The sequence below is a fragment of the Equus asinus genome, chromosome 20, assembly GCF_041296235.1.
Source record: "Equus asinus isolate D_3611 breed Donkey chromosome 20, EquAss-T2T_v2, whole genome shotgun sequence".
NCBI lineage: Eukaryota > Metazoa > Chordata > Mammalia > Perissodactyla > Equidae > Equus > Equus asinus.
In genome coordinates, this window is record NC_091809.1 from 82,583,474 (window position 1) to 82,716,402 (window position 132,929).

A 132,929-nucleotide genomic window follows, 5' to 3' on the forward strand; every position below is an offset into this window, starting at 1 on the left:
TTTATTCATCCTCACAAGTCGACTTTGCCCCCACACTTGTTTTTGAGTTTGGCTGCTTCAAGAACATTTTCCTTCAGAACTTTGCAGGCCCTTATTTCATAGTTTCTATCTTCAGAGAAGCCCTATGCTAATTTGATCTTTATTCCCTTATTGATAATCTGTTTATTTGCTTTCAGTTTCCAGAAGCTTTAGGCTTTCTGAAACCTCACGAGGCCGGAGGAAGGCACGTTCTTTTCTTTGATTCTGCCCAGCATTCAATGGGCACTTTTAATCCAAAGACTCATCTCTTTTTTTTTTTGGGTTGCTGTTCAGAAATATTTTTCTATTACTTCTCCGATTATTTTCTTGCCTCTCTTTTCCCTCTTCTCTCCAGAATTCTCATCACACAGATAACAGGCCTCTTGAATTGATCCTTTATGACTCAACTTTTGTCCCATTCATTTAAATAAATTCTTTTTTGTCTCTGTATTCTTGGAGAATTCCATGACTTTTGCTTCTAGACATTTTTTAAGTAAATTTTTTATTTTGGAATAATTTTAGATTTATAGAGAAGTTGCAAAGATAATGCAGACAGTTCCCATATGCCCTTCACCCAGTTTCCTCTCACATTAGCATCCTACATAACCATAGTACCTCCAAATGAAGAAATGAACATTCATATATTACCGTTACCGAAACTTCAGATTTCATCAGAATTTCAACAGTTTTTCCACTAACATCTTTTTTCTGTTCCAGGACCCAATCCAGTGTACCACATTGTACTTAGTCATAATATCTCCTGTGTCTACAATGTGACAGTTTCTCATTCTTTCCTTGTTTTTTGTCTTTTTTTTTTTTTTTAAATCATTGTCAGTTTTGAACAGTACTACTCAAGTATTTTGTAGAACATCCCTCAGTTTGGATTTTTTCTCATGATTAGACTGGGATGACTGGGATGAGGTGTTTTGGGGGAGAACACCATAAAAGTGAAGTGCCCCTCTCATCGCATGACATCAGCTGGTGACAGTGCCCTTGATCACTGATCACAGCCTTTGTCTGATTGTTCCACTGTAAAGTTGCTATTTTTTCCCTTTCCATTCTCTATTCTTTTGACGTGAGTCACCGAGTCCAGCACACGTTCACGGGGGGAGAGCCAAGTAAGCTCCATCTGGAGGGCAGAGTAGCTACATATGTTATCTCGAATTCTCTGTAAGGAAGATTTGTTCCTTCTCGCAGTGTATTTATTTACTCAGTCGTTTATTTAGATTGGCATGGACTCATGTATATTTATCTTATACTTTGGGTTTATACTTCAGTACTCCACTATTTATTTTGTTGCTCAAATTGTCCGAGCTTTGGCTCCTGAGGGCTCTTTCAGGCTGGTTCTTGTGTCCCTTTGACATACCCCATCCTAATTTATCTAAGCGCTTCCTTACTTTCTAGCATTAGCTTCCAGACTTTCACATGATATTTTTTTATTTTGGCAATCGTATTTTTCATTTCCCAGAACTCTTTCATGTTTTCTGATTAATTTTATTTTATTAGGAGCCCTTTCTTGTTTTGTGGACCCAATAGAATCTCAAGTTAGAATTTATTTCTAATCATAGTGTTGTAAATTTATTGGATTTACATGCTCAGAATTACTTTCTAGATTCAGCACCAAAGACTTAATTACAGGTACAGAACATTTGTAAATGTGATAACTCTTGGCACCGTAAAAGTAGTAGTGTAAGTGTCAGAGTGGGCAGGCTGGGGTGGGGGAGGGGTGAACTGGGGCACAGGCGCTGAGCTCTTCATCTTACGTAGTAGAAACCATGAGAAGAGCTAAAGCGGACCCACTGGAAACAAGGGCTTTAAATGGTTATTGAGCTTGAAGGAGCAACCAATAGAAGAATAAACTAACACAAAGTGGAAGAAATTGGAAGATGAGCAGCAGTGTAAGTGAGCAGATTTCTTCATTTTTTCATGAGGGGAGTCAAGAAATATTAATCCAGTTGCTAAACCAGGAAATGAAAGTATATGCATGTTAGTCAGATTTGGGGTGAAAGCCACCACTTCTCAAAGCAGAAAAGGTGACTGGTTTCCTTTAGAGAGGGCATGTAGGGCCGGGTGGGCTGGGCTGGGCTGGAGCAAGTCTGAGTTTTCCCTTAGTAATGTTCTGTATCGAGCGTTTCAAAAAACCAAAGTATTACTTTTATAAAAGTTGCATTTTAGGGGCTGGCCCGGTGGCGCAGCGGTTAAGTTCGCACGTTCCGCTTCTCGGCGGCCCGGGGTTCGCTGGTTCGGATCCCGGGTGCGGCCATGGCACTGCTTGGCAGCCATGCTGTGGTAGGCGTCCCACGTATAAACTAGAGGAAGATGGGCACGGATGTTAGCTCAGAGCCAGGCTTCCTCAGCAAAAAGAGGAGGACTGGCAGTAGTTAGCTCAGGGCTAATCTTCCTCAAAAAAAAAAAAAAAAGTTGCATTTTATAGAAATAATTTAAATGTATGTAAATGTCGAATACAGAAACATGATGGTTGGTGGTTGATAGAAGGTGCGGGGTGGGAGGGAACATGACGGGCCTGGATGAGGTGCGTGTGTGCAGGGTTGTGGCTGCAGAAAACAGCCCACCTCGGGCGTAGGGGTGTTCCCAGAGGCCCGGCCGCTTTGCTCCTTCAGCACGTTCATTCATCCAGCAATTTGCCTTGCACTTGCTGAGCTCCAGACCCTGTTTTGGGGCTGAGGATGTGGATATCTATTTGCCTATCCTTACACCAGTCCCATTCTGTCTTCATGATTGTAGATTGATATTAACTTTTGAAATCACGTAGTATGGGTCTTCCAACTTGTCTTTTTTTTTCCCTCCCAAGATTGATTTAGCTATTTCCATATAAATTTTTCATATAAATGTCTGCTAAGAAGAAAAGCTTATTGGGATTTTGATTGGGATTGTATTGAATTTATAGATTGATTTTGGGAAAATAACAGCCCAGTATTGAGTCTTTCACACCCTGAACTTGGTATATTTCTTCATTTATTTGGATCTCCTTTGATTTCTCTCAACAATGTTTTATAATTTTCAGTGTAAAGGTCTCGCGTGTCTTGTTAAATTTATTCTTAAGTATTTTATGTTTTTTGATGCTCTTGTAAATAGAATTCTTAATTTCATTTTCAGTTCTTTCCTGCTAGTATATAGAAACACAACTGATTTTTTATATGTTGACTTCACTTATTAATGCTAGTAGTTGTTTGTACATTCCTTAGTATTTTCCATGTTAACACTCATGTCATCTGCAAATATAGACAGTTCTACTTATTTCTTTCCAATCTTTGTGCATTTTATTTCTTTTTATTCCTTATTGCAATGACTAGGATCTCTGGGATCATGTTAAATAGAAGTGGTGAGAACTGAGGTCCTTTCCTTATTCCTGATCTTAAGGGGAAAGCGTTCAATATTTCAGCTTTAAGTATCACGTTAGTTGTAGGCTTTTCGTAGTTTCCCCTTGTTAAGCTCAGGAAGCGTCCTTTTATTGCTAACTTGCTGAGTGAGAGTTTTTCTTATCATGAATGAGTATTGAATTTTGACAAATGCTTTTTTCTGCATCTATTGGCAAAGTCATCTGGCTCTTCTCCTTTAATCTATTAAGGCAGTACATTACACTGATTTTAGAATGGGAAGACAACCTTATATCCCGAGATAAATCCCACTTGGTCATAACATATTGTGTCTTTCATCTATGGCTGGATTCAATTTGCTGATACTTCGTTTCGGATTTTTTTTACATCTAGGTTCAAGTGGAATACTATTTATTTATAGTTTTTGTTTTTTTCTTGTAATGTCTTTTGGAGGTGTTGGCATCAGGATTATTCTGGCCATAGAAAACAAGTTGGGAAGTGTCCCTTCCTTTATTTTCTGAGCACGTTTGTGTAAGATTGGTATTACTTCTTCCTTAAATCTTTTTTATAATTCAGCTTTGAAATCCTTTAGACGTGGAGTTTCTTTGTGACGAGGTTTTTGATAATGAAATCAGATTTGATTATGAATTCAGATTTTCTATTCTTTTTGTATCCATTTTGGTAATTTGTGTCTTTCAAGGAATTTACTATTTCATCTAAGTTGTTGTATTTATTGGCATAAAGTTGTTCATAATTTCCCTTATCATCCATATTATGTCTGTAGAATCTGCATGATAATCTCATTTTCATTCTTGATGTTAGTAACTTGTACTTACTTAAAAAAATCAGATTTATAGGGATTTAATAATCTTATTATTTTGTTTTTTACAGTACTGCTTTTTGGCTTTGTTGATGTTCTCTATCTTTTTATTTCATTGACTTATAGTTTATCTTATTTCCTTTCTTCCACTTTCTTTGGATTTAATCTGCTCTTTGTTGTCTTGATTCTGAAGGTAGAAATTTAGATGATTGATCTAAACCTTCTGTCCTTTCTACTATAAACATAGAAAATGCACATTTCCCACAAAGCACTGCTTCACTACATCTCACAAATGTTTATATGTTGCATTTTCGTTTTTTTTAAAGAAACAAAGCAACTTATTTTATTTATTTGTTTATCTTTGTGAAGAAGGCTCCCCCCGAGCTAACATCTGTGCCTGTCCTGCTCTGTGTTGTATGTGGGATGCCTCCACAGCGTGGCCAATGAGTGTAGCAGGTCCACGCCTGGGATCCGAACCAGCAAACCCGGGCCGCCAGAGCCAAGCGAGCAGAGCTTTAACCATTGGGCCACAGGGCCGGGTGGCCCCCTATTGTTGCATTTTCTTTACCATTCATTTCAAAATAATTTCTAATTTTCCTTATGATTCCTTCTCTGACCAATAGGCAATTTATAAGTCTGCTTTTAAATTTCTAAATATGTAAAGTCCTAGATCTCTTAATTTTAATGATTTCTAACTGAATTATGCTGTATTCAGAGAATGTACTCTGTAAGAATTCTCTCTTTTGACATTTATTTCGTTTTTTTTAACGGCTCAGCATTCAATTCATCTTGGTGCATATTCTATGTGTACTTTAAAAGCATGTGTATTCTGCAATTGTTGGTTGTATAATTCTATGATTGTCAGTTGGGTGAAGATGGTTGACAGTATTGTTCAAATCTTTCGGAATTTTATTTATGCTTATCTAAATGTTCTTTTTTTTTTTTTTATGATTTTATTTTTCCTTTTTCTCCCAAAGCCCCCTGGTACATAGTTGTACATCTTTAGTTTGGGTCCTTCTAGTTCTGCTATGTGGGACGCCGCCTCAGTGTGGCCTGACGAGCAGGGCCATGTCCGCGCGCAGGATCCAAACTGGCGAAACCCTGGGCCACCGAACCCAAGGGCACGAACTTAACCACTCGGCCCTGGGGCAGCTCCTAAATGTTCTGATTTACTGAAAGAGGGATGAATCTCCAACATAACTGTGAGTTTGTCTATTTCTCTGTTTAGTTCTGTCAGTTTTTCCTTCACGTATTTTGAAGCTCTTTTATTAAGTGCATACCCATTTAGGGTTGTTATATCTTCCAGATCAATTGATCCTTTTATCATTATGGAATGACCTTCTTTATTCAGATAATAATCTTATCTTGAAGTGTACTTTCTCTGACGTTAATATAACTAAATTAGCTTTCTTATGCTCACAGTTTTCATCGTATATCTTTTCTGAGCCCTCTATTTTCTATACATCTGTGTTTTTATATTTAAAGTGTATCTCTTGAAGGCAGCGTATAGTTGGATCTTACTTTTTTATTCTTTTAATTGGAATGTTTATTCCATTTATATTTTATTTATTTATTCATTTATTTTTAGGAAGATCAGCCCTGAGCTAATATCCACCACTAATCCTCCTCTTTTTTGCTGAGGAAGACTGGCCCTGAGCTAACATCCATGCCCATCTTCCTCTACTTTATATGTGGGACGCCTGCCATAGCATGGCTTGACAAGCGCCGTGTATGTCCAGACCCGGGATCTGAACCTGCGAACCCCGAGCCACCAAAGCAGAACATACAAACTTAACCGCTGAGTCACCTAGCTGACCCCCTTTATATTTAATATAATTTTTTTATATGTCAGGATTTAGGTCTACCATTTTGCTATTTGTTTTCTTCTTTTGTCCCATCTCTTTTTTGTTCTTCTGTTTCTCCTTTCCTGTCTTCTTTTGGGTTAATCAAATATTTTTAATACTTCATTTTAATTTATTAATTTTAATTTATTTACTTTTTTTTCTCAGTGAGTGTTTATTGACTGAATAAACATAACCACAGCCAGATCTAGATGTAGGATGTGTCCCCAACCCCAGAAGGATTTCTTGGGCCCCTTGCAGTCAATATCGCCCCCCAAGGAATTACTTTGCTTCTGCCCTATCCCCGTGGTTTCTGCCTGCTTTTGAACTGTGTGTACAAGAGCCATACTGTGTGCACTCCATGGGGGGAGTCTGTTGGTCCTCCAAGAAGCAGATGCTGATACTGAGTTAGAACTGTAAAAGGTATCTTGGGGGTGACGACAGAAGGATCAAAGTGGAGGGACGGGATGGGCAGGGAAAGCATCCAGAACATAATGAACTACCACAGCCTGTTTATCACGGCACAAGGGGCCCCCTTCAAAACGAGTGTCCAATCGGGGGAGGCGGAAGTAGTGGCTGAAGTCTCAGAGGCCCCAGGGCTAATTGATTTCCTTTCAATTTGTAAGTGGTTGCCCTAGGGATTCCAATATGCATCCTTATTACAGTCTACTTAGAATACAGTATACGCACCCTGAGACAACAGAATTTCATTACCCCCGTCCTCTGTGTCCTACTGTTGTTCTATCGTTGTCACAGATTTCACTTCTACGTGCATTAAAACCCTGTAAGAAAATGCTGTTATGTTTGTGTTTAACAGCCAGTTAAAAGGAAAGAATGCATTCTGTTTGTCCATATATTTACCATTTCCCGTGGTCTTCATTCTTTTCTCAAGATCTAACTTTCCACTGGTGTCATTTTCTGTCAGCATGAAGAACTTTAGCATTTCTTGTACTGCAGCTCTGCTGGTGATGAATACTCTCTGCTTTTATTTATTTATTTATTTATTTTTTGAGGAAGATTAACCCTGAACTAACATCTGCTGCCAATCCTCCTCTTTTTGCTGAGGAAGACTGGCCCTGAGCTAACATCCATGCCCATCTTCCTCTACTTTATATGTGGGATGCCTACCACAGCATGGCTTGATGAGCGGTGCCATGTCCGTACCCGGGATCCAAACCAGTGAACCCCGGGTCCCTGAAGTGGAATGTGCGCACTTAACCGCTACGCCACCAGGCCAGCCTCATCTGCTTGCATTTACCTGAAAACATCTTTATTTCGTTTTCATTTTTTGAACGATATTTTTGCCAGATATAGAATTCTGGGTTGACTGTCTGTTTGTTTTTCCCTTTCAGCACTTTAAAGATGTTATTCCATTGTCTTCTGGCCTCTGTTATTTTAGATAAATCAACTCTCATTTGTTCTGCTTCTCTGCATATAGTCCTGTTTGTAACGTGTCTTTTGTTCTCTGGCCTCTTTCAAGATTTCTCTTCGTCTTTAGTTTTCTGCAGTTTGACTATGATGCACTTAGATGTTGTTTCTTTGTGTTTATCCTCCTTGGATTTTGATGAGCTCTTTGGATCTATAAGTTGATGTTTTTCATCAAATTTGTGAAATTCTCAGTCATTATTTACTCAAATGTTTTTCTGCTCCATTCTCACTTCTTCGAAAAAAATTATTTTTAACATTTTATTAGAGCAATTTTAGGTTCACAGCAAAATTGAAAGGAAGGCACAGACATTTCCTTTTAGCCCCTACCCCTACACACGCGTGGCCTCCCCTACTATCAATATCCCCCACCAGAGGAGTATATTTGTTACAATTGGTGAACATACATTGCCATATCATAATCACCCACAGTCTATACATACAGAGTATTTTCACTGCTCTAAAAATCATCTGTGCTCACCTATCCATCCTCCCCGGGCCCTCAATGCTTAGCAACCACCAGTCTTTTTACTGTCTCCATTGTTTTGCCTTTTCCAGAATGCCATATAGTATGGAATTATATGTATGTAGCCTTTTCAGATTTGCTTCTTTCACTTTGTAGTATGCATTTAAGGTTCCTCCATGTCTTTTCCTGTCTTAGTAGCTTATTTGCTTTTAACACTGAATAATATTCCACTGTCTGGATGTACCACAGCTTATTTATCCATTCGTGTACTGAAAGACATCTTGGTTATTTCCAAGTTTTGGCAATTATGAATAAAGTTGCTATAAACCTTTGGGTGCAGGTTCTTGCATGGATTTAAGTTTTCAAAACATTTGGGTAAATACCAAGAAGCACAATTGCTGGATCATCTGGTAAAAGTATGTTTAGTTTTGTAAGAAATCATCAAACTGTCTTCCAAATGGCTATACGATTTTCCATTCTTACCAGTTATGAATAAGAGTCCCTGTTTCTCCACATCCTCATCAGCATTTGGTGTCGTCAGTGTTTCAGATTTTGTCCCTTTTAATAGATGTGCAGTAGTATCTCATTGCTGCTGTAATTAGCATTTCCCTGATGACAAACGCTGTGGAGTATATTTTCATATACTTACTTGCCATCTGTATATCGTCTTTGGTGACGTGTCACTTCTTTTTCTGGGACTGAAACTACATGATTTTGTCCACGAGTCAATGAGGCAATCTTTTTTTCTCTTTATTCTTCAAATTGGATGATTTACACCTATCTTCAAGGTCACTCACTCTTTCTTTCCCTACCACCAATCATAAGTAAGCCCAATCAGTGGATTTTTTGTTTCAAATATTGTAGTTTGAGCTCTAAATTTTCCAATTGGTTCTTTTTTATTTTTTCCCTTTTCTGTGCTGAAATTTACCCATCTGTTCACTCGTTAGGAACATATTTTCCTTTAAGCCCTTGAACATATTTATAATAGCTGGCTTAAAATTCTTGTTTGATAATTCCAACATCTGGGTTATCTTGGATTCTGTTTCTCTTCACTGCTTTTTTCCTTGACTATGGGTTATATTTTTCTGTTTTGTTTTTTGTTTTTTCTTCACGTCTGGTAATTTTTATTTTTATACTCGATATTATAGATGACATGCTGTGAAGACTCTAGACTTTGCCATCTTCATATGGAGGGTATTGATTTTTGTTCTAGAAGATAGTTAAGTTACTGGCTGATTGACTTGAACTGTGGTAGCTTGATTTTATGCTTTGTTAAGGCATATCTGTTTCATTTTTTTTTTTTTTAGATTTTTTTATTTTTTCTCCTTTCTCTCCCCAAAGCCCCCCGGTACATAGTTGTATATTTCGTTGTGGGTCCTTCTAGTTGTGGCATGTGGGACGCTGCCTCAGCGTGGTCTGATGAGCAGTGCCATGTCCGTGCCCAGGATTCGAACCCACGAAACACTGGGCCGCCTGCAGTGGAGCGCGTGAACTTAACCACTCAGCCACGGGGGCAGCCCCAGATCTGTTTCATTTTTTATTAATTTTTTATCATTAATAGTTTAGAAAAGTTTCTTTGACCTTTAACATCTGTTACTGGTAATGTCACATAACATTTCAAGGTTGTTGTCAAATTTGGTACAAAAATTTAATGTTTCTTTCATATATGAGCTATAAGAAGATTTCAGACCTTTTTAAAAATTATTTTTTTATATGGTGACTAATCAAATACTCTTTTATTCTTTAATTAGGTTGTCATTGAGGACCTCTCTGTAATGTCCTGTCATGAGTTTTATGTTATCTTCATCAATGTCAGTATTTTATGTCCAATCAGGAAAATATTTTAAAAAGTTTCAATGTGTTAGTTTGATAATTCAAACTACTCATTAATTTAATTCCTCCTATTCATTAGGAATAATTGAATAACTCCTATTCATTGATTGAACTGTTGAGAAATCTAAGAGAACATACATCACTTCTATTTGAAATTTATCTCTTCCTCTTAATTAACTACCCTTTTGTGGAAGATCTGAAAAAAAATGTTACAATTCATGGTTTGATGTTTAAATAGTTACTGTTGATTTTATCACTTAGTTTTAAAAAATATACCTTTATTGAGGTATCTTTTACATATAGGCATATCATATAATTCATAATTTCAAGTGTACAATTCAATGATTCTTTTTAACAAATTTACCAAGTTCTAGAACATTTCCTTCACTCCAATAAGATCTCTCGTGACCATTTACTCTCAATCTCCATTTCTTCCCTTCTCATCCCTGTCCCAGGCAGCTATTAATCTACTTTCTATCTCTATATATTTACCTTTTCTGGACATTTCCCATAAATGGAATCATACGAAATATGGTCTCTTGTGTTTGGCTTTTTTCCCATAGCATAATGTTTTTGAAGATCATCATGTCATAACATGTACCAGTTTTAGTAACCATTTAGTTTCTTTTAATTGTTGAATGGCTGTCCTCTGTTTGGATATACTGCATTTTGTCTACCATATTTAGATTGTTTCCATTGTTGGCTATTTTGTCTATTTTACCTTTAATCTTGGGCCAAAATCCTTAGTCTTGGGATACAGTCTTTATTGTTAAGGTATGGCACTTCTGAGATTTCAGTGGAAAGCCTGAGGTGTCTGCTAAGTCACTATGACTTGGGGAGACCTAAACTTACCTCTCTTGTGGTGGAAAACATCTGAAATCTCTGCTTAGTTCTTTTGGCTTTCTGACTACTGCTTTCCACCGGGAGTCAGCCCTGTGTAAGTACAGTCAGGGGCCAGCCAAGGACCCAAGGACAGGCTATATGCAGATTTAAAGTCTTAACCCCTCTATGGCTCCCTCCTTTCCAGGATCCCTCCTTCAATTTCTAGCCATTCTAGCAGCCCCCAAATACCTTCTTCTAATACCTCAAGCAGCTTTCTTCTCCCTCAAGGTTTACGCTTGAGTTCTAGCTTCCCTACACTGCCCAGACTAAGGAGGGCCCTTAGGGGAAAAGCATATAAAAGTAGATTTCATCCAGTGTGGTTCCCATCTTTTGAGAGTGAAATCCCGTCCAGTTTTGAACTCTTTTTGTTTGCTCTCCAGTGCCTTCAAATCCCTGTTTTTATATTTTGTCCAAAGTTTATATTGCTATCTGCAGGAGGGTTAGTCCGATACAAAATATTTCACCATTACTAGAATCAGAACCACTGTCTCTCTTTTCTAGAAAGCTAACCATACTAAGACAACCTGGCAAAGGCCTCTGTTAGTAAGGGTATCTGTCCCTTCCCATCATCCCCTGGCTCTGAGCGGTTACTGTAACTCAGCTGCATTTCACAGTAAAGTAGATATTTGTACTTTTTGGCTACTCAGCCTATAACTCCCTTCTTAGTTTGGGAAATCCTCCACCCTATGAGTCTTGAAGTCGGTTAAAGCCTGCCTCCCAGTACGGAAGTCACAAACACCAACAACACAGTTTCTCAGTGTCCTTGCAGTAAGGGAAGGTCACATGACAAGGGCAAGGGCACATGACGAGGCTCAGAGAATCAGATGCATAGATTCAAAGATGTTGGGTCAGCAAAGAATCCATTCTGGTGACAGAGGTGGCAGTGGCCATATCCAGTTTCTGGGGCAGCAACAGGGCTGGGTTTGGTGCCAGCAATGGTAGGTATATGAGTTGTGATGGTCGTTATTCAGCAGTAGCAGCTACCTGAATATCCTGCCAATCAATTCTTTGTATGTTATTTTAAGTCAATCAGAATTGGTTCCCTGATTACAATGAGAACCTTGAATTGTCCACCTAGTGAGAGTTGAACACCAATAATCCCACCATAGGGGCCGACCCAGTGGTGCAGTGGTTAAATGCACACATTCCACTTTGGTGGCCTGGGGTTTGCCAGTTCGGATCCTGGGTGCAGACATGGCACCGCTTGTCAAGCCATGCTGTGGTAGGCGTCCCACATATAAAGTGGAGGAAGACGGGTATGGATGTGAGCTCAGGGCCAGTCTTCCTTAGCAAAAAGAGGAGGATTGGCAGCAGATGTTAGCTCAGGGCTAATCTTCCTCAAAAAAAAAAAAAAAAAATTAAATCCCACCATAATGAAATCTTGTTAGGCAAACTGGAGACCTTGTTAGACAAACCTAAAACAGCCCCTGCCATCCTGGGGGGCTGACCCATCTGTAAGCCTGCTTCCTCAGGATATGGTCTCCATCCGTCTTTCTAGCCCTCCCCTGCCCGCTCTGTGCTTTGGCCACAGATCCAACTGAATTCTTCCAAAGTGTCGTGCCCTTTCCGTCCTCCCTGGCTGTGCAGCTGTTGAATGTCCTCTTCCTGGAATGCAATTATCATCCCTCGCCTAAACTGCCACACTGCCTCCTAATTGGCCGCCCCTCTTCACCCCTCAGGCCCATGTCCAGTCCATTCTTCACACAACAGCCAGAGCCATTGTCTCGAAATGCATGTGTGAGCGTGTCACTGCTCTGCTTAAAATCTCTTAAAGCTTCTTCATGGATCTTTGGATAAAGACCAAATTCGTTAACATGACCCTCCAGGCTCAGCATGGTCTGGCTCCTGCCTATCTCTCCAGCTTTACTGGGAGACACTTAGGAAGTAGATGTTTTGGACTGGCTTGATTTGGATTGAGGGGGACGGAGGAGGAGGCAAGGACTACCCCCAGATTTCTGGTTGGGGCCCAGGCAGGGAAGCTCCTTAGTCTGTTATCCCTTAACATCTCAAAGGCAGGCATCAGTCAGCCTCACATCCTTTGTTGAACAGGGAGCTGAAGACTCATCGCCCCCACCCACCAGCCACCCACTGCCTCGCGCTTCAGTCTGACATGCAGCTACCCCACCAGCGAGGGGAGACTTCAGGTTTGAGCTGCAGCTGTACATTTGATTTGCTGTGTCCTTGGCTTAGCTGCTTTCCCTCTTAGAGCCTTTGTTTTCTCATCTATAAAGCAAGAATAATACTTTCTTTCTCTCTCTCCCTTTTTTGATAAGGAATTATTATTGTGAGCGGTCCATTTCCAGCATGGGACTGGCGTCCGCTGGGCCATAGTTGGGGATGACCATCTCCTACGAGCCTCCCTAGTAGAATCGATGTGCTTTTTAGAAGAATCACTCTGGTTTGCAGGTGGAGGATGTATTACAAGTGGATCGAGACAGGAAGGAGGGAGCCTCCTGTCCTCTCATCCATCAGTGCCCTTGGAGAAATGCGTGGGGAGGTGGCCTGCCTGGAGGGTGCCCCAAACCTCAGAGTAACCCTAGATCCTTCACTGCCCACAGTCTGTCCCTCAGCAGGTGCTGTTGGCTCTTTCTTATATATCTACGGACCCCCTTACTTCTCATTTCATGCCACCACCCTAGTCCAAACCACCATCTGCTCTCTTGCCTGCCGCGACAATGGGATGCTCTGCCTCTAATCTCGTCCCGTTCCAAGACATCTCCATCCAACAGCCAGCGTGACCTTTAAAAATGGAAAGCAGGTACGGCTACTCATCTCCTAAATCCTCCAGGGGCTCCCGAAACTCCTCAGCCCTGACCACAAGCCCTGCATTATCTGCACCATGCCTTCCCTGTTCACGCAAACCCAGGCACCCTGTCCTCGTTCCTGGGCTTCAGAAAGGCCCAGCTTCTGCCCTCGCTGCTCCCTCCACCTGGGCAGCTCTGCCCACACACCAACATCGTTGGGTCCTCACCTGCAGGTCTCAGCCCAGAGGTCATCTCCTCGAAGAGCCTTTTTCTGAGTATACTTGCCCCATTATTCTTTGCTTCATCACTGTTTTATTTCCCTCATAACGATTATTACTGCCTGCAATTAGATTGTTTATATTATAAAAGTCTCCTCAACATGACTACTTTTACATTTTTATTAATTTTTTTTTGCTGAGGAAGATTAGCCCTGAGCTAACATTTGTTCCCAATCTTCCTCTTTTTTTTTTGCTTGAAGAAGATTAGCCCTGAGCTAACATCTGTGCCAATCTTCCTCTACTTTATAGGTGGGTTGCCACCACAGCATGGCCAACAAGTGGCCTAGGTCTGTGCCTGGAATCGGAACCCATGAACCCAGGCTGCCAAAGTGGAGCAAGCCAAACTTAACCACTACACCACAGGGCTGGCCCCCATTTTTATTAATTTTAATTATACTAGCACTACATAACTATGTTGTCTGAAGAGCCTGACAAGTAAAGCAAAAATATCCCCTTACCTCCTCTTCCCCCATCCTAGGTCCCTCACTGGAACGACAGTTCTGCTTGTCCTATTGATCACTTATATTGGTAAGTTCCTGGCACCATGTATTGGGACATTCAATAAAACAGTTATTGAATGGAGAGTGAATCAATGGCTAAGTCCTGGCTCTACTACGTATTAGCTTCCCTTTGGGGAGGGCCTGAGGAGGGGCGGGCAGAGGCCAGGGTCCAGAGGAGGGAGTGAATTTGGGCACACTACTTAGCTTCTCTGACTATAAGTTTGCTCATTTATAAAAAAGGGAAAAGAGCGTTTATCTCACAGAATTGTGAGCGTCAAGCAGTGCCGGCACACCACACACCCCTTGTGAAGTTTATAGGCCAGTGGGACATACTTGACATCCTGCGTGTTGACTCCACAGCCTGCCAACCTGCTCAGTGTCTCTAGAATGTCAGGGCCCTGCTCTCCACGCTGGGCTGGGAAGAGCCGTGTGGGGCCAGCGGTGACCTGAAGCCATCTGATGCATCTTGCTAGACTGCTTGTGTCACTTGGAAGTCATTTAAAACATTCTGTTTTATAGTAAACTAACCACAGATACTTATTGAATCAAATGATGACTTTGCCTGAAGTTTTAAATCCATGTGGTTTGGGCATCATGAGGAGAGCCCCTGGAGATCGTGTGGTTGGGTTGAACCCATGTCTGGTGCAGAAAGCGGTGGGACCTGGCCTCTCCACCCTGGTTAGGGTCCTCCCCGGTTCACACAGTGAGCCTCCTGTCAACATGCAGGACTCTGGTGTGCTCCTCCCAAGATCCCTGACCTCAGCAGAAACAGCAGGTGGCTTCTTCTTCCCCTGTGGGAATGAGGGTGAAGCCGAGAGGCCAAGGCCAGGAGGAAGGTTCTGGTTCCTAATCCACATTCTCCTAATTCCCAACATTGCCCAGACCCTGGACTACCCCGCCTGCCAATCAGCACCTCTCCTCCTCCACTACCCGCCCATCTGGACATAATTAGGTAATTATACTGGGACATCATTACCCAACTACATATAACCAGCATAGGTAACTGCTTCTGAGCATAATTACAGGAGATGTTTACAGACCCACAATCACATCAGAGTAAATGATAGCTTCCTTTCCTCCCATTAATACACCAATATTAGGGACCTATCAGGGCCAATTAACCAAATCCCAGCAGTGAGGGGGCGGAAAGACCTCACACTCTCCCACTACCGGCAAGGCAGGAAGGGACCTCAGACAAAGCAGAGTTCCAGCCAGGATTTTGAGGACACCAAGAAGCCTGCAGAGGCATGGGCTAACATCTACTGGGCCCCTGCCATGTGTCAGGCACTCAGGGGAGGCCAGCAAACACATAGAAACAATTCTGCAAGTTGGTGTTAGTATCGCACTTTGCATGTGGAGATTGGTTCCGAGAGGGCTGGTGTCCAGGGTCACCCACAGCGGGCGGTGGAGCTGGGTGCGCACGCCTTCCGTTATGCTACCCTGCCAGGCCACACTCCCAGGCCGCAGGAGGCCAGCTCTATGCCCCCTTCCTTATCTCTTCTCACTGCTTCCTCTTCCCGGCAGCCACCGCTGCCGCTGCTGCCTCCGGTCCGCCTCCCACCCCCATCGCTCCCCAGCGTTGGAGCTGCCTTCTCCTGCCCCCTCCGCCCCTTCTTCCTGTCCCTGTTGGGTTGTTGGGTGTTTTCTCTCCAGAAGGGCGATGAGGGGGGTGGGGGAAGGTGGCTAGTAGGGCGAAGGCCATGCCAGACACCCGCCGTCTCCCACCGACCCCTACCCCCACGCCACCAAGGGCGCCACCAGGAGCTCGGCCTTGGGTGGGCAGACCGCGGGCTTCCGCCCTCCCTCACACACAAAGGAGCACGCTTGCACACACGCCCAACTGCACAAAGACGTGCACACCGCTCATCCACACAAATACACTTTTTAATTGGATCGCACACACCCGTGTACATGCACCCGCATCGGCACACTCTCGCGTGCAAACACGCGCAGTTCACCTTCCCCAGCGTGCGCCCTCACGTACACCACACACACACACACACACACACACACACACACACACACACACACACACACACAGAGCTGGGCACGCACGCGTGCGGACCCCCAAACGCCGGCCTCCAGGCCCTGACGCGCCCCGCCGTCCTGCCCTCGCGGCTCGCTGGGCGGCGCGCACCCAGACTCGCGCGCACACGGACTCGCGCGCACAGACACGCGCACACTCCCCGCCCGGCTCCACGCCCCTGGCCGCGGCCTGGGTGCTGTGCGGCGCGGCGGGCGGCGGGCCGCGGGCGGCGGGCGGGGACGCGGCGGGGGCGGCGGCGGCCGGTCGCGCGGAGGAGGCGGAGCAGGGAGCCAGGAGCCGACGGCCCGCGCTCCTCCTGCCGGCCGGGGATTTTCCAGCCGGGGAGCTGACGCCGCGCACCTCCCTGCGGCCGCCGCGGACCATGGGCGACAAAGGGACACGGTGAGTGCGGGCGGCGGCCGGGCCCGCTGCGTGGGGGCGACCTGGGCGAGGGCGCGGGCGGGGATTCGAGGCTACGTCCTGGCTCTGCGATCGCTGTCCCCCAGGACCGCCGACGCCTGGCGCCCCGGCACTCAGCTCTCCTGTCCCCGAGGTCTCCACTGTGGTGGGTGTTCCGAGAGGAGAGGACCGGGCCACCCCATCTGGCTCGCGGCTCGTGGCTGCCGCCGAGACACACTCACACACGCACGCTGACACCCAGCACTGGCCAGCGGGCGCGGAGACACACAGAGGCAGGTTGACAGATACACTCGCTCATGTGGACACACGGGCACACTCATTCATAGCGACGCTCATGCTGGCACATACCCTGTTATACACTGCCACACGTTCATCACATACAGTGACACACGGTTGCACACTCACTGGTACACCCATTCTTGCTGACAGTCATGTTGGCATATGCAGGTCACACTCCAACAGACACCAACTCTAACACACCTTCACGCCAGCACACACATGTTGGCCTACACTGACACACACGTACGCTGTCACTTGCACTCCCTGTAACAAACACTGATACTGGCACACACACGTTGTTGCCCTTACTGTCATGAACGCTTGTACTGGCACATACCTCACCAACACAGTGTCCACAAGACCGTACCAACGCGGACCCCCCAGACACACATCAGGCTAATGCCCATGCAGCCTGGCACCCCATGGTCACGAGCTAACAGACCCTGGGGCTGTTGACACACTGACTGCAGTTCCCACATAGTGAGAAGTGGAAACACACACACACATCACACAGGGTGGGAGGTCCCCCCTGGAGCCTGGGAAAAATGCATCCCATCCACTCTGTTTCCTTTTCCTCTGACCTCCAAGGCCTGGGGCGGGGGGGGGGGTGAGGGGTGGCTAGGATCTCTTTGGAGCTGGGGGTGGAGAGAGGGGCTCCAGTCTTCTTAGGAGTCTGCCCTGCCTCAGAGGGGGAGAGGCTGTGCCTCTGAAATGGGAAACTGGGACAAAAGGGGGAGGGGGCTGGGGCCCAAGACAAGCCCTGGCCAGGCGCTCAGCCTGGTCACCTGGTTCTGCCCCTCTTCTCTGCCCACTTCCTAAGTTCTGATAGAAGCTTGTCACTCGTCTCCTCCTCTCGCTCTTTCTGCAACCCCGCTTTTTCATCTTTTTCTTCCTTGACCCTCTTCTCTCATTGTGCGCCACTCCTCCTCTCTTCCCTCTCTCCACCCTTCCTCTCTCTCTCCTTGCTTCCAATAACTATTTATTGAGCACCTGCTCTGTACTAGGCATAGTGTGGAGATCAAGAATGTGCAAGACCTGCTCCCTCCCTGGTGGAGCTAACAGCCCTGTGGTCATCACGTTTCAGGACCACTGACAAAGCAATTTCACACCCACTGCCATCTGACACTCTCTCTCAACAGCAGGAGAAAGGTCCTTCAGAGATTATTTCCATTTTCCAGAAGAAGAAATTGAGGCTCAGAGATAACTTGAGCTTCTAAGGTTTAGAAACTGTTTCCCAGCCATCCTCCTGACAGTTCTTCAAGGAGGTGAATTTTCCTCTTCCCGTTTTCCGGAAGAGGAACCAGAGCTCAGAGAGGTTACCCGACTTGCTGAAGGTCAAGAGGGGTCAGAGGCAGGGGAGAGGTTGGAGCCCACCCGGGCCGTTTCTCCATGGCTCACCCTTAGGCGCTGCCTCCCTGCCCTGTGCGTGGAGGCCCAGGCAGGTGGGGGAGGCTGCGGAAGATCACGAGGCGTCTGTATTCACCTTGATGGCTAGTCCCCATTGCAGCCGGCTGGCCAGCACCGTGACCCAGGTCTGTGTCCTCAGCAGGAGGAGGTGTGACTCTCTCCTCCACCATGTCCGTGTGCCCCAAAGCCAAGATCCTCCTGCCCAGTGAGGTTGGACTTTTCTCCCTGCAGGGAGTCGAGAGTCTTTGTCCTTCTCCTTCCTTCTCCTGTGCTGCTTCGCCATCAGGGTGACTCAGCTCCTCTTGGGCCTTGGTTTGCCTCCCCGTGACTTGGGGAGGAGTGTCACTGCTCCCCTGCTGGAATCAGCCGTCAGCAGGTTGGGGACACCATGAGCAGCCAGGCACCTGTTGGAGACCCTGTCTTTGGGACCAGGGCCTTTTCCGTTACTCCGCCTGGTCTGCCTCTAACTCACCCGGGGAACTTCGGGACCTTGGGCATTGTCTTCACCTTTCTGGACCTTAGTTTTCCCACCTGTATATTGGAGCTATCAACACTACTTAAAATTTTCAGGGCTCTCCTTGTGTTTACTGGATTCATTGGGCAGGGCGGGAGGTGCTGGCTGAAGCCTGGAGCCCAGGCCTGGCTCAGCTCCACCCAATGGTGGCCCTGCTCTCCCTCTCAGTCTCCCTTGTAGCCCCAAGAGGCCTCCCTCTCCCTTCCAGACAGGTTTCCTGAGTAATTTGGAAGCGAAGGGCAAGATCAATAATGGGCTGTACCTTGCGTTGTTCCATCAGCCGTGGGGTTCTACTTTGTCTCTGACTTAGAGGAGGAGACCGCACATCGCGATACTCTGAGGATCCAGAGTCATCGCAAACATCCCTGGGCCTGGACTTGCACCGCCCCTATCAAAGTGACAGTGAGAATGTCAGAAACTGGCACTGCCCTGTAGGAGCTCCCAGAGTCAAGAGGGTAGAGGGGATGAGACAAAGCCCCCGATAGGCCTAGTTACATGGCACGGAGCATGATGAGTGCTCCCACGAGGTGCTCTGGGAGCAGCCCCAAATTCAGTCAACAAATGCAGCCTGAGCGCCAGGGGATGGGGCTCAGAGATGAATGGCTTTACTCTGTCCCCAGAGGATTTGGAACAGAGCAGATGACTATAATGCAGGGTGACATGTGCTGTGGGAGGCCTAAGGAGGAGTCCTCAACCCAGTCCCAGCAGGGGGCATGGTGAGGGAAGCTTTCCTGGGAAAGAGGTGGCCTTGGAGCGGCTGCACTTCATCTAGAAGGATGAAGAAGCCAAGGGGGTGGGATTGGGGATGTCATCCCTGGCTGAGGGGGCAGAACGTCCAAAGGCTTGGAGGCATGAAGCAACACGTGCAGCCTGCGGCTTGGGATGGGGCCGAGGGGTGAAACTTAGAGGGTGAACCCGGGCCAGTCATCAGACAGCCTGGAATGTCAAGCTCAGGAGAGGATTCTGTCCTGAAGCGATGGTGATTCAGAGAGCAGTGTGGGGAGGGGAGGGATGGAGCCGATTTTCGTTTCAGAGGGAGCCTTTGGCAGTGGCAAGGAGGGTGGATGGGAGGAGCCAGCTTGGAAGCAGGGAGACCAGCGAGGAGGCTGAGGAGGAGCCCAAGAGAAGGCGAGATCTGAACTAAGGCTGTGGAGAAGATGGAGCTGAGAAACAGGAATACGGAGGTGGAGTCCGGCAGCCTGACTGGCTGGGCATCTGGAATGTGTCGGAGGTTTACGTGCGTGATCTCACTTGGTTTTCCCAATGATCCTGTTAATGGAGGGCGTGTTGTTCCCATTTTACAGATGGGAAAGCAGACTAGGAGAGATTCAGTAGTAATTTGTCCATTGCCATTCAGCCCATGAGCTTCTGAACCCAAGCCTGTCCACCCTTCTGCTGCTCCACACTTTCCCCCGGAAGGCGGGGGCTTGTCTGCCTCACAGTTGGCCTCCCCAACATCCCTGGTGGCCCCATTCTCAAGTTGTACATCCCTTCTGGTTCTTGCTGTTCCCTCTAACTTAATTGGCAACAGGAAGGATCAGAGTTAGACGACAGGAGGGACTTCCTGAGAGGCAGTGGGATGGAATGGAATTTCCTTTCCTACAGCTGTTTATGAACTCTTCTTTTTGGCAGGGAGGAGGGGGTGTGTGATGGGGACACGTAATCACCAGCTCTCTGTGAACCTTGGCTGTTGTCTTTCTTGGTGGTTAAGCTCTGTATGACCCATCTTGGCTGGAACATGGGGAAGTCGTGTGGCTTTGGCCAGGGCTGCTTGTGGGGCTGCTGGGAGCGGAAGTGTTGAGCCTGACCCACCATCTCTTATCTTTGATTCTAGGGTGTCCTCTGAGCTTCAGACTTCTTTGCAGCTCTTTTCCTTCCAAGTCTGGGCCCCCTTTCCTGAGGCTGAAGCCTCCTATTGACATGGGTTCATGGGTTCTGAGTGGTGGGCTTGCCACACCTCGGGGCTGCTGCAATGGAAGAACAACAGGCCAGGAGTCAGCATGCCCTGCATGGCCTCCTGGCCTCTGCCAGGCCATCCTCCACTGCTGCCAGAGTGACCCCGCTGACCATCTCACCGAGGCCTGCAGGGGGGCGCAGCTTGGCAGGGAGCCAGACTAGTGGTTAAGGAAAATGTAGGGAGGCTGCTGCATAGATGGGTCTGGATCTTGGGGCGGGGATGGAGGTGGTGGGTGTGGATCTCGGGGTAGGGATGGAGGTGGGGCGTCTGCATCTCAGGGTAGGGAGGGAGGAGGGAGGCAGGGATTTGAAAGCCTTTGGTTTAGAGATAGTAGTTGACTTGGGGAATGTGGATAACATGGTGCAGGGAGAAGGTATGGCTGTGGAGAGAGGATGGTTAGGGACAGCTGGGGTCTTGGAAAGCACCAATGCCTGAGGGTAGAGACAGGAGGGAGGAAACAGGGGAGGCTGTGTCCTGGGGGCCAAAGAAGCAGGGAAGGACCAACAGAGGACGAGCTTGGGAAAGATCCCTGGGATTTAGCCAGAAGGCAGTGGCTGGTGACCCAGTGAGAGGGGTTTTAGTGGAGTGATCAGGGCAAAGCAGGAGGACCTGCTTTTCTCCATGTCTGGAGCTGGGGTGAGCCTCTGGGAGGATGGGTGTGAGGCCCTGGGCTGGGGCTGGTGGGGGCTGTGGGTTCGGGAACCTGGTGGGTCAGGCTCAGCTGGGGGGTAGGAAGGACATGGTGGAAATGTGACCTGGTCACAGGGGAGGCATGTGTGTGTTGGCACCTGCAAGAGGGGCATCTGACTCAGGCTGGGTCTTGGGGAAGGCTTCCTGGATGAGGTGCCCCCTGAGCTGGGTCTGGGGGCATGAGGAAGGCTTAGGTGTTCTAGACGGAAGGAAGACCCTGTGCCAAGGTGCAGATGGTAGGTACAGGTGCGGGAGAGTGAGGGGTTGAGGCTGCAGAGGAAGATGGCGCCGTGGCGAGCAGGCCTTGGGTGCTGGGGTTCATGGGTTTCATGGCACTGTCTCCCTCATTTACTCATGCTCCAGGTGCCTTTGTTCCCAGATGGGTGAGCTCCCAGTGGTTTGGGGCTATTTCTGTTTCCTGTTTGCTGGCCCGCTCTCCACCTCTGGGTCTGGTTCATGGGAGTTGCCCGGCAGGGATTTATCGACTGGACTGAGCTGCTTCCTCCTTTCTTGCCTCTGCTCTCAGCTCAGGGGCTCCCTCCATGCTGAAACTAGGTCTTTCCCATCAGGGAATTCTAAGGATGGGAGCCACGTTTCCCCTGTTAGACTCCGTGCTGTGGAGTGCTCCTCCATCAGGTCGGGAAGCGCTGCGGGAGGGGGATGGACCACCCCTATCAGAAGGGCGTTCACGCAGATGAAGCCTGCTTCTCCCCCAGCAGATGGGCTCCTGCAGGTGAGAGCCATGTCCTACATCAGCCTGGGGGCTTCCGAGGCGAGGATGGCTCCCCTGTTCTCTTGTGTCCAGTACGAACCCTGGGACTAGAACAGGTGTCCTCTCTACTGGTTCTTGGGCAGCCTCCCTCCCTCCCGTGTCCAGGATGGGTCCTGCCCCAGGGGTGGCCTGAGTCCTAGTAGAGGGTGTAGAAGAGAGGAGGTGGGGCAGGATGGGGTGGCTACTTTTGAGAGAGGAACAAAGGACTCTTGTCCCAGCCCCCTCTCTCCCTCCCCAAGGGGCCCTGGCAGGGTCGTCTCTCTGGAGACACGCCTCCTCCTTCCTGGGACTGGCCCCATCTTTAGTCCTACTTCGGAAGAACTGCTTGTTCCTTCCCAGGAGACCTTGTGGCAGATGAGGCCCCCAGGAGGCCAGGCCCCAGGGACCGGACCAGACAGGTCCCTGGAGTTCTGTGTGACTGAAGTCACCACAGCCACTGTGCAACTTTCCCTCTGTCTGGGGCTGGGCTGGCCCAGCCAAGACCACAGCTGGCCCGGTGGGCCCTCCTGTACCTGAAGAGGGATCTCTCTGTTGGTCTAAAGAGTCTGGAGCAAGGCCAGGTGCTGTGGCCGATGTCAGGCCAGCAGGAGGCAGGACTCCTCCCTCAAGGTCTGAGTCTGTCTCTCCAGGGTGCACCCAGAGCCCAGAAAGAGAGCAAGTGTGAGCCAGGATGAGCAGGAGCTGCCTCCCACACTGGCCCCACAACTCATCCTCCTGGTCCTTTTGCAGCTTCATCCCCTTCCCCTGGCCTGTGAGGTCAATAGGTGTGGGGTCAATAGGTGTGGATGCGTTTTGACAGAGGGCCAGGGGAGGGAGTGAGGCGTGGACTGCTGGGATGTGCCATCTCAGGAGGGTCTCAGAGACGTGCTCTCTGCTTACTCATTGCTGTGTGACCTCCAGCACGACAGTCACCCTCTCTCGATCTTGGTGTCCCCGTGGAAGTCAAATCAGCCAGCATGTGAAAGGCCCTTCTCCCTGAGCCACCTCTTTCCTGTATTCTGCTAGCAGGTTTGGGGCTGACCTTTCTTCTGGGGGGGCAAGAAGTGGGGGATTGGGCAGCTCAGGCCTCTGCCACAGACCAGTGGGACTGAGACTGCTGGGGAGCTGGGCCTGGCGGGTGTGGGTTGCGCCCACAGGCTCTGATCCTCGCTCTAGCAGCCTCCCACCTCACAAAGCACCTGCAGTCCCCAGCAGGTCCTGTGAGGTTTCATTCTCTCTGCCCCGGCTGTTCCCTCCTCCTGGACACCCTCCTCTTAAGGCCCACAGTCTCCTCTGTGGTCTGATCCGCATAGACTAGATGCTGATGAACATGTGAGTAGGTTCTAGGAAGAACCAGATTTCCTGGTTTCAAATGCCGGCTCTGCCACTTCCCAGCTGGGTGACCTCCCCACAATTATTTAACCCCTTCTACGCTGCAGCTCCCTCGTCTGTGAAATGGGGTAGTAGCAGTGTCTGCACCACAGGTTGTTGTGAGGATTAAATGAGTTAAAATAGATACAGCTTGGAGACTGGCACAGGGCACTTGTATGTGAAGTCGCTCTTAGATGACCTCTTACTGGGTCTGCCCCCTCACCAGGCTGTGAGCTCCCCCAGGAAGGGACCCTATTTGACTCACTTGTGAGGCCCCAAAGGACTCAGCACAAGCTTGTTTTATCGTTGGCCCTTAGTACACAGGTTCCAGGCTGACCTACAAATGCCCTTCCTGTCCTTCAAGGACCAGATCACACGTGGCCTCCTCCTCCAGGAAGCCCTCACCGACCTCCAAGTGCCTTGTGACCTTTTTCTGCCATCTTCTCTCTCTTTTTTTTTCTCTCTCTCTGCATTCATCCCTCCCTCTCTACGTGGGTCCTGGTTATTTGCACACTTATGATGTCTTGTGTGAGGCCGAGGGCACCTGGCCTGGGTCTGTTGTCCTTAGCACCTGTGCAGACCAGGCATGGTACTGAGCTCCATAAATATTTGTTCAGCGAAGGAAGCTGAATGTAGGTGTTTCACTGTGAAAAGATATACTTGGGGAGTGAGCAAAGTGGTTGGTGAGGACAGTAGGAATCATTGCTGATTTTGAAGTATCTAAAAGTGGCCCAGAGCCACAGGCGTAAGATTATTCTTTGTGACCCAAAGGGCAGAGGTCACTGGATGATCGCTTTAGCTTGCTGTAAACCAGAGCTGCCTGGCAAGGGGACTGGTGGCTCATTCTAGTGTCTAGGCCTTTGCTTCTGCTGCTCCCCCATCTAGAGTGCCATCCTCACTTGTCCAAATCCTACTTTGCAAATAAGTGTCCCAGCCCTGGAGCCATCCCTTCCTGGCCCCTAGAAGGTCGCTTGCATTCATCATCCTCAGACATTTACTGAGCCTTTCCTGGGTCTGGGCAGTGGCCTGGGAGAGTAGGGAGCCCCCCTTTAGGGTGGACATCTGGACCTGGCTACAGCGTATCCAGTGTGATTTGACCTGGCCTGAGGAGAGGACCATGGCTTCCGATGACCCACCCGTGATCAAGGAGCTCTGTAAGCAGCTGGAGAGCCCTCCCTCGGCCGGATGGCAGAACACAGAACTCCCCATCAGTTTCCCATTGGGCAAGTACTCAGAACCCACCTAATTAGTGGGGACAGGGTTCTGGGCACTGGATCCAGCAGGCTGCGGTCATAAGCAGCTAATTAAACCACCCAAGAATTACTCCTTGGCTCAGAGGAGTGGAGGGAAGGGGGTGGTGAGGCTGAGAAGAGATGTGAGGAGGAGAGATGCTATCCAGGGAGGGTTCAGACCTTGGGCCCACTGAGAAAGGGAGCAGGAAGTGGGGAAAGAGGGTAAGGGAGCAGAGAGAGACACGGGCAGGCAGACAGATGAGAGAGGGTGCTATCTGGGGACAGCACCCAAGTGAGATGAATCCAGGGCAGGGCCTCTGGTCTGGGAGATAGGGACCCCACTTGTTCACTGTCCCTGTGATAGCATGGACGAGCTGTCTTTCTCTTTGGGCCTCAGTTTCTCCATGTGTCAAGCAGGAAGTAGGAGAGGCATTGGCCTATAAGGTCTCTAGGACACTTCCCTTCCTGCTTCTACAGCTGGAAGGGGAGAGGGTGAACACAGCAGGTTGTGTTCTCTGCCCGATAGTTTGGCCTCGCAGCCCTGTCTTCGGGCAGCGGCAGGTGTGTGCGGGTCTGATCCAGCTGCAGATTGAGTTGCTGGAGGTGAATCAGAAGGGAAGGCAGTTGGAGGCAGCAGGTGAGCCCTCGGCCTCTGTCCTGCTTTATCCCTGCCCTGTCCTCATGACTGTCCCCTGGGTCCCAAACTAGTGTCCTCAGCGAGTGACCATTTAAGGCTGAGCAGTGTCTTTTCCATCAGTCTAGGAATTTCCCAAGTGGCACCCCGAGGTGAGGCTCTTGGAGGGTAGAGTCACGAAGTTTGGAGTGTGGATTTCAGAGTCAGATAGACTAGGCTTTGCCATCCAGCAATGTTGCTCACTATGTCCCTGACCTTGGGCGAGGGTCTTTGGGCGTCAGTTTTCTCGTTTGTGAAATAGGTATAATAATGTCACTACTGCATGAGGTTGCAGTGGGCAGAGAGGGTAAGGACTTGATAAAAAGTCATTGTTACTGTTCAAGACCCAATGTGGATCCCAGCTTTTCTGTCTGCCTCTGCCCACATTCCCTTCCTCCTCCCGGCCTGTCCAGGACTGCGTGCACAGCTGGGTGTATGGGGTGCATAGTGGGCCCGAGGAGAAGCTCAGATGATGGCAGGAAAAGGAAGTGAGATTGCCCAGGCCAGGGAGGGGTGGAGCAGTGTGGTGTTGGGGCACCCCGGGCCCCTTCCCTTTTGGCCCCTCACCCATGGCAGATTCTCTAGGAGGAAGTGGGAAGAACTTGGGGGACAGGAAGCTGGGGGTGGGGACGGGCTTTGAGGAGGGCCCCTGGCCTCTCTCCCTTAGCCCCCACCCCCAGGTGCCGGGTGCAGAGCCCAGAGCCTGGTTTTCGGCCAGAGAAGCGAGCAGGCCACTATTTCACACACTCGGACAGCAACAGCCCTTCCTGGTTCCCAGCCCCTAGTGGGAGGTGCCTGCTTGGAGCTGGGTCACTTGGAAAGCAGTGCTCACCACGGAGGTCTGCGAGGTCTGGAGGACAGGCAGCGAAGGAGAAGAGAGCCCCCTCCCCTCCCCAGTCTCTCCCTGCAGCGCCGGGCTGAGACATGCCAGGGCCTCTGACTCCAAGGAAGCTGGTTATATAACTCAGCACAACTCCCTGCTTCCTTCTTCCATTCCTCCTGGAGGGGCAGAGGAGGAGACTCCGCTTGGCTCAAGATTCCTGGGCCCCAGAGGTCATTGTGACCATTCCCTCCCTGGGTAATGGTACATACTGCCCATGCCATTCTGGGAGGAGAGCTGCGTGTGCTGCCTTACTGCAGGCCACTGGAGTTGGCTCTGCGCACTGCCCCCTTCCCACACTCCTGGGAGCAGAGCTACAAAGGGGAGAATTCTCATTAGGCGAAACAGGCCATGTCCTGAGATACTTTGTCTGCAAAGTGCCCCCAGAGCGGAGCTGGCCTCTCTGCAGCCAGAGGAACAAACAGCCAGCATTTTTCAGCTTATTCCACTCAATTTCACAAACATGTCTTGTGCACTTCCTGGGTGCCAGGCCCAGACCTCCCTTCAAGCCACGTCCCCTGAAGCTGTTTGGCCCAACCCAGTGGCCTGTCTCTCCACTAGTGGGAAGCTGCTTTAAGGAGTGGCTCGGTTCCTGTCTCCCACCTAAGACCATGCCATTGCTGGGGCCTGGCCCTCCTGGGTTCTGGGGTGGCAGGGGACATTATGACGAGGATGCCACCCCCTGGGGGCCTCTGGACTAGGCATTTCCAGGGTTGGCTTATACTCTTTCTGTTCGGCCACCCCTGTGCTTCTGAGGAGATTCCCGTGAACGAATACTTCTGTGAGTATCTGCCACGTTGTAGGCCCTGTGCTGGGTGCCTGAGGATGAAGAGGAAGCGGACAAGTCTTGGCCCTGTGCTGCTCATGTCTTTTAGGGGAGAGGGGATAGATCCTCACACCATGCTCTCAGACGCGGTAATGGTGATTGTTTACACTGGGGGCAGAGCAAGCCCAGCGGTTAGGGGTCAGAGGCAGCTCCTTAGAAGGGGGAACATGTGGGGCCAGCCCCGTGGCCAAGTGGTTAAGTTCGTGCGCTCCACTTCCGCGGCCCAGGGTTTCGCCGGTTCAGATCCCGAGCGCGGACATGGCACCGCTCATCAGGTCATCTGAGGCGGCGTCCCACATAGCAGAGCTAGAAGGATCTGCAACTAGAATATACAACTATGTACTGGGGGGCTTTGGGGAGAAGAAGAAGAAGAAGAAGAAAAAAAGAGATTGGCAACAGATGTTAACTCAGCTGCCAATCTTTTTTTTTTTTTTTTTTTAAAGGGGGGGCCATGGAGCAGCCTTTGGAAGGGGAGTTTGAGGTGAGCCAGAGGTGATGCTCGTCTTGGCGGTCTCTGTGACAGACATTTTCAGCTGGGACTGACTGCCTTCATCCAAGACTTGAGAACTCACCGTGTGCCAGGCACAGTCTCAGGCCTTCACTTCACCTGCAGTCAGTAAGGGGCGCCCTGGGACTGTAGATTGAGAACAAAAAACTCTAGGGTGACAAGTGGAAGTTCTGCCCTGAGGCATCACAGGGAGCGTTTGGGGGCCCAGACAGAGGAAACCAGCAGGTATGTGAGGAGACACGGGGCTCAGCAAACAGACCCTGGGAAACCAGGGTCTCCTGCACCCAGAGCAAAGGCTTCCCTCAGGCCCAGAAGACCCTACAGAGGTAGGACAACTGTTCCATTTCAATGGACGTGGAATAGTTGGGAAACTATGTCTTAGGAGAAAGGCTCTCGGCTTTGGGGCTGTGCGGGGTTCCCGGGGGACATGTGGGCTGTCTCTGCAGCTCTGAGGGCTGGGAGTGGGATGGGGCCCTCACCTCACCTCTACTGGTAGCTTTGTGTCTCTGGGCAAGTTTTTCAGCCTCTGGGCATAACGTTTCCATCCTCTCTCTGTGGTATCTGTGCTAATGAAAACAGCCAGCACAGCGAATGGGTGATTTTCTTATGGGTCTGCATGGCCCCAAGGCAGTGGAAGAAGCCTGGAAGCCTCTTTCAACTCAGTAAGGAGAACTTTTTTTTTTTGCAACGGATTTTTTTTCAATACCCTAAAAATGACAAAGATGATCATATGGCATAATCGAGTGGTTAATATGCACATATTCATTTCTCCTATTATTTAGAGTGCTGACTTCAGCAGCAGCAACGCAGGATGCATACTTGAAACAATCCAGCCATCTCTGATGTTCACCGTTTTGCAGAGTCAACTTTGGGGGAAAAAAAAAAAGATTAAAGTTTTTTAGTAGGAAGAACTTTGAAACAAAGAACTGTGACCCAGTCCCAGACGGAGCCCTGAGTCAGCCCTGGCTCCTTTGAGTGTAGAGCGGGGGTCAGGGTGCACTGAGCTCCATGGAGAAGAGAACCCTAACCCTCCGGGCACCCAGCCTGGTGGTGGTGGATGCATGTCCCCGTCACCAAAGTGCTTTTCTTCTTCCCCTTCCACTGCCACCAGCTCAGTCCAAGCCCCACTTCTGTCCTGGACTGTTGCAGTAGTCTTCTGGCTGCTGTTCCTCTGCTCAGTCTAAACCCCCCCAAACCCTCCTCTTGCTCTGAAATTCACATCTGACCCTGTCCTTACAGCTTAAAAACCCATCAGTTGCTCCTCGTTTCCTAACGGGCAGTCCACATTCTTCACTGGAGGCCCTTTGTGGTCTGGCCAAACTTCCTCCCCATGCGTCTTTCCTAACTCTCCCCACTACACAGCCAATACTCTGGCTTCGATGACTTTTTTGGATGTTCCTCCTTTGTACTTCCACACTTCTGTGCGTTTGTTCAAGCCGGTCTCTTTGTCTGGAACGCCTTCCTCCTCTGACTGGTGAAAGCTTCCTTGTATTTTAAGGTTGAAACTAACCTTAATGCAGTTCAATGGAATACGTTGCACTGGGCACCTGCTGCGTGCTTGGGCGTGAAGCCTCTGTGCTCTCTGCCCAGACAATCAGTGCCCTCCTCCATGCTGCCTTAGCACCTTGCAGGCTTCCAGGACAGCACGTTGTATCGTAGTTGGCTGCTGACCAGTCAGTTTCCTGTGCTAGAGGGCTGACGTGTGTCTGGTTATCTCTCGGACCTCCAGTTCCCGATAGGGGCTGGCACAGCTGGGCGAGGTCCAGGTTTGCAGAAGTGCATTGAAGCTGCAATACAAGCACCACACACACACAGGCCTGTTAGGCTCCAAATGCCAGAATTGGGTGGGCAATGAGTCAGGGAAGATTTCCTGGAGGAAGTGAGGCCTGAGCTGCTGGCCCAAAGGAGAAGCACTCTTTCCCTCTTCTCACTTCCTTCCTGGCCCTGCTGCTGAAAGAAAACAGCTGAAACTGACTTTGAAAAGGGAAATGTATGCATTTTAGATCAGGGGTCAGGATCTTCTATCCTGGAGATGATTAAAGCATGGCCCTCCCTCCTTCCCTCCCTCCCTTCCTTCCTTCCACACACATTTTCTGAACCTCTAGGATATGCCAGATGTTGGTGCTACAAAAATGAATTAAATAAAACATGTCTTTATATTTTTGTATCTTCTTAATGTTCATGCTGGAACCTGCTCTTTCCTTTTTCTGGGTTTCATTGGATGTGAGTTCAGGTCTTGGCATGTCACTTAGAGCTCTGTGACTCTGGGAAGGTCATGTCACCTTTCTGAGCCTTAGTTTTCTTGTGTGCCCCACGCAGGTAATAATACCCTCCTCATAGGTTGCGGTTGATGATGTGTGTGAGGTGCCGAGCCGGTGCTTTGACAGTGGTTCCTCATTAAGCGGGAGCCATTCTCAGACTGGAAGCTTCCTGAGGGTAGTGGCCCTGTCCACTGTGTCCTCAGTGCCCAGCGCAGGCCAGGCACACAGTGTGTTGGGGTGATCAATCATTCCCGTTTTCCTGGGACTATCTCAGTATCTTGGGAGACCCCTCAGTCCTGAGTGAATGGGGACAGTTGGTCACCCTAGGCTGCGTTCTCCATAAGGATTTGCAGAATGGATATATGAATGAATGAATCATGAGGAAGGACAGAGGTGGTTCATGGACAAGCAAGAGCAAGTGCTGGGCGCCTGGCTTATGGGGTGAGAAGTGGTCTTGTGAAGGGCCTGGAAGGCCCAGCAGGTGGAAGGTGGGAGGTGGATATGGGACCCTCAGCAGGGTGTGGGAAGATATAAGGCCCTGAGTCTGTAAGGCTATTGCCTTCAAGCAGATTTCAGACTTCCAGGGTCCATGCGTGCTTCCTCTGACGCATCCAGGGAGAATGAAGTCATTGATTTCCACTTTTTCCAGGAAGGCCTATAATGAGCCCCGAGCTGCTCCTCTGCCTCGGAAGCTGGAGAGAGGCCTATTGCTTCTCGACCCGCTCTGTTCCAGTCTGCCCACTGCCTTCTGAGCTGTCCACTCCACACTGAGACAAGACTGGGCAGAGGCCTGGACTGGGAGGTGGAAGAGCAGGGCTGTAGCCCAATTCTCAGGTCCAGGCCCAGAGACTGAATGGAGCCTCACTTTCTCTACCTGTTCCAAGGGGATACAGCCCTTCCTCCCAGGGTGTCTGTTACTTGTGGAAGGCCCCTTGGCATGCCTAATTCATAGTAGGTGCACACTGAGTGTCATTTGTTGTTCCCGTCTGTAACTGGGGACAATAAAACTGACTCTGCATACCTCCCAGGGCTGTTGTGTGGGCCAAATGGGATGTGGGATGTGGGAACTGTGTCATACCCTTCAAATATTTGGGGACGGGATTCTCAGTAAGACCCCTGCTGCCGGCCCAGGGTTCCAGGCACAGGTGGGGACTGACCCTGCAGGCCCAGACGTGGAAGGATCCTCCTGGGAATGTGCTCCAGCATCATAAAGAAACCCAGCGGTCCTGTGCATGTGAGCACACGTACACTGCAGGCATGTCCTGCGCTCAGATGAGCTCTGCTTCTCCTGAAATGATGGCAAGAGAGAGACAGACTTGGACCAACTGCAGGGAGGGCTTCGTAGCTGCAGGACGCGTGACAAGAAGAAGGAATGTTCTCCGGAGCCTCGTCTGTCTGTTGGGCTGGAGGCAGGGCCTTTGTGAAGGCGAGTTGTGCTGGGATCGCCTCTGGGCCCTTCCTCCAGCCCAGAGGCGGATTCATCATGAGGCTGGTGCAGCTTCCGCTCCAGGCCCTTCACGCTCCAGGGCCCTTTCCACGCACTCAGGGATTTTGTGAGCTGTGCAAAAGGAAGATATTTTTGTACTCTCTCTCTCTCTTTTTTTAAAGAGGGCTTCCAAACTCTGTGAGCTTCAGGCTGGTTCAAGCCTTTAAGGCCGAGTGGTCCTTAATGCTGGGATATTGGTGCCATGTGGGCTGCGTGTCCTCAGGGAGGTCTCATCCCACCCTGTGGACGTGGTCATTAGTTAGAGCCCTCCCTGCTGATGCAGGATCTAAAAGGCATCTGGGGGAGCCACTTCTGGGCCAGGCCAACCCTGCAGCTCCTTCTTGCTGTGTAAGTAAGAGACTGGAAAGGCCTCTCTGCCCTCAAGCTTACTCGTCTGCAAAAGGGACATAACACTTGCCTGAAAAGGTTGTAGAAAGGTTTAAATAATGCACCATAGATGAAGCTGCCTGGCACAGCCCTAGGCTTGTCATGGGAGCTCAGTAAATGTTGGTGGAAGCTGGATGGAGATGGCTCGGGGAAGCCCACCCCTTCCATTGAGATGGAGCCAGGTCTGCTGTCTGTCAAATTCACCTGCACTGTGCTGTGCCTGGTGCCAGGTGCTGGGGATGCAGGCTGCTTGGGGTGGGGGTGGGGGTCAGATGAGCTAGGAGGGTGAAAGTGTTTATGAGCTGTGGAGTACAGCTCCCTGGGAGGGGGTGTTGTAAACTGAGTGGCCCTTATGTGGGGAAGGGGCTGGGTGGAAGTCTGCACTGACCTTTCTTGCTCCTGGAGGGGGATGGAGGGTGGGGGAGTGAGGAGCCTGACCGGTTTTGTGTCTGAGAGAAGCTGCCTGGGCAGGCTGTGCTGACCTTTCCTGCTCAGGAAGGAAGCCAGGCCGGCCAGCAGGGTGTGCTGCCTCCCACTGCAGAGATGGGGAAGGGTAGCTTAGTGGTGGTTGCCTCCTATCTCTTCCAGCTTCTGTGCCTCCTTCAGGGAGGGGAGGGAAGAGGAGACTGGGCGGGCAATGAGGAAAGAGCATGAGCTTTGGTGTTAGGCCAGGTTTCAAATCCCACCCCAACTACTTGTTCAGTCTATGACCTTGAGATAGTTACGTAATCTTTCTGAACCTCAGTTTTCTCATCTTTAAAATGGGAATGATGATATCCCCCCCCTCTCCCCAGGGTTATGGTAAGGCTTAAACAAGATAATGTAGGGCTTAGCACAGTGTCTGGCACATGGTGGGTGCTCAATAAATGCTGATTGTCCCTCTCTTCTGCCCCATGACCCTCATTAGCTTGTGTTGCACTCTCCCCATTTACCCATTTGTCTGCGCCCCCAGTTGGACTGTGGGCTCCCTGGGACCCACAGGGGCTGTGTTTTGTTTGTCTATCATTACATCCCAGGCCTGGCACAGTACCTTTGAGACACCTTGAACTGGGGCCAAGAAGCTACACAGGCCCAAATAAAAGAGCCTTAAGTTTTAGCCAGAAACTCACTGTGAACCTACTATGTGCTCCTGCTGGAGGCCGGCTCTGTGCTCTCTGCCCTGCAGAGCTCAAATGACCACTTGTGACTTATTGTGACTCTCTGAACCCCTGACTTTGTTTTCTTTTCTTCCGAGCACTGGGCACCCCTGTAATCAAATCGTTATCTAGTCGGTATTTAAGATCTGCCTCTCTCCACTGGAATGCAAGGGCCACAAGAGCTGTGTCCCTGGATCCCCGTGCCTGGCACAGAGGGCATGTGTACATTTTTGTTGAATGAATGGCTGTTTTTTTTTCCCTCCTCTGAAGTCAGGCCTGGTGCCCCTCCCCCCGGCCCAGCTGCTTTCTAGGTGGGGCAAGTCGCCCTGCCTCTTTCAGCTTCAGTTTCCTCCTTAATATGGGGGGAATGGCCATCCCAGATAAGTCAAGTGCTCAGCTCTGCCTGGAACAAGGTAAGCGCCCAGTAATGTCAGCTGCTGGTTTTCAAAGGATCTCCAAGGGTCCTCCCAGTTCTGATCTTCAGTGACCTCTCACCTCTGGCTGGGAGGAGACTGGGGAGAACATTCCATTCCTCGCAGACCCCCTCCCCTGGCCTCACAATGGATTCGGAGCTCAGTGCACACTGTTTATGTTTCCATGCAGAGTTTATTACCCAGCCCGGCCTTCTGCAATTAATTACCAGCAGAGCAAATAGCTTGTCCCTGGGAGGCTGGGCTTGGCATAAACATTTACATCCAGCCAGGGGCCGACCCAGGGGCTGGGCTCTTCCCTCTAGCCTTTGGAACACAGAGGGATTAGAGGGTTAGGGCTGGGAGAGTTGGGGTGGGGTAGGGTGCCGAAGAGAAACAGTTTTCCTGGACTCCGCCTCAGCCCTGGAGGTGCCCGGCATGTGCTTTCTCTTTGACCTTCCTAATTACCCCAGAAGTAGAGGCCGTGTGTGCAGATGATGAAATCGAGGCTCCGCTGAATTAAGCAGTTTGCACAAGGCCACACAGCTTGCAGGGGTGGCAGCATTTAAAGGTTCGTGTGGCAGCTGCAGAGAAAATAGACTAGATAAAGAGAGGCTGGAAGTTGGGAAATCACTGAGGGATTGTTGGTTCATTCATTCATCCCGGATCTGTGGGGCCCCTGTGTGAAGTGGGCCTGAGGAGGCAGTGGTGACTTGGTGACTGGGCTGTTTGCCCCCACACTGAATGCCAGAAACTCCTCCAGGATGGTCCCGATAACAGGCTAATGAGTGGCAGAGGGTGGCATCTCGGAGGGCCAGGAAGGGGGTGGCCTCCGTGGTCTCCAGTAGGCATAGCCTCGCCATCTTACACAGAGATGTGGCCTCGGAGGATCTTCAACAGGAAGGGCCCTGAGGTCAACCCACTGCTCCCAGCCTAGCGTCTGGGTGTCTAGATCCTCAAGCTCCTTCTCTGGGCAGAGACGTCCCAGAGTCTCAGAGAAGGCTTGACTCAAGGTTACCCAGCAGGAAGGCACAGCGGAGGCTCCTGCCAAGGGCTTTTCTGGTGCATTTATGTCTGAGCGGTGAAATGACTGATTGGCGGGGCTCATCACTGGCTGTCCCAATCCCGTGCCTCCTCCCCACTCCAGGGCCGTCACCGCTGTGTTTTCTGAAGACCCTTTCAGCTCAGAGATCCTCCTCCCCTCGACAGTCTTGCTGTGCAGATCTCTGGAGCCTCCTGCTGGAGGCCATTGTCCCTCTTTGCAGGGAGTCAGACTGAGAGCAGGGAGGACAAGGAGCAGGGCACTCCTGCCTCTGGACTCGTTTTGGACATGGTGTGCTGCCTGGATCCTGGAAGCCCTGGGCTGGGCAGGAGCCCATCCCTGCAGGTTCAGGCCATGGTGGAGACGGGCACTCAGCCTGAGCCGTCCACTCTGTGTCACCGGCACCCGGCCCAGAGCCTGGCACGTGGTAACTGATGCCCAGGAAAGGTGCGACTTGCAGGGTGAGTGAATGGCTGGCGGAAGATGAGGCCGTAGGGAAGGACACTCTAGTTTGGGAGGCAGGGCCTTCAGTCCAAGTCTCTACCACCAATGAACCTCAATGTCACCTTCTGGGAGATGAGACAGAATAACAGTCCTCACTCACAGGGCCGTGGTGAGGGTCAGAAGGCCACAGTGACTATTCGCAATAGCCAAAAAGTGGGAACAAATGGCCCGAATGTCCATCAGTGGATGAATGGACAAACAAATTGTGCTCTATCCATACTGTAGATATTATTCAGCCTTAAAAAGGAATGAAGTAGTGATATATGTTATGACACGGCTGGACCTTGAAAACGTCATGCTAGGTGAAAGAAGCCAGACGCAAAGGCCACATCTTGTATGATCCCATTTATATGAAATGTCCAGAATAGATGCATCCATAGACACAGCCGACGTTGCTGGTTGCCAGGGGCTAGGGGTGGGGGTGGGTAGGAGAAGAAACTACTTATGGGGGAGGGATTTTACTGCGGAGTGATGGAAATGTTTTGGAACTAGACAGAGCTGGTGGTTTTGCACAACATTGCGAACATAATGCCTCTAATTGTTTAACTTGAAAATGGTAAATTTTATGTTATGTGAATTTCCCCTCAATAAATTATTTTTAAAAGTTGCTAATCAAAAAAAAGTAAGGCAGGGGCTGGCCTGGTGGTGTAGTGGTTAAGTTCGTGCACTCTGCTTTGGTGGCCTGGGGTCCACAGGTTTGGATCCTGGGCGCAAACCTAGCACCACTCGTCAAGCCACGCTGTGGCAGCATCCCACATAAGACAGAGGAAGATGGGCACAGATGTTAGCTCAGGGCCAATCTTCTTCACCAAAACAAAAGAGGGGGTGCAGCATCTGTTACAGGAAATACTAGACATGGACATGGGTGTTGGGGTGAGGCTACTGGAGAAAAGATGCTGAGGGAGTGAGCAGCCGTGACAGGGTAAAGGTGTCAAGTGGAGGCCCTTTGGCAGGCTGGTTAAGGCCTGGGGTTCTGGAACAAGCCTGCCTGGGTTCAAAGTTATGTGGCCTTGGGCAAGTTAATTAGGCCCTGTTTGTTTCAGTTTCCCCATCTATAAAATGGGAATAATAAAGTTTTTACTATGGGAATCTTCATCATTTATTATGGAATTCTTAAGGTGTGCATGAGGATTAAGTGGGTTAATATTTGTGAAGTGTTTAGTGCTTGGCACAAAGTAGGAACCGTATAAGTCTTGGCTACCAGCATTATCACTCATTCACGTTTTTATTTATCTATTCACTTGCTGAGACCCCCGCTGGGCCAGGCCCTGGGCTGCCTGGTGGGGACATCGCTGTGCACGACTCCAGCCTGTGCTCAGGGGCTCCCGCACAGCCTGGTGAGGAGTCAGGCCCGCGGCGCCCTCCTCCGCGTGGCAGCTTCCGATCTTAGTGAACAGTGTTTGTCACCTCCTGCTTCTCCAGTGCCGCCTGAGCAGGCACCGTCTCCCCGGGCCCCGTGGCCTCCTTCATGGCGTTTGAATCTGCCCTGGGCCTTGAGGCCGGTGCCTTGGGCTTGTGAGGACCTTAGCAAGTCCCCGGGCCTTAGTTTCCCTGCCTGTCACGGGAGAGGTCAGGCTGCTGCGCTCTGGGGTTCTTCTCAGCGTTCTCTGACCCCCAGACCTCTGAGCCGCATGGTTCACTCGCCTGTGTTTGGGATGGGCCTGAGGTGTCACGTCGTGGGATTTAATTTATAGAAACGTGGACAGTCTTTCTTGGGCTGGCATTCTAGGCAGCCAGCATAGGGGTAGGGGTGAGGGTCAGGGGGTCTTGCCTGAGCTCCAGCCTTCTGCCTCCCTTTGGCTGAGGCCAGTATCTGCTGGCCTCCCCCACCCCTCCACGGTCATTCAGCCTCAGAGTCTGACCGCAGTCCTCCTGGACTGAAACAATCTGATTCCGGCTGCTCCCCTCCCTGCTCTGCTCTGTCAGCCCCTCCATGCTGGCACCTCTCCCACTGCCATTCTCAATCTGTCAGCCCAGCAAGGTCATAGACCACCCCCTCCTCATGTGACAGCTAACACACTGTCACCTAGCCACTTTCATCCCCATTCCCTCTCAGCTCTTGTACCCCCTCCCCACCAGCGCTGTCCTCTCTGACACCTGCACCCCCACCTCACACACCTATGGCCTGCCCTCCCCGCGCCCCCCAAGAGTCCGTGTCCACCTGCTGGCTTCCCTCCCACATGTTTGTCCCAGGGCAGAGGGGGTCAGAAAAGTCGTTCCAGGAAGGAGCTTGCCCCCTCTCTTCTCCTTTTAAAAACAAAGCTATGTCTTGAATGAAGACACGGCAGTTCAGGCCTTCCAGAACTCCGCCCCGGTGGTGTGAGGAGGGACCAAAGTCGCAGCTGACCCAGGAGGGCCTGAGGAGGAAGGTGGAGCCAGAGTCAGGCTGGGCCGAGCTCTCCGAGTGCTCAGAAAGCCCCGCTGTATTTATATCCACCTTCTCTGTCCCAGACACAGGCACCACACTCTCACACGCAGCCACCGGTCTCCTAGGGTTCTGGCACGCTGGGATTGGGGAGGGTCTCATTGGGTGGAATATTCATTTATTCAGCCCTTCATTCATCCACCGGCCTTTGCTTGGTGCCAGGCCCTGTGCTGAAGCCTGGGGACAAAGAATGGAGCCAGGCCTCGTGGCTGCCTGAGGGCTGATGGGAGAGGCTGCTGTGACTCAGATGGATGAAGTACACTCTGTATAAGAGCCACGCACTCATTCATGCATTTGCTCGTTCAGCGAATGCCCCCTGAGTGCTGACTATGAGCCAGGCTCCGTTCTAGCATCAGGGCACCAGCTGTGCACAAAACAGAATCCTTACTCTCACAGGGCTAACGTTCTGGTGTGTGTTATCCTAGAAACAGGAGTGACCGAGTGCTGAGTGACATTTAAAAGAACTAACGTATCTTTCCATAATTATTTTTTAAAAACACAAAAACCTTCACATTTGGACAAGGAGAAGATAGCAATCATCCGTAACCTCATCACTTAGAAGGCACATTAAATAATTTTTTGGTGTTTGCGCTCCTTGCTGTGTATGTCTGTGTACGTGTGTGCGTGCGTGTGCCTGTGTACTCAAACACAGTTGTGCTTCAAGCATCTATGACGTTTGGGTTACTGCTTTTTTTCCCTCAGCATTTCCCATGCCATCAACTCACATTTGTTAATGACACCTGAGCGTTCCTCCTGTGAATGCTCCACAGTTGATTGAACCATCCCCTCATTTGGTATTTACATTATTTCCAGTTTGATGCTATTGTAAATAATGCTGAAACGATTAGCTCTGAGGCCGTCTGATTGCTTCCTGAGGGCAGAATCCTGGCAGTTGCATGAGGCCCCAAGCTCGGCGGCCGCCCCCCCCTCCCCCCCCCCATCCCCTCCGCCTCTCCGCCCTGCACACCTTTCTTGCTCCAGGTGCAGCTTCCTGCCTGTGGGGGAGAGGAGGAGAGGAGGATCCCTCCAGGGAAATCTCGATGGGAGTTGTTCCATTTATCTTTTTCTGCATGACTGATCTCTCACTAACTTAGTAGCTCAAAATGACCTTCATTGCCTTATCTCGTCTGGTTTCTGTGGGTCAGGAATGTGGGAAGAGCTCCACTGGGCAGCTCTGGCTTGGGGTCTCTCCTGCAGCTGCCGCCGGCGTGGGGGCTGGAGCAGCTGGGGGCTTGCACCAGGACTGGCGATGCTTTCCCTGGAATCTGGCCATGTTCTGCGCCCTTGCTCTCTCTGCTGCCTCTCTAAGCTGGGCCACCTTCGTTTCCCACCTGGATGAATCGTATCAGCTAAACACACGGCACTCTCTGTGGGCCAGGTGTTGTTGTCCCAAGTTCTTTACGTACATGAAGTTGCTCATTTAATCCTCACCACAACCCAAGGAGGCAAGTGCTGTTGTGGTCTCTATTCCAGTCAATCAATGGCGGATGCTGGGTTTGAACCCAGAGCAGCCTTATTGTTCATCCTGCCCGCTAACTGGTCTCCTTGTGTCCGCTCCAGCCTCTCTGCCCTTCCATTCTCCACCCAGCGACCCAAGGGAGCCTAGTAAAGTATGACTACCTCGTGTCCGTTCCCTGCTGAAACCCTGCTGTCATCTCGTCTTGGTGACAGTAAAATCCTGACTCCTGCCCGAGGCTGCCTGCTGACAGGCCCCGCTGCCCTGCCTGCCGGCCTCGCCTGCCATCTTCCTCCTTCCTCCAGTGAGTCTCGCTGGTTCGCTGAGAGCCTTCCCACTGCAGAATGTGTTTCGTTTGGCCTCAGAGCCGCATCCCCATCCCCTTTCAGGGTTCCTCCTGCTTCTTCTTCAGCTCCTAGCTCAGACGCCACTCCCTGGGAAGATTTCTCGGGTTCTCCGGCGGGTCAGCCACCCATCCTGTGCTCTTTGAGCCCCGCACTCAACACCACTCACCCTAAGAGTCACACATACTGCTTATTTGATGTCTGTCTTGCAGACCATTGTGTTGCACCCTTGCAGGGGGCGCTGTTGGCATTGTGGTGTGTGCTGTGGCGCCCTCTAGAGTTGTGCAGTGCGGGGCCATGCTGTCCTTCCTTCCAGGAAGGAAGTTTTGTGTAACAGCATCCATTGCGTGAAGCTGCCCCCTTCGCCACATGTCCCTGGTGGTCGACAGCATCTGACACCCAAAAGGTGCTCCATAAATATTTGTTGAGTATTGTTAATAATAATAAGAGCTAACGTGTATTACTAGGTGCCGGGCACTACTCTCATTTAATCCTTAAAACGACCCTGTGTGGTAGGCCCCATGTCGTTCTCCCTTTTTAGATGAGGAAACAGGCTGAGGGAGGGGGAGTCACGTGACTGATGTGCCCTAGCAAACAGCAGTTTCAACCAAGGCAGACTGGTTCACTATGATAAAAAAGTGAACGACAGAAAGAGCCCTAAATTCCAGCAGTTTAGAGCCAGTCAGATGAGGAAAAGCCCAGGCTCAAGTCATCGCAATAAAGCCTCTCAAATGGCAGTGAGGACGGTGTGGGGAGGGTAGTTTTCTACCACTGGGCGGAGAAAAGGTCCCTGGACAGGGAGTGGATTTACTTTGGGGCCACTCTCCTCCTTGGTTGCCAGGCCTGGCTGCCTGCTCTCCTGACCACAGCCTCCATCTCCCAGGCTCGCTGGACCGCAAGGGAGGCCTGAGGGAAGAGGGTCCCGGCCGGGGCAGGGATGGGGTGCGAGTGGGAGTAGGGGTAGGATTCTCTCCCAGGTGCTGAAGTCATCCCAGAGCTTTCAGTTCTTGCCTCCTTGGAGGCCTGTCCTTCATCTTGTGCCTCCCCTGAGAGGAAGGGGGGACAGGAGAGCCCCCATTGCACAGGTGGGGGAATGGAGAGAGCTGGAGAGGTCAAGGGCTTTGTCCAGGTTCCAGAGCCAGGACTAGGATGCAGGTCCCTGGAAGCCCCTCAGCCCCCAGCACTGAGTGTGTGTATGTGTGTGTGTGTGTATGTAGCGGGGGTGGCGGCCAAGGATGATGCCTCCCTCTGCCTCAGTCCCACGGTTCCTCCTGGCTCCTTATCCCAGCAGTGTGTCCTTCCAGAGGAAAGGGCCTCCACTGAGGCTGTGTGGACCGGCCCGAAGTGCCTGCCAGTCCCTGATTGTCGGGGAGTTCAGAGCCGCCTTGGTGGCTGTGCTCCCTCCTTTCAGTTCCCTGGGTTTCCCCCCAGACTGTGGGCTTTCTAAGGTCCAGGCCTCGGCTCCCCCATCGGATCAGTTTCACTGCACAGTATTTTCTGAGTTTGTGCTAACTCCTATGCTGGAGCCCAGCCCAGCCCAGAGGTTGGGTCTGGGGGCTTTGGGGAAAGTTGGTACCTGAGTGGGTCTTGAAGGAGCAGTAGGAGCGACCAGGTCCACGTCTCCTTCCTCCCTGAGTCTCGGCCCCTGTGGGTAAGGCTGGGTGGGCTCTGATGACTGACGGGGCCTCCCCACACCCCCCATCCCTGGTAGTGCTGGTCAGCCCCTGAAGCTTCTAGAGGCTCCAGCCCTGGGTGCCTTCCCAGCCACCCCCTCCTCTGAGGCCCAGCTTCTTTCTCAGTCTCCTTCCTTGCAGGTCTCAGTCTGCTGGGGATTCTGTTTTGGTTGGAAAGAGGAGGCGGAGGTGTTTGCGTGTCTGGCTCTTTCCTCCTTTTTCATTCCTCCTCCCTTCCTCCCCCTTGCCTCTCAAGATGTTTCCTCTGCCAGCCTGGCTCCACTCCAGCCTCTCTCCTCCTTGGCCTGGCCCTGGGGCTTCTGTGGGCTGTGGCTTTCCAGAGTGCGCCCTTAAACCCTTCTGCCCCAGAGGAGGGGTCCCCAGGGCCCTCCTTCGGAGTGGGAGCACATTGCCTCCTCCTTCCTCCGCTGTTTAAAACCCACATCTCCTGGGAGAGGAGGCTGCCAGCCCACTCCAGGGCTGTCTCCTGCTCTGGGGGGGGGGGGGGGCGGGGGGGACTTTGGGCTTATCCCTTTCCCACTCCGGGCCTCAGTTTCCTGGGGAGCCCACGGCCAGCACGGCCCTTGGCACAGAGGTGCATAGCTTGCCTCGTGTTCATTTGGTAACGCTTGTGCGCTGCTTCGCCAAGGATCGTTACTCCAGGTGTGGGGTGTGGGAGCTGTTCCCCACAACTTGGCAGTGACCTGGAATGTAGAATTTGTACTACTTCTCTCTCCCGCCCCCCTGCTTTTTCAAATCTCCAGCTGAGGTCCCATCTCTCCCTGGGGACCCTCCCCGGCCCCCTTTCTGGCAGAGGTTCACAGGGGAAAGCAGACTCATACCCTGGCCTGACGGAGCTCAGTCTGGGCCTCACATCCTCAGCACTGTGCCTGGAGCAGGGCAGATGTTCACTACGTATTTGTAGAATGGATGGTTGGAGGAACAACCAGGGAAGCAGAGTGGCATGATGGAGTGGAGAGGATGGACAAGGTGCCAAGGGAGCACTTCCCAGAGGAGGTAGAGCTCACCTGGGGTTTTGAAGGATGGGTAAGAGTTGGACAGAGAGGTACAATGCGAAGGGCATTCCAGGCAGAAGGAACAGAAGGAACAGCCAGTGCAAACTCTAAAACAGATGGTGTGTGATCTGGGGCTTAGGGTATGTGTGAGAAAGTGGCCAGAGGGGAGGCTGGAGAGAAGAACCTGGATGTAGGAGGAACTTCCAATCTGGGGGTGGGCACCCTGGCCTGCTGGCATTGGCCCCTCCCATCAGCTGGGTCCCAGGTCTTTGTGCCACAGGCCTGGGCTTGGAGGGTAGGCAGGAGGGGGAGGGGGAGGACCCTGGGGGCTTGCCAGGGCCTGGGACCGTGTGAATCCAACCCACGGCTACTGGCTCTGCTCCCCTGTGCTGAGCACGTCGTGGGATTAGACCCCGTCAGGGCCAGCTGGTTGAAGCAGCCTTTGTTGACAACACGTAAAACAGAACCAGGTTCGGTTGTGGTTTCCATAATTTCCTGGCTGTGACCCCGGGCTAATGATTGACTTCTGCTGCAGTTTCCTCTACAACAAAAATAATGGGAGCTACTGCTCAAGACTGTTACAAAAGTTAAACAAAGTAACTTGTGTAAAGTTTTCCTTTTTCCTCCCCTCTTCTCCCCTTCCTGCCCCCTACTCTTCCCCTTCTTAGCAGGGCTGGCCCTTTGGACTGAGGCCTGAGTACGATTTGAAGGACACTGGACATCCTCACCCCTGATAGCTCTCTCCTTCCATGAGGCCCTGGACTCAGAATGGCCCGGCTAAATAAGCCTTCCTTAGGGTGGGGGTTCTCAGTGCCTCAGAGCCCCAGCATCAGCATCGCCTTTAGAAAAGCAAATTCCCAGGCCCACCTCACACCTACTTGATGGGAACTCTGGGGGCGGGGCCACCAGCCTCAAAGCGGATTCTGACCTGTACACAAGTGTGAGAACCACTGCCTTAGGGGACCCATGCCCAAGGGCCTCCGTAGGTGGAGCTTGGCTTTGGCCCTGGAGTCAGATCACGTGGGTGCCCAGGGGTCCAGCTTCAGGAGCGTGGGACCTGTGCTGTCACACAAGGCCCAGAGCTCAGAAGGACCTCTCTATTGGTTTAATGCTGGTCTGTGTTGGTCTTGAAGTCTGAACAAGGGGCCCTGCATTTTCACTTTGCACTGGGCCCACAAGCTATGTAGCTGGTCCTGGGGGCTGGTCCCAGCCGTGTTCCAGGTTAGCTGGGGATCCTTGGGGAGGTCACTTCCTCTCTCCGAGTCCCACTGTCCTCATCTGTCCAGGGGTGATGCTCCCCACCTCCTAGAGTAACCGTGAGGGTTAAAGTGATGCTGGGTTCAGCAGTTGGCACGGTGCCTGGCCCAGGCAAGTGCAGAGTGCCTTCCTGAGGCTGCGTGCCAGTGCTGGGCACACCTCTGGGGATACTACAGCAGCAAACAGACATCCTTGGCTTAATGGGCCCTCCGGTCTGGAGCAGGAGACAGAATACAGGAGTGCACAATGCGAGAAGCGCTCTAAGTGCCTAATGGGGGGATCTGACCTGGTTGGGGGTCACTGAAGGTTTTTTGAGGAAGTGCCAAGTGAGCAAGAATCTGAGATGAAGCGGATGTGAACTTGGCGTGGGTGTGGACAGCACTGTCCGGATGGAGGCAGCAGCATTACGAGGTGTTATTTTCATAGTTATTACTAAGATTTCTGGAGGAGAGGTGAGACGGCTGGAGGGAGGGTACGGGCCACAGGCTCCGCAGGCGGGTCAGGAGGCTGCCCGGGGGCCTCATCACCCCGGCTGGGTTCCTTCCCTTCAAATAGGCCCTAAACCGCAATGCCTTAGAATGGGAACAGGCCCTTGCCCGTAGGCCTCCCGGAGCAGTGTAGGCATGTGGCTGTGCTAGCTGGTGCTGCAGACGAGTTATTTACTCCCCGGAAACCTCAGCTTCCTCGTCAGCGAAATGGGCCTCCCAGTCGCCTCTCGGTGGGCTGGGGCGAGGTCTGGGAGAAAGTATGCGCAGGAGCCCCGGCACAGCGCCACCTGCAGGACGTGCTCGGTCCTCGCGGATTCCTCTTTCCCTCCGTCAGGGTGGAAGTCGGGGGAGCCAGGTTTTGATCAGGAGTGCTTCGAGTCCAGGCCTCCTCGCTTGGGGGAGTCCTTTCTTTCACTGTAAGGAGAATGAGGCTGATAAACCCTTTCCTAGACACAATAAGCTGAGATTAAAGATGAACCAGCTTTGGGGGCCCAGAAGCAGTGGCTTTGGAGATGCTGAGTGCCCAGCTCTCTGGGTGTCCTCCCCCTCCGGGTCCGTTCTGGGGATTAAATTAAGCCCACCAGCTATATCACGGAGAGGAGATGAGCCCCCCGAATGCGGCGTCCCGAGTCCAGGCCCTGCTCTCTCGGTGGTGAGGCTGGCTTTCGTTTGTCGCCGGCTTCACGGCACCAGGTGCTCCCATAAATTCACCAGGAAAGGCACTATTACTGTTCCCATTTCAGAGGTAAGGACCAGAGAGATTTAGTCCTTGCCCACGGTCACCCAGCTAGTGAGTGGCAGACCTCACAGCCTTAACCACTTCCCCAGACTGAGCCCCACAGTGACACTGTGGGTCCGGGGCAAGTCCTGTCCTTCTCCTGGCCTCACTGTCACCATGTGTGCCCTAAGGAGTGGAAACTGAAAGTTCTCTGAGGCCCCCTCGGCTCCAGTGTCCTGGGGTCTGTGTTTCTGGAGGGTCTGTCCCCCCAGGGAGTTCTGCCACCACACCCTGTCCCACAGCCAGGCTGCTGTTGCCTTTACTGCGTACAAGATGACCAGCTTACTCGGGGCCTCTCAGCTCCAACCTCCCAGGCCTCTGGCCCTCTGGGGCTGACCCCTGGCCCTGCTCCCTCTCCCTTACCCACAGGGAGGAGCAGGAAGGCCAGGACCCTTGGTCCATCCACCGTGAATGCGTGTGGCCCTGGGCTGGGGAAGCTGAGCCCTGTGGGAGATCACACAGCGGGGAAAGAGTTTGGTGGCTCTGGGGAACTGACCAAGGTCAGTGTGGCTGGAGGGTATGGGGGACAGGAGAGTGTGCTGGGAGGGGAGGGTGGAGGTGTGGGCAGGGGCCAGATCCTGAAGGGCTTGTGACAGCAGTTAAGGGGTTTGAGGCAGAGGAGGGAGGCATCTAGAATAGCTGAGAAGATGCCGGTGACCGCGCAGCGTCAGACTCGCTTGTGCAGGAGCCGTTCATGGCTGTGGTGCTTCTCGTCATGAACACCCAGACTGCATCTCTCACTGGCCGTGAGAGCTTGGGCCAGTCACTCTCCCCCGGACCTCATTTTCCTCACCAGTAGTGCACGAAGAAGGATAAGGAGCCCTCCTCCCAGGGATTTTGTCGGCATCGAAGAGAGAGAATGGGGCATTTCATCTAATCTCGGATAACCCTGCAAACACTTGCCCCACCCCCCCACCCCAAGCGCAGCTGTATAGCCAGGGCCCTCCTCTATGTCATGGGCCTCCTCGCTCCATCTGGGGCAGGGTGGGACTCAGTCACAGGCTCCCAAAGGCCCCAGCCATAATTCATCCCCTTGTAGGCAGAGCTTTACCTTCTCCCGATCCCTTCTCTGTCCTCCCCTCGTCCTTGCAGCTGGAGACCCCTACCTCCTCCTCAGATGCTCCCCCAGCCTTGAAGCCCTGGCCGAGGAGCTCCCAGCCTTAAGAGCCCAGTACTGGGAATCTTAAGAGATTCCCAGTAAGCCAGCCTGGTGTGGAGGGGAGCGTGCAGGACCTGAGGATGTCATGTCCCTTCTCAGAGCCTCAGTTTCCTCATCTGCAAAATGGGAATGGGAATGCCTACTTTATTAGCCTCCTCTTGCTCCTGTGACAAGTTACCACACATTTAGTGGCCTGAAACAACGCACATTTATTCACTTACAGTTCTGGAGGTCGGAAGTCCTAAAATAGGTTGGCAAGGCTGTGTTCCTTCTGGAGGCTGTAGGGGAGAAGCCATCCTTTTCCTTTTCTAGCTTGTGGAATCTGCCTGCATCCCATGGCTCCTGGCCCCATCCTCCATTTTAAAGCCAGGAGTGTAGCCTCTTCCAATCTCTCTCTCAATGCTTCTGTCATCACCACCTTGCCCTTTCTCTCTCTGACCCTCCTGGCTCCCTCTTATAAGGACCTTTGTGATTACACTGGATCCACCCAGATAAATCATGATAATCTCCCCACCTCCAGATCCTTAACTAAATCACCTCCATGAAGTCTCTTTTACCCTGTAGGGTCACATATTCATTTCCAAGCATTAGGATGCGGGCATCTTAGGGGGCCAGTATTCAGCCTACCATACATACCATGCAGGGCAGTTGTGAGGGTTCAGTGAGACAAGAAATGTGAAAGATGCGAACGGTGCCTGGGACCTGGCAGTCAGCCCCGCATACGCTTCCTTTCCCTCCTCTCTCTGAGCCTCTGTCTCCCCATCTGTTAAAAGAGGGCCCCTCCAGCTCCAGCGGGCAGATCTCACCTTATTTAGAACATGTAGTATGGACAGGCAGACTGTGCCCTTAGCCCAGCCTGGGATCTCTAGGCAGCAGCAGAATTGAGCCCTGCCCCCAGGACGCCCTGAGGAAAAGCCCCCCCTCTCCTGCTCCCTCTCTGGGGCAAGCCTCCTCTCCATTCCTGGCCTGAGGCACATTTCCCATCATTCCCAGGTTTGGCTGATGGGAAAGGCTGAGCTCACAGCTCCCCGGGGAGGGCGAGGGGTGGAGGGAGGAGAGGGAGAGGCTGGCGGCAGCTGCTCCGAGACAGAGCGAGAGCGAAGGGGAGAGGAGAGGCCAGGAGAGGAGATTTATAGGGGAGAGGTCGAAGTTATCGGTGCTCAGGACCATTGGGGTCGGGGGGCAGGGCCTTCAAGCTGGGCCTTAGAGAATGGCCAGCTCTTCCTCAACCTCCTGGGCCCAGCCCTGGCCACGCTGCTCTGTCCCTCTGCCAGCACCCCTTCTGAGATGCCCCAGGGTCTGGAGGAGTGTGTTTGTCTGTTGGGGATGGAAGGAGGGTGTCACAGACCAGCAGGGGCTGGAAATGAGGGATTGCTGCCTGACAGCAGTACCCCCGCCCTTCATGAGAAGAGGTCCATCTCGGCCAGCATGCACACCTCACCCCTTTCCTCTGCCCAGAAATCAGTCACCATTTGCCCTTGGGCTCATCATCTGCCTTCCTTGGACCTCACTTTTCTTATTTGCATGTGCGTGTGTGTTTAGGGGGAGGGAGGAGTCAGGAAATAACAGCATTATGGGATTTGAGAGAATCAAATGAGATAGTGATTTTGAAATGTACACTCTGCTGTATAAGGATGGGTAATTCCATTCATACGCACGTCACTTTAATGTTCTCTCTTGGGCACCTTGAGGACCTGGAGAACTCTTAACTGTCCTTCAGTCCCAGCTCAGATGGTACCTGCTCTCTGTACCTTCCTCAGCAGTCCCCTGTCTGTCCAGGGAGGAATCAAGCCACTCTCTCCCCAGAATTACTGTCACCCTCTTTATGACCCTCTCTCCTGGGGTCTTTTGCAGGATAGTTATTGGGTTGTGCAGCTGTCTCCCCTACCGTGTGTGGGCAGTGCGTTCACCACAGTCCCCTCTGCTTCCCAAGGCCACTGTAGTTGTGACGTAACAGAGACAGTATGGTGAAGGCGTTGGGGACTGGCCTCCTGGGCTCTGGCCTGGGCAAGGCCCCCATGTGGCGGTCCAGCCCTAAGAATTGAGCAGGCCTCCAGGATTGGCTCAATCAGACTCACAGAAACCCAACTAATAGCAGGTGGCCAAGTCATCCAGGGGCAAGGGCCCTTTACTTTCCACCATGTGAATGCTCCTGCCTGCTGCCCAGGACCTCCTGTTGATAATCAGGATGCCGAGGGGGCCTTGTTGGTCAGTCATGAGGTTTCCTGGTGAGGGGGAAACCTGGCCCAATGCAGGGAGAGCATGTCTCAGGAGAGGCTGTCTAGGCCTTAAGGACTGTGTTCCACAGGCCGATTCAGTGTACTCCAAGTGCCCCCAGGAGACCCATGTCCCAGTCCCTAGGGCCAACTAGACACACACGGAGTGCCAGATAAATGTTGGAAGATGCGGATGGTGGTCAAAAGCTCCCCCACCTCCTGGTTATGTTTTCTTCTGTGTGATTATTTAAATCTCTTTCTGGGCTGGCCCGGTGGCGCAGCGGTGAAGTTCGCACATTTCACTTCTCGGCAGCCTGGGGTTCGCTGGTTCGGATCCCGGTGCGGACATGGCACCGCTTGGCAAAAGCCATGCTGTTGCAGGCGTCCCACATATAAAGTAGAGGAAGATAGGCATGGATGTTAGCTCAGGGCCAGTCTTCCTCAGCAGAAAGAGGAGGATTGGCAGTAGTTAGCTCAGGGCTAATCTTCCTACAAAAAAAATAAAATTAAAAATTAAAAAAATCTTTTTCCCTGCTAGCATTTAAGCCCCACAAAGGGAGGGCCCTGGAGAGCCTCGTTCATCTTGGCACTTCTGGTGCCTCTCAGTGCCCTAATCCTACCATATATGGCACTTGGGTTATGTGCCAGGCTTGGCAGACATCTTTTCCACGTCCATCACCGTGTGCGTGGCCTCCCTGGGGTTCAGAGAAAGATGGCCTGAGCATCTAGGTTGTGGCAGGTGGAGCTGGTTCTGAAGTTGTCACTCCAGACAGGTTGGTGGCTAAGGAAGGGGCCAGCACTGTTCCTCCTGGCAGGCTTCTTCCCTTGCCTGCTCCCCTCCCCCAGGACGGAGGAAGGGAACTGGTGTGAGGAGCAGGTGGAGGGTGTGGGGCGGGTGTGGGCGTGTTTATTACTGAGTCCCAGGGTGTGGTTTGGAGATGCCCCAGCAGGCTGCTCCCTCTCACTGCCTCACTGAGGACAGCTGCTCCATGCTGGCTTCGCTCTGTCCACCTCATCTGCAAGCCTGTGTTCTTGGAAGTAATGGAAATGCATTTCTTAAAGATGCTTGATAATTCAGCCTTGTCCTAATAACAGGCCTGTCTCTGCTCAGCACTCTGGCCTCCCAGGAACTCCTCAGACCCATTATCTCCTCTCAGCTGCCCAGGCCCCTAGGAGGTAACGTGACCCCCACTGAGAGCCCGTGAACCAGCTGGAGCCACGCTGGACAGGGACCTGCCCCAGGCCACCTGGCGAGTCTATCATTATGGCAGTGGTGGTGGTGGGTAGTATCTTCACCGCCTATAGAGTTCCTTTTTAAAATATTTTATTTTTCCTTTTTCTTCCCAAAGCCCCCCGGCACACAGTTGTATATTCTTAGTTATGGGTCCCTCTAGTTGTGGCACGTGGGACGCTGCCTCCACATGGCTTGATGAGCGGTGCCATGTCCGCTCCCAGGATCCGAACTGGCGAAACCCTGGGCCGCCCAAGCAGAGTGTGCGAACTTAACCAGCCGGCCACAGGGTTGACCCCGCCTATAGAGCTCTAATGAGGGGCCGCGTTTAACACTGCAGACAGCCACGGCCTGCCTCATCCCAAGCCCGCGGCTCCTTTCTCACGCGCCTTCTCTGTGCCAAACACAGTCCCTGCCCTGGACCAGCTCCCATCCTGGGGGGCAGACACCCCCAAACACCTGGCAGGGGTGCAAACACCAAGGAGCCCTCAGCCTGGAGGTGCAGTGAAGTCCTCTCAAGGAAATAATGCCCCCCAAGTTGTCCTCAAGATTCAGCATGATAAATATGTAAAGTACCTAGAACAGGACAAATAAATGACAAATCTTGAAATAATTGTTATTGTGGGGTTTTTTTGGTTTTCTAAATTTTAATAAAACTATTCAGTTAACAGTTTCAGAAGAAGCATAACTATTTTTTGAGATGACGGATAAACACGTTTCACATTTGTAAGACTTCTTTCTGATAGGGCCTCTGACATCCTAACTATACCACAGGCTGTCCCATAATGAATGTCTTTGGTTTGGAACACACTTAGGATAAATTGTATGTTTCAAAAGTATCTGATTCTTTTAAAATTTAGGGTGATGGTTATTATATTTTTACTTCGTAATTTCTCAAGCAGATGGTTTGAGCTGTTTACGTTTCTTATTTTCTGCTCTGTGACTTTGTGCAAGTTACCTAACCTCTCTGTGTCTAAGTTTCCTCGTATGTAGAGTGGGGATAATAAGAGTAACTACCGTATAGGGTTCTTGTGAGGATTAAATGAGTTAATATAGTGTTTAGTATAGGGCCTGGCTTGTATTACACACTTAAGAAGCATCAGTTTACCGCTAATTATTATTATTATTTCTTAATGAGAAAATACACCCAGATTAAGTTACCAAATCCAGTCAGGTTGCTTTTCAGCGAACACGCATTCGGCTAACATTTACTGGGTGCTGGCCCTGGGCTTGTCTGGGCCTTGGTCTTGGGACTCAGCTGCTCCCTTGCTCTGCCCGGTGCCCTGGGCTCCCACTCAGTTTCTGCCTCTTGCTCTGTCCCCCAGGGCCCCGGGTGAGGCTGAGCTCGTAAAATGTGTCGCAAAGCACTTTGTGGATCGATGCTAACTAATAGCAGCTCCCTGGAGCTGGTGCACATAGAGGAGAGGATCGGGCTGGGGGGGGGGGCGGGGGGCGGGGGGGGGCTTGGGCCAGGCTCAGCGACGGCAATGGGGAAGGCCAGTGGTGTCCTCAAGGAGGGCCCCGCAAAGGGCCCCGCTGTTTCTCCTCCCTGCTGCCGCCTCCTGCCACGTCAGCAGAGTCTGGAGATGTGGCAGAGTGGGGGTCCACGTGGCTATAGGGGGAAGAGGTTTGCCCAGTTGGGGGCAGAGCCGGGAGCAGAGACGCATGCAGCCCACACATTTGTCACATCAGGCCAGAGCTGAGTGTGCCGCCTGTCTTGGGCATCCTCTTGTCAGGGATCTCCCAGTTGCCCCTTCCTGGCTGGGGCAGATGGCCACTGGCTATCTTAAGTGTGGCAGGGCATCTTCAGTTCAGTTGATGGCATGAATGGGAAGTGGGCCTGGGACCCCGTGCAAGGGACGATTGGTCTAGACTCCCCCCAGTTCTGCCCTCTGGGGAGGCCCTTCTCTGTGTCTTAGACTGAGCTGAAGTCTGTTCTGGGGACTGGTGTCGGGGCAGCAGATGGAGAGCATGACCTCTGGGAGATCCTAGTCTGATGGAGGAGGCATGGTCCTGTCCTCCAGGAGAAAGACTCCTGTCTGATGGGGGGAACATGGCTCCTGTTCCCTGGGACTCCCTATCTGATGGAGGGGACATAGCCTTCTTGTCCTCTGGCAGCTCCTTGTCTGAGGAAGGAGGCCTGACCTTTGTCCTGCGGGAGCCTCCCATGATGGAGGAGTCACGGTCATTTTCCTCAGGGAAATCCTTATCTGCTGGAAGAGATCCGCTGTCTGCCCTCAGGACGGCCCCCTGTCTGATGGGGGAGGCTCACCTTGTCCTCTCACTCGAGAAGCCCCATTTGATGGCGTCTGCCTTGGCCTCCTTCCCCCCTGCCTCTTGCTACCTGCCTGATTCAGGGGGAGCCCAGGTCTATAGGCAATAGCCACAGAAACCTGGGCAGAGGAATGGGCTTGGCGACTGTGGGGCAGGGAGGAGGGGAAGCAGCGGGACTATAGGGGGACCCCGAAGTGTGTAAGGGTGACATGGAAGGCTTCCCAGCGGAGGTGCCTTTGTGGGGCACTCGGCGGTACAGGAGCCGCCTGGCTGTGATGGGCATCCACTGGGGATAATGGTGCAGGCCAGAAAGGGAAGGGAAGGGAAACCTGAGGGGTCACTCCAGGGAGCCCCTGTCTCCATGCAGGTGTCGGGCAAGACCCTTCTAAGTTCTTCTGTCTGATCTAAGAATCAAATTGATGCAAGACAGAGTAAGAGGGGAAAATCAAATTTAATTTCATGTGTATGGGAACCCCAAAGATGTGAGGTTCCCCGACAGTCAGGCAGTTGAGGTTTATATGCCATCCCGAGCTAAGCAGAAGGGGGCATGGGTCTGGGATTTCAAAGGGAAGGAGGGCAGTTCACAGGAAGATTGGAGAGAGTAAATGTTTGGTAAACAATGGGAATGTCCAGAAATGGTGGGACAGAGTCTTTCCTCAAACAGGCCTGGCTGAGTCCCCCAGTCTACCACACCTGGCTCATATTCTCTGTAGACACCTCTGGTGATAGCTCTTCTTCCTAATCAGGCTTTTATCTGAATGCTTTTAGGCAGTTGAGGGAGAGGTAAAAACCAAAACTTCCCGGTGCCAAAGAGACATTTTTGGGTGGCAGATTTTGCTTCTCTGTCCAGGCCAGCCTGCTGGGATGCAAAGGGCCACAGGAGACCCTCAGCCTCCGCCTGTCTGTGCACAGGTCGAATGTTGCCAGCCCAGAGACATCCGCTCTCCAAGGCCTGAGCAGCCCAGAGGAGAAGAGGAAACAGGACACGTATCAGGAACGCCTTTTCCTTTTCTTTGTAACTAACCCCTCACTTGGGGCTGGGGAGAGCCAAGCCTGCAGGGCCTGCCCTGGGCTGGCAGCTGCTCTGGGTCTCACACGGCCTCCCTCCACCCCACGCAGCCCCCTGCCGCAGCTGCTGCTCCTGCACCGGTCCCTTAACTTCACCAAAACTCAAGGCTGTCATCTGTAAGATGGGGTAAGACTTCCTATCTGCCTTGGAAGGAAGTTTGCTTTTTCCTCTCTTTCTAGGATTTACAGAATTTATTCCTTCATCCATGGGATGGGCTCTGAGCACTTCCTGTGTGCCAACCTCTGGGTGGGCAAGGACAGAGAGCATAGGCCAGGAACAGGTGTGGGCAGACAGGAAGTCTGTTTGGGACTTGTCTGGGGACATCGAGTAGAGACGTCCCAGGGCTGGTAGGTGTGAGGTCAGAGAGAGTCTGGCTGGAGATGGGGGTTTGGACTTTCTAGCATCTGGCTGCAGCCAAGTGGCCAGGCAGGTGGAGTCACCCAGGGAGCTGCTTGTCATGGGCTCTGGGAAGGGTGGAGGCCAGACCCTGGAGGCTACGGCCAGCAGAGAGCTGCGCACAGAGGAGGGATGGGGGACCACTTGGCCAGGGCCACAGTGGCCAAGAGGAATGGGCACTGAGATGGGGTCACTGGATGGTGCTCCTGGAGGGTGTCAAGACCTTCACCTTAACAGGCTGAGTGTGGGGGTATGTGGGGAAGGGTGGGCCGCAGAGGATGGGGAGGGAGAAAGGTAAAGGTGCTGACATCTGAGAATGTGGTCAGCCAGGCTGGTATTCTTTTACTGTTCTCATTATTGAAGTTAGTCCTCTGCAGGCTAGAGGGTGCTTTCCTGCGTGTTTATGTTCTGTGTGTATGGTGTGTGTGTGGGGTTGTATGTGAGCTGTGTGTTGGGGGGTGTGATGCAGGTGTGTATGTGGGGTGTGCTTATATCTGTGTGTGTGGTGTACACATGGTGTGACGTGTGAAGCATATATGGTGTGTGTGTGGTGTAGATGTATGTGGCAAGTGTGCACAATGTGTGTGTGCTGTGTGTGGTGTGTGGTGTGTTTCTGTGTGTGGTCTCTGTAGGTATGTGTGAGTGGTGTGTGTGTGTGTGTGCACATGTGTATCGTGCGTATGGTGTGCATGGTGCATAGAGTTTGTGGCCACATTCAGATCCTTGTTCCATACTGCATACCGTCGGCTGGTGCTAGCCATCTGCCTGGGCTGGAAACTTGGAAGCATCCACCAGCCTCGTGAACTTCCCTTCTCTACTTCGGGTTACACCCGATGGAGCACTGGTAACAAGTGGCTGCCCCGAGAATAAGGGAGTGGGGTTGTCGCATTTGCTAATTTCTGTCGTGTAAATTCTCCAGCCACGGGTTTCACACTACTGACGTGATGTCATTGAACACGGAGTTGGGAAGAGATGCACAGTAGGATGCCATCATATAGCATTCCCACCTTCCACATCTAGGAGACATAAATACCCTCAAGAGCATTATAGTGAAATTTAGTGAGACAATACTAAGTGATTGTTTTTGAGTATGTATTCCCTTTGTTCTTAATATAATTTATTTAAATATCAGTTTATGTCAGGATTTCTCACCATCAGCACTGTGAACATTTGGGCTCAAGAATCTTTACTGGGGGCGGGGTGCGGAGGGGCTGACCTGTCATTATGCAGGTGGCATGCCTGACCTTTACCCTCTAGACGCCAGTAGCATCCCTCGCTTGAGTTGTGACCACCCAAAATGTCCCCAGATGTTGCCAGTGTCCCCTGGGGCATAAAGTCACCCCCAGTAGACAGCCATTGGCAATGGCTGTGTTTAACAGCCAGCTCACAAAATTCCTACAGATGTGACAGTCGGCTCTCATAAGCCTGTATGAGCTAGCGCCAGCACGTCATGGGCACCGCCTCTGGCTACGTATAAGGAATGGCTTCTTCTCCCCAAAATTCTTTCTCAGGAAAGAGCTGCCTTAGGCCCTAGGTTTCAGTGCAGACAGAGCCCCTGACCACAGAGGGCTCTCAGCCCCTGCCTGACGCCCAGAGTGGTTGACACTGAGTTGGAGATGTGCCACCAAACTGATCTGTTCTGATGTTTCATGAAATATGAGATGGGGAAAAAAGTAATGTTTCTGAATTAATATCTCATTTTAATGTGATATGTTATTCCATTTCCCTAAACGTTTGTATGTTCAAATTGGCAAAAACAAACAAACAAAACCACCCCAAACAAATAAAACTTTAAATAAAGGCTTCCTGCTGGGACAGTCACGGACTGCTGTGTGTCTGGGGCCGCCCTGTGTGTAACAGGCTCCTGCTGAGGCCGCACACGCCCTGTCTCATCCTGGTGGCCAGGCTGCCCGCCTCTGATTCACCAGCACTTGGCCCGGGCCCTGTTTTTCCCCAGTTTGAGCTAAGAGTTTGGCTCTCGTTTATTCATTCATTGAAAATGTGTATTAAGCACCAACTGTGTACCCAGGAAAATGAATGAGGGAAGGAAGACGTGGTTCCTGCTCTCTGGTTTGTCAGGTGTCAGTTTCATGGCCGTGAGTAGAGATGTGCAGGCCCTGTGTGGACACGCTGGACACATCGTACGTTGTCTCATTCTGCCCTCCCGCTGTGCTTGGGGTGGGGGGCGTTGTTTATTCATGGAGCATCTGTCTCCTGCTCCAGAGTGTAGGTGTCCTGGGAACAGGCACAAGGGCCTGTTTCTCCTGGAAGTAAGAACAGTGCCAGACCCAGAGATTGCAGACATAAAGGCAAGAAAAGAAAGGAGAGAAGTAGGAAAGATGGATGGAGAGAGGAAAGAAGGGAAGGAAGGAGGGAAGAGGAGGCAGAGAAGCCCCACCGGAGATCAGAGGGTCGGGGCACTTTAAGCTGAAGCAGTCAGGGAGGGCTTCCAGGAGGAAGTGACACTGGAAAGGATGGGAAGGATTGCAGTTGGGAGAACTGATGGAAAGACTAGTACAGAAGGAGGGAATAGCCGGGCATGTCCCTGGAGATTTCTGGAATGTGAGGGTGTAAACTGGGAAGAGAATATCATAAACTGTTATTTTCCATCCAAGACTGGGAAGGAGATAGACAACTAAAAAATCTTCCGTGTCTCCAGCTCGGGTAACATAACCATCTCATCCCACCCCAAAGGCCTTCTCACCTGAGGGACATTTGGCAAGATCTCCCCCTGGGCACTGAGGGGAGGGCAGAGTGTTGGCCAGGGGAATGATGGTAATAAAAATAATAATTATAGTACCAACGGTGTCAGCTCCCCTTTATCATTCCCTGCTGGGTGCCAAGGCTTTATGTATACATTTCCCTAGGGGGTAGATATCACCCCCATTTTCCAGAGGGGGGAGAGTATGGCTCAGAGAGGATATGAAACTCTCCCGAGGTCACACAGGACTCTTGTTTTCAGTGTGTGCACTGCTTCCTCTGCTGGCACCCTTCCCTTCCCGCCTCCTGACCCCCGGGAAGGCTGGGGAGTGTTCAGCTGTGGTCTGTGGGCTCTTTGGAAGCCAGCTGCCAGCCTGCTGGGTGAAATTTTTATTTCATTTTAAAATCAAAATTATTTGATTTTCAGATCTCCAGTTTCATGGGTTACCAGAAAATGGGCCATGCGCCTTTAAGAAACTCTCCCCTCTGTCCATGGCCACCTGGTGTCTCCCCTTCTTCCTCACTCTGTGTGTCCCGTCTTGTCCACCCCCTCCCGTCCCCCGCCTCGGAAATCTTCACAAACATGGATGCTGGCCAGAAAAGTGAACACGTGAACTCCTGGCAGGAGGCTGGAGGAATTGCTGTCTGCCTAGAAACCAGACCCCTCATCCACCACCCCGGCCCCTCAGGCCTGCTGGACACCACCCCGTGCCCAGCGAGCCTTGCAGAGGCCCAAGGGAGCCACGCGGGGTCTTGAGCAGGGATGCGACAGGGGCACCAGAAGCCTGGGGCTCTCCTCCCCGGCCGACGCTGGGCACACGAGCGTGTGTCTCTGGGCCTGTGTTTCCCGGCCCTGGGCAAGACTCTTCTCTCCCCTGGCCTGTGATTTCTCCCTCTGGAAGTAAAGCAGGCTGCACTGTGACCCCTCAGGCTCCCCAGATCTGTGAAATGGGGGTGGCGCTTCCTGTCTTCCTGCCTCCTCCATGCTCCCGAGCTGACCTGAGAGGCAGGTGCGCTGATGCTGGGTAAACAGGCAGGCGGCATCTGACACAGGCAGCACTGTGCAGTTCTGGCAGCGCAGACAAGCCTGGACACAAATAACTCTGCTACCCGGCAGTGTGACAAGGGCCCTAGAAACCTCTTTGCTGCCACCGCCACCTGCTCCTCACGCCTCCCTGCTCCCTGATGGCTGTTCTCACGCCCAGGAAAGTGGGTCAGAATGTAGGGCGGCTGTGCCGAGAGTGACTGCCCCCTTGTCTGGTCCCCACCCTGCCCAGCTGAGCCATGACTGCTGTCAGGGCAGGGGTGGGGGAAAATTACAGGGTTACGGGCGTCTCTGTGTCCAAAATACAGCCCTGGCCAGTCATTGTCCTTCCCTCTAAGAGTGCATGGCTCCCATTGTCTTCTGGATCCAGTCTGACTTCCCCAGCCTGGGCTCCAAGACCCTTCAGACCCGGCCCAGGTCTTCACGTGGAGGTGCTCGATGACTGTTGGGGCAGTGAGCGGACCCTTCTCTGGTGCCTCTGTTCCCTGGTGCTCCTCCCAGGCACTCGGGACACACTCCAGCCACCCCAGGCTGCCCACTATTTCCCAAGCACCCAGTGGACTCAGTTGCCTTCTCCAGGCCTCCATCTACAGTGCTGTCACCTTTTCTGTGTCTCAGTGTGTTCTTCAAGATCCCCTATCGCTACCTCTTCCCTTGAAGCCTTTCCTGACTCCCCAGACGGAACCACACAATCCCACCTATAAGGTAGAATTGTGAGTAGTTAGAAGTGTGATCTCTGGAGCCACACTGCCTGGGCTCCAGAGTCTAGCTCTGCCCCTTGCTAGCTGTGTGACCTTGGGCAAATTACTTAGACTCTCTGTGCTTCGGTATCCTCATCCGTAAAGTGGGGGTGATACTAGTACCTCTGTTTATGTTGTCGGAGGAGCAAATGAGTTGATATTTATGACACACTTAGAGCAGTGACTGGCACCTGGTTCCTCTCCTGGATGAGTTTTCTGATGTGACTGAGATTGACATCTGAAGAACTTCCCACCTTCACTGTATTCACAGCATTTTTTTGTAATGTGAATTTTCTGATGCACACGAAGTAATGGTTACCAGCGCTCTCTCAGTTCACTGGTAGTGACTCCGCTGTCATGGATACTGTCTCTGGCATGAGTTTTCTGTTGTTGGGTATGACGTGTTTTGTCTAAATGATTTCCCATAGGTGGTCCATTCGTGGAGTTTCTCTCCTGTGAGTTTTCTGATACTGGCTTTGTGACTTTGGGTAAGTTATTCAGGGTCTCTGAGTCTCAGGTTCCTCCTCTGAAGAATGGGAATATTTAGATGGAATAGAATGTGTGTGAAGCACTGGGCACCTGGCTCGAAGGGAGAGCTCAATGCACGGCGGCCTTGTGCTGGGTGGGTTTCTCTAACGCAGCTGTACCACGGTCTTTGGTCAGCAGGGACCATGAGTTCATCTTAGCGCCCCCAGAGCCTGGCGGTGGTGGGGCTGAGACTGTATAGTGGGTGAGGGAAGGATGGATGGGAGGGTCGTTGGTCAGAGCTGAGCTTTGGGTGTATCAGTTGTCTTCCTGGCTCGACCTGATGGTGCCTGGGACCCTGTCCCTCTGAAGTATTTTCCAGCCCATTGCCCGTGGATCCTGACAGCCAAAGAGAAGTCTGTCTGGAAGAAGTCCCTGGAGTCCACTCTCCCAGAGAAAGGGATCGTCACCACCATGTTTTTAAACTTCATCCATCCTCACTCTTGACTAATTGTCTCTCAGGGTGTCATTCAACCACATTCCACCTGTATTTATTTATTGAGCACCTGCTATGGCCCAGGCACCAGGCTTTGCCCAGGGATCCGGTGTCCAGAACACAAACAACATCTCCACTCTCATTTAAGTTACATAAGTGAAGCAGAGGTTGAGTAAACAGGCGATCACAAAGTGCGCTAAATGCTGTGACTGGGGACACGCTGGGTGTGGGAGTTGGAGGGCATCTAATCCAGATTTAGGGGGAGTCAGGGAGGGCTCCCTGGAGGAGGAGATAGCTGAGCAGAAGACGCAGCACAGCAGCTCTAGCAGCTGACACGGCAGGCCTGGGGAGGGATCTGGGGAATCTCAGAGCCGTGGGCTCCGGATTGTAAATCGCACACCCAGAGACTCTAATGTCAAAGGATCCAGAGTCATAGGATCTATATTTTCTATGCTTCACTTACAATATTTTTTCCAGACCCTCTTTTCCTATGTCTTGTTAGGGAAGCCCTGACATCTTTATAAAGTAATTTGTGCTCATTGTACAACGTGGAAAAATAAGAGCTCTAAAGAAGTGAGTGGGTGGGTGGACGGAGTCTCCCTCAACCCCTGTTAACATTTGGGCGCACTTCATTCCTTCATTTTTTTTGGTTTGTTTTTAGTTTATTTTTAAAAATTGAGATATAATTTACATACCATAATGTTCACAGTTTTAGTGTAAAATTCAGTGGTTTTTAGCCTATTCACACGGTTGTATAACCATCACCACTACCTAATTCCAGAATGTTTTCATCACCCAAAAAAGAACCCCCTACCCATCATCAATCACTTCCTATTTCCACCTCCCACCAGGCCCCGATGACCACTGAGTGACTTTCTGTCTCTGTGGATTTGCCTGTTCTGGACGTTTCACATAAATGGAATCAAACAACGTATGGTCTTTTGTGTCTGGCTTCTTTGACTTCGCATAATGTTTTCAAGGTTCATCCATGTCGTAGCACGAGTCAGTACTTCATCCCTTTTTACAGCTGAATGATATTCCATTGTGTGTATATGCCACATTTGAAAAAACATTCGTCAGTTGATGGACATTTGGTTTTTTTCACTTTTTATGACTGTTATGAGTAATGCTGCCATAGACAGTCCTGTAAAGTTTTTGTGTGGATGTCGTTTTCAGTTCTCTATATACACCTGGGAATGGAATTGCTGGGTCATACGTGAACTCTGTGTTTTGGAGGAACTGTCAAACTGTTTCCCAGAGTGACTGCACTGCTTTCCATTCCCACGGGCAGTCTATGAGAGTTCCTGTTTCTCCACATCCTCGGCAACACTTGTCATTGGTTTTTTTGATTATAGCCATCCCAGTGGGTGTGAAGTATCTCATTGTGGCTTTATTTTGCATTTCCCCAGTGACTAATGATGTTGAACATTTTTTCTTATGCTTATTGGCCACTTGTATATCTTCCTTGGAGAAATGTCTATTCAAATCCATTGCCCATTTTTAATTGAATTATTTACCTGTTTATTGTTGAATCATAATAGAGTCTTTATATATCCTGGATACTAGACCCTTATCAGATACAGGATTTGAAAATATTTTCTCCATTCCATGGGTTGTTTTTTTCAGTTTCTTTATAGAGACCTTTGAAGCTCCAAAGTTTTTAATTTTGATGAAGTCTAATTTATCTACTTTTTTCTTTAGTTGCTTCTGCTTTTGGTGTCATATCTAAGAAACCATTGCCTTATCCAAGGTCATGTCAATTTATACTTAGATTTTCTTCTAAGAGTTTTATAGTTGTAGCTCTTACATTTAGATCTTTCATCCATTTTGAGGTAATTTTTGTGTATGGTGTGAGGTAGGGTGTCCAGCTTCATTCTTTTGCATGTGGGTATGCAGTTATCCAAGCATCATTTGTTGAAAAGACAGTTTTATCCCCATTGACTTGTCTTGGCTCCCTTGTCAAAAAATCAATTGACCATAAATATATTAGCTTATTTCTGGACTCTCACTTCTGTTCCATTGGTCTATATGTCTGTCTTTATGCCAGTATCACATGCCAGTCTTATTACTGTTTCTTTGTAGTAAGTTTTGAATTCAGAAAGTCTGAGTCCTCCAACTTTGTTCTATTTTTTTTAAAGATTGTTTTGGCTATTCTGGGTCCTTTGTGTTTCCATATGAATTATGGCCTCAGCCTGTCAATTTCTGCAAAAATTCAGCTGGGATTTTGATGGGAATTTCATTCAATCTGTAGATCAATTTGAGGAGCATTGCCATCTTAACCTTAAGTCTTCTCATTCTTTCTTTTGAGTATATATTGAGTAAAGTTGAGTCCATGTCAAATATACCTTTTTTCCTTTTTCATTTTTTTTTCCCTTGGTGAGGAAGATTGGCCCTGAGCTAATATCTATTGCCAATCTTCCTCTTTTTGCTTGAGGAAGATTGTCCCTGAGCTAACATCCATGCCAGTCTTCCTCTATTTTGTATGTGGGATGCTGCCACAGCATGGCTTGATGAAAGATGTGTAGGTCCATGCCTGGGACCCAAACCCACAAACCCTGGGCTCCACCAAAGTGGAGCACACGAACTTAACCACTATGCCACTGGGCTGGCCCCCTCAAATATACTTTTTTGATTCCTGAGTTATTCTGCTTAATATTCTATCATAGGTATTTCTCTGTGTTATAAAAGATGCAAGCATAATTTCAATGCTATGTAATATTCCATTGTTTGGCTGTACTATACAGAATTAGAACCTCTTGATTGTTGGGTAATCTGTCTTGGAAGGTACTTTGTTCTGGGTCCCTCATGGTGCAGACCTCTCTCTACAGGCACAGATGGATACTGGGAGGACTGACTGGTGGCTCACAGAAGAGCAGCAAAATATTAACATCACAGTTGACCAACAGGTAGCCCATGCTGCAGGTGGGAGGGCTCACTGGAGAAGCCAACATTCTGGTTCATAGAGAGCTGACTTGCCTGCCCACCTGGCAGCACCCCACTGATGGAATGGAATCAGAAAACAGGATCCAACATGCTGCACAGACACTGATAGAGCATGTTTGTTTCAGGCATGTTTCTCTAGAATGGTGGGTTTTAAAGACTTAAAAGTTTGCAGCTTCTCACTCATTTTACATTGTAACTCACTTCATCTGAAATGAAAGTTTCACTAAGTAATACTTAACTGTATCAGGCAGGAGAAGCTGGTCTGCTACAGGAACTAACAACTGCCAAATCTTGGTGGCTCACGAGCTTTCTTTCTCTCTCACGCTCCGTGGCTGTCATCTAGCAGGAGAGCCCTGGGATTTAGGTCGGTGGAGGCTTCCCCATCCAGATCTTTGCTGGTGTCAGTGGCAGAGGAAAGAGGGTGTGGAGGGCAGAAGAATGGCCCCCCCAAAGACGTCTACATCCTAATCCTTGGAAACTTTGAATATGTTGTATTACATGGCAAAAGGGAGTTACAGTTGCAGATGGAATCAAAGTTGCTAATCCGTTGATCTTACAGTAGGGAGCTGAATATCCGTAGGGCTCCTTAACAGTGGAAGAGAGAGGCAGAAGAGGAGGTCGGAGTGATGCAATGTGATAAGAACTCAACCTGCTGTTGCTGGCTTTGAAGACAGAGGGAGAGGCCGTGAGACACGGAATGTGGGTGGCCTCTAGAAGCTGGAAAAGGCGCGGAAACAGATTTGCCCCAGAGCCTCCAGACAGGAGTGTAGCCCTGCCAGCACCTTGATTTTAACCTGGTGAGGTGCATTTTGAACTTCTGAACTACGGAACTGCAAGATAATAAGTTTATGCTGCTTTAGGCCACTAAGTTTGTGATCCTTTGTTATAGCCTCCATAGAAAACTAACACAAAGGGCATAGGGAAATCATGGACCAGCCCTTAAATGCCTCTGCCTGGAAGTGACATGTGGCACTCTACTCATATTTTATTGACCAGAGCAAGCTACATGGGTGTGTCTAACTTCATAGGACTGGAGAAATTTGATCCACCCTTACGCCGAGCCCTAGAGGGGAATGGAGTATTGGTAAATATAGTAATATTTACTATACCCTTGCTGTCTGCACCTCATGTTTTTATCTTCTATTCTATTGCACTTAATACAACAACCAAGTGCCAGTGGCAATTCTTGAAGTTGACTTCATTATCAGCTAATGGGTTGTGACCCCTGGTTTGAAAAAGACTGCTCTACAGACCCTCTCATGCCTCATGAACCCCATGACACACGCTAGGCGCAGCTAATTGGCCCAGGTGTGGGACACCTGACCAAAGCTGACCAATCAAATTCCTCTCCTGGGATTTGGAATTGGGCCATTCAGCCAGTTAACAGTGGGGAGCTGAGCGGGAGGCAGAGTAGAAACAAGGTCGGAGTGAGAGCCACATGCAAGCCAAAATGATGGAGCAGCAGAAAAGCCCTGAGTAAGCAGAAGAAGTTGGTCCTCAGAGACCATGGAGCAGCTGCACAGAGAGCAGTGCAGCCGGGAAGATGCTTGGCCCCAGAGGGAGAAGTGGCGAGAGAGAGCAACCACCTGAGAGGCTGATGGCTTCCCCGTTCCTGGCTCCAGCCCCCGTGCGTCCTGCCTGCGAGTCCTTCCCGTGAGATTTTTGCCTCCTTGTTGTACCCACTCCTCCTTTTCTTGAGCTACCCCCGGTTGGTTTCTGTTCCTTGTCTCTGTTGAACCGTAATCAGCTGGAACACCACCGGTCTTTCCCTTATGGGACCCACCTTGGTCTCTGAGGATCAGGCTGGTGGGCATAGACGGGACTCTGGGGTGAACCAAACCCAGCCATCCCACAATCTGGATGTTGGCTTTGACCACAGTCTTGCGTGTTTGTGCTTGCTCTTCCTAGTGGACAGGCAGAAGCCGTCTGTGCGGTGCTGCACGTGTAGGGGGCCCCGTGAACTGGAAGCACCCCCTGCCCCCCAGGGCCTTTTTTCTGACAGTGTTGAGGTCAGGAAGCCAGTGGAGTTTCTTTAGGGAGGGCTTGGCTGTGCGACAGAGTGGGAAGGACGTGGGCTCTGGAGTCAGGCAGCCACAGTTTGCTTCTCCGAGCCTCAATTTCCTCATCTCTGGAATGGGGCTTCGAAGGATCAGCAGTGTTCTGGGAAAAACACTTAGGGACATGACTAGGGCGGAACATGCTCTCAGTACACGGGCAGCTGCTGTTGTTGTGGGAGGAAACCTTCAGCGTCCCAGCTTCCTGAGGAGGTAGCCCGGGGGCTGGCCGAGTTAGCGACAGGACACTCCCCACTGCTGGCCACGCTTCCTGCCCCATCACCCTCCTCTCCTTCTCACCCCTTACTCGCCGTTTCATTTCTTCCTCTTCCCCTCCCCTCTCTTGTCCTCATTTCCCCTCTTTTCTGTTATTCCAGATGTTGATAAAAACACCTGCTTTGGGAAAGCAGCAGGATCTGATATAAAGCACTCGGCCTCTAGAGGCAGGCAGAGATAATTGGATCTGAATCCTGACTTAGCCTCTGCTTGCTGTGTGTTCCTGGGCAAATTATTATATCTCTCTGAAGCTCAAGTTAGGTATCTATAAAGTAGGGGTTATAATGCCCATTTCACAGGCTGTTATGAGACGTCATTAGTTAGGCACTCAGCAAACGCTAGTTCCTTCTCACCCCTCACCCTCCCTCCTTTATTCTCACTCCTCCCAGCCTGGCCCTGCCCCCTCCTGTGTCCCTCTCAGGGGTCACTGGAATGGTTTTCCCTGACTCAGTTATTTGTGGCCTCAGGCATTTGTGCCCTCTCTTCCTTAGACCCGGGGCTCTTGAGGGGTAGACTGAGACTTCTGGAGGCGGGCAGGGTCCCCGTGGTCTGTGCCACTTCTCTGGTCTCCTCTGCAGGGCCAGCCCCAGCTAGAGAGCTGCTGGTGCAAACCGTGTGATCTGTATTTTTTCTCACTTTAGCAATGATTACACCCTAGTCGACTGTGGCATCTTCACACTGCAAATACTGATAAATATTTATGAGGAGGAGAAAAGCCCAGAACTGCTAGGGGAGGTGGGGGAGGGAAGTGCCAGGCCCTTCTTTGCCAGCCAAGCTCAGACCCATCAGTGGTCCATTGGGCCCCAGAAGTAAGGGGATAGGTGAGGGGCCATGGAGACAGCACAGAGCCACCACCGACTCCCCTTCTTGGAGGAGCGACTGTCTCCGTGATGCTGTGGGCCTCCCCGTGCCTTGCCCTGGATGCCTGCTGGACCTCCTGCTCCCAGGAAGGATTTGGGCTGCGTGCTTTCCTCTCAGCTGCGTGTGAGCCTGCTCCATCGCTCTGCATCTGCTCCATCACTCTCGCCCTCTCTGTTTTTTGTTCATTTGTCTTTTCATCTCTCATTCCATCTTTTGTTGTCACACCTCCGGGGCCTGCATCTCTGTCCTCTCCCTCCCCTCCCTCCTCTAACACCTTCTCTTATCCTCTGGGTCTCTGTGTCTGTCTGTCACTTTTCTTCTCTCCCTCCCAACACTTCTCTGAGTGATTCGGGGGCTAGATGATGGGGGATAGCTGAGGGGGTCTCAGGCTCCCAGCTGGGGGAGACGGCAGGGGAGCTGGAGGAGACGGCAGTGTGCCCCGGAAGGCGGGGAGCCCTTTGTGGGAGTGGGGACCGCACCTCTGCCTGACCCGGTGTCCAGTGCTCTGCTGTGGCCGTGGGCAATCCCTGCCCTTTCCTGAGCCTCAGTTTCTCCATTGATTCCTTCACTCATTCATTCGTTCACTCACTCAACTGATGTTTGGGGAATGCTTGTCCCTGCCATTCATTGACACATATTTGCCAAACGTCTACTAGGTGCACCTGCTAGGGCTTAAGACACAGCAGTGAATGCAAGAGACAAGGATCCCCAACCCCAGAGCGGACACACTAGCAGAGTGGACAGGCGTCACTGTGGCCAGCAAGTCCCTTAAGTAGTAGGTTAGACAGTGGGAGTGCTGTGGAAAAAGGAAAACTAGAGTGAGGGCACACATGGGGGTGGGTGTGGGCACACGGGTCGGGGGCTGGCGAGCAGATCTGTGCCGGGGTGGGGGGGGACTGCTCCAGCAAGGCCGCTGAGGCAGGAACCGCCCTGGTGTGTTGGAGGAAGGGCAGGCGGCCCCGTGGCTGGAGGAGTGAGGGAGAATAGTGGGAGGGGGTGCGGGAGGGAAAGGAGGCAGGGCGACTGCGCAGACCTTACGGGCTACGGGCACCCCAGGCTTTTCCTCTGCATTCCTCTGCATGAGCCGGGAGGACTTTGAGTGGCACAGTCTGACTGACATCCTGACACATCCCTGCACCTGCGGTGGGAACAGCGCACTGAGGGACCGTGGCCGGAGCCCGGGACAGCTGTAAGGGCGGCAGTGTAGCTTGGGTCGGGGCAGCGCTGGAGATGCTGAGATCTGATTATGCCGGTGCTGTTGCTGCTCTCAACACTTGGACGGCGCCTGAAAGTCACTCTGGGCCCTTGTCCTCGGTCCTGCCGAGGGGTGCCCTGCCCGAGCCTTCCCCTGGGCGGGATGTGCTAACCCAGCCTCCATTTTTCTCTCTGCAGGGTGTTCAAGAAGGCGAGCCCCAATGGAAAGGTGAGTTTCTAGCAGCCGCACCCCAGCTCCTCCTTGACCCCAGACTCTTGTCCTTTCTTGGGCGTCTCTCCTGACCTTGCAGGACCCTGCACAGCCCCATCTGCAGGGAGACCCAGCTCTTGACCACAGGGGAGGGGCCCTCTCAGGAAACTTTATGTCTGAGGGGGGTGGTACGACTCCCCTGGACTTTAGGGAGCCCCTGCTCTGGTGTGGGGAGATGTGGCCTGTCATGCAGAGACTTCAGTGTGAGGACTATAATTAGAGTACGTGCCAGGGGCCTCAGGGGACCAATTCCCTGGTGGGAGAGACCCCTGCAGGCTCTAGTGAAGCCTGGCGGCACCTGGTTATCCAGGGCAGCTCCCAGGGCCTGTGCTGCTTGCTTTCTTTCCACAGGCCCCAGGCTCCATCCTGCTTCCTTTCAGCTTAGCAAATAGATATTACTGACATCATTCCATGTCAGGTCCGGGCGGAGCTGCTGGTGACTGCGATGCGGTGTACTGAGATGAATAAGGCACGGCCCGTGCCGCTCACAGCTGAGGGCGAGGCAGATGCAGAACTGGGTCATTTCAACGTAAAGGGGCAGGTGTGAGATAAACGGAGGCCCAGGGCTGCGGGACCCAGCCTGGGTGGTCAGGGATGGCTTCCCCTAGGAGGGATGCATTTCCAGGCAAGGCAGGGTGAAAGGGGCATTCTAGGCATGAACATAAATCACAGGGAGTGTGGGGGAATGGCAGCAGTTGCATCTGAGTGCCAAGAGGGAGGCAGAGGGGGTGGGGGCTGAGGGAGGAGGTTGCAGGGCTGGGTCCTGTGGCATCTCGTGTCCAGGCATAGGAGCTTGGACTCCTGGCCTGGGCTGGCACATAGCACCACGTGTGCTCCCACGTCTCCCTTCTGCACCCACAGCAGACATCACCAATCACAGTTCATGCTTTCCTGCTGAGCCAGGACCCATCCTAGATTCCTTCTCAGCCCGGAGCCCCAGGCAGCCCCTACCAATTGATCAGCGTCGGCATTTGGAATGAAACCCATTTGTCATCTTACCTCTGGGCACTGAGGAACCATTAAAGGGTTTTCAGACCAGAGCAGCATCATTAGATTTGCATTTTAGGATGACCAGTGTGGCTAAGGAGGGGAGAAAGGCAGGGAGGGCGTGAGGCTGCAGACAGCAGACCGTGGGGTGCTGGTGTGCAGTCCAGGCGAGAGTGGCTGTGGGGAAGGAGAGGAGGGGGTGGATTGAGGACTATGAGGGAGGGAGATCATCCAGATTTAGGAATTGTGGAGGAGCAGGAAGCATCTTGGGCGACACTGGATTCTGGCTCAGGGTTCTTCCCTGAATACTGGCTATTGAGTGGGGCGCTGGCTCCCAGTTCCTCACTGCCTCAGAAAACAGCTCCTGTTCTGAGTGGGTCCCTGCCAGCCTGCACAGGGACGAGGAGCATCAGAGAGACAGAGCTCCGTGCCCAGAGCACCATGACCCTTGGCGCCTCTGGCCCTGCTCTGGGTTTCTCCTGGAGATGCACCCAGGCCTTCCTGCTGCTGCTCCACCCTCAGTGGTGTGCTCTCTCCAGGCCTCAGTGTCCTCATCTGTAAAATGGGAACAATAACAACTTCTTCATAGGGGTTTGGGATGAACAGGTGCTTTCAAAATTGTGCAGGGTTTGTTATTCTTAGTATTAAGGCTGGGGCTCGGGTCCAAGTCCTGTTACGATTTCGATGAGGGTTGGGGATGGGTCCAGGAGTTCAGGGACAGCTCCCAGGGTGTCCTCCAGGCCAGGGGCCTGCACCTTTTCAGGGATGTGTCCTCCAGGCCCCCAGCTGCTAATGTCCCCCGTGCCTCTCCTCCCCAGCTCACCGTCTATCTGGGAAAGCGGGACTTTGTGGACCACATCGACCTCGTGGACCCTGTGGGTGAGTCCCTGAGGCCAGGGAGGAAGGCCAGCGGGGAGGCGGGCTGGCCAGGCCTGATCCAGAGAAGGGGGTGTTGAAGCTCCCAGGAACGGTCGTCAGGTCTCCAGAGGAGCCTGGTGCCAAGAATGGGGCATGAGTGTCTTCCTGCTTCGGTCAGCAAACGCTTCCCGAGCAGCTGTTCTCCCCTTCACCTGAGGGTCTGTGAGAGGGGACTGTGGGAAGGAGGGAGGTGAGCAGCGGGGAAGGTGTCCTGGTGTGAATAAGGAGGATGACGACGACGACGACGATGACGACAGCAGCCACCACTTCCTGTAAGGCTGATTAGGTACCAGGCACCGCTACTATTATTATCTCTGCTTTGCAGATGAGACAAAGGAGGCCCAGAGAGCCTAAGTAACTTGCTCCAGGTCACAAAGCTAGTAGGCCGAGGAGCCTGGATTCAAATCTGGGAATCCTGGCTCCACAGAACCTTTGTCCTGCTGCCTCTTGGCAAAGGGTGGGGGGTGGAAGGAAAACCTTAGGACTTGTGAAACGGAGGCTGTCCTCACTGACGTGGGGCTCTTGCCAAAGGCTGGGCTGTGGCTGAGGCACCTGCCAAGGTCTTATTCTAGCTCAGGGTTCTCAGCCTCAGCTCTCGTGACACTTTGGGTTGGATAGTCCTTTGTTGGTGGGGGCTGTCCTGTGCATTGTAGGATGTTTAACAGCATCCTTGGCCTCTGTCCGTTAGACCCCAGGAGCACCCCCCGCCCAATATGACAATCAGAAATGTTTTCAGATTGTGGCCCCTGGGGGACATAGCCTCCCTTGGTTAGGAGTCTAAGAACCAGAGCTCCACTAGAAGAGCCTCAATCCACTGCCTCTTCCCACAGCTGTTGGGGGAGAGAGGCCCAGCATCACCCCTATTTTACGTGTGGGGACAGTGAGACCCAGAGAGGTCAAATGATCTTTTAAAGAGGGACATGGACAAAGAAGGTGACAGGTTGGGAGGATGGGCACTGGAAACTGCATGAGGCCAGTCCAGGTGAAGGAGTCAGGATGGGTCACTTGGGAAGAATCACGGGAAAAGTGGCCCCTGCCGTCACACCACTGGGGCTGGCCCAGGAGGGCAGGAGTGATGTGTGGCTCCAGAACCCCGGCGTGAGCAGAGAGAGCACAGTGGCGGGTTTCAGCTCGCTGGGAGGAAGACCTTTGCAACGCTGGGGCAGGAGACCTGGGGAGTCCCTGCAGTCCCTGTGGGGTGGGTGGGGCATGAGCAGCCGGGAGGCTGCAGAGAGGCCAGCGCCCCGCCAGGCCCCTCCCTTCCTGCCCCAGAGCAGGATGACCCCACTCTTCCTCCCCTGCCCTGTCTGGGACACTGCTTGCTGTTCTCTGAGCTCAGTGTCCCTTCTGCCATTTGCGTATCCTCCCCGAGCTGTCCCCTTGGAGGTGGTGAGCAAGCATCCCGGGGTTCGCCTGTGGTCTACTTTGTGGTGCAGTTTCCAGTGGGCTGTCTGAGGCCAGGGTGGTCCGAACCTATTAAGGATGGCAGAGGTGGCACAGAGGCTGGGGGAGGGGCAGGAGCAGGAGGGAGCCGGCTCCCCAGCCTCACGCAGGCACCCTGAGAGCTGTACAGCGAGGGTTTACCGAGCACCTGCTTCGTGCTGGGCCCTGTGGATCCCAGAGAGCTCTGGGGCACTGTCCGGAGTTAATCAAATGACTCACAGTGAGAAATACGTTTCCATCACGACACTGAGTAGATTATATCTTCTCAATGCTTAACTATGCCCCATGGTTCCGCTTCAAACTCAGGGGCAAGTCCAAGCCCCCTGGCCTCACAGACTGGACATTTAAGGTCTGGCCTGGCCCTCCTTCCTCCACTGGCCTCTGGGATCTGCTCCCCCAAGCCTCAGAGCCTTGCTTCTCCCACTGCTGCCTAGCGCTGCCCCTTGGTCATCTAATTGGTGACCTGTACTTGCCCTTTAAGACCTGGCTTCAGCTTCCCTCCCCTGGGGAGCCCTGCCTGATACCCCTGGTTGGGAGAGGGCTCTCTGGGGCACCCCCACTGATATTCCACAGAGCCCTGGTGTCTGGCACAGTGGAAACACCTACAGTAAAAGGAGGGATGATGCATGGCAGGCTCTGGTGACAGGTGGGCACTCCCCTGACCAGCTGTCCCCTGGACCTGCCCAGGACTGAGATGGACCAGGTGTCCCCTGGGCACTCACCTCCAGACATGGCCTCTCAGATTCCCTGAGGGGTTGGCTGTGGGGGGCAGTGTGGAGTGGGGGTGGCAGTGGGTTAGACGGTGATGTCAGCAAGGAGGTGAGCCCTGAGTCAGTTTCTAGCCTCTTAGGTTCTGGGTCCTTTGTGTCCGACTGGACTCCGCACTCCCAAGGCCAGGCCTTGGGACGTCCTCCGTGGTGTTGCACGTCCAGGCACTGTCTAAGGCTTTACACCCATTAACTCATTGAGTCCTCACAGGGCCTGTGAGGGAGGTACTACAGGGTCACAACCCCTGATCTGCAAATCCCAAATCCAAAAGGGTCTGAAAGCCTAAAATTGTCCTCAGTGTGACTCGGAATTCATTTAGTAGCAAAACCTGAGCTGAACCCAAAGGAGGCTCATTCTGCCTTATTTGGCCTCTTGGTGAGAATGTTCGCATTTTCCCGCAGAGGCGTTAATGGGTCTCATCCTGGGGTGTGGCCCCGATCCTGCAGAGGGTGGTACAGGTTATGTGGAAGATGTACCATATGGCCTTTCTACATTTCAAAACTTCTAAATTCCAAAGTCTACCTGATTGTAGGGGTTTTGGATCCATGTTATTATTTTTACTAACAGATGAAGAAACAGAGAAGTTAAGTAACCTCCCCAAAGTCACCAGCTGGGTCGGTAAGGCCAAACTGGGGGAGGTGGTGGGGCAAGGCGGTGTCATCTCCTGGGTGCTGACCTTCCCCTTTCTCGTGATGCTTTTGGACAGATAGATGGTTTGGTTTGGGTTTGGCTTGGTGTTTGGGCCCCAGGAGTTTGAGAGTCAGGTTGGGAAGGTCTGCTCACTCTCTGTCCTTCCTCCAGATGGCGTGGTCCTGGTGGATCCTGAGTATCTCAAGGAGAGGAGAGGTGAGGCTGTGGCCCCACCGGCAGCTAGTTAAGGGGCCTCCTCTTCCCTCCCCGACCTCCAGCCCAGGGCCTCCCTGACTCCCAGGCAGGACATCGGCTAATCTTATTGCCTCTCCCTGCCCATGCCCACCAGTTCTCCCCTTGACAGCTCCCATGAACATCAGAGCAGGCGCCCTGGCCTACCCTGGCCTGGGGCAGCCCTGCCCTTGCCCCCTTTGGGAGAACCTGGCAATGCCCTGAGCACTTTCACAACACTGTACCATGACTAGGCCAAGGCTGGGGATGTGAATGGGGCAGGAGTTAGGGTCTCGTTTTACAGGAGAGGAAATTGATTTCCAGGGAGGTAAAGGGCTTGCCCAAGGTCGGCAGGATGACAGGAGGTGGGGTTTGGGCTGGGAGAAGACCCCATGCCTTCTGGACACCACGCAGCACTTGTTCCCCCTCCCTCTGCTCCCTCTCCAACTGTGCTCCGTCCCCAGGCCCCACCCTCAGTCCTGCCAGCCTATTCAGCCCCACCAACCTCTCAGACCGTCGTCTGTGCCCCTCCCTCCACCCACCTCCTGGGCTGGGGTGGGGGGTGGAGAAGGACAGAACTGACCCCGCTGTCAGCCCTCCCCTTCTCCCAGGGACCAGGTGTGGGTGGCTCTTCCAGGTACCCAATGCCACCATCCCAAGGGCAGGGCCTCCCTCCCCTCAGGAGCTTTGGGACAGACCCATGGCCTCCAGTTGGGCTGGTCCCAGGGCTGCAGCTGGGACTCTGGGGGGCTCGATGTGCCCTCCCAGACCCCTTCTCAGTGCGCCCTGCCCCCACAGTCTACGTGACACTGACCTGCGCCTTCCGCTATGGCCGGGAGGACCTGGACGTCCTGGGCCTGACCTTTCGCAAGGACCTATTTGTGGCCAACGTGCAGTCGTTCCCGCCAGCCCCCGAGGACAAGAAGCCCCTGACGCGGCTGCAGGAGCGCCTCATCAAGAAGCTGGGCGAACACGCCTACCCCTTCACCTTTGAGGTCAGGGACCGCCAGCCCCTGGGGCCCCATTCCAGAGCGCCACCTCTAGGAGGCCCTGGGCGGGCGCATGGGGGCAGCTGGGGCAGCAGCTCCCCATCACCCCGTTTCCCAGGGCACCTTGGGACGGGGGCACTGTCCCTTAGGCCACCTGGTAAGTGTCTCTTCTCTGGCCATTGCTGGGGCGTCACCCTTCCTTACCTCTGGGCTACTCGGCCATCCTGAGTCGAGGTCATTGGTGGGAGACAGGGGCCTTGGGGGACGATGTCCCTGTGCTGCCACCTTTCCATTCCCAGACTCCAAGATTCTGGATTTAAATGTTTCCCGTTTTCAGACTCTGATTCTGTGATTGAGTGAAATCCCCTTGCTGTGGGCTCAGGTTAGAGGACCGAGGAGCCAGAGGCGTCCTCTCCACTGTGGACGTGTCGGTTTCCCGCAGCCGCTGTAACAAACCCCCGCCAACCTGATGGTTGTGAAACTGGCCCATTAAAACACAGAATGATTATCTTAAATTTCTGGAGGTCAGGAGTCAAACACCGGTCTCACTGGGCTAAAATGAAGATCTTGGCAGGGCTGCGTTCCTTCTGGACACTCTGGGAGAGAATCTGTTCCTTGCCTTTTCCAGCTCCTAGAGACCACTCGCATGCCTTGGCACCTAGCAAACCCCCCAACTCCCCCCGCCCCCCCGGCCCCATCTTCAAAGCCAGCATGGCCAGTGGAGTCTCTCTCCCCTCACTCTGACCTGACTCTTCTGCTTCCTGCTTCCACTGTTAAGGACCCTTGTGATTACATCGGGCCCACTGGGATAACCCGGCATAATGCCCCCACCTCAGGATCCTTAATCACACCTGTAAAGTCCCTTTTGCCATGTAAGGTAACAGTGGCAGGTGTTGAGGATTAGGATGTGGGCATCTTTGGGGGGCTGTTCTTCTTCCTACCACAGTAGATGTCATGGAAAGACCTTTTTCAACTTTTGTTCTGTGAGGACTGGGCTGGGCTAAACTCTTGAGATAAAGAAAACCACTTAAATCCTTGTCTTTACTGGAGGGGCCTTTGGCCCAGCGTGGGGCATGAGTTGGCATGGTCTGATGGGGGAGACATGTCTGTACTCTGGAGCCCCTGGTCTGGTGGAAGAGACATGGCCTGTCCTTGGGGGCCCCTGGTCCCATGAATGAATGTGTAGGGGGTGGCAGGGGTGGGAGACACGGGGAGGTCAGTGGTGAATGTGACAGGTGGCTCATTCTGTCTGTCCTGACAGATCCCTCCGAACCTCCCATGCTCTGTGACGTTGCAGCCAGGTCCTGAAGACACCGGGAAGGTGGGTCACCCCCAAGGGAGCATCTCTCTGGGTCCAGGACACTTGTGTCCCCAGGTCCCTGGCTTTCTCTCTGGGAGGTGCTGGAGCCCTCCCCATGAAAGCCCCCTGTGTCCAGGCCAGGCTGATCCTGCCTCAGAGAAGAAGTCTCTTTTCAGACAGGGAAGCAGATATGGTCCCTTAGCCCCGCATTCAGTTCTGTGCTCAGAGGCTGTCCTGAGTCACCCTTCCTGGCCTTGGTGTGGGCTGCCACAGGACCAAAATGTTCTCTGGACCACCACCGGGCTTCACAACCTCATATGGGGGTGCAGTCATTGCCATTTCACAGGTGAGGAAACTGAGGCTTGGAAGGAAGTGACACCACTAGTGTCTCAGGCCCCAGGTCTCTGAGCCCCAGCTTCCTCATGTGCAAAATGGGGATAATAGCATGTGCATCCTGTTGCTGAGAGAGAGGGTCGAGTGGGAAGCAGAAGCACCACACCCCGGTGCCAGGTCTGTCCCCAGGAGGTGCTCCCCAAACAGGGCTGCCCAGGCGCCTGCTGTTTCCAGGCGGCTGCCTGGATGAGGAGGGCCACCCAGACAAGGCATGAGTCCAGGGAGTGGAGCCCAGTTAGGGTGGTCTGGGACGTCCAGGGGTGGGGGAGCTGGGGAGCAGCTGTGGGAAGGTCGGATGGGGGAGGCAGCCGCAGAGGGAGGCGGCACGGTGCTGGGCTGAGCACAGGGCTTCGGGGTCAGCCCGAGGGGCGGTCGGGCTGTGGCAGCTTGGGGTCCCCATCCAATATCCTCTTTTGTAAAATGAGAGGGTGGGCTGGGTGTGCTCTCGGGACCCTGCCCTCTCCAGGGGCCTGTGGTCAGCGACCCCTTCCCCACAGGCCTGTGGTGTGGACTATGAAGTCAAAGCCTTCTGCGCAGAGAACTTGGAGGAGAAGATCCACAAGCGGTGAGAAGGGGGCAGCTTCTGGCCTGGCTGTGGGCTGCCTGCTGGCACGGGGAGGGAGACGGGCTGTGCAAAGTCCGAAGAAGAGATAAGTAACAATACCTGGAAGTGCGCGAGGAGGGGCCGCACATTCCAGCCTTGGGAGCTCTGAGAAGGGCACTCTGGCAGGCTGGCAGGTCATGGAGGGCTTCCTGGAGGAGTGGCTCAATGGCCCTGACTCAGGCCTCAGCATGTTTTCTTTGCACCACCATAGCCACTTCCTTCATCTCCCTGCCTCCAGTCTCCTCCTCCAGACTGCATGTCTTTTTAATTTTGTTTTGGAAAAAACCATGAAATTCAGATTGTCTTAAACAGTGAGCGAGATGATTCCTGGCCAGCCTGGACCCCCATTTCTCAGTTCTCCTGGAAGGCAGGCCATCAGCAGGAGGTGGGTGGGGGAGGGTGTCACTGGAGGGTTCTAAGCAAGGGAGGGGAGTGGAGAAAGTGGAACCCACCCAGGTGAGAGGGAGGAGGAGGTGAGCCCCTGGCTCAACGAGGGGCCGCATTCTCCTGAAGAGGCGCAGCCCTGGGCAGACAGAGCCCAAGCTGGCAGCTGGAAGCAGCTGGCCCTGACTTCTGGGGTGGGCTGCCCAGCCCCACTCTCTTGCCTGCCCCTCCTGGGGTCAGATCCTGCCCTGCCTCCTGGTGAGGCTGGCCTCCGCCCCCACCGCTGGAGCACCTGCCTCCTGAGGCACGGTCCTGCATTGCAGCTGCTGAGGGAATGGGCTGAGTTTGCCACCTGGTGGCCACAAGATGTATTGCAGGCATCTCCAACTCCAGCCTGGGCACCTCCTGCATGGGGAGATGGGACCCTTCTCCCTGTCTTCCCTGTCCCTCTCTTCTTCTTAAGACCTGAGACCAGGGGAAAACGAGGGGGTTGTGGGTTGTGGGTTGTGGGAGAGGCCTGAGCAAGGAAGAGGAGGCACTATTAACAGTCACCACCCTCACCCCACCAATGGCACATGGGAGTCCACACCACAGTTACTACTAATAATGATACAGTAACTGTCATTTATCGAGGGCTCATTAGGTGCACACACTGCTCAAAGTGATGGATACGTATGAACTAATTTAATCCCCACAGCAGCCCTAAGGGGCAGGTCCTGCCATTACCATTTTACAGATGAGGAAACTGAGGCACAGAGGTTCATTTACTCAAGGTCATATAGTTAGTAAGGAGAGGGCTAGGACTTTAACCCTGACTTCTGGGTTCCAGGGAGTGGAGGCGGCTTATCTGAGAAATGGGGGTGCTGGCATCCCAGCTGCCTCACTGAGGCCCCCTCCCCTCACCGCAGCCTTGTGTCCTTGTTTCCTCCTGAGTGAGCCTGTCGCCTTCATTGAGCCCATCTCATCTCTGGGCCTCCGTCCCCTCTCTCAGCCCCCATTTCTTCATGATGCCCCGTCCCCCTCTGCATATTTTTATTTAATACATATTTAGCATGCATTTATTATATGGCAGGAACTGTCACAGGTGCTGAGAATACAGCAGTGAACAATTTAGACAAACATTTCTGTCCTGAAGGAGCTTGCTCTACTAGGGGACATAAGGGATGAAGGAAGTGAAGACGTAGTCCCTTTCTTACTATCCTGCTGGGGACCAACACACAGACCCACTTGAAGTGCTGTCACGGGGTGGTCCGGCCTCTGATGTTGCGGGAGGTCAGAGCAGAAGATCAGAGTGGGTGGATCCAGGAGGGTTTCCTGGAAGAGGAGGCGTTTGGCTGGGCCTTGAAGAAGCAAGCAAATGAGGGCAGAATCGGGAAGAGGGTGTAACAGGCAGGGGGCCCAGTGCAGGCGAAGCTTCAGAGATAGGACTGGAGAGGCCGTCAAGGATGACAGTGAGGAAGTGGAGGTGGCTGGGGACAGAATGAGAGAGGATGGAATGGGGCCAGATGGTGACAAGGTGCCTATGCCAGCCTCTGCACTTTGGACTGGCTTCTAAGGCCACGGGGAGCCGTGGCAGTCTCTGGTGCAGGAGATGTGAGAATTGCGGGGAAAGGGGATGGAGTCTGGTGACTCTGGTCAGCTTTTGCTCTGCCCATCTCCACTAGGAATTCTGTGCGCCTGGTCATCAGGAAGGTTCAATATGCCCCGGAGAGGCCCGGTCCCCAGCCCACAGCGGAGACCACCAGGCAGTTCCTCATGTCGGACAAGCCCTTGCACCTAGAGGCCTCCCTGGATAAGGAGGTAGGAGGCTCAGATGCGGCTTTCCCCGGGCTGGGACCTCCGACCCCAGCTCTCTCACCCTCCAGGACTCCTCGGGGAGGAGCTTCTGCCCCAAGCCCGGGACCAACCAGCTCGGCAGAGGGGTGTGAACCCACTGCTCTACCCCTGCCCGACCTGAGCTATAAGACCACACACCCACTGGAGGAAGGCGCTGGGGTCTTCTGCCTGCCCCTGTCTTCAGGCTGGCCCCTCCTCCAGGGGTGGGCACCCTGCTCCCTCTCGGGGGCAGCTGAAGGCGAGTGCTTAGGCAAGATGAGAGTAGGGCCCCTCAGTGAGGATTCAGAGCCAGGTCCCTGAGGGAGCGGGGCAGCCCTTCCCCACCTTCCTCCTGATTCCAGACCCTCCCGTGTCTAAAATTCCAGGCAACCGAGCTGGCAGGGACTTGATAGACCATCTAGTCTAACCCCTCCATTGTGCAGAGGGGGAAACTGAGGCTTAGATCACCTGTCCAAGGTCACACTGCCAACAATTCAGTTATCTTTCAAGGTCCCGCAAAGGAACTGAAGTCTAACATGCCCGGTGGTTTAGCATCAGTGGGAAGTGGCTGACGAACTTGGGGCCAGAGTGGCCACGGTCTGGGGAGCCCAGGAGAAGCGTGTGGGGCCTCTTCTTCCTCCCCCTTACCTGGAGCTTTGGGACCCGTCAGTCCAACCCTTCTCCCTTCTTACGCCTCCTAGATCTACTACCACGGAGAACCCATTAGTGTCAACGTCCACGTCACCAACAACACCAACAAGACAGTGAAGAAGATCAAGATCTCAGGTATCGTGGGCAGAGGGCCAGCCCAGGGGGTGGGCAAGAGGCAGTCCTCCCAAGGGTTGGGGTAGCTGCAGGCTCTCCTCTTGTCAACAGCCTTGTAAATAACTAGTGGCCCACGGGGAAACCCAGGGCCTGCTCCAAGCCAAAGGATAAGGCTTTCGAGGCTGGTAACACAGGCGGCTTATTGGCCAGGTAATGAGTTTACTGTTTAAGCTGCCTCTTCTCTTAGGTCCCCTTGTTTCCGGGCAGAGCTGTCCTTGAGGGGAAGATTTTTGGCTATGAGAGGGAATGGGTGTGCTTGGGACTGCCCTTTGGGTGGAGGATGCGGGCATCTCCTGCAGAAGCCCCTGTGGACTCTGGCCATTGCCTGGGGCCAAATGTCCCCAACTCGGGGGATGCCTGGGAGCTGCACCCCTGGCTCACACCACCTTGGTTGCCTCTTCTCCCCCAGTGCGCCAGTATGCGGACATCTGCCTTTTCAACACAGCCCAGTACAAGTGCCCTGTGGCCATGGAGGAGGCTGAGTAAGTGAGCACATGCCCGGCCTTGGATGCATGGGATGGGGTGGGGAAAAGAGAAGCCTGGGTCCAGCTCCAGGCCCAGATGGTTCTTCTCCACCTGGCGAGGGCTGGACCTCAGACTTCCTTGCCACTCAGAGTATATGATCCCGACCAACCTTTTAGAAGCCATCCACTTGATTTAGCTACAAAGAAATGCATGCTACAGTCAGGGAAAAGACCCACTACAACTAGAATGACAAAATAAGAGCTAAGGAATCTGAGGGAACTAGAGTCATGGAGAGAAAAGAATAATTAGACTGTACCAGAAACCTAGATTGAAAGGACATACTTTACTCTGAGCTTCCTGGCAGCCAAGGCAAAGAGGGCAAGACACGAGATACACAGCATTTCTTATCTGATAAAGGAATAAGCCAACTCACTGGGTAGAAGGTGGGTGTGAGGGAGAGTCGATAATAATTATACACACACAAAAAATCTGGGTTTGAGAAGAGCTACTATGGTTGAGCATGGAAAATTGTCTCAAGCTTGTTAGCAGCTAAAGCAAGAGGAGCGATCTCAAGTGAAACATGTTTTCTCCCCTAAAGGAAATAGATGCTCCCACTAGAAGATACACCTGTTTTCTCTCTTGGGCCTGCAAATAACTTTTTTTTTTCCTGCTTTATCTCCCCAACCTCCCCCCCACCCCATACACAGTTGTATATCTTAGTTGCAGGTCCTTCTAGTTATGGGGGCCTGCAAATAATTTTGAGGGGCAATTGCATTTCATGTAATTTTTCATGTATGTGTGTGTTAATTGACATATAATAGCCAGCAGTATTTTTGCAACTTAAAAACATTTTTAAAATGTTACCATGTGGTCTTTGAGATCGTTTTTAATGCCTATAGCTGAACACGCTATGACTGGATCAAACATTTCACTGTTGTTGGATATCCATTCTTGGTTTAAAAAAAATCAAAGCCACAAGGCACAGATTCTTGGCAAGGGGTGGGGGACAATATGAAGTGAGTCTAGAGCCAGAGGAACACATAGTCCCCAAAGAGCGGGAAATCCCAAAGTTCGCAGATGGCCCCAGCTCGTAACAAACATCCGCCTGGGTGATCCGGGAGGCATTCACACTCAGGGTCCTGCTTGGTCCTCACGAAGCCCTGTGGGGTGGGGGTTGCCGCCGCCCCCACTATGGACCCCAGAGGAGGACGTGGGGCCAGAGAGGTGGGACTTGCTCAGTCTCACAGAGGCAGCAAGTGTCAGAGCTGGGGCTGGAACCCAAGCCGGCTGAGTGCAAGGTTGCCGGTGTCGGCTGCATGCCAGCCCTCTCATTGTTGAACAGGGTGCTAGGGACAGAACAAAAGCAGGTAAAAACGGAGCAGTTGGAACACCCGACGCGTGAAGGATGGATCTGAGATCAAGGGAGTAGGGCTTTCATGGTGGAATCTAGGTGGTGGGTGTAAGGGTGTTCACTGCACAATTCTTTCAGCTTTTCTGGATGTTTAAAATTTTTTCATAATAAAATGTTAGAGAAACATAAAGTCCGTGCCCTCTCCACTAAAGCATTATCCTAGTCAAGCAGCACATTGAACTATTTAAAACTTGCAGCTGCTGACGCACCATGAATGAAGTTGTTGGATCATCCCAGAGTCTCTGCTGTTTGCGTGCGGAGCAGAGATGTGCCTCTGTTGGGTGGCAGTGGTCTCTCTGCCAGAGCTGGGTCTGGCCCAGAGGCCCCTGCAATGGGTGGGAGGCTGGGAGCAGGGCCAGGCTGGATGACCTGGCTTGGCTGGGAGTGAGGGCTGGGGTTGGCTCGGGGGTAGGGTGGGGGGGTTGCATGTCCACACCTGCCTTCTTCTTCCTAGTGACACAGTGGCACCCAGCTCGACGTTCTGCAAGGTCTACACACTGACCCCCTTCCTGGCCAACAACCGAGAGAAGCGGGGCCTTGCCCTGGATGGGAAGCTCAAGCACGAAGACACGAACCTGGCCTCCAGCACCCTGTGAGGACCCGCCCTCCCTGGTTCCAGGCTTTTGGATGCCCCCCCATGCCAAGGGGTCCACGCCCACCTTGGTCCCAGCAGTGCCAGTACAGGCTCGGGCCACCCTCCCCCCGTGTTGTCCAGGGCCCATCATCAGGAGCTTGAACTGCCAGGGAAGCTGTCCCCTACTGCCTCCCTATCCAGGGGTGACCCAGAGAACAAGAGGGACCCTGAGACCCTGCTCCCTTGGTCAGTGCCGGGCTCTGCTGGCTTGCCTCGGGGAGGGCAACCTGGAGAGACTTCCTGCAAGAGGCAGTAGCTCCTGACCTGGTGTCTTCAGTCAGACAGGCTGCGTCCCTGAGGCAGAGCAAGACTGGAAGGACGGGAGTGGCTCCTGGAAGGGTCCCAGCAGGAGAGGATGAATCGGGTGGCTTGGGGAGTCTGCAGAGATGAGGGAAGTGAGCTGGGCTGGACCAGATGTGGGGGTACCCCTCAAAGGCAGGGATTCCAAGGCCATGTCTTCACTCCTGCCCCATGGTCGCCACTGATTCTCTGAGGCCACCCCACTCCAGCAGAACCCTGGGTGTGTGGGGAACCCGTCTTGCCCTACCTGCTGAAGTCTGGCCCTTCCACGGGCCTTTGGCCTCCTCAGCAGCATCCCTGCCTCCACTCCCAGCACAGACCCTGTGCTCCAGCCCACACGCTCTTCCACCAGCCCCTGCACAGGCTGCCTGCTCACCTTGGGCATTTGTCCTCTTCCTCCACCCTGGCTCAAGGCCACCCTGCCTTCCAGACCTAGTTATGGAGGCTCCACTTGCTCCAGGGTCTTCCCTGAGACCCCTCGTCTTTGCCCACCGCCTGGCCCTCTCTGACCTCCCAGGCCAGCCCCTTGTGACCTGCAGGGTGCTGAGCAGAGAGAGAAGCCGAGTCAGAGAAATTGAGAGCAGGAAGGGCCTGATGCCCGTCTGAACTGCTGGGATGCAGACCCAGGGAGGAAAGGGGCCTGGGGGCTCACAGCCTCTACGGAACTGCTCAGGGTCCCACTCCCTGAGGGCAGAGTTCACCCTTCTCACGCACGGGGCTTTGCTTGCACGTGGTGGTCGAGTGGCCCAGGAGCAGGACAGATGGCTGCTGCTCCCCACTGCACCCCACTCCCGCCGTGTCTCCTCCACCCCTGAACCGGCTTTCCTATGTCACTGTGCAGGTTGAGGGAAGGAGCCAACAGAGAGATCCTGGGCATCATTGTTTCCTACAAAGTGAAAGTGAAGCTGGTGGTGTCGCGGGGCGGGTGAGTGCTCTAGCCCCGCCCAAGACCCCTGAGTGCAGAGGGGCATGTCCCTGACGATGCACAGCCCCGCCACCCTGCCGCCTTGCAGCTGGCTGCCCCATTCTGCCTGGTTGCCCAACCTTTTCGCTGCATCCACCTTGAGGGTGAACCGGGCTTGAGGACTTCCTGTCCTTCGCTTCCTCCCCTCCACCCCTTTCCCTCTCCCCTTCAGGGACCTCCAGCCCCTCCCTTGTCCCTCCCATCCTTCTCCCCTCCCACTCCTCCTCTTCCCTATCCCTCGTGGGGGGGGGGGGGTGGGAGACACGGACGACAGGTCTGTGCTATGGGCTATCCAGGGGGTGCTGTGCCCCTCCTCATGGCTCCGGCACAGCACCCACCCAGCTCATGCCCAGGCTGGTCTGCTGGGGAAGTGGCTAAAGGGGCTTGGAGTCCCAGAGCTGGGGTGGGGATGTTCTGACTCCCCCATCTGACAGATGGGGAGACACAGGTCCAAACAGTTCCCCAAACATTTCCTGAACTCTCCTCCCCTAATCTCAGGTCGCAGGCTGGTTGTTAATGTCCCAGCAGTGGGCCGGACGCTCTCCCTGCCTGCTGCAGAGTCTGCTGGAGGCTCAGAAAGAACTCTCACACTTCCCCATATATTGGGTCTACATGTTGCTACAAACCTAAAATTAGGATTGCTAGTTTGTCTAATTCATAAATTTGTATGAGGATACTGAAAAGCTCAACAGCATTAGACAGATTCCCCTTTATTATTAGAATAATGCTTTGTGCAGGTGGCAGCGGGTAGGACTGAGCACGTGTTACAGGATTGCATTCCTGTGACTCTTGTGGGACCCACAGGCTGCCTCCAGCGCCTTCTCTGGGGCGTCCTCGGGGAATGCAAACTGCTTCCTTCTGCCATGGGAGAGTCAGGGCTTCCCTGGCGACCGGCACAGGGCCTAGCGTCTGTGTCTCCTTCACAGATGAGGATCCTGGGGCTCAGCATGGCCTTGCCAGGGGTTTGGCCACACCGGCCTGGATCTCAGTCCCCCGGGCAGGGCTAATGCCATGTCGGTATCCCTGAGTGAGGGTCACAGCTGTGCAGGGGTTGGGTAGGAGTGCATCCCAGGGTCTTCTCTACCCCAGTGGGCAGCCAGCCGAGGCGGTGAATGAACGTGCTTTCTGTTTTCTTCCTCTCTGAACTCTCTCCTGACCACCTCTCCCGCCTCCTCTGACCCACCCAGCCTGCTGGGAGATCTTGCGTCCAGGTAAAGTCCCTCCCTTTGGCCTGATCCACCCACCTTCCTAGAGGGCCCAGAGACCATTGGTCTGACTTCCAGATCCACAGGGCCCCGGGCTGGAAGGATTCTTGGTGGTCACTTGATTGCCAGGCTCAGGCGTGTGCCCAGACCAGAACCCTCTCCAGAGGGACTGAGGAGAGGCAGTTTCTCCTTTAAAAACCTTGCCCTGGGGCCTTCTGGTGGCTCAGCGGGTTAAGTGCACACGTTCTGCTTCAGCGGCCGAGGGTTCGCCAGTTTGGATCCCGGGTGCGGACACGGCACTGCTTGGCAAGCCATGCTGTGGCAGGCGTCCCACATATAAAGTAGAGGAAGATGGGCACGGATGTTAGCTCAGGGCCAATCTTCCTCAGCAAAAAGAGGAGGATTGGTGGCAAATGTTAGCTCAGGGCTAATCTTCCTAAAAACAAAACAAAACAAAAAAACAAAAAAACGTTGCCCTGCTCTTCCATCCCCCCGAAATGACAAGGATCTTTGCAGACAGCAAACCCCGGCTTCATTGATCAGGGAGTGGCCCCCAATCAGCCTGAATTACGGGGTGTTTTAGAGAAATGCAGGCTTCCTGGCTTTCAAACTTCTACATTAATGAGGATTAACTGCTGGCTGAGTGTTGCTAAGGAGAGGTCCTGAGGAGATATGCTTTTGTAGACAAGATTCCTTGGACAAGAAGAAACTTGTAGACAAAAAGCCAGCTGGCTCCATGTACATTCCAAAAATGCATGTGCCCCAAATGTGGTGGTTTTGCTTCCTCCTGTCACAAGATGGCACTATTGCTCACCCTAAGAAATCTTAGTCCATTTGGAGAGGTGAAATTAATTCAATGCAGTTCAGTTCAATATAATTCAGTAAAGACCTTCTGAACTCGACTCATGCTCAGCCTTGTGCTGGGTGTCTAGGTCCCAGAGAGGAATTAGACATGCCCCCTGCCCTTGATCGCTCATGGCCTGGTAGACCGTTTTAAGGTCCAGATTCTTCCATCTATATCCTACACGGCTTTAGTGAAGGTGGGCAAACTCAATCTTCCACTAGCTTCCATTCTGATGGCTCACTCTTCCAAGTGAACCTGCAGAAGCAATCCCCTTTGAAAGCAAAAATAAAGCCAAATTGTTTCAACAGCCTTATGAAGCCCCCACGTTCCTATTGAGGGGAAGTAATGATTCTGGCAGGCACTGTGTCACAGTTTAACCCAGGCTTTTTCCTACGTCATCTCCTGGAAGTGGTTCTTGAAGGTGGGTGGTGTTCTCCCCATTTTCCAGATGAGCTCGGTGAGACCTGAGGGTGTAAACCCCCCAGTGAACGATGGGGCTGGTGGAACAGACCTTTCTGGCTGCACAGCTTGTGCCTCCGACTGCTCTGTTCCCCTGTCCTTTCCTCCCCTGAGCGGGCCCTGGGCAGCAAGATCAGTAAGACGAGGCTGTTCCTGGAGTCGCTCACAGTTGGCAGGGCCTCCTAGGTGATGCCCCCCCGCCACCCCACGCTGAGAGGGGGAGCTCTCAGGGCTGCTTTTGTCCGAGTGGAGAGGAGAGGGTGGGTGGGAATCACCATCCCAGTTCTGAGCTGTTCTGACACAGTGGCTAAGGGTGTGAATTATGGAGTCAGAATCCTGTCTTTCACTTCCCAATAATAGCTGTGTGGCCTTGGGCAAGATACTTCTTCTCCTTGTGCCTGTTTCCCAATCTGTGCATTGGGTATAATAATAGGGTGTTATGAAGATTAAGTAAGTTACTCTAGAATAGTCTTTGGCACAGAGTCAGCATTATGTAAGTGTCTGCTCTTGTTATCATTCTGTCCATCAGGTCCAAGGGGAGAGAAGGCCCAGGCAGGAGCACTGGCTGGTGGCAGCACCTCCCCTGTACCCCACGGCCCCCACCCTCCGTCCCCGCATGGCCTCAAGGCTCTATGCACAGGGTAGACAGCCCTGTGGCCTGGGGCCCATCCAACTCAAATTTGATTAAACTGACCTCAGCAGTGTGTCATCCAGATGGCAGGAGGCTAAGGCCACCTGAGCACTCTTACAGGAGGCTCCTGGAGATGCTGGGAAATGGGATGGACTGAGGGTGAGGGAGTTCCAACCAGGGAGTGGGAAGGGCAGTGTCAGAGAAGGCTGGGCTGGCTGTGGCGTTGTGAGGTCGGCAGGGTCCCAGGGCACCTCTGGGGCCACCAGTGACCAAGGTGCACACTGTCCTGGGCAATGCTTTTCCCACCCCTGTGCTTCCTCCCAGCTCGTGGGAATCCAGGAATGCTTCTCAGGAGAGGGGAGGTTTCCATTTCTTTTTGGAGCCAGGAGAAGGGATCTCCTAGTTCAACTGCTAGAGAGACTGAGGCTCAGAGAATGGCGGAGCTGGGGCTTGAGGCCCAGAGCCACCTCCTCTAACCATAAAAGCCTCTCAGTCCTCAGACCGACAGGGCAGTGTGTCTCAGAGCCTGATTCGCTCGAGGCTCACTGGGTCTGGGCCTCTGTTTCTGCAGTGATGTGGCCGTGGAACTGCCATTCACCCTAATGCACCCCAAGCCCAAAGAGGAACCCCCACATCGGGAAGGTGAGCAGGGTCTGTGGGTCACTGGGGTGGGGGTTTCCAGACAGCTGACCTCCTTCTCTGCCAGCTGCCATGTTTCCCCATCACCCACCTCCCTCTGGGTCAGCCTGAGCCCAGGGTCACCACTCTTCCCCAGCCCCGCAGGATCTTTTGTGATTTGCATCTGACCCCCCAGGAGACAGAGGGTCTGCCTCCGTCCTCCATGGGGTGGGGAGGCTGGGAGTGGAGGTGGGGGCACTGGCCATGCTTGGAGCCCTTGTCTTGCATCCAGGTGCGGAGGAAGGGGTTGCATAGATAAGATGGACCCTGGACACACCATTCCCATCATTTTTCTAAGTGATACCAGATGGGTCATACTTCCTTAAATCTAGGACTGTTTCATTTGGAAGAGGCAACATCGTAGTATGAGCCACAAGAAAAGAAATATGTTCCCTCAGTTAAACTGAAATGCCATTGATTGTAAAAGAGACCCCAAGTTCAGAGATGTGGAAATGTGAAAAATGGTTGTCTTAGAGTTAGCGAAAATCATGCAGGCAGGAAATTAATCTAAATCATGTTGGCGACATGCCCGAAGGAGCAGGGTCCTAAAGTCTAGCTGTCCTCCTGGGGCTGCAGTGCATCTCCCGGGTCCTCCCTGGACCCTTCTCCCTGCCTTTAGGATGATTTGGGGTTCTTCCAGACCAGGGATCAGCCCTCCCTCCCCACTCCCCGTCCTCCTTTGCCCTCCCCATCTTAGCTGGGATGTCCCGGGGTGGGGACCTGTGCCTACCTGCCCTCACGCCCACTCACCACTAACCTGTGGGCGCCTGCCCGCCCTGTGTTTAGTTCCAGAGAACGAGGCGCCTGTGGATACCAATCTCATAGAACTGGACACAAAGTAAGCCACACCCTGCCTGCCGAGTTCTGGGGGGGCGGGCCTCGGGCGGTGGGCGGGGCGACGGGGGTCATTTGCATATATGCTTATTAACCCTGAGGAGTCGCAGGTCTAACCCCGCCTGCTGAGAGCTGCCTCTGCTCGCCTCTTCAGCAGCCCGCTTGCCTGCATGTGACTTGAAGGACCCTCCGTGCCTGTTCCTCTTCCTCCTGCCTTGGTGGGGTCTGTCTTCCTCCCTCGTCCTTGCACGTCCGTCCGTCAGTCCGTTCGTCCATCCACAGCGCCTGCTCGGCTCACACAGGGCTGGTTCGGGGCCCTGGCCTGGGGCTGTCCTGACCCGCCAGCGCCCAACCAGTGGAATCAGGCTGTGGGGTGGGGATGGTTCCGGGGATCTTGTTGCTTCTGACTCCCCAGGACCGTTGCGGATCTCCCTGCAATCAAAGGCCATCATGTCACTGGACAGTGGCCAGAGGGGGAGGACCTGGGCCAGCTCACTAATCACTTCCAGGGCCAAGCAGCTTTCTCACTCCAGCTTCAGATGCACACTTCCCTTGTCCCAGGGGGGAGATATTCGGGATTAGGGTCTCAGATCACCCCATGAGGACACCCCATGCAGCTGGCTGAATTCTGTGGGGCAGGGGACTCGGTGGGCCTGAGTGGACATGTTTTATGGCAGTAGGGAACTCCTTGTTCTTAGAAGCAGTCCTTCATTCTGAAACCCGGCTCCACACCCCCTTCCCCGCCCACCCTTCCTCTGCCCCTCTACTTAGATTAGCTGCCCCGCCCCATCACAGATCCCTGAGTGGGGAATGTGAGCTGACACTTCCTCACAGAAAAAGGCTTCAAGGTTTTCTTTTCCAGTAAGCTGAGCCCACTCCTTCCTGTGCAGAAACAGGAACGCCTTCTGAGGGTAGTTCTGTGGGTGGGGTTTCTTGGGCTTGTTCTTGGGGGATTCAGAATATGCTGTGAAACTACTGGTGGCCTGGCCTCTCAGTGGGAGTATGTTCTTCCTCTGGCCCCAGCCACACTGCCCCCCAAATACCCCCCTCAACCCCTCAAGAACTGGGTCACTTTCCAGCCCTTAGGAGTCCAGATGTGGCCAGTCCCAGTGCCACTGGTGGGCATCCAGATGTGCCAGCCTGGCAGGCCTTTCTGCCCAAGGCCGGCCCCAGAGGCCAGCCTCTGACCCCTCTGGACAAGCCTATTCTCCCCGCCCTGCAAACATGCCCTGTTTTCCTTGTGTCTCCTACCAGCGATGACGACATTGTGTTTGAGGACTTTGCCCGCCAAAGACTGAAGGGCATGAAGGATGACAAGGAGGAGGAGGAGGATGGTACCGGCTCTCCACAGCTCAACGACAGATAGACGGGGCCAGCCCCCTGTGGGCAGCCCAGGTCCACTCTCACGCACTAGGATGCTTACTTGTCTTCTTCCTGTTCCCGTTCCCCCTCCCCTTTGTTCTTCCAGTTTCTACCAGGGGGCCCCAGAGGTCTTCCAGGTCACCGTGGGGAACCTCTGGCCTCAGGATTGGCCCCACATCACCATGCCGACAGGGCCACATGCACCCCTTTCACCCCCTCACTGCAGTCTCCATCCCCCCTCTTTTCCTGCTGACCCCCCAGAAAGGCCACCACGGCTCTGGCCTTGGAATTTGTCTTGGGATGGGGAGGATGGGGCATGAGGGCTTGGAGGGTGGGGATGAGGGCTCACGACACGTGAGAGGATGTCCACAGTCGCAGGTGGATAACACAGTTCTGGCAGCTAAAAGATGACCAGGTTGAAGGTCACCCTCTTCTGGCTGGGCAGGGCAGACCTGCGGACAGATTCTCAATGCCTTTTTGCAGTTCGGACCCACCAAACACCTCTACCCTCCCACCCCCGTCCCCGCCCCATGTCCCTCTGTGTCTGACAGTGACACTGGTCTGTAGACCCCAGGAGTGCAGAAAAGCAACTGGACTGACTTTCTTACCAGCAGTTACCTAGTCGAAGGCAAGCAGTGTGAACTAGCTCAAGTCTGTTTCAGCATCGCCAGGATGTAACATCCTAGCTACCTTGTATCTTATGCGTGTGTCCTGTCTATAATATGCAGAGAGAGAGAGAGAGAGAGAGAGAAGGGAGGGGCCTTCAGAATGCACGGACCTGGACCCGGCAGAGGGAGCTGAAGCTCCTGAGGAGGTTTCCTGAAGGGTGGCTCTGAGGGATGGGGGCAGGGGCGGAAAGATGAGCATCTGCCCTGTTCGCTTCCTTTGTAGACTTAAGAGCAATCAGCCATCCCACGGGCCAGGGTCACTGGCATCCTCTCTCCTCTCCTTGCAGTTCTCCAGGGTGGGGCTGGCCCTGCAGGCTGAGAGAGCACCTGAGGCCACCGCGCCCACAGTCAAAGGGGTCCTTTCTCAGAAGGCAGTAGGGTCCATCAGGATACCCTGACCCAAAAGGAAGGGGACTGCTGGATAGCAAGGAGCCTTTTGTTTCCTTGGGGAGGTGATGACCTTCCAGTAATTCCCAGTGTCATGGGTACCCAGTGATCTCTGGGCTGGTATTGGTGTGACTGGGCCCTGGGCATTTCCAGGGCAACAGGGCAGGCAGAGGGTGAGGTAGAAAGTGTTAAAAGGTATCTGTTCTTGTCTGGCCTTTTGATGCTCACTTACTGTGTGACCTTGGGCAAGTTTCTTTCCCTCTCTGGGCCTCAGTTCTTCACCTAGAAAACCAATGGGATTGACCAGATGATCACAAAAGGCCCTCCCGATCTCTAAGAATTTGTGAATATTAGAGCTTCTGGCCTGGTGAGCAGAGCCAGGGCTGCTGACTGTTACATCTGCCTCCAGAGGGGATTCACTGGACCCCGGAGGTGGCAAGGCCTTGGAGAGCTCCTAGCCCACTGCCCCTGCCCTACCCCCTCCAGGGAAGGGCCCTTCTTGGGCCCCTGGGGGGTTGCCTGTGGCCAGAGCTAGCAGGACTCTCGGCCCTGGGGCCCGAGTGTTAGAGAAGGACAGAGCTTGTATCAGCTAAGGCTTGGGGGTGGGGGTGGGGGCTTGTGATAGGGCCTCCAGTACCTCACAGCCCCCTGTGGATGCAGACTCCCTGAGGTTCACCTGATACCCAAGCAACTATGAGGATCTGTCCTCAATGCCTGCTTCCTTCTATCTCTATCCCACACTCGCCTGAAAAGGGAGACCACGAATGTCATCATACAGGTGGGGGTCTCAGCCCTTTTCAGCCCAGCCCCACCTGGGGTGGACTCTGTAGTCATTTCCTGTGGTGATATTACCCTGCCCGGGCCTGACACTGCACCCAGCCGTCCCTTCTGAATCTCACGAAGACTCAGCCCTGGGGACCTCTACCCCAGGTCAGAAGCAAGTCAGCTCGGGCAGCCACACTCCCCAGGCCAGTCCTGCAGTCGTAGCCCCTGTGAGAGCTTGCGGGGCAGTTTGCACCTCCTTTGGGCCGCTGTAGAGTTGAGGAAATGCTGGAACAACACGTGGCAAGCATATGCTCTCCATCGTTGTCCCCTGGAACCTTTGGGGCTGGTACAAGATCCTTTAGGATTTGGGGCGGCCACTCCCCTCAAACCTCTTTCGCCATCCCTAACCCACGCACACAAAAGATTGTCAGGCTGGTTTCTTGCACTTCCTCCATCTCAACATCTCACTCACCCTTTTGGGTTTATCCCAGTGTTGACTTGAAGCGTCCACTTGCAAGAAGCATCGTAGCCCCATCCAGCCTTTCAGTCTCGGGGTGCAGGAGTACAGAAGGGCAGTGGTCACGTTCATTTGAATATGGCTTAACCATCCCTTGGCTGACAGCTTCTCTGCTCAGTGACAAGCACTGGAGACACAGAGATGACCAGTCCCAGCCCCTGTCCTCAGGAAGCTTATGGTCAGAGGAAAGTTACGGGGGGAGTAACAGGGAGCCATGGCATTCAGGGCTCCATGGCTGCTGCTCGTCCTTATAGTGCCTTGACGTGATGTAGAAACGGTGCCCCTTCTAGGTGGATTCAGCCCGTGTTAGAAAGTACAGCTTTGTGAATGGTGCTCAGGCTGGAGGTTAGCCCCACTTTCCCCTGGGCCGGGCACCCTCCTGCACAGCTGGGCGATGCAGCCCAGTGGGTGGGGCACTCAGGCCAGAGAGTTTTCTTTGGCCTCTTCCTGAGAGAAAGGCCCAGATCATCTTTCCAAGCTTCTGGTTGGCTCCTGACCCCACTCCCGCTGCAGCCCCCTACAGAGTCCTTCTCTGTAGGCCCCTCTCCAGCTGGACTCAGCCTGTCTGCAGTCAGGTGAGGCCTTGGAGTGAAACTGAGGGTAGGGAGCCCCACAGGGCCCCAGGCACCAGCCCACAGTCTTGGCTCTTTCTGTGCACACATTTGGGGCCTGTGCTGGCCATGCAGCTCCACCCTGGGACTTTCCGGCCGGCCGTGGAGGTGGCATGTAGGTGGCAGTCTGGGCAGAAAGGAAGAGCACAGCTCTGGTGAAAACCCCCAGGCAGAGGGCCAGCTGGACTTCCTCAGCATTCCCATCACGAGAAGAGTTCAGTCCCTGTGAAGCTGAGGACTGGGTTATTTGGCTTGACTCCACGGGCCTCCTTAGTCTCAAAGCCCAGACACGCGAGAGTGGGATCCCTAGGGGTGTTGGCTCAGCTGGGGAGTTGCTGACAAGCTGCTTCTCACGTAGTGCAGTGAAGAGCGTGCTGGCCTGCGGGTGCCCAGTGCCCCTCAGTCCTGGCTGTCACCAACCAGCTACGTAGCCTTGAGAAGGCACTCAACCTCTTGGGCTCGAGCTCCCTAACTATAAAATGGGACAGTAATCTCTTTCCCACCTGACTCAAGGAATTGTGAGGCCCGGATGAGCTGAAAGTCAGTGGAGATGAAGGTTGGCTCTGTTAAGTCGCAAATGGCCGCACAGGCCACGGCACTGCCACTGCAGGGGAGTCGCCCAGGGTCACACAGGAAGTTTGCTGTGGGCTGAACCCTCCTCCCACCCATCCTCATCTCTTGCCCCCTTCCCACGTAGGCGGATGTCAGCCAGAATGAGAAGCAGCCAGTTAGGGTTTGGTGGCCCAGCCGAGAGGGAAATTCACACTATTCAGGAAAGTTGTGCCCACAGAGAGTGGTCCCAGCAACCAGGACAGAGAGACAAGTGGGTATTGTCAGTGATTGGGACAGGGCATCTTGGACCCTCCTAGGCCCGATGTCACCCACATCTCCCATCTCTCAGACCCCACAGGAAGCCTTGGCTCTGATCCCAAGTGAAGGAGAGCCACCAGCCCCCCAGCCCAGAGAGGGCTGAACCACTGCTCCATCAAAGAACCCCAAAGGTGAGGTGGAATAGAAATTGCCTGACCTTTCCCTTCAAAGTCTAAGGCCCCCTCCAGGGTCAACCAGAACCTACAATTCTTCCTGGTAACACTTGGGAGGGATTTGGGCCACGGAGAACCCAGGCCTCCTCCCCTGAGAGCTGAGCCCCAGCTGACCCGTTCCCCAGTGGACTCAGCGGCCCACAAAGGCAGCTTCTCTCCTGCCAGGGACTGGGGACTGGACATTCCCACCCAGCCCACAGGAAGGCATTAGGCCCCAATATTGAACTCTTACAGGGTCTCATGGATGTAGGCCTATACCTGTTCTGATGTTTTTCCTTTTAAAGTCAACAAGGACCAAAACAGACTCCCCCTTGTTCCTAAGCCTGCATCGGGCCAGGCATTTTGCCATCCTGGGCCACGCAGCTCCATCACTTTTGTCCTCCCTCTAGGACTGAAATGGCCTACCCGTGGGGCAGGGTCCCCAGCTCTACCACTCCCCTGCAGGGTCACTGCCCAGTGGCTTCAAAGAGAGGCCCGTTGAAGGGGGAGCACCCTCCCCCCATCACTGTCTCCCAACTCCTCACCCCGAAAGGGAAGTCAAAGCACAGGTCCCCAGGACCCATGATCTGTAGACACTCTGACACACTGGTTTTCAAACCAAGTGCTGTGGCACCTCTGGTGTTCCACAGAGCTCTGTCAGGGGCTGCTAAGGTGGGAAGGTGGGGGTGGAGGCAAAGGCTAGGTCTCCAGCCCTACCCCCACTCCCACTTCCACCGGAACAACTCTGCTTTTATCTGTCTTGCCTGTTGAGGTTTCTCCTTCAAACTTTCTTTTGAAGAAAACCTTCAAACCACCATTCTGAGGTTTGATCTTAAGACCAGCAAGCACAGGTTCTATTCTTGCTTTTCATGTAGGAATGGCTCCAGCGTCCCAATACAAAGGATCTTTGTATTGGAGCTTGGGTTACAGGCCCAGGCCCAAGCATTTGCTTATTCACACGCACACACGCCCTCGTGTACACATTTGATGGCTTTGTGGCCCACTGACCCTGAAGCTCTGGCCTGGGTTGATTCGGGCAGGGGTCTGGTGCTCAGTGAGGATGGGTCTTGACCCTGATATGGGCCCATGTCGCGTGGGGGACATGAAGCAAGGAAACAGCCCCAGCCCCACCCCAGGACTCGTGTCTGCACCCCAGGATGACACCTCACTTCCCTGGCCCAGACCCCGGGATGACAGAAGGAGCAGTGTGATGGAGGAGAAACTAGAGTCAGGGTCTTCCTTACATACAGACACATGGATGGAAGTCCGGGCTTCCATCAAAGACACGTTGAGGGAGGACCTTGTGACAGAAGTCCCTCCTGTGAGGGCACGATCTCCCCAGAGACCTTTCAGGTAGACAGTTTCCTTCGAGTGGTTCTAATAGGCTTCCACTCCCACATCTGTGAACAACCAGGTGTGGGGGCAACAGGAGGGTACCTGAAGAGAGGTTGGTCCCTTACCTGCAGTTCCCCGAATTTTCTCCTTGCTTGCCTGCCCCTCTGCCCAGACCCCTCACCAGGGATGACTAATGGGTTGGGCACTTTGGGAGACCGGGACAGCCCTTGGTTAAGAATCTTACCTGGGACCCCCACCCAGGGTATTCTAGGTGGGATGTGAGGCTCAGGGCACAGCAAGCCACGTGGCATGGGAGAAAGAGTGCCAACTGGTGTTCTCTGTTCAGTCTGAGTGTGCCCTTGAGAACCTGATCTCAGTTTCCCCTTGCATAATTTAGGGGTAGTGCCAGGCTCTGCCCACCTCTCAGATATTACTGCAAGGGAGGGTCATAGGAGGGGTGGGGAGCCTCACCACTCGGGGTGCAGTCCTGGCCTGCACTGCAGAACGTGAGTCCTCAGGGGAATGACTGTAGGATGCACTGTCTTCCCTGGGCATCTCTGCTCAGTGTTAGAGTCCAGCCACAGAGGCTGTGAGGGGCCTGCCTCTTCCTACCCATGGGAACTGGTGCTCAGCCAGGCACAGTGACTGTGTGTGGATCCCGGGCACAAGGAGTGACAGGTGGCTGGGACAGGTCTCCAGGTCTATGGCCCTTCTGTTAAGTGATTATTTTGTGACACCCTCATGCCTGGGCCACCAGCCAGGTGTATCTGTTGTACATGTGGCATTCCTTATTATGTCAGATAAGTTATTACAGTTTATTCAACTCTAACAGGACAAATGAACTAAAGAACCATAAATAGGAGGCCATTAAAGGTCTTTTGTGACAGATGCTGCCTCTGCTTTTATTTCTGTCTCATAAGCCCATGGCAGGACATAGACCAGCAAATGCTGTCCTGCTGCCCTGGACTGGCGGATGGGGTCCGTGGCTGGGTCAGGCATTTTCTTCCCTTGTCTGTAGCCCCAAGCCCAACCTGGTTCCTGCACCCGCTTCTGGAGACTGCCAAGAAGCTTTGTCCTCCCCTCTTTGCTATTTACCTTATGGCCTTGAGGATTTTGCCAAGCCTCTGATCCCTCTCAGACACCACTGGGTCCATGACCCCTGGTTTGCTCCTGGGGTGAAGCCATCCCATCTTCTGTTTGGCACTACTGACCACTTCAGCTGGAGTCCTGCCTCAGTCCCAGCCCTGGTTCTCATTCAGTTCTCGTATCCTGCTCTGCTGGGTCTCTCCGAAGTCACTTCAGTTTTCTCTGGCTTACCTACTCCCCGTTCCAAAAGAACATATGGGAGAGTGAGGATACAGGTGAGGAAAATGCAAAGTTATAAGTGATAATGTACTGTATTAACACAAAAGTAGCATGCCCATGAATGTAAGACTTCCCTAGAAAATTAATTATATATGAAAAACTTTTTTTTTTTTTTACATCCCTGTAAAATAATGGGCAACTTAGACCAAAGCATTGCCCTCCTGGTTGACTAGAAGGTGTGCTGTTTCCTCTGATGCCCTCTTCCAGCCAGAGAAGGGTAGTGGGAAGACACTGATGTTTGAATCAGGAGACTTGAATGAGAGCTTTTGTTCTGCCCTCCCACGTGGACTGTATCTGTCCGAGTCCAGATAAACAGAGGCTATGCGGGTATTTCAGTAGCAGGAACTTAATAGAAGAAACCAGTTCTCAAAATGTTGCAAGAGGAGGCCGGCCCTGTGGTGCATTGGTTAAGTTCGCAAATTCCGCTTCGGTGGCCCGGGGTTCACCGGTTCCGATCGCGGGTGCGGACGTGGCACTGCTTGGCACACTATGCTGTGGTCGGTGTCCCACATGTAAAGTAGAGGAAGATGGGCACGGATGTTAGCTCAGGGTCAGCCTTCCTCAGCAAAAAGAGGAGGATTGGCAGTAGTTAGCTCAGGGCTGATCTTCCTCAAAAACAAAACAAAAAAGTTGCAAGAGTTGAAAGGGCAAATGGGATGTGAGGCAACCCAGAGATCAGGTAGAAGAGGAAACCACTACTACCTGTAGGGGGAAGGACAGGGGTGGAGGAGGTGTTATGGAGCTGAGGAACCAGGGCAGAGCAGCAGGGTCATCGAGGGAGAGGACTCCAGACCACAGAAGCAACACAGCTGTTGCTGGGGATGCTGCCCAAAGTAGAGAGAGTGGGAGAAACAGTCTGGTTTCTCCTTTCCTCCTGCCCTCCAGTTTCATGCCTGTGCCTCCTGTTGGCAGAATCTAATTAAAAGCTAATTTTCGAGGAATCTTGGGTAATGTAGTTGGCAATGGTCGGTGCTCTGAAATACAGAGTAGGAGGCTAGGGAATTAGATCGGAGACCAAACAGGCAAATCACCAGCTCTTCCTTAACCTTCTTATCCAAAAAATGGAAGTAATCATATTGGCCCGGATACTTGCAATTTAGAAGGAGTGCCCTGACATCTAAACAGGGTTATAAACATGGGTCTTTGTTGTTGCCTCTCCAGCTTTGGGCTTTTCCCCTGCTGTCACCGTCTTTGTGGTGCTTTGAGACTTCATTTCTCTTAGCTTTTTTAAACTCCAGTAAATCAAAATAAACTGGAGAGCAATTTCAAATTTTGGCCAAGACAGAGTAAGTTCACTTCAGCCTCTTTCCTGCCGATTACATAAAAACTCTGGAAAAAAATACAAAACATAACAACGACTCTGAAAACTAAACAAAAGCAGGCAGATGGTGTGGGGGAGTCAAAATTTGGAGCAGTAATCTGCATGGGCTGAATTGCCGTTTTCCCCCCTCTTTTCTCTTGCGGATTTGTGCTGAGGTTAGTACCATCACCACCAAGCCAGAGTCTACACAAAATAACATTCAGAACGTCCAGAATACAATCTGAAATTCCTCAACATACGAAAAACCAAACAAAAAAACCCCCCAACAATGAAAAGATACATTGTTAGACCGGATTAAAGAAACAAGATCCAACCATATGCTGTCTGCAAGAAACTCACTTTAAATATAAAGACAAAGATGAGTTAGAAGTGAAAAGATGGAAGAGGTAACTATGCAAACAATAATAAAAAGAAAGCTGAGGAGGTTATATTAATATTAAACAAAGCAGACTTCAGAACAAGGAATGTTACCAGGAATAAAGAAGGACATAATATAGAAAATAAAAGCATCAATTTACCAAGAAGACATAACAATCCTAAATGTATATGTATCTAATAATGGTGTTTTCAAATACATGAAGCAAAACCTGATGGAACTGAAACGAGAAATAAACAAATCTGCAACACTCCTCTCTCAGTGATCAACAGAGCGAGAAGACAGAAAATTAGTAAGGATAGAGAAGACCTGAACAGCACTATCAACTAACTCGACCGAGTTAACATCAATAGAACATTTCACCTCAAAACTATAAAAGAGGCATTTTTTTCAAGTGCATGTGGAACATTCACCAAGAAAGACCATTTTCTGGGACTAAAAAAAATCTTAATAAATTTAAAAGAATTTAAATCATAAAAAATATGTTTTCTGACCATAACAGAATTAAACTAGAAATTAATAACAGAAAAGTATCTGGAAAATTCACAAATACTTGGAAGTCAAGCAACACATTGCTAAATGAGGCAAAGAAAAAAACCACAAGGGAAATTAGAAAATATTGTGAATTAATAAAAATGAAAACACAAATAACTAAATTTATGGGATGCAGCTAAATTATTTCAATAGATGAAGAAATGGAATTTTGCAAAATTCAACATCCAATCATGATGAAACAAAAAAACTAACTCTCAGTAAACTTCCTTAATTTGATAAAGGGAATCTACAAAAAGCCTATAGCTAACACTGTATTTAGTGGTGACTGAATGTTTTTCCTCTAAAATTGGGAACAAGGCAAGGATCACAGTTCTCACCACTCCTATTTAACATCCTACTGAAGACCCTGGCCAGTGCAATAAAGCAAGAAAAAGATATAAAAGGTCTGCCAACTATAAAGGAAGAGATAAAACAGTCTCTATTCACAGACAACATAATTATTTACATAGAAAATCCCAAGAAATCTACAAAAAAGCTAATAGAGCAAATAAATGAGTTAACATAGGTTGCAGGATACATGATCAATATAGAAAAATCAATTGTATTTCCGTATAATTAACATCAAACAGTTGGAAATTGAATTTAAAAAGACATGCCAAATAAAAAGATGATACCATCTATGATAGCATCAAAATGAAATTACTTGGTATAAATATAATAAAATATGTGAATATTCCCTATGCACATCTCTAAAGTGCAAAATATTGATGAAAGAAATCAAAGAAGACCTAAACAAATCAAGACATGTACTATGTTCATGGATTGGAAGGTTCAATATTGTTAAGATATCAGTTCTCTCCAAACTGACTATAGATTCAGTGCAGTCTAAGTCAAGATCTCTGCAGGATTTTTAAAATGTAGATAGACAAGCTGATTCTAAAATTTATATGGTAAGATAAAGGAACTATAATAGCCAAGCGATTTTTAAAAGGAAGAACAAAGTTGGAATTCTCCACTACCTGAACTCAAGACTTGCTAGAAGCTACAGCAATCAAGACAGTGTGGTAGCGGTGAAACAGACGCCTGCGTAGATGGAATGGAATCCAGAATCCAGAAGTAGACCTGCAAGGATACTGTCAATTGATTTTCCAAAAAGGTGCAAAGGCAATCCAATTGCTGTCTTTTCAATAAATAGTGCTGGTGAGGATGTGGAGGAACTGGAACCCTCATACAGTGCCACTGGGAATGCAAAATGGTACAGACACTTTGGAAAACAGTTTGGCAGTTTCTTATAAATGTAAACATACTTACTATAAGACTTTGCGTTCCATTTCCAAAAGAAATGAAGAGTAAACCAGTACATGAAGTTTAATAATGGCTGTATTTATAATTCTTAAAAACTGGGAACAACCCAAATGTTCTTCGACTGGTATGAATGGATAAACTATCGTACAGCCATACAGCGGAATACTACTCAGCAATAAAATGAACAAACTAGCCATACCTGCGACAGCATGGATGAATCTCAAATACATTAGGTTAAGTGAAATAAGCCAGACTTAAAAGGACAAATACGGATAATCCTATTCATATGACATTCTGGAAAAGGCAAAACTATGGGGACAGAAAACAGATCACTAGTTGCCAGTGGCTGTGTTTGAGGGTGGGCTGGGTACAAAGGGGCAGCAGGATGGATTTTGGGAGTGGTGGAACTGTTCCATATCTTGATTGTCAAAATCAACTGTACACCAAAAAGAGTGTTATTCAATGCAAATATCTATCTCAATAAAAAAGCAAAAAAAAAAAAATCTAAGCAATTGAAAGCTCACCAACAGCAAATAATATTTACTGGGCAGGTACCCTTTGCCGAGGAGTATGCTGGGCCCGGCAGACACAAATAAGATGATCTCTTCCCTGAAGGAGATTTCAGATTCATAGGAGGATAAGGTGTGACAACAAAGGCTTGGGATGGCAGTTGATGGATGTTGGAGGTGGGGGCTGACGTGTACTCATGCCATGAAACCACTAAGGAGGGGCCATCGTGCTCAGCTGGGGCGGGTGAGAAGGAGAGTAAGGCAGGCTTCCCAGAGGAGGAGTTGCTTCAACAGAGTTTTGAAGGATGAGAAGGAATTAGGGAGGTGAGGAGAGGCTAGGGACATTCTAGGAAGAAGGGATGGCATGTGGGAAGCCTCAGGGGGTGACAGCCTGGTACCTTCAGGGAACTGTAAGGACTTTGGTGTGTCTAGGATGAAGGGAACCGGAAGAGCTGGCAGGAGGTGGAAGCAGACCATGCCCTGGGGAGGGAGGTTACAGGATGATCGGTCAGAAGAGCTTGGTTTTTATCCAGAAGACAGTGGGACAGGTTTTAAGCAGGGCAGCCTCAGGATCAGATTCATGCATTTTTAGGATTGCTCTGGCTGCATTGTGGAGGATGAACCAGAGGGGGAGGCTGGAGGCAGGGATCCAGCTGAGAGACGTGGAGGCTGGGACCAGGAGGGGAAGCAAAAGAAGGACAGATTGGAGAGGTGTTCAGGGGTAGAATAGCCAGAGCTGGCCTCCATCCGATAAAATACTGTCTCTGCACCTTTGCACTCACTGTTTCTGCCTAGAGTGACCTTTCTAGGCTCTTTACAGGGCTCATTCCTTCTCATTCTTCAGAGTAAGCCATCTTCTCAGAGGGGTCTGCCCAACGACACCACTCAAAGGTCACCCTTCCCCATTGCTCTCACATCGCTCTGTTTCTTTCTCTCATAAGAAGTATCTTGCTTGTTTATTTACTTGTTTATGGTCTAAGCACATGAGCTTTGGGTTCTAAGCCCAAACTGGCCCTTTATTAGCAGTGTGACCTTGACCAAATTATTCATCTTTATGTGCCTTAGTTTCTTCATTCGTAAAGTAGGAATAATAATAATATCTACTTCATAGAATTGTCATCAGGCTAAAATGGGTTAATATATGTAAAGTGCCTGGAATAATCCCCAGCTTCTTCCTAGCACAGTGCTTGGCACATACTAGGCGCTTTATAAAATACTTGTACTTGTGACTAAATAAAAGAAGGAACTTTCCCACGTTCACCAGCAGATGACGCACGCAGGCAAAGAAAAGTTACAGCTGGTTCTGCTCTGACACACATTGGCCACCAGATGTCGCTGCAGTTCCCTAGGTCAAGGAACCAAGGCCCGCGACAGGTGGAGCTGGTGGCCGACGTCGCCCAGGTAGGACGCTGGACAAGTATTCCAAATGGAGGGCCAGAAAGGTCTAACTGTATTAAAAACTCAAAGTTGAGAAGCTAAGGAAAATTATGTTTTACATGATTACATATTCTAAAGCCGCACTTTCTGTTTTCTCACTTGATTGAACAGTAACGAGGAGCCGGCCATGCAGGCGTCTTGCATAACGGCCTCCCCATTTCCATGAGGTGGGAGTTGTGGGAGTCAAAGGGAGTGGGCATCTCACGTGCAGCAGAGGGAGGCCACCGGCCCTGCGTGAGGCCCCTTCCCCTGTGCTTTGGATGTGTGTGGGGCAGGGCCAGTGCGCACAAGTCTGTGCACCAGGACTGGGGACTCAAAGGGATCTGGGCTAGCCCCTGTGGGGAGCTTCTGGTGTGGTGGGCACAATGGGCCAGAAAAACAATCAGGACAAGTAAAGGTCTGAGGGTCCAGCGACAGGAGGAAGAGATGAGTCAGGAAAGCAGAGGGCATGAGCTGAGCAGCCTGACGCTCTCTGTGTGGGGAGGGCGTCCCAGGCAGAGGGCATGTGTGAGCAAAGGTACCCCCACCTGGAATAGCGAGGCTCAGTTACTAGGATCTGAGTAGCTTGGTGTGGCTGGAGAATAGGGTTCAAGGAGTTGTTCAGGGGGCTGGAGGACAGGGTCAAGGACAGGGGTGTGTTAATCATCTAGTGCTGGCAGATGAGCTGGCCTAGCAGTCTAGCACTTTTTCTCTTCCCCTCCAAGTCTTGTCAAAAGTCACTGGAGTCCAGGGCCCGTAAGCCAAGCTTATACTTGTCCTGATATAATTATTAATAGTGGCCCCTTTCTCGCTCCAAATTTTCCTAGTTTGGGTGGTTACCTTAGTTAGGGCCCCCTGGGCTTCCATTATCACAGTGACCCCAGCTTTACTGAGGAGAGAGCAGGTCTGGCCCATCTCAGCAGGTGCTCAGCGGAGCACAGAAACTCAGGAGGAATGACTTTCGTGTGTGGGAACTCAGAGCCTGGGCTTCCAGAACAAACCTTTCTCCTCTCAGCGATGCCTCTCCCTCAAGAAGGATCCCCCAGCAGGGTTTCTGCCTGCAGGAGGCTGGAGCAGGTTCCCGAGGCCTATTGAAGCTGCCCACGGAAGCTGAAGAGTCCTTGCACTCCCTCCTTGTTCACCTTCCCATCTCCAGGCCACCACAGGCCCAGGTCTGGTTGCAGGAGGCAATGGCCACAGGGGTGCAGATGCAGAGTTAAGAGGTAGGGCAGCCTAGCCAGATACTCAGACCCAGAGCAGGGCAGGGATGGCCCCAGGGGGCATCCTGGCTCTGGATCTGCTCTGCTCCTGACACCTGTGTGACCTGGACAGACTCCTGCACTCTCTGGGCCTCAGTTTCCCCACTAGTACAATGAAGGGTTAGTTGAAGTGGTCTGCATGGGACTGGCCAGCGCCAGGGTAAACTGCCCTGAGGCAGCACTCAGGGAGGGGAGGCAGCGAGGGAGGGGAGAGGGGTGGAGATGGGGACTCCAAAGGCAGCCGAACGCATTACCATAGGAATATTAACTGCCCCTGTCACTTCTCCCCGTCCAGGAAAGGCCATACCCATAAATTAGGGCCAAGAGTCTGAAAGGCAGAAACCTAATGAAGAAGAAGGGCTTCAGTGAGAGCAGGCAGTGCCTCTGGAGGTCACAGGTCCAGCCCCAGCCTGGACGGAAGGAACCTGGAGCCAGGGAGCGGCAGGGGTGCTCAAGGTCAGCGTCAACTGGGCCAGGAAGGCAGGAGCCAGCTGTGCTGTGGTCACTGCTGGATCCCCAGCATCCAGCACACAGTAGGGTCTCAACCAGAATTTCTGACTAAGGACCAACTGACATGGCAAGTCTGCTGAGCTCAGACTGAAACCCAGACTTCTGGACTCTAGCTGGGCCCTCACCACTTCCCGCCCCAGACCTGAGGGGCGTGGGTGGGAAAGGGGTCGTGGAAAGAAAAGGCTCCTCAAGGAGACGGTGATCATGGCTCCCCTCTGTTCTTGAGAGGAAATCTCACAGCTTTTACCCCAGGAAGTCTGACATGTTCTCAAAGTGTGTCGCTGGTTTTGTGTCTATCACATTTCTGACATCTCCTCTCTCCCTCTCCTGCTCTCTAGTGTACCTGCTCTTTAAGGGGACATCCTGGCCGAGTTTTCCCCCTGGCTCTGGGCCCCCGCAGTCCCCTGCCCACCTCAGACTTCCAGCGGCCTTCACAGCATACGATCAGAAGAGGAGGCTGGCCATTCGGTGGGGCCTTGGCACTCTTGAGGGAGGGTCTGGAGTGGGTGGGTCACATCAGAGTGTCAGGGCAGGGCCAGCCAGACCCCTCCAGCTCACCTTTTCCTGCAAGGTCTCTTCCGGACTCCTCCAGTGGTCCCTTCCCTTATCCCCCTGCCCATCTGGCCTCCTGTGGGCACAGCTTGGGTCTGATTCCTCTCTGCCTCCGGTGCCCAGACTGAGGCACAAAAAGGACGGGCAAAAGGAAGGAACAGGTAAGAGGCTCCGCACAGCTCTCCTACCCGGCGTGTCGCTCTCCACTTCCCTGACCTCGCCTCCGAAGGTGGAGGTCCCTCTAGTGCCCCCCAGTGGAGACTGTGGGGAACACAGATCTGTCTTACCCACACACATCCTCCAATCTACTCCCAGCATTAACGGTCTTCTTCAGTTCTCAGACTAACAAGATCTTCCTGCCTCCAGGTGTTTGCACAAGCTGACGCTTCTGATCTTTTCTGTTCTGCAAACTCCTAGTCATCCTTCAAAACCCATTCAAATGTGACTTCCTCTAAGAAGTCTCCCTAGGCTGGGTCAGGGGCCCTTACCCCGAGCTCTCACAGTTTCCTGGGACTTCTTTTCTCTAGACCTCCAGTAAATGTTTCTTCCCCTGGGTCATTAGCTTCTCTAGGACTGGCAACACTGTATTCAGCAGAGGCTGAATGAATGGCTGGATTTGTGGAGGAGGCTAGGCTGGGGGCCCTGGGGACCTGTTGATACTCCCATAAGGCCAAAGGCCACTGACAGGCCGCAAGAAGAGTGGCAGCCCAGAGAAGACATTTAATGGGAATCGGTGAATGACACTAAAGTTAAATATCAACTGGCATACATTAGGCACTGAATTAGTTGACAGCTATTGATTTGATACTTAGCTTAGCAGCAGCTCTCATACAAAACCCTCAAAGACGTTTGCTGACAATGAACCCACAGCTAATAGCATGTTTTATTTGCCAGGACTTATTGCAGTCTTAGGCAACATTACCAGAGGACATGTCTTTGGAACCCGGGAGGTGACCTGTTAGAGACACAGTGCTCTGTGTTAGAGAGATCATCACTATTCTATCCTGGAGGACTGGCAGAGCACCCTTCAGAGGTCACTGACAGATGGGAATGCTCCAAGAGACTTTAACCCCTTCCCATGAGGAATGGCTAGGAGAAGGGGGAGGGAACTTTCTGGGAGAAGAGAAGGAGACCCATGCGCTGTCTCCAACTCTGTGAAGGGCTGTCCTGGGCTGAGGTGCGCTCCTGGCCCTACGGCAAAGCTGGGACCGTCATCGATTCCCAGGTCGATCCCTCTGGCCCTGAAAGGGATGCTCCCAGGAAGGGAGGGAGGAAGCTGCTCATCGAGGGAGGGTGCTCCTTGTTGGGGCGGCTTAGAGGCTTCCCACATTACCTCTGAGCTGCTTGTCAATGTTTAGAAGGCACACATTCCAGTGGCCCGAAAATTCGAAAATGCCAGAATTCTAGACTTCCGCCACATGGTTCCAGGGCTCTGAGACCCTAAATACAAAATAATCCAGCCCGGGGACCTTGAGGCAGGAGATAAGCCTCTTACCCCAGCCCCGCCAGCCCAGAACCCACCTGCCTCCTGCTCCACACATCTCAAGGGGTCATCTACCCCCGCTCTAGGCTGCCTCTCCTCTCAGCCTCCCACATACTCAAGGTGCAGCTCTTACCCCTCTGGCCGGGAGAGCGTGGAGTGACAAGAGACAGGAGGGAGTGTCAGGTAATTCATCACAGGGGATGATGCCAAAGCAGCAAATAATGATCCCTCCTCTGTCCTGTCTGAAAACCGCCTCTGATTCTCTGTAGCTGGATCTCCTCCCTGACGCCAGTGTTGGTCAGTCTAACAACATCTCCCCCACAACCACGCCCAGTGCAGTGATGGAGAGTGGAAGGGTAAGAGGACGGCGAGGAAGCAGAGGGTCCCATCCTGGCTGTGGACAACCCCATCACAAAGGATCAAAGGCAGACTGGTTTGGAGAGCAATGCCGTCCCAATGGGAAGTCCCTCCTTGTGTCTAGCCCCAATCCTGCTGCGTGCAGTCAGAGCCCATTTCTTCTCCCATAGTCCAGGGGAAGATACCAAGGGTCACCCCTCACCTCAGGGAGGTCCAAAATGCCCTCCCAAGTGTCCCCTCCCACCCTCCCTTCAATGCCCCAAGGTCAGCAGGAATGACACGGCATCACTTACAAGAGGAGAGTATCCGAGATTATTGCAGACTTTATAGAAAACTGCCCAAGGGAGTTCCAGATTTCTTGGGTAGGTGTGGGAAGGCAGGCCTCAAGCCAGAACGTTGAAGGAGGGTGGCTTCCTGTGTGCAGAGCAGCACAGGCCAGCCTTTCTGCCTGACCTAGGGGGTGGGAGTCAGGGAGAGGCAGCCCCCTCCCCACTCACCAATTGTGCTTTGGGATCATGCAGAAGGCAGGGCTCTGTGGCTCTGACCCTGATCAGGAGGGCTTGTGTCTGAGACAGGAGGCAAGGCCCCCTTCCTCTTCTAGAAGGCATATGGGAAAGGGGGGTGCACAGCAGCAAGGAATCCCCAGGGAGAAGAGTCATGTGGGTGGGAAAGAGCATGTGGGCAGCAGCTCCCAGACCTTCAGAGCTCCTTCCCCGACCCCTCTCTGAGGCCACGATGGACGGATGACCCTGGTTCTGAGGCCCGGCCATCTACTCTGCACCCCTAGGACTCTCTCCTTCCCCATGGGGATCTGCTAGGATGGTTGGGGGTGCACCTGCACCTGTCTTGCAGGGTTGGAGAGCTCATCCTAGGCGGACAGGGGGATGGGCACATCCCAGGGATGGAGTCCTCCCTGGTCCCTGACCCAGTGAGTGGCAGGGGACGGTACTGAGAGCAAGTGATGGGTGTTGGGGAACCGAGAGCCTAAGACTCAGGCAGGGGGATGAAACTCAGATCGGGGTGAAGAGCTGAGAGTCTGAGGCTGGGGACAAGCACTGAGTATTGGGGGGGGTCAAAGCCTCGATGGGAAAGGCTGAGGATCGGCTCCACACTAAGGCTATCACAGGGTGTGCCGGTCCCTGGGATGGGAGAGACAGATGGGAGCTGAGCCCCAAGCCTGGGCCAAGGAAGGGAGGGGCTGGAGCCGCAGCTGGAGTAGGGGGTGGTATGAGATACATCCTCAGTTTAGGGGTGGGTGCCCAACCCTCAGAGCGGGGGGGATGTGGGGCTCTACCCAGGATGGAGAGCTCAGAGCTTCGGAATGAGAAAAAAGGCTCAAAGGCCACAAAACCCTTCTGGCGGGCGTGCTCTGCTTCTGAGACCAGGATGGGATGTGAGGGCCCCTGATTCCCGGGAAGAGAGCTGAGGGCTCCAAGCGGGAGATGGCGGTCAGCGAAGTCTAGAGCGATGTTTCCCGCTGAGAGGGCTGGGCTCGAAGCACAGGTGGCGGAGGTAGTCTCTGGGCTTTCGGGTTGAAGGGCAGGGTCTCCGGGTGAGTCTTGAAAGGGGGCGTGGGGGCTTTTGATGGTTCAGGAGGGATGTGTCAGAGCCTGGGATGGGCTGCTAGGGTTTCCGGAATCAGAAGGGGGGGTCTCTAGGCCTTTGATGATGAGAGCTCTCAGAGGCTGCGGAGAGCGGGTACAGCTTGGGGCCTCCGGGGAGGGGGGTGCCGTAATCCAAAGGTCTCAGGCCGGTCAGGGGCAGGTCTCAAAGCCCCAAGCTCGCGGGTGTCTCAGACCCACGGCTTCAGGCTAGGAAGCCCTGATAAGGTGATCCGCTGGCAGGGGCAGCTCCCAACCCCGAACAGGCGAAGCTCAGAGGCCCGAGCCCGGGGAGGTGGCGCTGGAGCCGGCGGGGACGGCCGGGGCGGGCGCGCGGCGCGGGTCGGCGTCCTGCTCGTAGCGGTAGTGGTAGCCCTCCATCTGGTCCCGGCAGGCCTCGCGCAAGTTGCGCATCCAGCGCTGGATGCCGCGGCGGTTTAGGTAGAGCACCATTAGGAAGATGAGGCCGATGAGCGCCAGCACGAGCCCGAAGAAGACGTAGGAGGCTTCCAGCTCCGGGCCGGCGACTTCCACTTCTTCCCCGCGACCCTCTGCGTCGCCGTCGGCGCAACGCAGCCGGGCCTCGTCCAGGTCCAGGAGCGGCCGGTCGTGCAGGGCCCGCGGGGCGGCGCAGCGCAGGCGCCGCGCGTCGGGCACGCGCTCCGTGGCGTTGCGCAGCCAGGCCAGCAGGGGGCGCGCGGCGCAGCCGCAGCGCAGGGGGTTGTCGGCGAGCAGCAGGCGCGGCGCGGGGAGGCCGCCATCGCGCTCGAGCGCGCGCAGCTCGTCGGGGCCCAGGCCGGCCAGCGCGTTGAGGCGCGCGTCCAGCTGCTCGAGGCGCGGCCTGCGCAGCGCAGCGGGCGGCAGGCGGCTCAGCGCGTTGCCCGCCAGGCCCAGGAAGCGCAGCTCGTCCAGCGGGGCGAGCGCGGCGTCCAGCGCGGCCAGCAGCGCGGGGCCGCCCCGCGCCAGCGCGTGGTTGAGCTGCAGCGAGCGCAGCGCGGGCAGCCCGCGGAAGGCGCCGCCGCCCAGGGCGCGCAGCGGGTTGTGGCTCAGGTCGAGCGCCGCCAGGCTGGGCAGCCCGTCGAAGGCGCCGTCCTCCACCACCTCGATGTTGTTGTGCGTGAGGCGCAGCGCGCTCAGGAGCGGCAGGCGTACGCCGCCCGCCGCCGCCTCCTCCCCGTCCGCGTCCCCGCCGGCGAAGGCGGCCGCGCGCAGCACCGTCAGGTTGGCGCCCACGATGGTGAGGTTGCGCGCGTCGGGCGGCACATCCCGCGGCGGCTGCCGGAGCTCGGCGCCCGACGCGCAGCGCAACAGCAGCTTGGGGCCGCCGAAGCAGTAGCACTGGAAGGGACAGGGCGCGGCGGGCCGGCTCAGCGCCGCCGCCACGAGCAGCAGCGCCGGCAGCAGCGGCCCCCTCTGCTCCGGCCGTCCCGCGCGCGGGGCCATCGCGGCTGCCCCCGCATCCAGCGCCCGGGCCGCCGCGCTCACCAGTGAGTTCGGAGCGCCTTGGGGGCGGGGAGGGGGCGGGTGGGGCGAGTCCTTGGCTCGGAGCGGCTGGCAGTCGCTGTCGGCGCGTCCGCTGGCTCTGAAGTCCGAGGAGCCTTCACTTTGCTGGCTGGGGCGAGAGGGGTCAGGCGGGGAGCTGAGCCCCCCGCCCCCGGTGCCCTCCTCGCCCTGCGCGCCGGCCTCCGACTTCCGCGGCCGTTCCGGGCTCGGAGCCGAGTGGGCAGGGTTTGCCTCCCCCCTCCCCGCCTCCCGGCCTCCTCCTCCGCCCCCTGCGGAGTCTCCGAGCCCTCCTTGCCGAGAGGCGGGGTGGGAGGCTCCCGAGGATCAGGGCTTTCGGCTGCTGCGATTTCTCTTCCTCCCTCTCCGGCTTCGGGGCTGCTGAGAAGTTTGGCTCTCCGAGGTTCTGACTCGCTTCCCCCTCATCTCCCCCCATCCCCCACGTTTAAGCTGCTTCCTGCCTCCTCCCTCTCTGGCACGTGTGGGGCGGGGCCGGGCCGGGAGAGCAGGCAGGTGGGTCAGCACCACGGAGCCAGAATTTGGGGAGAGGACTTGAGAGTTCCCCCTGCAAGCGCGGACAGGGGTGAGAGGTGGGCTGAGAAAGTTACTTCTTTTTCAAGCTCTTCTAATCTCTGTGATCAAGGAGAGACTGGAAAATCCCCAGCCTCGGCCCCCTCCTCTGCGATCCCAAGTTAGTTAGGCCTGGCTGGGTCACCACCCCTGCAAGTCCTGTGGGATCAGCGTTTTCGCGACCCCATCCCAATCCCCCCATCCACCCCGGGGAAGTCAACGACACCCCCTCCTCCTTTCCCAACGCTCCTCCCTCTCCTCCCCCCAACTCAAGGCAGAGGAGTTCCTCCATCTGGTTTCTTCTGCCACGCTAGACTCCTCCCCCAACCACCCTCCCAGGCCCTGGGACCCGGTGGGTGTGGTGATTCAGCTCTTTGCTGTCTTCCTGCCCCAGCCCCTGGGCACCCCACTGGACTGTTCTGCTGGGTCTCAGGACCCTGGGGTTGATGGACACCATCAACTGCCCCTCTTGCCCTCCAGGGTTCCCCACCTGTGAATGGTGAAGGGAGGGCTTTGGGTTCTAGAAGTTGGGAGAACAGGAGCAGATTTTGTAGTATGGAGTTGGGGGGCGTCTCAGAGGGGGCCAGGGCTGAGCTGCGTATAGGTTTGTTTTGTTCTGGATTTTTTTTTTTTTTTTGGCAGAACTGGGAAGCTTCAGACCTGATTTAAAGAGACAGGCTCCTGAGAAGGGAGCACTCCTGGCCTTGGCATGAATTATTCAGGCTGGAGAGGCTGACACTTGATCTGCAGGCCATTCTGGTATCAGCAGAGCTGGTTGGGATAGAGGCCCCCCCCCCCCCCCACTGCCCCCAAGAATCAGTTAGCCTCTTTCTCCTGAATTAGGGACAGTTGTGGGGTTGACTCCTTCCCTGAGGTTATATTTAACAGATCGACCAACAGATCAATATCACTTAAGGAGGAGAGGCAGACCCTGCAGTGGCCTGGGTCTCGGGCAAGGACCAATGTTAAAAACCGGGGTGGTTGATGCTGAGGGAGCACTGGCCCTCCCCTCCTGCTTCCCCCTCTCCCCTGTCCCCATCCTCACTCCCAGGTATTGGCAGATGAGAACAGTAACTTGCACATGCAGGATTGGGCGTGTCTGGACAGATGTGCATGCACTTGTACATGCAGAGTCAAGCTTGACACAGATAGACCTAGGTGTGTCCACTTGTGAGCACAAACAGACTCATGCTCACTTGGGTGTGCATATACACACAGGGGGAAGCTTGCAGAAGCTTGTGCACAGTTCCAGGCAGGCTTGGGTGCACACCGTGCGTGTATACGCAGGCTCGTTCATACATGCGCACATGTGAACATAGATTTGAGTCCATCCTCAGTATGCGTCCGTAGATTCACAAGCACATACATACGTGAACATTCATGCTCTGGGCCCATGCAGGTTCCTGGGTGCGTTCTCAGATGGGCAGGCTTACAGACCCGTGCGTGCAAGCATGTGCGTCCAGGATTGGCCGCCACACTGAACACCCCCGTCCTCCACCATGCCGGTGGTCTGTGGAGGTAACCGGCTGTGGTGTCTTTTCTTGTATGGGCACAAGTACTCAAACAGATGCCACGGGGGCTGGGCCCTCGGCTATGGCGCTCGCCCTAGCCCTGGCCCACGTCAGTGCCAGGCCCCACGTCTGACGTCTCCCCCAGTGGAGGCGCTGGCTCTTCCCTGTGTTTCCAGTACACAGACTAGCACAAGAGTGTGTGCAGTACATGTTTGTGGGTGAATGAACGAGTGGCAAGTTCTCTAATTCCAGAGTAACTCCAGCCTCTGAGGATCCAGAGCCCCCTCCCCAGGCTCCCATGGTGGCTGGTTCCTGGTTGGCTGATGGCCCCCTTCGGAAAGGGCTGCAGGGCAGTAGGCAGCCTAGATTGGGGGGTGCTAGACACCTCAATTGGGGAAAGGAGGCCCCGAGAGAGCCTAGAACTGTCAGGTACCAGAGAATAATGCAATGGCCATGTTTTTAAAAATGGGCAAACTGAGGCAGAGGGCCGGGGACTTGCCCCCAAGACAGTGGTTGTCGGGACTTTGGAAACCTGGCCCCAGGGCCCTTGCTCAGGGCTTTGTCCAAGGTATGGCTGCGGCTGACAGAGCCCAGGCCAAGGGCAATCTCATCCTGACCCCAGGAGGCTGAGGCCAGGAACAGACGCTGGCAAGGGTCTGGTGTGACCCTGGACCTCTTTCCCCTCTGGGCTGTCAGCTTCTACTTCTGGAAAGTAGGTGGGCTTCTGAATTGCTCTCCTTCCTAGTCCTCTCAGAGCTGTTGTGATAAAGGGAGTGGCAAGTGCTTCGAAACAAGAAAAGCCCTGTCACCTAGGGGCCGGGGGCCTGGCCCGCATCTGCTGCACGTTCGCCCTGTGACTCTGGAAGAGGCATTGCCGTTTCCTGGGGCTAATTAGCTCCCATGTCATTTCTCTCTGTTCCATCTTCCTCTCTACCCTGACAGCAAATTCCGGGTTGGTAGTGAAAGGAGTGAGTCCACTTGCTGTCCCTGTGTCTGCCCCGCCCAGCCGCCTCCCGCCGTCCCTCTCTGTGCTGGTGTTCCCCTTCTTTGTCCAAGTTTCCCTGGAACCAAGTCTGCAAGCCTTTGGGGTCTCTGTTCTCTGGAGAAAACCCTTTCCATCTTGGGGTTGTCGGTGTTCGGCATGCAGTAGATGTTCAATAAATGTACGTCTGATTGCATCTGAGGCCGTGTGTTTATTCCCTGATATATCTGGTGGAAGTATCTTTGCTCAGACTGTTTGCCCTGCCTGGGGTGCTCTCTCCCCTCGACTCTGTCTCTCCAGGCCAGCCCACTGTCCCTCAGGGCTCAGCCTGAGTTCTGCCCCCTCCAGGAAGTCTTCCTGGCTTCCTTCTCTCTCCTTTGAACTTCACTTAGGGATCAGAGGGCTAAAGCTACCCTCAGCCCCGTGATGGTCACAGATGGAGTTCAGGACTGCACTGATTTCCTGTGTGGTCAGCACACAGCTCAGAGCTCAGCAGGGAGAAGGCACTGGGGTACATTTATTGAATGAAATAATGATTTAAAAATCTCTGGCTCCATCCTTCTATCCCTGTGAGGCAGGCGAGGTGAGAATCCTCCATCTACACTTTACACCAGGAGACAGCCACCCAAAAAGGTTAAGTGCTTTCCCCAAGGTTGCACAGCTGCCTGGGACGGAGTCTGACAGGAGCTCAGGTTTCCTGCTCATCTCCTTTGCCGCAGCCCTCCCTGTCCTAGGCTCGTTCTCTGGGGAGTATGACTGGGTCAGATCCCAAGGGAGCCTGTGGGCAGAGAGCTCCAGCCCTCAGGATTTCCTTAGGACTCGGCAAGTGAGTCACCCCAGCCCCACCCAAGCAGAGTGACCGCCTGCCCTGTGCTGGGTTGAGAATGCCCCATGTCAGGCACACTGGGCCCCAGTTCTCGAATTTATTGCCCCACTAGGCCCCAGAGCCCCTCTCTGAGTCTTCCAAGGCACTGTCCCCTCCCTGAAACTCCAGCTCCTTCGCTGGGCTCCTTTGCTCTCCCAGAGGCCCTGCCCTCTGTAAGCTCCACTGAGCCTTGGTGGGGAGGCTGGAGATGTTTGGCGACTTCCCTGAGGTCACCCAGCAGGTGGCCCCTTCCCGGTCACCTCCAGCTCCAAAATTTGTCCATCAGAGGTGTCTCCGTGTTGCTGAAGTCGTTGGGCAAGTCTCCCTTTCCAGATCTCAGTTTCCCTGTCTGCAAAGGTGTGTGTGCAGATGGGTGATCTTGGGGGCTTTTGCGTCCTGTGCCCTTGGCCTTTTAGGGATGGGGGTCTTGGGGGGAAGGTAATACTGTGATTTTCACAAGTTGGTGCCCCCACCTTCTCAATGTGTGACCTTGAACTTGACCCCCCCCCCCCAACTTTCACGTGGCCGTAGGATGGTCTGCAGGGTTGTCCTAAGTCGGGTCTGTGGCGGCCTGCCATCCAGGGTCCCTTTATCCTGGCGTCCTCCCTTTCCCTCTGCTCCCCCTTCCTCTGATGCAAGTGGGAGAGCAGCGGGCCACGGCTGACAGGGAGGCTCAATCATTAGGTGGTGGCGGAGGCCCTGGGTTCTCTCTTCTGTGTGGCTTCTGCACCAGCGAGCGGGGAGGGGAAAATGCCACTGCAGGCCTTGCCTCTCCCATTTCTCACTCTCTCCTTCCCCCATCGCCATGAACCACAGGAGAATCCATAGGCCCAGACTCATTTTCTCCATTGAGTCAGCAGAGGCCATGCTCTGCTTCTGAGGGGCGGGTGAGTGGCTTTTAAATAACTCTCCGATATTTAATACCCTCCTCTTCCACTCTGTGGCCTGGGCCTCTGGGGAAAGGCTAAAATAAATGAGCTGGATGAGTCCTCTGAAAGTGTAAGTGCTTCCTCAATGCATCCTCCCCCACCCAGACTCCGAGGCCCTCAGGAAAACCCTGATTCCTTCTTTACTGCCTTTGCACCGCACTTGACAGTTTCTAAGTGGTGCCCCAGGCTGGGTTTGTTATCCCCAGTTTAGAATTTGAAACTGAAGTTTGGAAAAAGAGAATGACCCCATCTGGCTTTTGGTCTTGGTCTACTGCTGGCTGGCTGTGTGACTGTGAGTGGATCCCTGTCTCTCTCTGGGCTTCTAGTTGCTCACTTTTGCTACACGGTGGTTCAGCCAGTGGGTTGTCTTTGGTCCCCCTAGCTGCCTTGGTCTAGGTCCCCTCTCATGGGGTACTTTTTGCCTCCACACTCCTCCTCCAGGAGAAGCAACATGGCACAGCAGACTGAGGCTCAAAGCCGGGAAGGGTCTGGCCCAGGATTTCAGTGTTAACTCAATGGAGTCAGAGGCAAGAGTGGGTGCAGGAGAGGGGAAGGAGCAGAGTTGGACTCCTTCCCTCTCCTCCCCTCCCCTCCTTCCTTTCTTTTGCTGGTAGAGGTCAGCACAGACCAAGGGTAATAACCGATTTTAAACCTCGGTTTCCTTAAAACTCAGGGTCTCAGCAGCTGTAGATGCAGTTTGAGGAGGTGGGAGCAAAACCCTCTTCCTCAGCTGCGCCAGGGTCAGGCATCTGATAAGGGAGGTCAGTGGGCCCAATTCTCCTGGCTTCACCACTGTTCTGCGTCATTTGGAAGATGAGGATTGCCATTCTAGTCCGTTGTATGAGAACACTGGGAGGTTAAGAGCTGTTCTCGGGGTCACCCAGATTAATGATGGAACAGGGCCTAGAATCTAGGTTTTCTGATCCCGACTTGGTGCTCATGCCACTGTCCTGCTCCAGACAGAAAGTTGGGGGCAGAGGGATGGGAACAGGAGAGGCAGGTGGGTTCCTGCTTAGATCGAGGAATGACCTTAGTTTGCTTGACTTCCTTAGCATCCTCTTGGGTCCTCATGATCCTGCTCAGCTGTACCAAGCCTTCTACTTCTAGAATTATAGGATCTTAGAATCAAAACATTGAATTCTAAGAACGGCAGACTCAGAGAGCCGTAGAACCATGGTATGTATGAATCAGAACGTAAAACTCTTATGGTGTTGGTGGTGTGAATGGTGATGACTGAAACACTTAGAGCCTGCAGTGGGTTGTTGTATTAATGTTCTTCAATGACTCCTGACCATCTGTATCCAAGCTTTTATGGTGTCCCTTCCCATGCTGACTTTGGTTTGGCCGTGTAAATTCCCTTGGCTATTGAGACATCAGCAAATGTGATGCAAGCAGAGGATTACAAAGTGCTTGTGCATTGGGGCTCCCCTCTTCTTGCCCCACTGAGATCTCCATGTGTAGCAACCCAAGCAAGCCTCTTAGTAGAAGAGACCAGAAATGAGCCATCCCAGCTGAAGCCCTCTGGATCAAGCAGCTCCCAGATGATCTTCCGGCTGGCTCCCGCTGCCTGAGTGACCCCACAGAAGCCCAGGAGAACTACCCAGCTGACCCAAGCCCAAATTGCTGACTCACAGAATTGTGAACAAGTAAAATGGTTGCTGTCTTAAACCATTAAGTTGGGGGAGGGGTTTGTTACACAACAGTAGATAACTGATTCAGAGCTTTAGAATTAGAATTGGAGAATCTTAGTCATAGATTCCACATGCCCCGACAATCACAGTATCATAGATTCCTGGGACCAGAAACTGGAATCTTTGATGTAGAATCTGAGGAACAGAAGAGTCCTTAGAACTCACTTCCTTAACTCCCACCCAGTGCTAGACTCTCCTTTAATTCACAGACTGATTGACCCTGTCACCCTTTTCCAACGTGAGCCCTCCCGCCACCCACAAGGTCCCTTGTTCTTCGGCATTCTGTCACACGTCCTCATTTGACCCCTCAGTGGCTTTTCAAGCCTTCCTTCTGCTTTAGGCAGCCTTCCCGTGTCGGTCAGCTTGCTCTGGTCTGGGGAGTTGAGGGTCGACTTGGTGGAAATTTGTCATGGTATTTATGCCTGCTACTGGCACAGTGCGTGGCACAGAGTAGGGGTTAGTGAACGTATCTTGAAGAAAACCGCTACCGCCGCCACCACCACCACCAGCACCGCCATCGCTGAACTCTTCCCCTTTTCCTGCACGGCGCCTCGCTGCGCCGTCCCTTGATCTGTCCATGGTGCTGAACGTCCTAATCTTTCTTGCCTCTGTCTGCCTCAGAATGGCTACTTCCCAAGGGTAGGAATCATTCCCATGTCCTGGAATTCAATCCCTCAATCAACCTCTCTCTCCCCTCCCCCATCCCATCCCCCCTAAATCTCTCATATACGGATCCTTGGCCTGGATTTTTTAATGCAAACTAATATGTGGTGATGTATACTAATTAGCATTAGGTGCAGCTGTACGCATTAGAGTGCCCAGACAACAATCTCTTAAATGATCTAGAAATAGGAGTTCATTTTTTTCTCTCGTAAATAAAAGAAAGTCCGTATGTAGCAGTCCAGAGCCTGAGTGCTTTCTCCACAGTCATGAGAAACCAACACTCCTTCCAGACTCACACTCTGCCTTCCCTAGGGTGTAGTCCTTATTCTTCTGCTATAAAATGGCTGCTAGAGCACCAGCCATCAGATCAAGCATCAGATGAAGGCAAAGAATAAATAAGGGTGCCCCTTCTCTTTACGGGCGCTTCCCATAATTTCACTCAACACTTTTACTTGCATGGCTTCATCTAACTAGCTTCAAAGGGCCTGAGAAATATAGTCTTTTAACTGGGAAGCAATGTGCCCAGCAAAGGTCCTTATTATTGAGGAAGAAGGAGAAAAAGCTATTGAAAAGTAACTAGAAATCTCTGACATTAGTAATGAAATAGTGGTGTTGATGGTGACAGTGACTATGGTATACTGGTTGTGGTCTTGATGGTGAAATCAATAGTAATGGTGATGGTGTTGATGTTGGTAGAGGGGGTGATAATGATAGTAGTGGTGATGATAGTAGTGATGGTGATGAAGGAGGAGGTAATGGTGAGGATGGTGATGATAAAGCTCTTGTTCAGGAGCACAGACGCACTCAAGAATCAGCCTGGACCAGGAGAATGCCAGGAGATGAACCCAGTGACTAAAAGGTGTTTGGCACTCGGGGCCTGCTCTAAGCCGCAGGGGAGTGATTTCTGGCACCCCTGTTACTTTGCAGTTCATCAGCCATGTACTTCCCACTTTCTTGAGTTCAAGTCACACCCAGCAAAGCATGAATCAGACTCCCCCCATTTAGGCTGGAAATAACTCTGGAATGAAAACTTCAGGCCTTAGGGAGGTGAAGCAGGAAGGGCGATATTGGACTTCCATTTATTAGACAATAAACACTGATGGCATTTGTTGTTACAGTCAAGGAAAGCTTTGCTGTGAAATACACAGAGATACACATGACACATAGTCTCAGAAATAGAGACAAATGGTTACAAAGACATCCTTTCAGAGAAAGTTACAGATATGCAGAAAGAAACAGACCTATAGTCAAGGAGACCCACAGGCACAGACACACTTTCATAAGGAGGAGCCGGGCCAACCCCTCTCCCCAAAGAGATGCAGGCCATCCGGCCATCTTATTCTATAGGGTAATTTTCATGCTACCCCTGGGTCCCACACACTGAAGATCCCAAGGAGCCAGAAATGACAGTGATGAGGGGGCTCAGAGCTCAGTTGCCAATCAAAGATGGAGGCAGTCTAAGCTTTAATACCCCTCCCACCTGGGGTGACATTGCACCAGTGCACCGTGGCCTGCCCTAGGCCAGCCTCTGTTATGCGGTTCTGTGGCTGAAGGTGACCAGAGAGGTGGGACTCGGGTAGGAGGGGGGCTGTCCTCCAGCATGTCTCCCCCCAGGGGCCCAAGGACACACCTGGAAGCCATTAGCAGAGGAGCCATCAGGCATCAGGCTCTGGCTCCAGGTGAGAAGGCGTGATGAGAACATGTGGCAGCCTCCCACCCGCTGGAGCTGGAGCCTGGAGGACACCTTGGCCTGAGTGGTTCCAACCTCGCTCCCCTAGCACCCACCTGGAACGCAAGGTAGCCACAGCACAGGCCCTGGCGCTCAAGATGGTTGGTGAGCCCACCTCCAGTTCACCTCCCAAAACTTTGACACCAGATTTCCTGATCTTCGTAGTGATACTCCTCTTCCAGGAGGCCTTCCTGATGACTCCTCTGCTCCTCCCTCCCCGACCCTTAGTCTCTTTCTTTCTCTATTTCTGCTCAGAGCTCCTATATGACATGACCCTGACTGCCTACCCTTTTCATTGATCTGTGCCTCTTTGTAAGTGGCAGCCTTGCCTGGCTTCAGCTGCCGTGGCCCTCCTCCTCTCTGCCGGGCTGGAGCAGCTCTATTGCACTGTGGTTTCAGTCCTTTCTTAGTGATTGAAGATGTTTGGGTCCCAGCTTGGGTCTCAGCATTGACCCTGGGACTCATGACTGACTCATTTCCCACCCCCGGAGTGCTGGATCTCCCAGCTCATGAAGGAGCCCCCAGAGAGCCCTGCTCTTTGCCGACAGAATATCTGCTACCAGGAGCATAGACCTCAAGAACTGGAGGTCCCCTGCCACCCCAGAGTCTCTTCTCCCTTCCCAGCCTCATGTTAGCCATTTATTATTTACGCTGATTTCCCCTAGTGGGTCTGGTTCTGGGTCCCTGGATTTCCCTAACTGTGTCTCAAGATGGTAGAGAAAGCGTTCAGCCTCAGGTGAGGTTGGGGGAGCTTCCCTCCACACCAATAAGGGCATGATATCCCTGGGGGTCTCTATGAGCTTGTCACTCTCATCACTCATCACTGGAAGGCTGTGGGTGGGCAGGAAGACCTTGAAGGCTGACCAGAACATGGATTATTGGCTGCCCCACGTATTCCTGGACTTAGGACAGAAGCCTCAGGACAGACGGGTGGACAGCAGCCTTTGCAGTCAGGAAGCAGTTCGCTGTTGGGGCAACCCCAAACTCTGTGCGTCAGCAGCCCCCATGGCACACCCAGGATAAACAGCTCTCACCCGCTCTCTAGTGCAGGGCCTGGCTGTTGCTGGTGCTTTAGCTTGGCCCTGCCAGTGTGTCCCCAGCCCTGCTCTGGGAAAGGAAAAAAGAAGCTAGTTGGAAGTTCAGAAAAGGAAAGGCTAAAAAGAAGCCCTCAATTGGCCCTAATTAGCCACTGGGAGGGAGAAAAGGAGGTCAGAGGACTGAGTCTACTTCTGAATGAAAGCACCTGGCAAGCAGAGCCATGGCTGGTCCATGCCCCACACCGCCCAGCAGGGGTTTGGCGCCACACAGGCCCATCTGACTGTGTCTCTTAGGCCCCCCAGCTGGGGGAGGGCTCTACCATCTGCCCACAGGCCCTGTCATGGCCCTCCCCTCTGGAAGAGGCAGCTGCCTATAGAGCAGGGCGGAAGGAGGGAAGGAGGGAGGCAGGAGGGAGGGAAGGCAGGCCGACTTGACTGAGGATCCCCAGTATGAAGTGTGCTAAGTTGAGAGCTTTACATACATAATTGTATTTGATTCTCACAGTGGCCCTGAAACAGAGGTACTTTGGCCCCACTTTTTAAATAAAGAAGTAGACACTTTAGGTTAAGTAGTTGACCCAAGATCACACAGCTTAAAAGGGGCCGAGTGGAGGGTCCAGCTCAGGCAGTGTGCTCTGCAGCTTGTGCTCTTGGTGCAATAAAATCAGGGCTAGGAGGGCAGAGCCCCTTCCTGCGTCATCTCTGTGCCCCAGTGCTCAGCCCAGGGAGGGGCAGGTGCATGGCGAGTGCTGGGAAGAGCTGTGAACACAACAGGCAGGATAGGCTGAACCAGAGAAGGCCATCGCAGGAGGGGGACAGATGGAGGGATGGTGGAGGTGCCACAGAGACAGAGGCAGATCACTCCCATGCGCTGTGACACGGTGCGGGGGACCTCTGGGGGGAGCTCTCCTGGGGCTGAGGACAATGCTGGACCGCACCCAGCTTGTGCCAGCCCTGGGGGAGGCAGGGGAGGAAGAAGCGCGGGAGCAGTGCATTTCTCTCCCCTCCTTGCCGCTCCTCCTACTCCCCCACCCCCTGCCCCAGATGGTTAAGCTGAAGCAGAAAACAAAATGAAGAACCTTTAGCTCTTGCTGGAGCCAAGCCACCACTGCTTAGCCTGGGCAGATCACCAGCAGGCCAGCTGGGCCAGGGCCAGAACGTGGTCCAGAGTAGGGTGGGAGCATCGGAAAGGACATACTAGGCCTCAGGGCAGGGCCACTGTGGGCAGGGGGCCCCTCCACACAGGGTGGGTCTTCTGGCAGGGGCAGAAGGATGGGGAGGGGGACGGGGACCCTCGTTTGGTCCTGCCTGCGAGCACCCCAGCAGGAGAGAAGGAGAGACACATTTTGGGTCAGGCAGACATCACAGAGCAGCTGAGTTAGTCTTCACAACCACTACCCTGAAAGGGAGTGATTCTCAGTCCTGATTTTAAAGATGAGGAAACTGAGGTACAGAGAGGGTAAGTAACTTGCCTGAGGTCACAGAGTGGCTAGGATGAGGGCAGGGATTCCGCCCCTGGCCCTTGGCTCCAGGCCTGCTCTTCATCATCATGATCTCCTGAGAGGAGCAGCAAGAAGCTTGCCTGTCTGCACCCGCCAGCAATTAGGGGCCCCTTGGTATTGTGAAAAATGCCGATGGAGTGTGTCTGATTAGGCTCATCAGTGCCCAGCATGGGACACATGTGTTGTTAAGATGGATCACCATTATCTTTGGCTGAAGAATTGCATGGGGTTTTCTAATTACAAATTATTCCTGCTGGATTTCATTATGCTCCCTCTTGTACTGGATTTTTGTGTTCTCAATCTTATAAAACTTTGAAAATCATTGCCGGCCAAGCTTGTTTTCTAGGTCTTAAAATATACAGCTAAGCTTTTATTAAGACACAGTGTTGTTATATTTTTAACAAGTGAATGTTTGACTCAATATTCCAAGAAGACAGCAGTTATTTGAATTTCACGATTCCACATTTATAATGAGTCAGAAGAGCAGGACGGAAGTTTACCTTCCTATCGAAAACCTTCATTCATTCAGAAAGCACATTTCCTGTGGCAGAGGGAGGTTCTCATTTAAGTGTTTTGATTTGTTTTCAGCCAACAGCCAACCAACTATTGTAGGCAAGTAGTCTGTTAATTTGATCATTTCTAAGCGAGACTTTTCACTGAGGACTGAAAATTCTTCAGATTTAACAGCCCTAACAAAGACAGCAGAAAAAGAATGATTTATATCAGCAAAAAAATCAAGAGGAGGACAATGTAGTGGTCGCCATGACCCAGCATAGCTTTACTTAAAGGCAGTCAGGCTAATCTCCCATCTCTGCTCCTTTGGGAGAACCTGGGAAACAGATCAGGGCTCTGTGGGAGTCCTGAGAATCTTGGTTTCCAAAAGGCGTTTGGAGCATCTCCCAAGGTATCTTTATGGCAAGATGAGGGGCGGATCGAGTAGTGATGCTCCAGGGGAATCCCTAGCTGCCCGGACAGCTGGCGGCGGAGAATTGATTAGCGGATCAATGGCCACCTGGAGGGCAGACGAGAGCCCTGCCCAGGGCTCCGTCCTCCTGCTGATTTGCTCTGTCTGGTGTATTTTTGAAGGACTTGGACGAGGCCAAATGAAACGTGTATCAAATCTGAGAGCAGGAGGGCCTCTGTATCAGACGGCTGCACTGGGTTTCAAAATGATCTGGATTGACTTGACCTATAGGTGACCAACTAGGTTCAAGTTCATGGAGGTACATGCCAAGTCCCTGTCAGGACTCAGATGTTGGGGTTGGGGAGAGGGAAAGGAGTTACTGAGCACATGCTGTATGGCATACCCTTTGCATGAGATAGCTCACATAATTATGAAAATCCTCGGAGGAGGATGTTGTTCTCATTTTATAGGAGAAGAAACTGAGGTTCTGAGAAGCTAAGAATTTGCTCTAGGTCGCTGCCAGTAGGAGTGGAGCTGAGATCAAAACTGAGGCTGGTCAGACTCATAGGACTGCATTCTCACAGAAGGTTCTGGACAGAGGAGACAGAGCTTAATAGCAGTTTATGTGAAAAGAAAACAAAAACACCCACTTATGTGAGGTTAGTCCCAGATTCTAATGCCAAGCCTTTTCTGAGCCTCTCTTTTGGGACCACCCTTGAGCCAGGCTCAGGGTGCAGAGACAAAAATGCACAGACCCTGAGCAAGCTGACCTCCTGGTCTGGGGAGAGAAACCGACGTGACAACAGGTGAATGGACAGTGCCGGGCACACTGAATGCTCTGGGAGCCCAGGGAAAACCAGGGCCTCCTGCTTCGGGGAGTCCTGGCCAGCTGCACAGAGGAGGCAGTGCCTGGCGTGAGGCCTGGGCATGGCTGGCTTGTCTGGAGCCCAGGGAGCCGTGGGGTGTGGGCCCAGGGCGAGTGCACCATCCTGGGCACTTCTTTCTGCCCCTCAGCTCTGGGTTCCACTATAAAGCTCAGGAAGGGTCTGGGCCCAGGGGATGGGCAGGTTTGCTAATCTGCTCTCCCAGCCCCCAGCCCAGAAATAGAAGTGTGCACGGGGGGAGTGGGAGTTCTGGAAGGCATCTGGGAGCTGGAGCCAGGGATGTGCCTCTGGGAACCCTGGGAGGTTCTGGGGCTTTGGGCTCCGAGCATGCGGGTGATTTTGTAACCACTGGCTGTGTCCCACAGCTGTCCCCTGGAGTGAGGAGGCCCAGAGACTGGTCTTCAGGGGCAGTGAATGTGCGAAGAACAGATGTCCTGGGAGTCATTTGGAAGAGGAAAGGGGGGCAGCCCCAGTCTTTGTCCCCATGGGGGAGACAGTGCCGATAACATGTACAAAGGTCTCTGAGGTGGGGGGACAGGGGAGGTGGGCCAAGAGATGGAGGAGGGGATTGCTGAGATACGGTTGGTGAGGTCTGCAAAGGCCAGGCCATGCTGGGCCCTGCAGGCCTTGTTTGAGATTTTAACCTTTATCTCAAAGACAAGGAGAAGCCACTGAAGGCTTTTAAGCAGAGAGGTGACAATTTTATTTGCTTTTTGTAAAGACCACTGTCACTGCATGATTAAAGGGGCCGAGTGCGAGAGACAAACTAGGAGAGGCCTGGAGGAGTACAGGTGGCAGATGGCAGCTCTTGGGCTGGGTGGTGGTGTGCAGGTGGGGAGGAGCAGTGAGTTTGTCACTCGGGACCTGGTGACGGACTGTATATACCGGGGTGAGGGGAAGGGATGGATCCGGGGTGTCTGGCTTGTGAAGGATGGAACTGGCTGCTGAGAGAGGGAAAACCAGGTGCGGGGTGCATGGAGATGGTGAACTCGGCCTTGGTCCTGATGAGTGAGAGATCCTGAGACATCCAAGTGGAGATGTTGAGTGGGCAGTTGTACATTTAAGTCTGAAGTTCAGGAGCCGTGTCAGGGCTGGAGGGGCAAAGCGGGGAGTTGCCAGGTTTGGGTGGTAATTGGAGCTGCCCACTTATTCAGGGCTCCCCTGGGTCTGTTGCCTGCTCTGGGAAGCAGGTCCTGACCCTCAGCCTTCTGCAGTGCTGGCTCAGGGCCACCTCTTGGCTCCCCAAACTTCCCCATCGCAGTGTGTGGCCAGTGTCTGCCTCCCCCCTTAGATGGCGAGCTCCTTGAGGGCGGGAACCGCATTCATCTCTGCAGCCCCAGAGCCCAGAACGGGTCTTGGCACAGAGGAGACATGGGTGGCAGTTTGATAATTGACGCATGAATCAACTCCCAGTGAAGTGGGCTCCATAGAAGGGAATGAGCTTCCTGTCCCAAAAGGCATGTAACCAGGGCCTCTGCAGCCCATGGGAGAGTAAAGGAGGTGCCTATACCCAGTAGGCGACCCTGTCAGCCCTGGATTCTAGCTTTTCAGGACCTGAGTCACCTCCCCTAGGGAGGAGGAAGTGTCATTTCCTGTTATCCCCGAGTCCAGGGCTTGGGCTGGGACTCTCTGTGGCCTCTTCCTCCTGTGGAGAGGTTTCTGGAGTCTGTGCTGACCTCAGCAGGTGCCCTCCTCCCCCACAAGCCTCTCAGCCCTGGAGCTGCCACCTGAGCCTAGATGCCTTGCTAGAGTTTAGCAGAAGCTGCTGAGGCAGCTTTGGCCTGGGCTGTTCTGGCTGGCTGGCTGCCCTGCCCAGCCTCCTCGATCTCTGCCTTGGCCTCCACCCCACTGCATCCCTTACTGCAGCAGCTGGGCCGCTGCGGGAGCCAATGTGGGCCTTGGCCTGGAGATTCTGGGGGCTTGGCAGAAAGGGGGTATACCTGGAAGGAGGAGGAGAGGGAGCAGATGGGTGAAGAAGCTGGGAAGGGAGAGGGAAGGGGAGGGGCCTGGAAAGGGGCTAAGGAAACGCAGACTGTCCCTGCTGGGTTGGAGGACCTTCAAGATTATCCAGTTCCCTGGCTTTGCCCAGGGAGAAATTGAAGAGCGGAGGGGGGGTGGGGCGCTGACTTGCCAGAGGATGCACAGGGCACAAGAAACCTTCCTGTGCTTGAGGAGGTTGGGGATGGGAGGGAGTAGAGGGCCCTGGAGGCCACGACAGTGACTGTCCCACTTAAAGGAGGGTGTGGGGTGCTGTGGGGCTCCTGGGGCAGAAGGTTCAGGAGTCGAGGTTGGCTGAAACTGATTTCTTCCTGTACAAATCAGCCCCCACTCTCTCCTGTCTTGTCTTCCCATCACTCTGGGGGCTTCTGGAAAGTAGGGACTGCTTTTTCCATCTGATTGGGACCTTCCTCACACAGGGAATAGTCTGAGGTTGGAAGACTGGTTCCCCCGGCGGACTGGGACCGGGATAGGAGCGCAGGTCCATCCGCTGTCCATCCACGGCACTGGGCATTGGGGCAGCGCAGGGAGGAGAGGGGGCTGGGGGCTTGCAACTCAGACAAGGGGATGCAGATGAGGCCTCAGAGAGGCCTAGCTGTCACATCACTGGGCCTTGCCCCATTCATGGAGGAGAAGGTGAACCTCGGAGCCTGGGAAATGAGAGATAAAACCAGCAGAGAGGAGGATTCCAGCCTCCGGAGCTGCCTCCTTACAGTGTAGCAGGCCTGATAACACACACGTTGTTACAAGAGGTGGGAACACGGGGTTATTCCCACCCTGGCTCAGAGTGTTCGGCCTGAGATAATTGGTCACTGTAATTCACACCAGCTGTGCCAGCTCTGGCAGCAAACTCTGCAGGGGACTGCCAGGCTGTCCCAGAAAACCCAGAATTACCTTGGCTTCCAAACCTCTACAGGACCTACTATAGGAACTTAAGAACACCAAGACACGGCAGTACCGTCTCTTTGTTAATACCACTTTTACGCTTGGTTTTAAAATAAACTTATTTTACTCTTTTTTTTAAAGTGTGCTCACTAGAGAAAATTTGAAAACTAGAAGGTGAAAGAAAAATAGACACACCCATAATCCCATTATCCAGAGACTTCCGGTCTTTTTTCTACGCATATCTCCTCCGTAATTGTGTTACCACAGCTATAACCTTTAAAACTGTTTTACTTTGTTTTTTCTGATGATTAGTAAGATAAAGAGTGCTCTTTGTTTAAAAAAAAAGTACAGAAAAACATAAAAAAAGCAGGAAAAAATTACTCATAATCGCATCATCCCATCAATCGTTACATGAAGACGTTGGAATATTTTTTAGTCATTTTTTTGTTCCCTGCAGTTTTTTTTTTTAACATATTAGGAACCATAAGTACAGCACTCTGTGTTTACAATTTGGGAGACAGCATAATGTATTTATAATAACAAAATACCGCCCACCTGTATTTGAATCCTCACTGACTAGCTGAGTGACTTTGGGAAAGTTACCTTGCTTCTAAAACGTTGATTTCCTCAGCTATAAATGGAATCAACCATTACCCAGTTAGAGAGTTGCTTGGCAGATTTGTGTATATAAAACTGCTGGCAATGCATCCAGCACTTAGGGAGTCCTCAATAAAGGTGTAGTGGACATTTGTCACTTTTTTTGCTGCCTAAGACTAACCCATTGCTTTATATTTTGAGTGACTATCCCACTAGGTCTGTCCTTATGGAAACTAGGACCCCACCTTCCACTTCAAAGCCAAAGGGGGCTGGATATTCTCCCACTGCCAGCCCCTGGCACTTTGGCCAGCTGTACCTGGCTCAGGACTTTGATGTGACAATTAGTGAGGCTGAAAGGAAGATTCGTTAGAATTCATTTGTGCTTGTGTCATGTAGCAGTGCCACGTCAGGGTGTGCGAAGTCTGGGTGGCGATGTTCCAGGGGGACATCGGGACCAGCTGTTCCTATGGTATGACCTTGGCTGCGATCCAGCTGCCCTCTCATTTGGTTCTCCAGCTTTCTCATCCATTTTGAACTGCCTGGTGGAACTGCCAATAATTTTTTTCTGTTTTGCTTAGTTTGAGTCAGTTTCTGTTGCTTGCAACCACAAAGGTTGGTTCCTAAATCTTTTCAATAGTAGAATAAATCTCAGGCACTAGCTTCAATTCCCAGCCAAAGTTTTAGTGCAGACAAGTCCTGGATGTGCCAGAAGGGTTGTTCTTCATGCTGGCCTTTTGGACAAAGAACAGAGTGAACCTAGATCTGTGCCTCACAGCTCAGCCCAGAGCCTGCCTAAAGAGAGAGGTACTCAAAGCTGCTGGAGGAAAGAACGAAGGAAGGGAGCGGGCAAGGGAGGGAGGGATTTCCATATGCCTGTGGGCAGCTTGTGTGTGGTCCACTTGAATACCTAAGGCTCCTTGGGCCTCTACGTGACGAATCCTGTGACTCGAGCAGCCTGAAACTGTTGCAACTCACCTTCTTCCTCTCCCCACCTTACCTTCTCCTGTGTTTCCCCTTGGATGTCATGACTCAAGATGAGAACCCTGGGTGTCTCCCAAGACCCTCCCAGTCCACCTCCTAAACATTTCTTAATCCACGCCTTGCCTCCATCCCCAGGATACCAGCTCAGCCCATCATTATCTCTCATCTGTCTGAATTTGCTCCTGAGGACCTTGCTCACCATAGGACTGATCTTCAGGAGCCCAGTTAAGTGGCAGGAGAGGGCTCCCAGAGGCCAGCTCCCTTTTGACTAGCAAGACTGCTTGCCTGGGTTTCTCAGTCCTTAGGCAAGGGGCTGTGGGTGGGCCCAGCCAACTAGCAGAGCTCCAGACACCAGCCATGACTGAATCCCACCTGGAACCAGGCTGGGACTATTCAGCTTGGCAAGGGGAAATATTTACTTCCCCTTCTAGAACTCCTGGAGGGCAGGGCCTGAGTCTGGTTCGTCTCTGTTTCCCCCGCTCCCACCCACCACCGGTTTCAGCACAGGGCCTGGCATGTTCTCAGTGCTCAGGAAGCGTGGACTGATCAGAGACTCTGGGATCATTGCCTCAGTCCTTTCTTAGCATGCCATCAAAAGCAAGACCAGAGCCTGTTCCTTCTCCTGCCTCATCTCCCCCATTCCTACCTCATGCTCTAGGCTCCATCTACACCAGCTCATTTCCTGAATGTGTGCCAAGCTGTCTCACTGCCACGCCTTTGTACATGCTGTTCCTTCCACCCAAGGCCCTCCCTCAACCAGGTCAGCCCAATGAACTCCCACTAATCCATCCTTCTGTTAAGGCTCAGAGAGTGCAAACACTGCCTCCTCTGGGAAGCCTTCTGGAACTGGCCCCATGAGGCTTCCCTCATTGTGCCCTTTCTGGGCTTTGCCCATGCAGGCCTCTATTATACCACTTGGACAGAGTGTTGCGAGTGTGTGTCCCCTCACTAGGCAACACTTCCAAGGGAGCTGGGTCTGCTTCTTTCTGTACCTCCAGTGCCTAGCCAGGAACCTGGCACAGAGGGAAAACCTGGACGTGTTAGTTTCTTCTCCACCCACCCCCTCCCCTTGGAGGCAAGAGATGTGGCTGGAGAGTTTAGAGGTCCTTGAATGCCAGGCTAAGGAGAGGGCCTTGGTCAGATTTTCATTGTTGAATGATCCTGGTGGCTGGGAACCTCTCATTTGGGGAAAGAAGAGTGGTTTTTCAATTTGGCCTTCTCCCAGACCAGAGAACAGGGGGTTAGTTCTTAGTGGGAAGACGGAAGATGGGCCTCTTCCTGGGGTCACCACTTCCCCCTCCTCTGGACTCCCTTTCCCCCTCTGCATTCACTCCCAAGTCCTGAAGTCTCTCCCCGAAGGCCTGGAGTCTGAGGTCCACCCCCACTACTCAAAGGCCAAGTGCAAACCTCAATCCCCTGTTATGTAAGTGAATTATCCACTGTTCCCAACCAGCGCCAGCCAGATCGCCTCCTCCTCCTAATTGATTTAATCTTCTCATACCAGAGAGCTGGGCGGGGTTGGGGAGACAGTGTTGATCAGAAGCCAGCACACATTAGTGACGTAGGCTCATTAATTACTGGGAATCTAGGTCACGGATTGGCTCTGAGTAGCTCTGATTCTCCTCCTCCCCAGTCATTTGGGTCTCTGAAAGGACATTTTCAGCTCCTCCTCCTTCCTCAAACCCAAGTCTTACATGGAGAGAAAGTTGAGGGCTCTGTAAGACCCTGTGTGTCTCTCAAACCTCCCCAAACCCTCAGCTCTGGGCAGAAATGCCCTGCATTCCAATCTGAGCACAGGACACAGCTAAACCTAATTTGTTGAAGAATGAAGAGGTGAACAGATGATTTAATTCGGGGGTGGGAAGAGACCTTAGGGTTGCCTTTATTTACTTTCCAAACCAAGCCAAGTCTCCACCTTGCAGCTTCTCTGATGGAGGATGTCAGATCCTACTTATGCACCCCTAGATATGGGGAGCTCACTCCCCGAAGATAGTCCTTCCCTTGTATGATGGCCTTTCTCACATGGGGCTGAGATATCAGCCTTGTGACTTTCTCTCGGACCCAGCTTTGCCTCTGGGGCCACAGGGTATGCCCTAGGACAGCGAGCCAGATATTGAGACATGGCAATTGTCACCCCTGACCTTGCTCTTCTCCAGACTGAACACCTCTGGTTCTTTGACCAGCTCCTTATTTGGTAGACTTTACAGATACTTCACTCTATCTCATGTGTGGGCAAGCCATGGATGTCAATCATGCCTCCAGATGCACAGAGCAGAACACAGACTCCAGGCTGGTGTGAATAGCTCAGGTCAGGGCAAGACCATCATCTTTTTTTGTCTTGATATTAGACTTCCATTGGTACAGCCTGAAATTGTCTGAACACTTTAGACCTTAACACACTTTGACTCAGCTTAGGCACAGAGTCAGCTAACTCCCATAGTAATGTTTCTGACACTAGCAATGGAAAGTCTCCATGAAAATGATCTTTGTGATATTAGGAACATCTCCATCTTTCTTTCCCATAATTCTTCTTTCCATCTACCCTGACATTTGTCTTTCCAATCATGTAATTATCCATCCCCTCCTTCACCCACACAACTATTTAACTATATATTAATCCATCCATTCATCAACACCACTATCTATCCTTGCCTTCAACTGTCCATAAACTCACTCATGCATTCATCGTCTGTCTACCCACCCACCTACCTACCAACACATTTACCCATTTATGCATTTTCTATCCACCTATTTGACCATATATTTATCTCTCCATCCATCCATTCATCCACCATCCACCCATATGCTCACTCACCCATCCACACATCCATCCCTTCATCTAGTCTCTCTCCTAGTCACCAGTACATCTATATTCATCTATCCATTCACCCACCCAATACTCACTGAGATTCTATTACATTTCAAATCTTGTGTTGAGTATTCTAAGTGATTCAAAGTTGGATAAAACACAGGTGCTCTGTCTCTCTCTCTCTTCACTCTTCTTAGGGGAGGGGATGGGAGCAGGTAAGGCAGATGATGCTGAATAAGGAATAAAGCAATAAGGAATAAGGAAAGCAGGAATAAAGAAAATGCTTTGGGGATTTGGAGGAAGGAGAAGTGGCATCTGGATAAGATTAGGGGTGCCTTCCCACGGTGGAGACTTTTGGTTCAAGGCTTGATGGAACAGCGGTATTTGGACATACATAGATGCATTGGAAGTAATTCCAAGTAGAAGAAGTAGCACTTCAAAGATATAGAGAGAATTCATGTCTTATTCTTTATATCCCTGCCAAAGTGCCTAGTACAGAGCACGGCACACTTTAGTGATGTAATACATACTTGCTGATTGATATTTTCCCTTCTCTTCTCTGACAAGGGCACCCCCCACCCAAACACTTAATCAGGATAAGAGTTTACTCTTTCTCTTTAAGAGGATTCTACAGTTGCCTTGCTGGATGGCCTTGGGCAAATCACAAAACTTTGCTGGGCTTCTCTGAGTTTGGGGTCGAATTTATGTCTTCATAAGGTGGTGCTTTTCTCCTAATTTTAATGATTTCTACTATGCTTTCTGCAGAGAGATCAGCATTTCCAGATATCTTAAATTTTCTTTTGTTGGCACCAATGAACTTAATCCCACCTGTCTTCAACTTCCTCAGCCCCATCCCGGTAAGAAAGTCTGTGATGTGGATGATGAAGGGGGAAGTTCTGTGCAAGAGAAATAACACTGAAGTAGAAGCCAGGAGCCATGAATTCAAACCCAGCTTTGCCATGAGGTTGCTATGTGACCTTGGGCTAGTCTCTTTCCCTCTCTGTTTATTTTTATTTTTATTTTTTATTTTTTTTAAAGATTTTATTTTTTCCTTTTTCTCCCTAAAGCCCCCCGGTACATAGTTGTGTATTCTTCGTTGTGGGTTCTTCTAGTTGTGGCATGTGGGACGCTGCCTCAGTGTGGTCTGATGAGCAGTGCCATGTCCGCACCCAGGATTCGAACTAACGAAACACTGGGCCGCCTGCTACGGAGTGCGCGAACTTAACCACTCGGCCACAGGGCCAGCCCCTCCCTCTCTGTTTTAAAGGTTTCCCCCATAGAATCTTGCACTGAACGCAGCATTTGAGATTGCCTAGTCCAACATTCTCATCTTAAAAATGGAAAAACAGGCTCGTAAAGGGCATGTGACTTGCTCTAGCTCATATCTGGGTTAGTGGCAAAGCCAGAACTAAACTTCAAATCTCCTGACTTTCAGCTCAGGGTTTTCTTTACTCAGTCACCACATTTCAGTCTTTATTCACAGCCTGTATATATCTTGGAGAGAGCTTCCTCTCCCTCCAGTCCCCAGGAAGAAACTTGTGAGTCTTCCAAGTATTCTGCCTGTGTGTTACTGATTCATTCCTGGGTGGGGGCTGGGCAGGCAGTATTTAAGAGCAAGTATTCCCAGCCTGACGGAGTTAATTATGTTCATTAGGAAGAGAGAAGAGAAAGGAACAAGGTGCTCTGGTTATCTACTGGGCTTTAATCAAATTGAGAAACGAGGAAATCCATCACCCCGAGGCTAAAGGAGTTGGAGAGCTTGGCTTCCTCTGGCTTCGAGTACTGTAATGCGTTGGGCTCTGTCCAAGGTGCTGACATCTTCACTTACTGCTCCGAATGGCTGGGAGGAGCTGGGAGGGGCCCAATCTGGGCAGAGGGAGGGCAGCTTTTAGAATATGGCCCAGAATAGAGCAAGAAAGGGTCTGGACATGTTGGGGAGAGGCTTGGGTTCCTACTCTGCCTCATGAATCTTCCCTTTTCCATTCATCTATCTGCCTTAGGGGAAAATATCTCTTCTTATGGCCGGAGACCTGGGCTGGAATTGAAGGAACGGAAAGAGAAAGGAGAGCCCTCGACTCTGCTATGAGGGAGATGGCCCCCAGTATGAGGATGGAAGCCCCATTCTTAGCCTTGGGGACTTCTCCATCTTAAGGAGAGATGCTGCTTCTGCTTTTATAAAATCCTTAGTCCAATGACAGAGACATGAACTTGCCTTTGGGAATTTATTAATCTGGTGGAGGAACATCACTCTACCTTTAACTCTAACTCAAGTGTGATATAAGGGAGGCATAACCCATGTCTACATGGAGCCTCCAGTCTGATGGGGAAGACATGGTCTTCCTCTGGAAAACTCTCAGTCTGCTTGAGGAGACATACTCTTGATTTAGGGGGAAACCTCAATTATAATTAGGGACACAGGATGGACAGATAAATTAAAATGTGCAAAATAACCAAGAAAGAGCCCAGATCTTCACACTTGTGTTTGAGGTTATTGGTGCTAGATACTTAGTGTCAATCAAGGAAGCCTTCCTGGTAGAAGTGAGCTTGAGTTGAGCTTAAAGGAAATCAAGGAAATTTGGTCTCTAGATCTTAGGCCCCCTGAGAATCACAACTATGCCTTCTCATTCCCTTCTATTCCCTTTGGAATAAGCACAGGGCTGGGCACATAGAAGGCTCTTGTTTAATGAACAATCATCAGCAAATAGAGAGTGAATGTAACTACTTGGTGGGTTGGGAGACAGAGAGTGGGGATGGGGTGGGGATTAGGGCAGAGGGTGGTTGGAATGGAGAGTCTGAGGCTAGGGTGAGGGGATGGCAGCAGAGTGAAAAGATGGGCAGAGGGAGTAGTCTAATGTGTGTCCAGGCCACTGAAGCACAGCATGTGGGGCAACTCCCTTGTGTTTCTGGAGCTGGTGAGAGACACTTTATTGAATCTTGGATTGTTAAAGCTAGAGACTATCAAATTACAAAGTCATCCACTGCTCAGCTTCTAGAGCCACACAATTGTGCAAAGTTAGAGTATTAAAATCACAGCATCTTAGCGGGGCAGAATCACAGTGTGTTGAAATTTTAGAACTGCAAAATATTAGGGCCAAAGAGCTGAAAATCCCTATTAGAGGATCTTAAAATCCAAGAATCTCAGTGCCGAGTGGGAAAAGAAATAACAGTTTATTGACTCCCTCTATTTGTATCGGTTATGGTGCTGGGAGTACTCTAGGATATTATCCCATTTAATTTGTACCACAAGTTTTAAGCCATTTTGTCCCATCCCTACTCAAAGCAGTACTTCTCACAAAGGTTTATCAAACACAGGCTTGTATAAGCTTCATGACAGGGGAGTCATTACCTCTGTGCATACGTCTGACCCCTGCTGAATGACAGCTACGAAGTTCTCCCTTATATAAGCTGAACTCTTTCTCCCTGTAGAGTCCCCACACTGGTCCAGTTCATGCCCTCGGAGTGACACTAAGTCTAATCTCCCACTCACATGACAGCTTTTCAGACGGCTAAAGACAGTCCTTATTTCTTTCTTCTCGAGGATAAGCTGGTTTATTCATCATATAGCTAGAAATGGGACAGCAAATCAAAGAATAGTTGAGCTGGAAAGGCCTTCAGAGGTCATCTTGTCCAGAGACTTCCTTTTACCGCCAAGCAGTATAGCATTATAATCAGGAGCCTGGGCTTTAGAGAGAGATGAGCCTGAATTCCGAATCCAGAGATTCAGCACTAACTTGCTGTGTAACCTTGGGCAAATTACCTAATGTCTCTGGGCCTCAAGTCTCCTTACCCATAAAATAAAGAGAATAATAACATTGACATGGCAGAGTTGGTATGAGGATTGAATGAGATAATGCAAGGGAAGCTCTTAGCAGAGTGCTTGGCACACAGCAAGCAGTCAATAAATATTACCTACAATTATTGGAGGCCCAGAGGGGGCAGGGACTTGCTCAAGATCACAGAACAACTCAGAGCTAAGCTAGGGTTAGACCAAGGACTCCCGCCTCCCAGCCCAGGGCCCTTTTCTGTTCCACATTTCCACTCTACCTTCCTCGAGAAAAGGAAATAACCCCAGAGGGAAATGGAATACTTTGCTCACTGAATCAGTTAGAATGCAAGTAAGAGAAAAGCTGGTTTAGAGGGGCTTAAACCTTTTGTTTCTTTAACAAGGAGGCCAGAGGAAGGTGGACCCAGGGTTTGTCTGGTGATTCAACCATGTCTCTGATGACGTAGGCTTTTCATATTCTAAGCCTTGAGGAAGAGTCCTCTTGTGATTGCAAAATGGCTGATGTGGCACCAAGCACCATGTCCTCCCAAGCAGGGAGAAGGGACATGGGAGCACAAAGGGTCTTCTCCTCTCATGCCTCTTTCTTATCCAAGAGGGGAGCTTTCCAAGCAGACTATCCCCCTTATATCTAATGTACCATTATGAGGTCACTCTTAGACCACTCACTGGCAAAGGGGAAGGTGTTTCCATGAATGACTTGGATCATCCTTGTGACTGGGCACCTCCCACTGGAATGAGGAAAAGGCAGTTGACTGTGGGAACGTAACCAATAGTGCAGACCCTCTGTCTCCTCTCTGGATTGGCCTCCCCTTTCCTCTCCATCTCTGCCAGGGAGACTTCCCTGATTTCCACCCCTTTGTCCAGCATACCCTCCTCTACTGTGTAACTGAGCATTGCCCAATTCAGGTCACAGTGTAGATCTCTCATCTTTTCATGTCCAAATCTTGTCTTCCCAGCCAGTCTGTGAACAGGGGGAGAATAATAGCAGTTACTAATGAATATGGACCTATTGTGTTCCAGGCACTGTTCTTGGCACTTGTAGCCAGCTTCCAGATGGCTCCCATGACCCATACCTCCTGGTATTCATACGCTTTTGTATTCCTCTCCCACATTGTACCAGGCTTGGTCTGTGTAACCAATAGCATATGGCAAAAGTTATGGTATGTCACTTCCAAGATTCAATTATAAAAGACACCATGGCCTCCATCTTGGTAGCATACATTCTCTTTCTTGGGTCATTCATTCTAGGGGAACTTAGCCACCATGCCATGAGCAGCCTTATGGAGAGGCTTGTGTAAAAAGCTGAAACCTTTGACCAACTGCGAGCAAAGACTGGAGGCCTGACAATGGCCGCAGAGTGAGCTTGGAAGTCAATCCTCCAGCCCCAGTTGAGCCTTCTGATTACTGCAGCCCTGGCTGGCGTTTGACTACAACCTCCTGAGAGATCCTGAGCCAGAATCTCCCAGTTAAACTACTTCTGTGTTCTTGGTCCTCATAAATTGTGTGAGATAATAAGTATTTGCTGTCTTACACTGCTAAGTTTTGGAGTGATTTGTTACTCAGTAATAGTTAACTGCTGCGGTGCTCTGTTATCACATTACATCCTCACAACAACCCTGAAAGGTGGAGTTTGTTTCTCCAATTTTTTCAGATGAGAAAACCAAGGCTGAGATGAGTGCAGTGACTTCCCACATCTGCAAAGTGGCAGAGCTGGGATGTGCCCTCATGTCTGTTGGATTTCAAAGCAGAGGGAGCCTGGTTCTGTTTTCTTAGCTGGAGTGTCTCCAGCTCTGGGGTGAAGGCTGAGGACTCGGAAACAGGAGGAGGCGGCCTCTTTCTCTAATGTGTTTTCTCTCCCTTTTTTCATTCCAATCACATTAGTTAGCAGCTACTACATCTATTGTGTATATGTGGTTCAGGGACAGGTAGATTTATTAGAAAAAACAATGAAGTTTTCAGAGGGGGATACCTGGGCTCTTGAGTGACCTTGGACCAATTCCTGTACTTTTCTAGGCCTCAGTTTCTTATCTACCATATGGGGATAATAATCCCTATTGCACACTCCTCATCTGGAGACCATGAAGATCGGGTGTGAAGGGACTTCGTGAAAGGTAAAGTGCATGATCGTGGAAAGATTTGCTTTGAGTAAGGAGGGCCCCTGACCCAGGACTCTCGAAGTCTGTAGCGGAGGCAGCCGCACACAGCCACCTCTGTACAAGAAGCCATGCTTCCTCTCCTCTCCCACCTGAGTGTGGGTCCAGGAGACAGAATACTGAGAGAAATCGGGGTCCCGACCACTTCTTCAGCCTCATCCCTCACCGTGACTCTCTCAGGCCACACTGCAGGCCTGCTGGACTAGTGGAAATTCCCCAAGCCTGCCAGGAACTTTCTGTGTGCTGAGCCTTTATCTGTGCAGTTTCTTCTCCCTGGACATGCTTCCCAGCTCCT

General features: G+C 52.4%; 2 protein-coding genes and 1 long non-coding RNA gene across 12 annotated transcripts; 2 read left to right on the forward strand and 1 right to left on the reverse strand.

The window, feature by feature from the left end:
• Positions 1-1,796: 1,796 nt before the first annotated feature.
• LOC139041133 (uncharacterized) lies at positions 1,797-14,750 on the forward strand. The gene is made up of 3 exons (XR_011495822.1): positions 1,797-1,916; positions 13,263-13,381; positions 14,124-14,750. It is a non-coding gene; the product is annotated as an uncharacterized lncRNA (long non-coding RNA).
• Positions 14,751-16,227: 1,477 nt separating this feature from the next.
• On the forward strand, positions 16,228-92,997 carry ARRB1 (arrestin beta 1). 10 transcript variants are annotated; one of them, XM_044751915.2, is made up of 16 exons: positions 16,228-16,573; positions 65,660-65,690; positions 67,538-67,598; positions 70,650-70,694; positions 71,508-71,704; positions 72,960-73,019; positions 73,889-73,956; positions 76,044-76,179; positions 76,896-76,980; positions 77,429-77,501; positions 79,350-79,487; positions 80,671-80,754; positions 81,981-82,004; positions 84,504-84,574; positions 85,397-85,448; positions 85,599-85,742. In XM_044751915.2, exons 1-16 carry the CDS (start codon positions 16,554-16,556, stop codon positions 85,618-85,620), a joined length of 1,167 nt encoding a protein of 388 aa, XP_044607850.1. In that variant the 5' UTR covers positions 16,228-16,553; the 3' UTR covers positions 85,621-85,742. The 10 variants fall into 10 exon arrangements, with proteins under 10 accessions (XP_044607850.1, XP_070346788.1, XP_014711350.1 ...); XM_014855864.3 differs by lacking the exon at positions 85,599-85,742 and adding an exon at positions 86,699-92,997 and having other exon boundaries at positions 16,246-16,573; XM_014855865.3 differs by lacking the exons at positions 16,228-16,573; positions 85,599-85,742 and adding exons at positions 52,227-52,417; positions 86,699-92,997.
• A 10,370-nt stretch (positions 92,998-103,367) lies between these two features.
• On the reverse strand, positions 103,368-106,147 carry TPBGL (trophoblast glycoprotein like). Its single transcript, XM_044752737.2, has one exon. It carries the CDS (start codon positions 106,101-106,103, stop codon positions 104,934-104,936), a length of 1,170 nt encoding a protein of 389 aa, XP_044608672.2. The 5' UTR covers positions 106,104-106,147; the 3' UTR covers positions 103,368-104,933.
• Between the last annotated feature and the right edge of the window lie 26,782 nt (positions 106,148-132,929).

Bases quoted from the DNA above. Each gene is read 5' to 3' on its own strand.
- ARRB1 (XM_014855861.3), top strand. From the start codon at position 62,620: ATGCTTGGCCCCAGAGGGAGAAGTGGCGAGAGAGAGCAACCACCTGAG. The intron at 76,180-76,895 runs GTAGGAGGCTCA...TACGCCTCCTAG, and splicing joins AGGCCTCCCTGGATAAGGAG to ATCTACTACCACGGAGAACC. The intron at 76,981-77,428 runs GTATCGTGGGCA...CTTCTCCCCCAG, and splicing joins GAAGAAGATCAAGATCTCAG to TGCGCCAGTATGCGGACATC.
- TPBGL (XM_044752737.2), bottom strand. From the start codon at position 106,103: ATGGCCCCGCGCGCGGGACGGCCGGAGCAGAGGGGGCCGCTGCTGCCG.